Here is a 131,672-nt window from a genome sequence, read left to right on the forward strand (position 1 = left end):
CTCGATACACATTTGTAAAGTGATCCGAGTACATTGCTCACTGGGTGCTTAAACAGGGAATGCAAAGACACTGCTTTTATTCAGAAAAACAACACAAAAGGCCTTATTTTTTATAATTTTCTTACTTTCCAGAGCGCAAATCATTTTAATGGAAAAAAAATGAAAGGTTATTTTTGTTTGCAGATTCTTTTAGTGAAGTTCTACCACACACTGTTATAATTCCAGGCTTAGATTCATAGGTGGTTTGCCATTAAAATAATTTGAAGGTATCCAGGTAGTCCAGGCAACACCTGACAGGCAAACACAAAAACATGAGCTATAATAGGTCAGAAGGGATAATAAGATTTTCTTGGTAAATCCTCAGGAACCTCAAAAACATTTTCTTTTCAAATGTCAAATTCATAATTCTTATGAAAGAGTGACAAGACAACACAACACAACAACAAATATAAACAGTCATTCATACACAAAGAGATTAAACCAGGGGTATGTACTAACAATTACAGTTTGTTGTACAAGTGTATGTCAATGTATTTCAATAAACAACTCAGCTGCCCCCGCTACCGTAGCTGGGCAGACAGAAAACAGGTTCCCAAGAAAAACTCTGCTTCAGATCTTCCGTTTTAAAGTTTACTCAGAAAGCACTGTAAAACTGAACACACAAGAAAATGTACATTCATTTCAAGCATAGCAATCATTTAAAGGTGGGGTAGGTAAGTTTGAGAAACCGGCTCGAGATACACATTTTTTTATATTCCATGGAATGCTCTTAACGTCCCGATAGCAATTAATATCTTAAGTGCTTTGACAAAAAATCCATAAAAAAATGTCATCTGTGGAAGCCTACTGTAAAAAGCACGACCAATCATTTTAGCCGGCCCGGGTTAAAATAACTGGATGGCCTACCTGCCTGTCAGCTTTCCATCTGTGCACAAACTTATCTCGTGCCCTCATTGGTCATGTGCACGTTTGAAGGAGGGGCTCTGTAAGTATGGAATGCCATTTAAACCAAAATTAAATAAATAAATAAATACATACATAATTATATATATAAATATGCCTATGAAATACATTCTGAAATAAAGAAATGAGGCAATAAATATGTATACATGTACATTTAAATACACATTTATTTAAGGAAGTGGCAGATTTGTTCCGGCTGTGTATTTTCAAATTCTGGCGCACTCGAGCTGGTTTCTCCAAAATTACCTACCCCACCTTTAACATATCATACACTTCCCGCGTGTGTTAACAACCATAATAAACGATGCGTTAGCTTCATGCTAACCCCTCTGGGAAATTACATCGATACGCTAGCGGTTAGCATACATCGATGTAACTGTGAATTTACAGCAATATTTCCATTATTTATGAAAAAAAATGCTTCTGAAATGCTTCTGAAACGCCCCGGTAGGTCTTGCCTGCCGTCTCGCAGTTTTTGTTGATTTGGGCATATTTCCTGGACAGGCTACTTGTACAGACAAAGTTAATAATAATTGTAATATTCCAGTTATAAACGATATGAATCGAAAAGATGTGTTGCGGTATTTTAGTGGTAAAAAAAAAGCATTCATCATCATAATTATTCTCTATATATAATTGACACAGTGCCTGTAAACCGGAGGAGAACGCTGGCATTTCTCCTCCTACTTGAAAGACTACGGAGGGATAGGGTCTGCAAAATTTGTTTATTCTGGGGATGGGCCGGATGCTCTGACCGGTCCACTTCCTGCCCGGCGCTATGCAACGCCTCGCGTCGAAAAATATAATTGAATCCTATTTTGAGCGGAGCCCAGCGCCGAGACGCTTCTGGGGCGCTTCTGACGGCCCGTCCACACAGCGAGGTGCGTTGACGCCTGGCGGTGGGCGTATCTGAAGCTTGGGGATTTTTTGCGAGCAACGCAACCAACAACCAATCACATAAATCTCCCGCCCCCGACATACAAAGCAATAGCAATGTTAAAACGAAGTAAACTGGATATAAAATCCCCAAACAAGCAAAAACCTACCAGTTTCACCCACTGTCTCTGCCATCTCCCTCCATGCCTGGCTCCTCCGGTTTGTATCCCGGTAGATGAACAGAGACTGATCATACAGCACCGGGTGATTCACTACCGCTATAATGAATTTGTCCTCCATTTTTTGGAATAGGAGGAAATGACCTGCGTAGTCTCTCCCAGCATACACGATGTTAGATTGGCTAGCGCTTGTACTGGCAGATTTGCATAAACGGGATTTCATTGGCTGACGCTTCTGCCGAGGCGCCAAAAGTTGAACATTGCTCAACTTTTGAAGCGAGCAACGCCAGCAACGCGTCGCGTCGCTTCCCAAAATGCAGTTCGGCAAAAAGTGATGTCACCCCATTCAAAGTGAATGGTGAAGCGTCAACGCCGTGACCCGTAATGTGGCGCGTCTGGTGGAATAGCACCCATTGACTAGAGTGGCCGCGATCTTTGCGAACACCGCGTCGCAGCCGTGCGACGCAGACGGACCCGGTGGAATCTGCGCTTGTACTGGTAGATTTGCATAAACAGGATTTGATTGGCTGACGCTTCCGTCAAAGCTTCAAAAGTAGAACATTGCTCTACTAAGCGAGCAACGCGAGCTACGATTTGCGTTGCAAAGCTATGCTTTGCTCCCACAATGCAGTTCAGCAAAGCGTGACGTAACCCCATTCAAAGTGAATGGCAATGTGGCATGTATGTGTGACATGTGACATGAATCCACATTCACACATTCACGCAGCATAAAGCACGCTGCCGTGTGTAGGGGCCGTATGCTGCGTTCACACCGGACGCAATGCGAATATTCACATCGCTCCAATCGCTCAAGTTTCACTGCGGCTTGCAGTTTCTTTTATGGCGTCATTATAAACTTTTTTTTAACCTTTGTACGTGACAAGAAACATCCTCTTCTTTCCTCTGTCACGGTATTCAAATTACAATCTACAGTAACCTGGGTATTTATATTTTGGGAGTCGTCCAGGATTATCTAGATTCTTGTTTGCTCTGTCAACAAAATATTTGAGTACACACGACAATCATCAGAAATATTTGAGAAATGATAGGCTATACAAACACGGTTATATCGGTGAGATACTGTAGCTGATGGAATACAGAGACTCTAATTTGCTATCTGTGTCATCACTACTCAAACGCCATGCCTCTGTTTGCAGTGTGGTGAGAGGGAGGACATGAGAGGGCAAGAACCATGAAATAATGTGGAATAATCTCATGTTTGTTTGCCAGGATAAATATTCAGTCTATTAGTGTGATTCACTCTCTTCTACTGTATGACTGTGGGCCTCATTCACGGCTCACTTATTAGGCAGAGTGGATATGAGTCAGTTGTTATCAGGAAATGTAAAAATATGCAAGAGTATTAAAACCCAATGAATATTCGGTTTGTAGAAATCTGAATATTCATCGGGTCACTGATTTTGTTGTCAGTAGAGGGGAAAAGGCCATTGAACACATATATGGAAAGGGATAATAACAAGGACACACAGTGATGCAAAAGTTGACCTGCAGTTGCATTCTAACTAATGTTATTATTCAATGACCTCTCAATGAAAATGTCAATAGCCATAATTTGAAGCATGGGATTTGAGATTATGAAACAAAGACAAGCATACAGTAGAAAGGTATTCTTGCTGCGAGCACATAGAACCAAAAACTGATTTCCATTTTAATCATAATCACATCTTTGTGATTCTACATCTGTCTTCCCCCTTGGAAAATACACCTTCACCCTGACCTTCAATGAGATGTCTAAGGTATGTTTAAACTGTGTGGAACCCAGTAATTTACAACAAAACATAAGTACAGAGAAGAAAATTCAATACCCATCATCCAGCACAGGGCTATTGACTTTGTGTTTTGTGTGAGGGTTTTTTCAAGCAGCACAAGAAAGTGCTGCTGATATGATGTTCATTATTACATGGTGTAAACTGGAACCAAAGGGTTGATTCGTCACGTGTCTGTAGACGGTTGATTCCAAGTGCATGCTTGTTATTTGGGGAAAATACATCAAGAAGGCTTTGTGTCACTTTGTATTTGTTGTTCTTTTGAAGTATCAAACACAATGTCAATATATTGTGTCTGTTCCTCAGGTACAAATCTCTATCCGTCCTCTCAGACTCAGATTGACAGCCCGAGCTCGGTGAGCCATAATGTTTCCTGAAAGGTATTCCTGCCCTGCTCATTTTTACGCCCAGTCACAACATTTGTTTCCGCTGAAGCACAGCTAGTCAAGCAACAAATTAATAGCGACTGGTGGAACAAGATTCTCAGAGGGCCGTCGTGAAGGTTCACGCAGTGGAGTCTGACATCCAATTAGTCGCTTCAATCTGTAATGCAAGTGAGTAGGGATAGAAAACACTGGCATTATGTTCATTAAATAGTGGAAAATGACTGTGTTTATTGGATTACTAAAACTCCCTTTATGCATTCTGCTGGACGTTTTCTTAACATCTAAAAGCCCATATTCGCTGTTGGTCTAATGTAATTCTATTTTTGTTTTATAGCAGGCAGAAGAATTTGGTTAGAGTAACCAGACAAATTTGCACAGTGTAACGAATGGCTGAACCACATGCCATGAACAATTCTGAACTCCCTCCTCAGCACAGTGGGGTTTCTTAGCTGATAGGGCTAGATCAATAAAAGCACTTTAATTAAAAGCTCTGGGAATACACCGTGCTGTCATTATGAGAGCACAAATTAACCGTGCATAGGTCCCTTGTTACTGTTTCGATTTTCTGCTCTTACAGAGTGAAACACTGAGATTAAAAGGTCTTCATTGTGTGTATGGGGATTCCACTTATCCTGACACGCAAAATGTGTTTTCTACCCCTATATCTCCTGAGATGAACCCTTGTTCTGTTCCTCTCTTCGCTGTCTGTAAAGTGACAGCTGACCCCTTCAGGGAGGACAAAGCTATTCAGCCCTTTGTCACATCACTTTCTGAACAAAACGATCATGCAACCGATGAAATACTCGAGGAGCCAGGTACAGCTCATGTCTTATAAGGTGATAATACAAAGAGTACTCAAGTAAAATAACTGTAAGGAATGTGCAGTCTGTGCCCTCAACTCAATTCTACATATAAAACCAACTTGCTCATTGTTGTCCTTAATAGAACTCAGATAATTAAGCAAATTGGTCGATAACAAACAGAAAGTCTACAAACACAACAAAGGGTGGAACGAGCAATAAGAGCCTTAATTAGCCCGGCTCTTCAACAGAAGAATACAAAATAACCGAAGCAAACAACACAGAGATAAACAATTTAAACCCCACAACAGCTACAGCTCAGAAACAAATATAAAAGTTAACTGAGAGTGGCTAATCTACAAGTTATCATTGATGATTTGGATTGTATATGTAAGAACTTGTAGGGTCTCATTACTCATTTGAAGTGTAATGTCTGTTAAAAAGCTGAATAACGGATGCAGAGTGGCACACACCTTGAGTGTTACACATTAGCATTAAACTAGCATTTTCAAACTGGCAATAGTGCACATTTAAAATACATATTTGCAAAATTCACCAAAGACTTGATCAAAACCTCTTACTAAATGTTTGATGGTTGAGGATTGTGTCTGCAACCTTCACATACAAACTTTTGTTTAAAGTGTCAGAGGAGTTCAGGAGATTTGATCAATATTAGATAAATGATTATAAAAGACCGCCCCAGGCCGCAAAAGAACATACAAAAAAAGATTGATGGATGAGGACTGCTGAATCCGCCGTCAATGATATGTATACTGTAACATGTATTTTTTCATGTAGGCTACTACAAGTATATCATCAGGTTGCCACATTTAGTTTTCTCTCTCCTTGTCACATCTCGTCTTGTCCATCATCATGCAAAGTAAACATCACTAAGACGCTCTGCCAGCAATTCTTTTCAGACAGCGAATCAAGTCTTTTGAATGATGCAGGTGACAGCGAGGGAAAAGAGGACATGTACAGCGATAGGGATCTCTATGAGAATGGCTCACGAATTTTAGCAGAAGCAAAAGCAAAGAGCTGTGTGCACCTGGTCTATTATATGAAAGGGTAAGTGGGACTCGGCGTCACATGAGGGGGTCGATCCAAGCGAATGCCAAAATGTGTCGCGCAAGAACAGGGAGAGCAACGGTTTCAGGTCATTTGAGGACAGGAGGGGGGGGGGGGGGGGGGGAGCTCTGCAAAAAATGCGGTACACAATTGTTGAATAGTAAAAGACTCAGCCACAGCCACATAAACTGAAAAAAAATGATTTAAATATTATCATATATCACCATTTTAAGTTAACATAATAAATATCCGAATAGCGCAGCAGCACAGATTTGAACAGTTTGAGATGTCATGGTAGTTTTAGTTTTGTCATTCTTTCATTATCGCTTTGCAGTTGTATGCCTCAACCAATCAGTCAAGTTGAAGTTGAAATCGATGTCTGGTCAAAAGTTCATCACTTAATTTGATCCCATCAGACATTTATGTGTCATTGTCATAATTAGCAGCTAGTTACGGCCCAAAACATATTTTGCAAGATCACAGTGACCTCCAACCACTAAATTCTGAACCACTTGGTGACGTGGACGCTTGGGACAAAGAAATTCCCTCCTAGCATTCCTGAGTTAACTTGTTTATGAGAACATGATGTACGGACAACCCAAAAACATGTTGTCTGCGGCCATGCTCTAGCAGGCATAAATGAATCATAAATGAGTGTTACTCTGTTGGATGTAATGTGGACAAATCTGTTTAAAAGAGGACTTAATATATTCATGCATTAAGGCTATGGGTAATTATTTGCTGGTGCAATGGAGACATCTATTTAAAGCAGTAGGCCATGTCACCTGTCTGTTTATATTTGGCAGCAAACATGTGGCTGGCTGTCCAGAAGAAAGGGTTCAGCTTGATAGTGAAGTCAAAAGTGTGGTAAAAAAACAGTCATGCCGTTATAATGAGTTCTTAACAGCTCTTTCATTTCAATCTGATCAGCAGGCTCCTCCTCAACAGGAAGGCTGAGGGCTTGTAAGCTCGCAGGAAACCACATTAATTACTGTGACGGCTGAGCTCAGCTTCATTAGGATGGACAGCCGCAAAGCTGGAAGGAAAGACTAATATTCTGATGAATGGTGATAACGATGAAGTGCAGCACCGCAGAGATTTCAAAGGTTGGATCTGATTTATAGTTATGCATCTGATTCATGAGAATGTAGGAAGTGAGAACAACGGAGTCCATTGTTAGTGTGTTTATTACCACAGAATCATTTTTGGTTCAACCTACACATCCAACACCGATTACTGATTTTCACTAGTGGACTTTATTTGACAATGTTTAAATATTTGCATTAGCTTCAGGTGATACATGACAAGCACATGTCCAGTTATCATATAAAAACCCAAACGAGACACAAAGCGAGAAATAAATACTGACGTTGTTCAAAACATTCACATTTACAGTTTTCTTTTTGTAATAGTTGCAACACACAATTTTGAAGCCATATCAAAAACTGTTACAGCACCCCCCCCTTCAAATCTGCCCACTCAGCAGGTCTGGTCCAGTTAAACTAATGGAGAGGAGTGGAGCGGGGGGGGCCTTACAGAAAGCAGTCGTAGTCGACACAGATCAACTACTAACTCATGAGGAATCACATCATTAGTACCGGACTGCACAAACTTACACAGCGAAAAGGCCGGAGACTGGAGGTCAAGATCATCTCTTTCACAAACCTCATATTTGACGAATGGAAATATTAATGCTAACTACAGCAATTTATATTATTTTCAGAACCTTCATTATATTAGATTTATGTCATTCATCGACAAAAGAAACAGAAAAAAGAAGCAGAGCGTTCAGGCACAACAAATACCCTGAAGTGAAATAAACACACAGGACATTAAGGAGGGAATAAGTTATGTGATGAATGATTAACGTGAGATCTATTGGATATCAATCAAGAAAGTAAAGGGGCCTTACGCTTCTTGGATCTATCCTTGGGACGATATTACCACAACACGTTACAACATTATGCAACAAACAAATGAATTCAGCTCAAGGTTAGAGTTGTATCAGAAAATTAATAACATTCTGTTAAACAGATGGAATGCCATAAACAGCCAAATGGTCACACTACACTGATAGATCTTGTGTTTGTAGTAATATATCTGTTGCTTATGGTCGTTAAAGAGGTTCAAATGGTTGTTGTTGTTGTTGTTGTTGCAGACAATTTGTAGGAAAACCTTCAGCACAGCATGTTTGTTAAATGAAAACTTGATGGGGGCATGCATTATGGTTAATCTACTGTAAGCATAGAGTAACTGCAGTGACATCAAGTTTGATTTTTTACCACAACAACAGATATTAGCATTTGGCTAACATATGAGCTTTACATCTCTGCCTACAGGAGCTCTTCGTCTGTATGTGCTGTACAGATCAAACACAACAACATATTCGCTATAAAGTGAAAAATGAAGACATTCAGCGCTGCGCTCCACTGTGGGAGTTCCTCTGTTGGAGTGTCCGTCTCCGTGGCTGGATGATGTGTTCAGGGTCTGCTACGTTCATCAGCCTATCTCTTGGGTCTGTCAATGTCATCGATGGCGGCCAGCAGTTTCTGACGAGCCTTCTTGTTAATGTGTGAACCCAGACAAACGTTCACCAAGTTGGCCAGCTGCTTCATGGAGTACTCCTGAGAAGAAAAAACAACACAAAAAGGGAGTCAGCAGAGCCGGCGCGCTGCCTCTCAGCATGAGGCTTTCAGAGAAACGCGGGGTGTTGACATTTGTCTGGGAAAATACAATGAAACATTATGTAGTGTTGCATAGAAGCTACACTGAAAAACGTTGACTTTTATTAAACGTATTACTTTTTGTAACTGTATTAGGTTAGTTGAAAGCATAAATTCAGGTAGGTTAAACTTAAAGGACACCTATTATGCAAAATCCACTTTTTCATGTCTTTTCTACATAAACATGTGTCCGCTCCGTGTAAAGAGTTTCGGAAAGTTTCACGAAAAAAGATGTGCTCACTTTTTGTCCTGATCCATTTATATAAAAACCTGTCTGAAAATGAGCTGATCAGATTTTGGCCACTTTATGATGTCATAACGATTTTTTGGCTTGTGTAACCATTAGCCAATCAGCAACCAAGGTAACTTTTGAATCACAGGGGATTGTGGGATGCTGCAAGGAGCCAAACACTTCAGAGAGATGTTTTGTATGAGACCTATGATATATTGATGAAAAACAGTATCATAGGGGACCTTTAATGTTAATTTTTTTTTTTACATGAACCATTTAATTGGAGTCAACGTTTCAGTTTTTTCAGTGTAACGCTACCATCTTCCATTCCTCCCGTCTCACCCTGTGGTTCTTGATAAACTGCTCCATGTCGTTCTCCGTCAGGTAGTAGGCCTTGATGTAGGTTTCGACAAACTCTTTATCAGGGATGGGTCGCAGGTCGGTCAGCTTCTCCAGCTTCATGAGGAACTGCTGGAAGTCGAGCTGCATCAGAGCCCGACCCTCATTGCTGCATTTCTTCACATTAGCATAGCTGCAGCAGAGGATGAAACAGCAGAAAGGGAAAGAGGAACATTAGCAGTGAAGAATTCAGGTGGAGGTGGGCGATGACTGGAAAGCCTGTCCTTTTTTCTTTTGATTCAACAAAGTCCTCACAGGTGTTGGTCATATGTGTCTGGCCGAGGGGAAATCTATCACATTTTCCACCCTTGAATAAACGGATTCCTTACAAGCGAGCCAAATCTGTCAGCAGTCTCTTTTCTCGAACTCCATGTGGCACTGTTTTTACTTTCTTATTTTAGCTCCCTGGTGTGAATTTGTTATGCATTAAAAAATGGCCTGGGAGATGGGTTTCAGCTCGTCTTATGCCAATTTCTATAAACATTAGAATTAAAAGGAATCTGTCAAAGCTCCAGCAGCGAAGTTAACAAAGAAATGGGAAGTCATTAAAGTTAGGGGAGAGACTCAGAATCCATTAGACTCTAAAAACTATTCATGAATGGAAATAAAAAAACGAGATATACGTGAAAACACTTGTGCCATTTATATTAATAATAATGAAATCTGCATGAGACATATTTCATTTTAGACTGAGATGTATTTTGTGCTTTTTATTCCGCATGCTTTCATTTTATTCAAAGTTTGATTACTTTTAATTTGTTCTTTTACCTTGGATTACATCTGTGATGTTGTTTCTTCTTTTCTAAATATTTGGACAAGAGTGTTTGTGTATTTTTATGAAAGAATCAATTGAAATGTAGTATGTTAAAAACAATTAAATGGATATTTATAACAGAGAGTCAGTTGTTAAATCATCTATTTAAAGACTGCAGTGTGTTTTTATAAACATGACATATGTGTGTGTGTGTGTGTGTGTGTGTGTGTGTGTGTGTGTGTGTGTGTGTGTGTGTGTGTGTGTGTGTGACATGTGTGTGTGTGACATGTGTGTGTGTGACATGTGTGTGTCTGCATGTGTCCAATATTAAATATGAAGTCAGCTTGTTCCACTGAGCTGTCTGTGGCATGTCAGGAAGAGTGTGTGTGGGCTAGTCATACACATGTAGTTCAGGGTGTGTGTGTGTGTGTGTGTGTGTGTGTGTGTGTGTGTGTGTGTGTGTGTGTGTTGATATTCCAGGTGTCTGGCAGCTGAGAATGTTGTCCACTGGCAGGTCGGTGACTGTGACATCTACAGAACATTAGCACACCACACACCGCTCTCTGTGTCTCACACTTCATCATTTCTCTCTTCTCTTTCCATCTTCTGCCTCACACCCTCTCTCCCTCTCACCCCCTGTCATCTTCTCTCGTCCCTTTGCTTCAGGCCTGCCAGCGTTTGGCGCTGAGTGTTTGAGCTTCGCCTCAGAATGCTAACAGAGCCATCTCCCGGAGTCTGAGGGGAGTCGAGCGCTGGACAGAGAAATTAAACAACAGGCTAAGCGAGCGGAGAAGAAACAAACAAATATGACCACCACCGCGCCTCGCTGTGGCAGAGGGGCGGGGGGGGGGTGATATGTGTGTGTGGAGGGAATGTATTTGGAGAACCAGGCAGACGGCAGGAGTCTGCAAAAGCTGCTTCAAGTTGCCAAGCATCGCATTCGTAATGGGCCATTTGTTCGCTGGAATGGGTTCAAAAGTTGTCTTACGCAATGGGAAGAAAAGTGCTCAGCGAATGTGTTGGGATGTAAACATGTTCCCTTTTCTCAGTGGGTGAGGGCAAGCTTTTTACTGAGGCTTGATATCCAATGTTGTCGTTCTTTAAACACTTCGCAGGCACTAAACCATTTAACGGACCATTTTCTCCGCCTGCTATTACAACCCCACATAAACTCTCACTGCAAACCGAACAAATGAGCGGCTCAGACCGACGTCGGGCTCCACAGCAGCCAATTTCTTGTTCTCAATAAAAATGTGTGTAACCTCATGATAATTGTCGGCTGCTAGCGACTGGCTCCGTGACGGCCGAGCGTCTCTGCTGTGCATCCAATCCGCGGGGGTGTAAATCACACCTTCAATTTGAAAACTTCACACTTTCACACTTTCACACACTCCGAGTGAAGTGATGAGGAAAAACACTCTGAAGCTCCGTCACCTGTCACAACCCGTACGTCTCGCTTAAAAATTGAAATGCATTATAATGGGATTTGTCAAGAACGTTTTACACTTTTTGTGAGTGGCTTGTTTAATGCATCTCCCCGATGGACAGATGTGACTGGCACACAGGGTTGCCAGCACGAGGAGAGAAAGATCTGCCGGGGATTTAGATTGTGTTTTCTTTGCGGGATTATTCAAAAGAAACCTGGCAACGCAGTTTCTAAGTTTTTTATGTACTGTAGCTAATTTCCCCTTGGTCTTCATGGCATTTGACAACATGCTTTGGAAACATTTTTCTCTTTTAATTTATGATGCGCAGATGTTCAAACTGAGAGATAAACAAAGAAAGACTTTAGGAGGATAGAGAAATTCCACTTCTCCTCGATCATTATCTCTGAAAACCTACAGAGTGGGATGCAGTGACTCACACATGCTGTTGGAAAGTGTACAGCTTAGACTGACTGTGACCCCAGAGACATTTTCAAGCACAAAAAGGTTGTCATAACGATACGTGACAATAGACTTCAAATTCCCTGCGGACGTAAGAAAGAAAAATCGGTGGTGTATGGGTCTGCCTGTAATTTAGCTTGGTAACATTACAGTTCTGAATAATTCATGACACCGAAATGTGGGTTGAGCAATATGCATTTCCTTTGTCCCTGCATTTTGGTTTCCAGACCCGAATTGATTCTTGAATAGCTGCTGAGATTTCCTAAATAAACATTAAATTCACAAACACCTGAATGAGGCTTCTACTAAACCGATAAACTATCAATAGGATTGCTGACTTTTTATTTTTTGACTTAATATATTTGTGAATAATGCATTAATTCAGGGAGGAACTGCTTACTGGAAGGAAATCCACAAAGTAACAACACCTTTTTTTTATTGGCAGGAAAACGCTAAAAGTGAATTCATAGCATGTAGGATTAAGTTTGACCTCTGGAGCTTTTCTCCTGACATTTTTTGTGGGTAGGTGACCTCACTACGACTCAATCTTGAATATGCACATATAAATATAAAGACATGGATGTAACTAGCTTGTGTGGGAAATCCAGCCGTGACAACACCAAGTAAGGGCAAACTCCACACTGTGTACTTTTGCTCTGGATGTGCTCTTAGGGGGAATAAGTGGAAATCAACAAAGCGTAAAGAGAAGTCTATGACGCTCAGGTGAAGTTCAAATAACTGCAATCTCCTCTGACAAGTTGGAAAGACTATCCAATAAGATAAACTTCATGTAAGTCTATTGTCTATTCATCAGATATTGAGGCACAAACAGGAAGTAGCTTTATCAAACCTAATTAAATATATTTTGTCTAAATAAATGTGCATGTGCATTTCAAGAACTGTGTCCCGCTGATTTACAGTTTGACACATAAAGAAAAAATACGACACCCGATAAAATGTGTTTTTCAACAATAATTCAAAGTGACGAAAAAAGCCGCTTTGGCTGCTACCTCAGCAGACTGACGCCAGACCGCACACCTCCCCTTGAAGCTGAAGAGGTGTTTTATGGCTTCTCTTACCCCTCTACTAGAGTCCTGTTGGCCAGGCGGATGCAGTGCTCCCACAGGACGTTGGACACAGGCAGGGGGATGCGTACATGTCTGGAAACATCCTCCAGACGTTTGTTAAACTGCTCGAACTCCTACGAAGGTAGAGGAGAGAGATGAACATATTAAGTCAAGTTAACTTGAGTGGCATAGGAAGAAGCAAAATAAATGAATTTCAAGTATCCATACTATCTCAATGTCAAACACTTTATTAGCTTGTGCAAGGTTTGATAAATCAACACACACCTATTTATATTATACTGTATTGACTGTACAGAGGAAACAAGCCAGTATGGGATGATACAACTTGAACTGGAAGATGTAAACATAATAAAAGTCTTCACGGCCGAGCCTATACATGCACTTCCTCTGACTCACTCTCAGCTACTCCTGGATGACTTCCAACACCAAACCGTACTTGGGAAAGCTGAACAGTGTTATAAAACGACCTCGTGCTGTGAATTTCACAACCCAGTTATTTACAGTGTGCACAAATAAACTATGATAGGGATTTGCATGAATCTCTTTTTATAAATCAAGCATGTTTATACATTTGGCAAAACCAAGACGATTCTAAATATGGGTACAAGAACCTTGAAGTGATCAAGGATAAATACTTTTTCCCAAGCCTATAGTATGTCTGGGTTTTTGTAACGCAACTCTACTTTAGCCGAGCTGATTTAATGAGTTTGCAGTCTGGACTAATGAACAAAACATCCTGAAGCAAACGGAGCAGGAAGTATGAAGCCACTAAGCCACAAATCATGCGTTAAAACAAATCTTTTGAGCACTGCTAAGTACTCTTCGTAGGATTGGGGGCCTCCAAACTGGACTCATTCATTCACTATTTGATGCATTCACGCACAATAGTCGGCCTTTGGACTGTTTAATTATATTTTTCAATACACACTTGATATTACATTTGAGATTTGTGCTATAGTTACATCAGAGATCTCACCATTTCTTGCAACAAAAAACATGGTTTTCATGCCCAAGTACATACAAAGGACACCAGTCCTGAGGGAGTTGTTACAACCGGCCTCCACATGCTTACCCCTTCATGTTTTAACACAAAGAAAGAAAGAGGAAACATCTCAGCGGACGGTGTTGGCTGCAGGATACAAACACACACACAAGTCACAAGTGGCCCGAAGCTGCCTCTTTTGATGCTTCTGTTTTGTAGCTATAAAGAATTTGCACTGTTTACTCACTGCACTCTGAATTGTTTAATTATGGATGATATTATACAATTATGATATTGCGTTGCTGTTTACAGGGAACACATTGCAGAACATCAGAGCTGGTCAAAAATAAGATGGATGTGTCTCAGGAGAAATATGTGGTTTTCATGGTGTGACTTTTCAAATATACGTCTCTCAGCTTTAATTCAAACTGCATCTTATTAAAAAAAAACAACATGAAGCTGAATTTGAAGGCGTACACAATCACCATTCATTTTGCAGCCAAGAGTGAAATGTGAGTCATTCACAAACAGTCTCACAATAGTTTCTGACTTAAGCAGCTTGTCAATGAAGTCATTCTGAGGCTGCTGCATTTCCTCGCCACTTTATATGCAAATCAATGCCATTGTTGAATGCCAGTGATCAACCTGAACTCATGAATAAAATATTCTCCCGTGTGCAGTACAAGAAAATGGAGCGCACTCTTTTCAAGCAATGCACAAAAACACAATCCATAAGCATTATGAGGGTCTGACATGTTGGCAGAGAGGGCTATTAGCAGCTGAAGAGGAAAAGTACCTTCCTGTTGTAACATGCATCATGTCAGTCCATCAGCTGGACCACTTTGTCACGGTTGGGTGTTTAACCCAGGCGAGTGACACAGAGATTCCCCTCAGGTAATTTAAAAGCTCATAAGTTTAATTAGTTGGATTAAACTTAAGAGATTGGACGATGATCTATGAGCCATTAAAGAATTGAAAAGGCAAGTTTACGATCTTTTTACAAGCTTTTAACCGTGACTTTTTGCCTTTTTATTTATTAAACCTTTCAATAACATCTGTGTTTTACATTTTGATTTAATCAGCAGCTTTTTAAAACATGCTGATGCATAAGTAGGGATTAGTCTTGGCTAAGTGCTGCTCTGCTCAGGATTTCACACGGCAGCGAGCCCTTCAGACCTTTCTGCTTCTAAATGGCAAAGGTTATAAAACTAGTGCAGTGTGTCCTTCCATCCCATGCAACATTTATAGGGGATAAGTGGGCAGCATGCATAAAGACACACATTTAGAGGAAATCTTCCACTTCCAAAAATACGTGCGGGACTGGTGAGCTCGGACGCATTTAACAAAACTTCAGGAGAGATCTGCATTCAACTCTCAACAGCTCACCTACCCTGTGCTCAATTATTCAGCACATCCCAAATAATTCATATTAAAAGTCCCTGAATGAACTAAAACTCATAAAAGGGACAAAAGGAACTTCTTGACTTTAAGTAGAATAAAGACTAATCCTTCATGTTAATGATACAGATGTTAAAAGGATAAACACAGATGACATTTCTCAAGACAAACAAAAAGACTTTGAGGAAAATACCCGCTAGCTAAAAGCAAATCTGTTGCCTGTTGTTTGTTCTGGGGATGTTTTTACTTTAATGAATCCAATACCATCATTTGAATGTCTAGCCTACATTACAGTCACCTTGGCATTTCTTCTGAAACCTTACCTTCAACAGGACGTCCACGTATACATTATGCTGGGACATTATCTCCCTAATGTCCCATTTAACTCCAGCCATCAGGAGCAACATTTGTTCATAATCGATGGCCTTAGCCGCAACAATCCAGTAAATTGGTTTCCGAAGTTCACTGGCTGTTGAAACCGTCTGAGAGGGAAAAGGAAATAGATCTTTGTGAGTTACGCAATGTGTTTTTTATTGTCATGAACGTAGAAAACTTTTAGCGTGACACACATAGAGTCGAGGTCACCTTGCACGTCATCAATTGCACGATATTTCCAAGAGTGAAATCATGTTTGGGGTAAATAGACCTGTCTATGTACTTGAACATTTCAAATGTCAAGTTGACAAAAAAGAAAAGACTGAGTGTGGTTGTGAGTAATGGATCATTTTCTCCTTTGTTGTTGGGGAACAGCACTGAATGCAGGTCGGCAGTTACATGCTTGTTTAGCTTTACTGAGAAACAGGACTTTAGAGAAAACAAAGCAAAGTTATCATCAATTAAATTCATTTGGACACTAACGGGTATTTATAAAGGCAAAAATGCTAAAAACCTGCCAATTAGTTAAACACCAATTATTAATAGTGACTCTGACATATGCTTTGATTCTATAATAGATAACAACACATGACAAGGAGATGATTGGTTCCGCCTGTGTGAGTCCAGCTGACAGTGATGACCTGGTTAGCAGTAACTGTATCACACACACACACACACACACACACACACACACACACACACACACACACACACACACACACACACACACACACACACACACACACACACACACACACACACACACACACACACACACACACACACACACACACACACACACACACACACACACACACACACACACACACACACACACACACACACACACACACACACACACACACACACACACACACACACTCTAGGGAGCAGGTGTAAACATACCTGGGAGTAAAACTGTTGCAGGAAGGGCTTCTTGGCTGCCGGCATCATCGTGTCCAGGTGGAACTGAAGGGACTCAAACTGTTCAGCCAGAAACACCCTGGAGCAAAAACAGGATCGTATCATATCAGATATTTTCGACTTATTTAGTTCAGTTTAAAGACCTACATTGGAGCAACTGACAATAAGAGACCGAACATCAGACGTTACGTTGGTTAGAAAGCTAACCTACACAACCTAGAGACATTTCTGTAAAATTGTTAGCACTGCTTACCTTACTGAAGCTAACGCTAACCCTCTTCCTTCTTTCAAAATATTTAGTTGTTACGTCCCGTCCACACGGCGGCGTGTGTTGAAGCTTCAACGCTTCTGCCCATTCACTTTGAATGGGGTGACCTCACACTTTGCCGAACTGCATTGTGGGAGCGTTGCTTCGCTTTGTTCGCTTCAAAAGTTGAGCAATGTTCAACTTTTGAAGCTTCGGCGGAAGCGTCAGCCAATCAAATCATATGCCAGTACAAGCTCTAGCCAATCAAACCGCTGCTTGTCTGTCCGGGGCGGGAGATTCATGTGCTTGGTCGAGTTTCAGACACGCCCGCCGGCAAGCTTCAACGCACACCGCCGTGTGGACGCCGCGTTACTTTTCAATGATCACCATTCTTTGCCATCGCTGCAATCTAATTCCTCCCCTTGGTAATTAAAGATCAGTGTAATAAAAAATGTAATCAGACTCCAGTGTTGTCACGACATTAAGTATCTCTCAACTCTGCACGTTGTGAGATGAGCTTTCATTATTGAAAATCTCTCAAGGCACCAGTGTTTCTTTTATAATGAATAGATTTCAATGATCTTAACAATCTTTAAAAACATTGAGTCGAAGTGAAGTAGCAGGAAAAGAAAAACAGGGCATAGCAAAAGCAATATGCAGAGACCTGATACAACCTTTCCAGCACTGTGACAGAATAAAGACCTTTGTGCTCGCACTGATCCATGAAGTTTTACTGTACGCTAAATACAAGTGAGAGGGAGCTGTTTGGGGTCACAGTGAGTTTAAAAAGCACGACTGCTACAGCCCGTGATTTGTTTACAGTTCCAGGTCAACAACAACACAACTTATCGGACGGTGCTATTTAAAGGAAGAAAACAACCCAAAAAGACACGAGGGCCAATTCTGTTTTGATCTCACTCAGAAAGCACTCTGAGCTCCACGATTTGTGCAGTTTCTGTACAAATGAAACATGTTGTCTTGTTTTTTTTTATATTAAGAAGGGGGGGATTTAATATTATCTCAAAAACAACACATATTGAATGCATTGGGATTTTAACGTCCAATTCCAAGGAATATTGTAAAACATATGAGCCTGAGGTAAAGGTTAGAATAACTTAACGAGTGATTGACTGATTTATCCAACACCTGCCATTTTTGAGAACTGATAGCACTCATGCTCAATGAACATCTGTAAGGATGCTGCACAACAGTGAATATGTGTAACTACAATATAAGTATTTATATTAAAAGCAACAATTAACATGAATAAGTGCCGTCTTATTATTTCTGCTAAATCTGAAAGCACTTTAATAAACACTGCCCAAACTCCATTAATGAGCACAAAGGATGTTCTTCCTTTTTAATATGCAGCATCAATTATATTAAGGTTACCTGGAACAACTTTACTACGGAAAGGAAAAGCCCACACTGCATTTCACACGTACTGTATAGCGGGTAAAATGATGTGTGATCAAATGGAATGACACAGATAAAAAAGTATTGAACACAAGGGAGGTGAGAAAGGCATGGGAAGCTGAACAACAGCCTGAAATATGAAGAGCAGAGAGAGGGTTCACTTACAGAGCTCCTATCTTTAGTTTCTGCATTCAAGTCTATCTTGGTTTTATCCTGGGTTAAACGCTGCATGCTCACAACACACACTAAGGTAAGCTGCCTTTTCCTACAACACCTTTTTCAGACGGAATACTTTTCATGCAGTTCTGCCCAGAATAAGTCTGACATGTTTCTCCCTCGGGATCTTTTCGTTTTCAAACTTTACCAGAGAAATATTTCCACCTCTGCACTTGAGCTCTTTTACTTTCATTATTCTTCTGAGGCTTTTGGCTGCCCCGAGATGCATGAAAAACTCGTGTGAGGGAGTTTACGCCTATTCAGCGTTTTTGCAGCGGTGTCATCTGGGCCCCTTGGTTAACAGAATTTCATTATGAAGCACTTGTACGCGGCAGACTCCTCAAGGTCCAGGAGTTGTCGCAATGATTATAGTTTAATCTAATTATGTACGAGGGCACTTTTGTGAAGTGTGTGTGGATGGACTAGACAAAGATTAACATGGAGAATAACAACATAGGCGGGCAAGAGGGGAAACATTTGTAATAATTGAGCCGCTGATTGCAAGAGTTTAACACAAATAGTGAATCATAGGGGAGAGCTTATTATAACGGGCGAAGAAATTCCACCCTCTGTTTCATACAAATATTTGTTCTCCTCATCTTAACAAGCTGGAGGCAGTGCAAAATGTCATGGCAAGCCTGTGTAACACTGCCCAATGAAATGATGACCACCTGGAGGAGGGGCATCGAGGAAATATCAAGCTATTTAACTCGATAATAGAAAATGCTTTGATAGATATAACTGCCATCACACTGCCAGGACACTTCTGTATTAAACGTTCTCCCTCATAACAGAGGAATACAGACCCAACATGATGTGTGCTGTCTAAATGTGTAATACAATTGCATGTTTTATATTTGTCTGCTATCTGGAGTGCTTACAGAGATTCAGTGGCCACCACTCTCTGTGCCAGCCCATAAAGAGTCCCACTGTTGGTGAGGACCACCATTTGGCTGAGGTGGGGGCTGGGCACCTTCTCCTTCCTGTCCTCCGCTGCTCCATGGACTCCTGAAGTCTCCCCCAATGCCTCCTGGGAAACACACAGGTGGACAGGCATGTTAGCAGAGAGGCTAAAATATGTACATTTATACTGTAGTATCCCTGACATGTCAGTTTCCAGAGACATAAGAGACGCTTGATAACAGTTGAATGCATCATCTTCTTTATGTAGTTCATATGGAGCGCTTGGTCTGAGTTATTCAGTACAGAATACAGTCAAATGTAGGTGTTATAAGTAAGGTTCCTAAAACTCGTTATACATCAAATTCAATGACTTTTCAAGGACTTTCCAGGATTAATTCCCCTTAGAATGTAAGCAAACAAGTTAAAGGTGGGGTTAGTAATTTTGGAGCAACCAGCTCGAGTGCGCTAGAATTTGAAAAATACACAGCCCAACAAAATGTGCCACTTCCTTACAGAGCCCCTCCTCCAACACACACGAACGCGCACATGACCAATGAGGGCACGAGATAAGTTTGTGCACAGATGGAAGGCTGACAGGCAGGTAGGTCGTGATTGGTCGTGCTTTTTACAGTACTACGGCTTCCACAGATGACATTTTTGTATGGATTTGTTGTCAAATCACTTCAGATATTCATTGCTATGGGGATGTTAAGAGCATTCCATGGAATATAACAAAAAGCGTATCTCGAGCCGGTTTCTCAAACGTACCTACCCCACCTTTAAATCACTGATACACCTAAAAATGCTTATTCTAAACACTGGTAATTGTTTTATTAAGCTCACAGAAAAAAATAACTATTTTTCTAAAATGAACTAACTTTCAATAATTTCAATGACCCGTGAGTTGTCATCAGAAGACACACATAGACATAAGAAGGTACCAGAGTGAGCATTGATTACAAATCTGATACATCTTTTAAATGATTTGTAACCATCAGTGTAAATGTGTTACGGTTTCTAAGGAGGCGCAGCAGAGGAAGAGCCCGCTCCTCTAACCTGACATAACAGATGTTTCCCATGCAAAAATGAAGACTGGTAGGTAAGCACAATCTGAAATTCAATCAACCTTGTGGAACTCGGTTACATCCAAAGCACACACTCTAAAATTCTGCTGACCAAACACTCCTCAACAGAAAGCATTTATCTTCCTTTTGATATATTCCACTACACCTATCCATCCCGCAGCCCCTTTATTCCTCCATTGTTAAAACAATAGGAATAGAAAAAATAGATATTCCATCTTAAATCCCTTCCAATCAATCACACTAATCCATTTCTGCATACACAGCCGTTGAGATTCCACACAGGATGGCAGATCTTATTCTTTTCTATAAAGGTATGATGAATCACATTGGCATGAAGGGTCTTGCACCTTGCAGACGCAAAGCCCCTTGTATCAGCTTCTGGGAAATCAATAGCAATGACAAAGGTAAGGAATGAACGGGAGCGATTAATGCTGTAGCAAATCAAACACTTACATACTGTACTCCTTTGCAATCTGGGTCTAATATTGTGTATGTGCATAATTATTTCACAAGGCAGATTTTAATCACCAACTCACAAACACAGAAAAAAGTTCAGAGTTTCAGAAGATTTCAAAATAAAGAAGTGCGTAAATCAAAGGATAATGTATGAATAAATGGTAACCATCATAAAAAAAAACAATATATGTAATAGATTTTGCGATATAAGAGATCTATATCTCACAAGTTTAATCACGGCTGAAGACTAGGAAGAAAGCAGTGATCTTTGCTGAATACAAAGCAGTTTTTAAAAACAAGCAGCGGTGTGCACAGATTTAACAAGATGACGTCTCATGCATTCTATTCCCTTAAATAAGAGATATAATCGGCCCAGCGTACAGGACAAAAATGCAGAGTATGCAGCTCAAAAGACAATTTATGGTTGTCCTGGACCGAGACCTACGATGTGAAAACTGCAACCTTTCCACAACCTCTGAGTTATCTCCCAGCATTCAATCAAACCTTCAGTGCTGCAAAAAAAACATTATCCGTCTGAAATAAAATGTTATCACATTGAGAAGATTAACACTTGAATTTATATTACTTTTACATTTATAGCTAAGGGTATCTAACGGCTTCCCCGTGGAGGTTGCAATATATCTCTCCTAAGAGCAACTCTCTGCAAATATAACAAGCCTTGTTGCTTTCTAAAGGTCAGAAACGTGAATACCATAATGAATGAAACACGGACGGGAAAATTAAATATGAAAAGCGTAAAAAAAATAGCAAGTAAGGAATGAAAAGGGAACTCATAACATGACATCATTGAAATTTGATTATAAACGTAGAGATCGTTTTATTGCTTCGACTGAATGAATAGCTGCAAGCCTCTGATGTTTAGACCACCAGAATAGAAAGGAAAGGACAAAAAGCACACAGATCTTTTTTCTACTGCACACTTTGTGTCCTTTGGCAACTGCAGATCATTCACAGCACGACCTCTCTCCACACCAAAGTCTCCACACCCTGGCCTTTGTACAGCTGGACTTACTGAAAGTTTTGTTATTCTTATCTGTACTTAAGGCAAAAAGAGGAGACAGTAAAGCTCCAAACTTATGATGCATTTTGTATTTAATCACTGAAGTGAACAGATGTTTGATTTAGTCATTTTATTCACTGCTCATCTTTTGGAGTATGCATCAAGCATAGGGTTGAACTGGTTGACTTATGCTGCTAAAAAATACAATGATTTATGCCGAGTCCCATAATCTTCAACATCAACAGCACAAATAAATGCATGTAATTCCCTTCAGTCTTAACATAGCTGTGTGTGATTGAACACACCCGAAGTTAAACGTCAGCGAGGTCTCAAATCAATGTTAATGGTTAGAGAGGGACAGCCCTAAACACATGGCAGCACATAAACATGACTAACAGTGCAGAGGTTATGGAGCTAATCCAGAAGGGCCATTAGTACACACTTAATGCACAAATGATTTAAAATTTGGGCTGTGGTTAAAGCTGTTGAGCAGCAGCGGCTGCTGGCCTTTTGTATCAATGACGTCCCGGATGAACACAAACACGCGAAAAGAGAAAATGTTGATGTAATAATTACTGCTGTTCCTCTTTTTGTGGTGCGTAAATAGTTTGGTCACGCAACATTCAGCATATTAAAAGAAAAGTGCTATACACTGTGGCCAAAACATGCATTAGCACTTGTACTTCTAATCTCTCTCTGCTAACATCCTTTTGTATTCAAAATGCTTTCTTGTTTATTTATTCATTTAATTAACAGGGATAAATAGATCTGTTGGGGTCGCTGACACGATGCACTTCAATAAATGGAGCAAAGCTTTGTTTGAGAACGATTTCTATGAAGATGGCTGCTTTATGTGTATTTTTGAACACAGCTCACGCGTTACTGTATGTAACACACATCTTAAGATTCAAGAAACAGCTCTTAGGACATATTACAATATTTTATTTTGCTTTGTTATAATGAATGATGTCATTGGGTTGCATTATGAAAGTCAGGCGTGTAGTTGTGTATTCACCTTTAAGTCCACCAAACCAATGTGTGTTCGATTAGTCAGTGTTACAGCAAAGTCTGGTTTGGTCTATTTTGAATTCTTCCACAGGAGGCTTGACCTTTCATTGACTACTGAAAAGAAGGCTTCTGAAAGACTGTGCGGAGAAATGTTGGGTTGCTTTCCTGCGTAATAACTCTGCGGGGATTCTTCAGGTAACAGTGATACTGAAAGTATTTTTAAAAAATAAAACGGAAGGAGAAAAGTAAACAACATCCATGACATTTGGGATTTTACTTATACAATTCAAAGGTAAGAGCAACCTTTTAGAGGTGCTCGAAGCTCGACAGCTGGTGGCAACAGTTTTATTTGTACCTGATGTGGGTGTCAAAAAGACTTTGTGTTTATTAGTTATTTAAATGTTTGATCTGCTATTATCTTTCTCAAAATGGCAATTATGATTTGACGTTAAAGTATTAAATTATGTTTTTGTTGCTGTTGCCCTTTGGTGCCCCTGAATATCTTAATATTGTTTGAGTTATAAACATGCAAATGCTTTTTGACATTTGCATGTTTATATAATACAAACACGAGAATGCAATTTGAATGCTTTTGCATGCATACATCTGCATAATATTGTGAAAGATTCTGAGAGAAAAAAGTGTATTTCTTCCCAAAAAAGACATGACAGATTAACCTCTCTGCTTTTTTGTCTTCATAAACCGTTGGCCTTTTTAACTCAGTTATTTGTGTGGCTGTTGGCAGACACGCACCAGAATGCAGCTGCTGAAATCCTCACATTTATCAGGAAACTGGGAAAAAAAGAATTTCAAACTTCTAAAAATAGCTTTTACACAAAGATAAATATAAAGCCTCCAGTCATAACAGACCTACTGTAATCAATTGCAGTGTAACTTGTTTTTTATCTGATTTGTTCAAAGACACAACTGCGCAAAACAAATTATGACTTCACTTTCATGAAGACACTCCATCAAAATGACAAATGACTTCAGCGAGACAAAAGTAAACCAACTCCATGCTCCTGCCGCATTGCCAAGATCAGCAAAAGAATGCCATATTGGACAAATTTAACATCAGTGAAAGATTTCTCATAGTCATACAAGGGCCTGAAAAATAGGGATACCTTTTCATATGCCATGACTTACGGTGAAGAGGTCAAACTTCCTTTGATTTACACCCTGCAGCTGCTGAACATATTAGGAGAAGTTTTACTTCAACAGCAGTTTCTCTGCTGTCCGTCCGAGGTAAAATAATAAATTGCTTTTTTCATTGAGGAGGCGTAGGGTTAAACAATTAAAACAGTCTGATGAGCATTAGTCCGTGGAGCTTATGAACAATTTCTGATGGCATACAAAACTTAAAAATATCTCTATTTAAGAACATAATCTATCTTTGACCATATTGTGTAGTGTAGTACTGTGTATGAATGTTCTTGTATAGAAAATAGCCTTCATAGGAAATAAGAGCTTAAATTAATAGTTTTTTTTACCAATAGCTCCATGGAAAGAAACATAATGAGAAACTATTTTTATAATAGCAAACTGTATGTCACTGGGTTTTGTATACCTTGGACTTTGAGAGCACGTGCAAGGCATTTTTTTTTCTGATTTCTCCGACAAAGGTCGAAAAGATGAAAAAAAAAGCTATGGAAAAGCTGATTAATTCATAACACAAAAAATCGTTTCATGCCGTCCTAGGAAACGAGTATGGTTAATTGCCTTAAATGCCACTCATTTAATCTTTCATATGCTACCTGCAATCATGCTAACAACTCATATTTATTGGCAGGATGGAATTCCAGTCATTAGCGTGTGACATTAAAGCCCTTATGGAGTTGATTCAATGTTCTTGTCTCAAGGCCAGAGCCAGAGGGCGGGCACATACTCTCCATGCAGCAGATAAAAGGACATTTTACACAAAGCTGCTTTGTTTTAAATAATTTAGATCAATCGCGTTAGTAGAAAGAAAATGGTGTACTGATTTCTTAAAAGTACAAATATTCACGTCAGTGTAACAATGATAAAAGCATAATGTTTAAGAAAAATGGTAGCCACCAGATTCAGAGACAGCTTCATCCCGCAGGCAATAAGACTGTTAAACAACTGAACTGCTGAAACAATTTCATAACATTCATCTGCTACTTAGTAATTATCTATCTATTATCTAATATATCATTCCAATATCTTTTATATAGACTCGTATTGCACTATTCCACTTCTCACTTTTTTATTAACTATTTTTATTTTTGTAAACTTTTAATATAGTATATTTTAATATTGTCTGCTTATCTGTATTATTGTGTTGCATTGTTGGAGAAGCCTGTGGCCTAAGATTTTCAACGACATAATTACTCTGTAGCTATGTTAGTTTGACAATAAAGAACCTTGAACCTTGAACAATTCCAGAGATCACACCATTACATGTCACTTGTTAGACACTTTTATCCAAAGCGACTAATCTTAATACTGTGGGCAATCGCCACAGGAGCAATTTGGGGTGAAGTGTCTTGCCCAGGGACACCAACGTACTAGTCCACTGCGCCACATGCCTCCTCCACACTACTACATTCAAATCTTATGTTCCCTCCATGAACAGGCCTTTATTTTGAAACATCTCTAAGATACGATGATGCAGCTAAAAAGGACTTTTTTAAGTATGTGGTATGAATAGCCTGTCAATCTATTCCGTCAAAGTGTAAGATTAGAAATTAAACATCATATTCTGCAATCAAGGTACGACTAGAAAAGGGATGCAATGCAGTTTCTCTGGTTTTGATTCCATTTGATGAACAACATGTTTTGGACTAGGGGTAATTCTGAAAAGCTGGTTTATTTTAAGACCAACAGCCACATAAGCAAGTGAGACCAAAAGTACATTTCCAGCCTTGCCGGTAATAAACAAGGTTGGCAACCTCCGAGGTGGATGCACTGAAGGGTACAATCTGTCCACCGCTGGTCCAGAGGAACAGAGAGCGGTCTGATAAAAGATCCTGAATCGAGTTACTGAACCACAAGAACCAGACAAGAGGACTATTGAACCCGATAAATGTAAGTGGTGCTTGAAAAATGTCGATTAGAGCACTATGCTTTAAAAAGTGGTTGCAATTCTATAGACAATTTGATCTAAATTCTAAAAAGAGACACATTCAATATGTTTTCTACAGGCTCCATTAACCTTCTAGACAGGAAGAGACTGACTTTCAATTTGAAGTAAATAGAACAGTTTGAGAGTTATCAACAGTTATGTAAATGATTTAATCAGGGCGGAGGAAGTAGGAGGTCTTTACTGATGACAGTAATTAACATTTCTCCTAAAGCAAATCTGCCTGATTTGAATTGTTTGAAACAAAGTAATGACAGACTAAATCAAAGAGCTGACAGAGATCAAGAAAATATTTTCTGAATACAAAAGCACTGACGATGAAGACCATTAGCATATTTCACAGTGATATCCACTCAGTGGCAATAGTTGTAAAATTACAAATAACAACTATCATGTGTTATGTCTATTGATAATACACTTTTCATATTTTTGCATTAGTTTTAAGATTTCCTTTCCTAAATTGATGAAGTATCTTAGCTAGTGCAGCTACCCATGCTGGCTACAAATATAGCAACCCAGTCTCATGGCATTTCTTGTTATAGTCACAAAATGTAATCTATTGATTCGTGTTCACCAACACGATTATCCCCTTTTTTTCGTGTCACATAGAACGATTTTAAAAGCAGTGTATTTTTATTGGTAATGTGTTTCGTGCCTGCAGCACGTCTTTTTCTCCGGTCGGGTCGTTGAAGACCGGAAGCTGTGTGGTTCATAAAAACATGTTCTTACTCAATATCAAGCCACAATTATTACTTTTATTTTAAATCGTATAATTTCGGACTTTTGTTTCCTTTTCTCTGAGGAAAATAAATGGGGCTCAGAGCCTCAGAATACTGAAATCCGTATTTTTAAAATTTTTTTTCCTTCTAATTTGTTATTCTTTTCAAAATAACACACCGTTATTTAATCACCAATAACACACAATTATCCTTGCTTTTATTTATTGGTTTAATTCCATAATCTCGGGCTTTTTTGGCGTCCGTCAGGAACTGAATTTCAAAATAAAAATAACCGGAAACAGACGTAGGCCTCTAGGAGTTTAGGATGCCCGAAGACACTACACTACCCATAATCCCCAGCTATCGTTTAGGACTACAGTCCCCGTGATTAATCTTCAAGCTCTGGGATTGGATGTTGGAGTGGCAGTGTGCCAAGGTTACGCCGAGCGTCCAACAGCTGTTTGAAATGGAACGAAACCACGCCAGACTATCCAAAACTGGAATTGAACACCCCCCAGAACTACACATGCTGGCTATTGTGTGACTATAGCACGAAATGCCATGAGACTGGGTTGAATATAGATAGCAACAGCCCAAGGTATTTTTAAGAATAAACCTTTATCAGGATTCTCCTTGAGGAAAATAAAGACATGCATGTGATGTTTAGTTTGCAGAGCTGGTCACATACAGAACAAGGGTTGTATGTTACCAGCTATACAAGCCAAACATCCTGCTTGCTATGATAGCCGTTAGCCCTTTGCTAGCATGGTCAAGCATCAGCTAATAACCTTCACATGCAGGGGCTAGCTAGAGACTTTTTCACATTACAAGTCAGTCCACATCGAAGCATTTTCCCATCTACAGTATATGAAGAGCCGACATCCTCTTTGAATACTTCACATTAAAAATAATTCATGTTCACGGATGACATTTGAACCAAAATGTCTTCCGCCCATTGTATTAGACAGAAGGTAATATCTGTGCAGGTGTCTAAATTCTCCGTATAATGTGCATTTTCGGGCTAAAAGCAGAACTATTATTTCTTTGTGAGCTCACTGTGTGTTATTATCTGTCTGGCGCTGGTGCTCAGACAGAAGTGGCCCCTGAGTTAATGAACCGTTTTAAGACCTTTGATAAAGCCGAGTAAACGAAGGAACTAAAAAGTCCCTGTGACAGACAGATCATTTCAGTCTTTTGTTAGTTTTTATTTCAAAGAGCCTGTGCCTCTGGATAACATTTAACAAACCCTGAGCATACTCAAGTCATTCAAACTTTTGACTTGGACTATGGCAATATACAGCTGTCACAGATATAACTAAAGGGCTCTTTAATGACTTGAGTTACTTTGTCGTAGAAATCTTTATACATTCATTGTCTTATTTGAAATACTCTACTAAAGACCACATTATGCTTTTAGGGGATAACATATACTATAGTCAAAGATTGCAAGGAACTGTGTCAATTAATGGGAAATACATTAATCAAATCAACAGATCCAGTCTTGTCTTACTCAAATAAAGTATTTTTCTTATCATAAAACACTTGATACACACTCAATACTTGACAAAACGTTGGCTTTAAATGTTATTAATACTGGCTAGAGACCATCAAACCCAATGCCTCCGTCAGTGAGAAGTTTGTTCGTACTTCGGCTCTTCTGCGTGGTCTCTTTTTCATTTCGGACCAAAATCATCTTCCGTTCTGTCTGCATCCGCAGAAGCTACATTTAAGATCGTAGTCTTTGTTCATTCATCTTTTTCTCACTCGTAGTGCACACTCAGCTCTGTGTCCTCACCGCCAGGCAATGGTATCATTTTATCGTTGATCAATAATTAATATGAACGGTACGAAACAGAACAGCAAGTCAGCATGTGGAAGTAAAGGCACTGTTCAGCAAGAGTTTATATAAAGATATATTTCTAGTGTAAGAAAAGAAACACATGCCAAAACACAAATCGACGTATAAGCACTGTAAGAGATATTTCACTGCAAGCACATTGGTTTTAAGACAAACCATAATTCAATTAGAAATATTTGATAACGATAATACCCCAAAGCTTTAGGAGGAATTAGTTTACTTTATTCTGTCAACGTTGCTAACATCCAGTAGTTGAGAAAGAACAGCTTGCTTAACAGTGCAAACTGAAGAGCTTTTGTACAGTGAGGACAAGCAAAAGGGGAAACTACTTTCTGTTTGTCTGCCGAAACATTTCCCTGTGTGCACCAACAGCATTGTTTGGTGAAGACATCAAGCATTAAAGCCAGGGGAGCTTATCTAGTCTTGTGTAATGATTAGAAACGAATCCCTGGAATAACCAATAACAAGAAAACATATAAAACAAATGTCTAGGGAGAGATTTTTAAAGAGATAAAAGCTTTGACCATAACACATTAAAACAGCAGCGTGATGTCTATCAATCCCTGCTGTTTTTCATCCAACAGATCAAAGACGACAGCCTGAGATATATAAGAAGCTGAAAATGACTCTTAATGAGCAGACAGTTAAAACAGTGTGTGTGTGTGTGTGTGTGTGTGTGTGTGTGTGTGTGTGTGTGTGTGTGTGTGTGTGTGTGTGTGTGTGTGTGTGTGTGTGTGTGTGTGTGTGTGTGTGTGTGTGTGTGTGTGTGTGTGTGTGTGTGTGTGTGTGTGTGTGTACGGTACAATCATTGTGTGGTAGGCAATATATAACGAGATTCTGCTACCCTCTATGATATTCATATGGGACATGTAATCTTCTTCCCATAATGCCTTAGGGAGAAAGTGGCACCAAAGCTTCGTATTGATCTGAGCGAAGAGTGCAGGATTCAAGTCCACAGGGAAAACCCACAAAAACTCTGTAGCATATTTTAGATGGTATATAGGCCATACTTTCCTACTTAACATCACTTCCTCACCATTCGCTGAACACAAAACCACCCAACAGCTTGGTTCCCATTCAACGCTGCTGCAAGAGTGCACTGGGGGAGCAGACGATGGCGATTGCTCCCACATTACTCTTAAGTAACCACAGTCTGCATTGCAGGCCGCGAGTTTATCTTGGCTCTGACAAATTCTCAGTTTTTCTAAAGTGCTGACTCAAGCCCACCTCTGCTCTGCATCTATTTTCTCATTGAGTTTTCCCTGCACATCCAAAGGGTGATTTGTTGTGGGCAGCTCAATTTATAGCAAAAGCCTGAGGGAGTGTTGAGGTGAATATGGGAGGCCCTATCAGTTAGCAGCAGAAGACACCTCAGAAGTCTGATGGATCCATCATTTAAACTGCGCGAAGCAAGATAAACACCAGGGGGTTGACAGGAAATAGACCTCAACCTAAACGACTGGTAAGAAAAAAGATCCATCAGTAGACAGAACATACATTTGTCTTTTATGTGCTATCTCCTCTAATACCTGCTAATTTCCTTCTTAATGCTACATTAAGTGCTTTTGAATTTACAACCAAAAACAAAGACTTTGGAAAAGGTTCAAGGAGAAGGACTCTATAGTGAAAAGTTAAAACAAATCTGGTTCCTGCACCATACAAATAATAACAAGCGAGCTTTGACCCAATAACCCTAAGAATTGTGAGCTTTAGAAAACAGCAGTTGCAATAAAATCTTACTTTAAAAGTAAAACAACTTTCAAGTTTTATTCTCCAGCAAAGTAAAACAAAACAACATCCTTAACCTTGAAAGGTTGAGAAAACTCTAAGAGTAAATTGTCATAAAGGAAGCTTCCAGCTGGGGAGTTGAAAAGTGATCTCTAAATCGAAGTGTCTCACTCCTCTCCGATCATTCCACAGAGATTTATGGGCAAGTCGAGTGGACTGCCTGCCAAGTGGATCCTATTGCAGCTCTTTGTCACTCTAATACTAGAAATGTGGTTCTCATTAGATTAATGTCAAATGGAATTAAGGCTTGCATTTATTTTGTGCGACACCTCCTGACACCTTATGCCCATCTCATGGCCGAGCTGTCCGCTCACCTGCTTTGGCATAACAGCTACGATACAAGAAGAAAACTTAAAGGTCACCTATTGTGCAAAATCCACTTGTTCATGTCCTTCATACGTCAACATGTGTCCCCTCTGTGTAAAGAGATTCTGAAAGTTTCAGGAAAAAAGCTTCGCTCACTTTTTGTCCTGATCCATTTATATAAAAACCTGTTTGAAATGAGCTGATCAGATTTTGGCAACTTTATGATGTCATAACGATTTTTTGGCTTGTGTAACCATTAGCCAATAACCAACCAAGGTAACCCCCCCCCAACCTTATCACCCGAATCTCCTCCTAGAGCACCATTGTGTTCTTTTTAGGGCTGTAAACGCGTTAATAAAAAAAATTAACGCCACTAATTATTTTAACGAGATTAACGCATACATTTTTCCTCGGCCGCCCCAGTTTCAGAGCGCATCAAGTTTAAAATACCATCTATACAATCCAAGCACATTGCTGATGCCGACAGCCCCGCTCCTGCCGCCCGCTTGCAGCAAACCACACTTGAAAGTGTGCGGGGGAGACGCCTGGACACGTCTACGAGCAGCAAACTTTCAACAAAGATCACTAAATGGGTGGCGACAGCTTGCAGGCCAATTAACATTGTGGAGGTCGAGGGGCTGCGTGATATAATTCGGGTCGCATCCAACGACTGCACTTATGAATTGCCTTCCAGAGCCACCACTGTGTCAAAAATAGGCAACTTGTATGAAGTCCAAAAAGCGAAAGTAGAGGAGGATTTAAGAAAGACTTCCACAGTTGCGCTCACTGGAGATTATTGGACTTCACTCAGTAATGACAGTTACCTCGGGGTCACAGCGCATTATTTTGACCCACAGTGGAAACTTCAGTCTCATGCTTTGACAGTTATGAAAACAGAGGAGGGCATTTCGCCGAAAACTGCGCCAACGCCGACACACACGCACGCACGCGCACGCACGCACGCACGCACGCACGCACGCACGCACACACACACACACACACACACACACACACACACACACACACACACACACACACACACACACACACACACACACACACACACACACACACACACACACACACACACACACACACACACACACACACACACACACACACACACACACACACACACACACACACACACACACACACACACACACACACACACACACACACACACACACACACACACACACACACACACACACACACACACACACACACACACACACACACACACACACACACACACACACACACACCCACCCACACACACACACACACACACACACACACACACACACACACACACACACACCCACACACACACACACACACACACACACACACACACACACACACACACTTGAATTGAGGCGAATATTTGTAATGTTCAGAGGTTGTTGTGTTTAATATTCATGAGAATATTTGTCATCGTTCAAATGATAATAAACAAACATTTGCATAAAGCATATTTGTCCACTCATGTTGATAAGAGTATTAAAAACTTGAAAGATATCCCTCTATGGAACATTTAGAACAGATACAAAATGTGCGATTAATTTGCGATTAATCGCGATTAAATATTTCAATCGACTGACAGCCCTAGTTATTTTCAACCAAATATCTCTCAGAGGGGCGTGGGGAGTGGCTCCTTATTTTCATCTATAGTAAAAGACAGCGAATCAGCACATTTGAAACAGGGCTGAAACAACGGGGATTATGGGATGCTGCAATGATCTGTTTGGTGTTTGGAGCCAAACACTTCAGAGACATGTTTTATATATATCAGAGACCTATAATATATTGATTAAAAACAGTATAATAGGGGACCTTTAAGTTCAGCACAAGAATGGACTGAGCTGAACAGTAAGCAGAACACAAATGAAAGGATTTGTATAATAGTGTATTATTCTGCTTCTGTCTGTCACGCTTGGAGATTTGACACAGGAAGTTTAGTTATGGTATCTAGGGGGATCAACTTTCTCCTCATCACAGCTGAGGAGCATGACCTATAGCTGGGCCTATCAATGAAGTGTGTTTGTGTGTTCTGCTGAATGCACCACAAAATGTCAATAATCACATATCCTCACAACTACAGTGTAAACAGACACAGCATGGAGCTTAATTATGATCTATAATCCCTGTCAAATGGCAATCCCCTCTGGCATGTTGCACCGTTGACAGAGAGACAGCAGGCCACGACAGAGAGGCCAGGCTGGACAGTGATGTGCCCTCGTGAGACACAGAACTAATGACTGCATTCAGTGTCCTTTGTGTGTGTGTGTGACATTAGCCAGTATCTCTCTTGAGTGTGTGTATGAGCCGTGCCAAAACAGTGTAGCAAATCAAAACCACAACACATGCTTAAGGATTATCACTTTGCTGCTAACAGAAAGAGAGTGTGAAAAGAGTCAGAGACAGGGAGTGCGTAATGTCGAACTGACCATTAGGCCCATGCACTTATATGTGTGTTAATGTGTCTGTTAAATGCCCTTTCTGTTTGTTTCTATGTGTTTGTTTGTCTGTCGTGTTGTGTGTGTTTTGTGTGCATCTCTGCAAGCAACCTCACTGCCAGATGACTGCTGCCAAGGCAGAAATTACCGGGCTTCTCATTCCTGTTTCAGTGCCAGGCGTGAAAAAGAACAACTCTGCGCTAAAACTCAGTACCCAGGAGCAAATATATGCTCACACAAACACACATCTAATCAACTCGAAACACATTGTGGGCTGCCTTGAGAAACTGTAAGACTCACATCAAACAGAACAAAAACTAATAATGTCTTACGATCCTATCGTCTTGCCTAGGCCAATAGTGAAATGAATAAGTAAACAATGATATAAATATGCATACAAACAGGGCATTGTATATTCAGTCAGAAGAACTGAATAAACTTGGCGGAACAATTCAAAAATAGTTGAGAGGCGTGTAATCACTGACACACATCTGCTATAAATGATAGGACAAACAGATACAAATAAAAAAAATATGGGAAGAAATTAGGGAAAAAGTAAATACTGGTGGTTTAAGTATTGAGATAAGTGAAAGGATGGAGAACCAAAGGTGTCCCTCTTGTAAACGCTAGCCTGAGGCAGCTCTCTTTACAAAGTGGCCTGCAGCACTCAACAGCTGCCACCGCTGAACTTCCTGGCAAAGACAATATGGATGCATAGATGATCTTATCTAACCTGCCAAAAAGCAATACCCACAAAGGATTTGAATTTTTCTTCCAGCAAGAATTGCAAGTAAATCATTATTTCATGTGACAGCTGATTCCCTTCAAGTAAAACATTTCAGTTCGGAGCTTCGCATTCAGGTAAAAGAGACACACTTGAAGTAAAAGCTGGTGTTGATGACAGCGTGTGAGATTAAACATAATGTAACAAGTGAACAAGGCAATTACATGGCTTCCACTCTCAGAAGTTTCTCCCTAAACTCGACCTTACAAACACGCTCAATGAAGTATTCAAAGTCCAAAGGGAGTGAACTCGTAATATGAACTGTCAAACCCGGTGAGGTAATCAGAAATAACAGAGGCAGAGAAAGAAAACATAAAAAAAGGGGATGATCTTTTACTTTTCCCCCGTGGAGCTCCCAATTTAAGCTGAGGCCACGCTGTACCTGAGACGAGATGAGATGGCGTTCATAAGGGACTCCGAGTCATTACCATCACCTTGGAATAAAACATTTGCGACGGCAGACCAGGGGAACAAAACCGCAAGGATTCGGCGGCTCAATTGAAATGCATTGTGCAATTAACTTTATAATCTGTTTACAAATGAGGTCTACCCTGCTGCAATCTCTGGAGTGTGTGGGTGTGTATTTGTATGCAGGGGGAGTGTGTTTGCGTACTCAACATGAATACATTCTCACTTTGGGGTGAGGACACCTTTATTAAAAAATGAAGGTTTATAACCCGTATGGAAACTGGATATAAATGGTTATAAATGACAAGAATGTACATTAGCTGTGGAAATGAGAGCGCTACACAAAATGTGTGTTTGTGAGATTAATGTGTGCAGATCATTATGTTATCAGAAAGCAGAGAAAAAGCAAGACGGATGAAAAAGAAAAGGGAGAAAGGGAGTGTTGTGTGAGTTTGAAAATGGGGCATTTTTCCAGCATTAAATGATTTATTGAAATGAGCTAAAATAGTTTAGCATCTGAGAAAAGACAGACTAAAAGCATTTGCCTACACATTAGAGAAAAGATGGGTGTAATTAGGCAGCCTTAGTGTCCTCCCTCTGAATTTTTTTAAGTAGATCTAATATCACGCAGCCTGTGACGGCCAGGGAGTGATGTGATTACGCTCATCTGAAATATGTGTGTGCACGCAGGCGTTAAAAGTCCAACATGGTTTTGTCTCGAGAGAACTCGCCCTTACTCCCCCTCCCCCCCCAAAACAAACACGCGTCTGTTCTCTTTCTCCACCCAGTCTGTCCGTTGTCAGTTTGTGTTCATTTAAACACTTTAGCTCGTCCGACATTTGAAATGGCTTACAATTTAACCAGAAAGTAAATAGGGTTTAAATCGATGTTGTAGTTGAGTGAAGAAAACATGTTGCTGCAGTACACTGCCTAACACAATTTAAAGTTTTGTTAAAGCATCCATTTTTGATGTCTTATTGGTTTTTCTCCCGTCTGCATTGCTGCCTCTCCTCAGTGCAGAGCGAAGCTATAAACATCACAGCGGAGTAGCCAGCATTGCTATCACAGCAACATGCCATTGTTCTGCAGTGTCAAATAAATGCTTTTGTTTTAGAATGGGGCTTTGGATGCTGCGTGCTCCCTCCTGTGGAAAACTGCTGATTATATCTGCATGCAGAAGTGATGCTGGCTGGAAAACACTTCCCTCTGTTCACCGCACTTTACATTCTGATGGGATTTACTTTAAAGGTTTGATTGGTGTTGATGGTTCCCATAGCCTTTGTTATTAGACCGTTATTGGCATTGACAGTCACCTGAGAACTTATCACAGTCCAATTCAGTTCCAGCTGGGTTTTTTTCACGTTTAAATAACGCTTCAGAGCCAAAAAGAAAAACATTAGAAGGCACATTTAATTGTTTGTCCTGGAGCATGGGATGTGGTGTTACGTGAACGCACATATGAAATTAGAAAAGATATTTGAGAGAGGCGGTAAGCCCTGGAGGTTTTTAGAAAATGAAAAATAAAACAACATTATACAAGATCCCGCCATCGGGAAAGAATACATTTTTTTCCTTCATTTTCAGAATTGATGGTGTATTGTGAGTCACAAATTGTGACATGATAAAAAATCTAATTTAACTATGCATAAGAAATGTGATTCTCTTTATGTCCCCGACACAGCAGCTCCAGGCTGAATTAAAAGCACAGCTAACGTCATTTGTTTTTTGAGAGCTTCTGAGCTGAGAACTTTTAAGTTACATAACAGACAAATGTAAATAACAATTAGTAATAATTAAATGTATAAGAGCAGGGCGATGTGTCCAGATATAGACTAAGATACGAGCTATTCACTCGTGTCTACCGTAATCACACTCAAGGGACACAACTGGTAGTTTTTTTATATGACAAGCAAAACCAAAACAAAACAAAAATAAATGAAAAACAGAGAATCTCAAGGTTCAAGGCCTTGAAGCCTTGAACCTTGAGAATCTCAGATTAGCCTGCAGGCAGTAAAACTTATCGTATCCCAGATAAGAAAAATCCCAGATAAGAGTCGGACTGAAGTCCAAGTCCGGCTCCTTTGAAGATAAGCCAGAAAGCTTGTCTGAGATATATGACAGGCAGACGTAAGAGATGACACAAGCTCCATCACGCAAGATATGACTGGGGGAAATGATGAAAAATGACCCTAAATACCTCAGAATGCCCATCATTTTATTTATTGAGGGGCACAAAATGTCCAAGAAATGTAGAATTTGTTTAATGCATCATTCAGTGCCATACACTGTATGCAGTCATTACTATCCCCCCCCTAAATGTTGTAAATAACCCCATATTTTTGACAGTGGGGGCAACATTTTCCTCCTTTTTTTGAATATTAGAAAGTACCCGGCATGTAACAGACGAGATGGACTTTAGAAAGTAACATTATGAGACAAAAGTGTAGAGAGTGTTGCCTGCACCACAATAAGTGTCACTATGTAGTTGTACAGAGGAAGGTAGTGATTGAGCCCTAATGGAAAAACACACATAGCCACCCTGGCCTCTCCACTTAAAAGGAGGGAGGTTTGTGTATGCGCGAGTGACCACCGGCCAGATAATGATGACCCATAATGCATTATGTGGCGATGGGAGTTGGGAAATCAGACATATGGTCGTGTTGGATAGAGTGGGATGGTGAGAAAACACGGGCAGAGGCATAAAGAGGAGAGAGGCACAGAGGGGATTTGAGTTGAGAGAGCATGTTCGTGTCAGAAAATGACGATGAGGTAACGGGCGATGGGAGAAGAGAAAAGAAGAGAGGGAATAGAAGGGAAAGTTTTACCATGTCAATGAGGTTCTCCTGGATCCGGTTCAGTGTGGTTCTCAGTCTGCTGCTGATAAGGCCCAGACCCGATGACTCATACTGTAAGAATACACACACACACACACACACACACACACACACACACACACACACACACACACACACACACACACACACACACACACACACACACACACACACACACACACACACACACACACACACACACACACACACACACACACACACACACACACACACACACACACACACACACACACACACACACACACACACACACACACACACACACACACACAGTTAGTTTCTTCACTGTGCAGAAACACCTCCCTTCACAAGAAGATTCACTTCAGCAGAGTGTGAAAGCAGGACAACATCTGCTTTCATCCCACGTAGAAGAATGCTAAAGAACCTTTACTTTCTGCTTCTACTTCGGTGTTTTGCAAAAAAGGGACGACTTACTGGGAGAAAAAGACATCGAAATGACACTATCACACCTGCTACAAGAGATGACAGGCGAGAGGTAAAAGGGGGGCGTAAAGAGGGAGATAGCACGGCAAACTCGACATCTAAATGCTTCTGAAATCACTTTCAGAAGTGTTTGATGTCACTTGAGAAAGCAGCTCACGCACACTTTAAGGGCTTTAACTCAACCACACTGTACGTTTTTATATATATAATTCGGAAAAGTCTAAAATCACTCCAAAGATCTACTCTTACCAAGCAGGCAGGGCCCACCACCCGGGCGGGGCCCACGTCTCTGCCTAAATGAGTCGGCAAAGACGGGCTTGGGACAGGCTATGGATGGCGAATGGGCAGCAGGAAGGGAAAACAAGAAGCAAAATCTCAAATTATAAAAAGAACACTGTGGAGGAAGTAATACAAAAATGGGGAAAGGAGGCACAAAGAAGGAAGCAAACAAAGAAACAATAATTACAGTAATAACATAAGTGCGGCTTCACCGGTCACACACAATAATAGAACTAATGGATGTTATTACACACACACATCTCTGTTCTAGCATAAACTAGCTATCAGCCTGGTAAGGCAACGTCCGCTTGTTAATAGACTTTGTTACCGGAATACGAAGCATCCTTCTTTGAGTCCACACATTACCTTCTGATTCGTTCTGAGAGGGAGACATACCGTACTCCCTGTTCCACAATGTTCCTTGCACATCTCTCAGATGAGATACAACGCGGCGTGGGGATGTTTGAGACCGTCCTTGAGAAGTTCAGTTTACACATCACCTTAAGTTTTTCACAGCCTGTGAAATCGGTTGTATCATTTCTTCTGTGTTTTTCCTAGGTTAGAAACAATAACCTTTAGATTTCCTCAGAGATAAGCCCGGTGATGTCCTCGGGGTTATCTGGGCTTGGAGTGAAAACTTTTTTAACGGTAGGTTTGTGGAGTTTAAAAGATGTGGGCACTTTGGAAGCAGCCGGGAGAGAAACTGGAGTGTTGCGTTATGGGAAATGAATAATCAAAGTGTTTTTGGGCATTTGGACCCGTACTGAATCCCCTTTAATTACTTGGTCCTTAATCTAAGGAGTTAAATAACCCTGCATTAGAGGTTTCAGTTGTAAATTCAACTTTAAACTAACCTGAGGACCAGAAGATAGTTGTCTTTTAGTTAGTCTTACTTCAGACTGTTTTACAATCTGAAGAAGAAAGAAACAAAACACCTTTGTTTAGTATTCATTCAAATCTGCGTCACAGGAGATTTTGAAGGTGTAAACACTTTGAGTTGCTGATGTGCATGTGAGATGAGCATCACCCATTGTGAAGAACTGTCTGCGCTATTCAGGAGTCGAGAATCAAAAAAGAACTATTTCTTGCATTACTGCTCATTTCTCAGAAAAGCATCAGATACTTTTTCGATCTGCTCTCTTTCTCTCAAAACACCCTTCCTACTGCATCGTTACGGTACCCAACTTCTCTCTCTTATCTTTCTTAGCCATCATAAAGCAAAGTACATTTTCTTCCATCTTAATGTCCCCTCCTTTACATCTTCATCCTACGTTTGGTTCATCGTGTATTTCCTCGATTTTTTGTTCGAAAAGACAAATTAAATATCAACATTTCCCAATGGGGGAAAAAAAAACGTTTTTTTCACCCTGCTTATCTCAGTCCCCACATCACAACGTCTGCTTATTTATACAGATGGAGGATCTGTGTACACAATGCATCTTTATCATATGTGTGACAGGGTAAATGGTGCTGCTTGACGGGGTTAATATACACAGATAATGGGCTATTTACCCTCTTGAATATTAATGTGACCTATTACTCTTCAAGTGGAGGAGTCAAGCAGCTCCATCTTGATTCCAGCGGTGTAAAGAGAGCCAAGCCTAGGTCAGAATAACAGCATATGTGCATAGCAATTCCTTAAGCGTTTTAAAGATTTATAGGGGCATTAGCATTTTACTGTAGGTGCCTCTTTGAGTAGGCATATTAATGAAATGGGTCGGCACATGATATCACATTTAATGAGCACTAGAGGTATGATGGAGAAAGAGCAAGTTAGAGTTTCAGAAAGATGGAGACAGAGAGATACATGTGTATGAGAATAAAAGCAGAAGGGATGAAAGGTGAGCAATGCTGTGTGAAAGGAGCAGAACGTGTCAGATTTAGGATGCTGTGGGACAAAAGATGAAATAAGGAAGTGTGGAAAGGCACAAAAGGGCATTGGAGTGATGAGAATACAAGCATGAAGACAAAGAGAACTCACATACTGTACACTCAACAATAGGTCAGCGGAAGACATATGAGAAAAGTGACCTTTTGACAAGTTGTCAATACATAACAAGTGTTTCACCATTCCTCATCTCCCAGTGGCACACACACTAACAGCCATAATGTGTAGTAAAGCCGCCGAGCGTTCATCCTCTTTATCTCTTCCACCTCGCTAGGACAGAAGTCATTTTGTTGCCATCATTACCACATTCCCCGAGGGGGGATACTGACACAAATGATGTTTTCTTTCTTTGTGAGGCACATTATAAATGACATGATAGTCTTTAGATGGAGCGGGGGGAAGTGGTCTCGCACACTGTAAGCTATCGTTCAACTTAAATGTGTACTGATATTGCAAAGGGCGATGAGAACAGATGGAAACAGGGGTTATTGTCTCACTGTATATCATCTAATAAACATATAAATGCAAAAATCCATCTTTTGAAATAAATGCAAGCAATTATCTTCAAGCATCATGCAGCAGAAGTAATATTATGTACCTGCAGGCATTCCAAGACAAACAACTCCTGATTACTTGTGATAGTCCACATGCTCACATTCTTTTATTTTTAGTAGCCCTGATGCACAACCTTGCTTGCTGTTTTTGTGCACTTTTTTATGGCTTTTCTTTCGGAAAAGAAATGACAGGAAATGAGGGGAGAGATAGATGGGAACGAAATGCCGAACTTAAATTGTGAAGGCTGCTAAACACTGATGGAAATCCTAAACCTCAAGCCCAATACAGCACTCTAATCCCTATCATAATATTAATAATCTATACCCTAATTTGCTCCTTTGAGTATTTCGCAGTGATAACTGTTACATGTCTAATATGTAATTGGAAAGCGCTTAGAGTGCCTTGAAAAGCGCTCTAAATAAAAATGTAATGAATTATTATTATTAATCGTTTCCTCTGTATAGCCCACACAACAACAGCCTATTTCACATTTAGATTCAACAGTATACACTACAGCCTCGTTCTCAGAGTCAACGTGCAACAAGAAAATGAAAAAATTAGTATTATATACAACGGATGATGGCAAAGTAGGTTCTTCAGGTGAAGTATGTTCCTAGCATGCAAGGATAAAGGACCCGAGAGTACATAACATACTCTAGTCGGTGTGTGTTGAACTCAAGGTTATAACTTCGGTCTATTCTATAGTATGGTTACAGTGCAAACCATGACATTGCTCTTCAACATAAGAAGTTCTATATTTATGTCATGAAAAGTACCATATGCTTTAGAAATACTGTACCATGTCATTCCGTCCGAAGAAGGTGTAAACAGCATACAGGTAGTAGTCAAAGAGCTGCGACACACAGTGGATGACATCGAAGGCGATCGGCTTCAGAATGCTCATCATCTGCATATACTTCCCTGTTTAGAGTTGATCGAAAATAAACAGTTATCAGACATTTCATCTTTATAAACAGATTCTGCAGTCTTATGAAGAATCAGTAGGCAACTGGATAAGATTTTGCTGACAGAAGCATTGTGGTTTCCATTTGATGTTGGCGAAGCATTGACCAGTCCCCTATAAGCAGGCTTTGGTTGAATAATAAATAGAGGGTGAAAGAGGGGCTGAAATGCAATCTGGGAACTCATCGGCTCAGGTCTGATGATGAGTATTTAGGTACGTTTAAAACTAAACTGGCTACTGGACCCCGACAGTGTTTCCGTCAGACCAGGGCTGAGAGGGCGTCCACCCGAGAGCGTCCCTTATAGATACTGTCTTTTTACGTTAGCGAGCCGGATCATTTGGCTCGGCTCTCTTAAAGCGCCGGCTCTCTCGGCTCCCAAACGGCTCTTCATGTTACCGCAGTTTACCACGAAGCCTCAGTTTCGCCGCTGCGAGGCTCTGGTGCTCGCAGCTCACGCGCGTGCTCTACTAAAACCCCCCCACTCATCGCGTCCAAATCGCGCACGTTCCGTGTTGTCCTGTAGCAGGCACCTTCGATGTCGGGGAATCGATCTTCAATACTCCGAAAAGAATCCCACCAGACTCCTTTGCCCCTCCAACAGCGGGATGTCCTGGTCCTTTTTCCTTTTCGTCATTTCAACTGATAAAAACTCTCGATCATCTCTCAAATTATTTATATTTTTGGACGCACTCGGCTTGCGTTTGAATAAGGCCGTTAAATGACGGCAAGAAGCCCCCCTGGCGGAAACGCTGGACCCCGATATTTCCAAGTTTGTTGGACAAGCTTTACCTTTCCTGGTTGCATCCCAGGGGAAACATATTAGATTTAATTTAGGTTAGTGTACCGGTAAGTGATTTCTATAATCCTATATCAGTTTACAATAAATTAAATGCTTTTGTTCCTAAGTACATCTTATAGAGGATTAAAACTACAGGAAGTTAATCATGGTGGCAATACATCCTTTAGGAAACAACTTTAGAAGGAACACATTTCATTTGCATATGCTCTGCGGCAATGATTCAATTCAGCAGGAAGGTAATAAAAGCAATAAGTAGAGAGTAACAGGGGTGTAACAAGGTTACCATTGACTCAGAACGGATGAATGATGGGGGCAAAAAGAAGAAGGTATACACTCAATCTAGCTGGCTTTGCCACCGAGACCACGCTTTGTCTCTCACACTCATTTTTCACCCCCTGTTCTTTTGAATTCTGCACAAGGAACTCAGGGAGCAATCTAACTCCATCAGAGAGCTGCACAGACTGGATTAAAAGTGATTGTTTGAAATCAAACTTCGGTTTTTCACTCAGTTTGCCACTTAAAGTTTTGCCACATAGCTCTAAGTCAATATTACCAATTTTCTGGAGAAAAGATAAAGGAAAGCAAGTATTCTTCTGTGTGTTTGGAAGTAAGTTACAGCAGATCTGTAGCAGTTATTAAATAAATTCATAGAGCAGCAGAACGTTTATTCAGCCATACAACCACACAGGAAAGACAACTGCCAGGTTTGATTCCATTTCACACATCACGAAGGTCACATCACGAAGAAGGAAGACGTCTCTGAAGTCACGTCACTAAGACATGTTAGCACCTCTTTGGAAACGAAAGGTCAGGGCTTGGGGTGAAGGCTAACCATTGCAAGTTCAGCTCAGTCACACAGGGAACATCAGACACGTGTACCGACCACATTGAACTGTTGGTGAACAAATAGAGAGTTCAGCAAGCAAGGGAGGACGTATGCAGAGGCGCTGTCTGGTCTACTCTCAAGGAGCAGTAAGTGGTACAGTGTGCAGGCCCGGTTCTACGGGGGTGCATAAGGGTGCATTGCACCCTCAGTTGAGTCGTTATGCACCCTCATTTCAAAAATGTAAAGTGAAAAAAAAATAAAAGTGAAAAATATTACATATATTATAGCAATAATAGTAGTAATAATAACAGTAATTATAATAATAATATAGTTCAAATAAAATCAATTGTAAGTGTGGTTAAATAACATTGTCTGCTGCATTTATTTGGTCAATTTAAACGGTAAGTAACGTTATTATGTCAGGTGCGCGTGACCTGTGCCGCTGCGCGTTTGTCATCTGCAAGGTGCTTACACAGCAGTCAATGATGGACAGAAAATGGTTAAAACAACCAGCCCTTATCGCCAGCAGTAACACTGCATCTACTGCAGGTAATAACAGTTCAGATCATGGGGACATTACGTTATCCGCGGACACTGTGGTGGACACTGTGGTGGACACTAACGTCCTCCCGCCCGACTTGCCGGCTTTGCCCACGTAGGCGGAGCAGCTGCAGCCGTCTTCGTTGCCCCAAACACAGCCACCCCTCAGCGGCCCGCAAGTGCCAGAGGACCTCGGCAAAACAGAGCCTGCCCAGGTATATTTAAAAAAGTACCCAACTCGCCTGTACAGAGTGGGGTAAGGCGCTCATTTTGCAGCTCATGGTTTCAAAACAGAGATTGGCTGGAATATTCATGTACAAAAGATGCCATCTTCTGCTATGCATGAAGACATTTCGGTCTTAAAAGGGGAGTGATTTGTAAAATATCCATAAAGAAATAGTAAATCTGTTTCCAGTTCTGTTTCATATGGGTGTTGAGAGATGTATCCATAGATCTCTTCATTTTGCTGTCAAAGTGCACCAGATTGATGCTTTTAACTTCAATATTTAAAAATAAATCTTCCCGGACCCCCCTAGAGGGTATTAGGTCCACTCGCCACTTATAAAAATAGCACTTTACCACTGCACCCTCTCTAATCTCAGATGCACCCTGAGTCATTTTGTTCTTGAACCAGGCCTGACAGTGTGTACTGTGTGTGTGTGTGTGTGTGTGTGTGTGTGTGTGTGTGTGTGTGTGTGTGTGTGTGTGTGTGTGTGTGTGTGTGTGTGTGTGTGTGTGTGTGTGTGTGTGTGTGTGTGTGTGTGTGTGTGTGTGTGTGTGTGTGTGTGTGTGTGTGTGTGTGTGTGTGTGTGTGTGTGTGTGTGTGTGTGTGTGGGCAGAACTCACCGACAAGCCGGATGACGTTGAGGGTGGTGTTTGTGAGGATCGGCGCGTTGGCCTTATTAAGGTTGTAGTCAGACCTTTTCTTGCTTCTTATAGTCTCTCTGGATGCACTGATGTGTGCAGGAAGTGGAAGTGAGGGACAGAAGTAGGACAGAGTCATGAGAAGAACAGAGACTGAGTAATACATGTTAACATCACTAATCGTGAGCAGTGAATGGCCAGGTTCAAACACCTTAATACAGGTCAGTCTTCTAATGGATCAATCAGAACCCATTACACAATGCAGGGGCCACAGAGGGACCCTGGTGGTGAAGTCTCTGAACTGTTGATCCTGGAGCACCAGACCCCTGACACTGCCCATCCAGCCATATTAGCCTGCAATCATTACATCGACCTCCTAATTATTGGATGTGACCATGCGACTCATTCAATAATTAACCATTAGTGATTCCCGCTCCTAAGAATGGGAAATTAGCATTTAAGTGGCTATAGGCTAATGTTAGGTTAATACAGGTACCTAATAGGAAATCAAACGTGGGGTGTTGAGGCAAAAATATCACGCATGTCATATCTTTGAAATAACAAGACTTAACGCGGGGCACAAACTTTACAATTCCATTAATAAGCCTTTGTACATTATATGAAAATAAATGATTATTATAAAAGTGCTTCTGTAATGACAAGCTACTGAATAAGTAATGGGATTGTGGGTCAAACTCAGTGTAATACACACACAATAGTAGGTTCTTAATAATTCAGTCCACCACATACATACACATGCGGCCGTTCATAGTTAACTGAAAAAAACAGAACAAGGCAGGTTATAAAATTGAACACTCCATCATGCTGACTTTTAATCGAAGGTGGTAATTGTTTGCTTTGATTATATATCCCTTACTCTGATAACAAAAAGCATAACAACTAAACTTTCCTCAATTCCATTCAAATTTCTGACTCAAGTGAAAATAACTCATGTTGCTCAGTCTGAGGAGGAGCATGATTGCCTTTTTTTTTTTTAAAAGCAGAAATGAATCTATCAATGCTCACCAATGACGTAGGCGGAGGTGGGAAGAAGGATAATTTTTCATGGCGATACAAATAGCTTTGTAGCCTACTTAGCAGAGTTAGGGAAAGGGGAGATACAATTATCATGACTAAATGCATAAGAAGTAGTATAATGCTTCACATCCTTTTACAACCACCTTTAAAAAAGATCATCACGATACCATTTTATTTTGTGATGATAGTTGTTTACTTGCTTTTATAAATTGGCAAAAAGCCAGGAAAGTAAAAGATGGATACCTTGATATACCACATAACTCCACATGTCATACCCTGAGCTGTATTTCTGAGTGGCGAAATAACAATGTGACCTCTGACCTCTTGAGGGGGGCATCGCCCGTCTGCTCGTCAACGTAGTCTTGCTTGAGCTCCTCAGGGACATCACTATCGCTGTCGTAGTCTTGATACACATTCTTCTCCAGCTCGTCTGACTCGTACTTGAGAGTTGGAAAAGAGAGAAAGATCAGATGTGAGACAATGGGAACTGGGCCAGGGCAAAGAAGACATGATGAGAGTAAAGGGATTCAGAAACAAGTCAAACACCTTTTACTGACATCACCTGTTGTGAAAGACATGTGTTCAAATAAAAATATGCCATGGGAAACTGTGTCATCAAATAAAAACGGCCTACTTGAAAGCGCTGTAAAAGGGCTGTGATTAAATTATATAAAAGAATAATTGAAAATGAAGTATAGCATCCCCACCTTTATCTGTAATGGGTGCATAACCATGAAATGACTGGCTTGCGGACAAAAAGCAAAAAATGAATACACATCCCAGAGGAGAGGCTGGTTAAAGCTCCCGTGAAATAAGACAATATTTGTCTTTGTCCTTAACTCAGGGAACACAGCACAGCCATATGGGAAGGATTACAAGCTTTAGGGGCAGCCAGGACAGGGCTTCTATAAGCTTCTATAAGACATGTTAGATAGTGCAATATTGCTTTTGATGTTGAGCCCGGAAGGAAAATATATCAATATATAGAAAAAGTGGTTGATCTGTCAGGGTATCGGGGCACCTGTGCCATTTTTCTCCCAATTCCTGAAAATAAATACTGCTTTATTCAACACATAAGCCTTGAAAGAAAAACTGATGTTTATATTAGTCACAGGAATAGCACATCCACAGCACCAGGTTCTATTACTGGTTTCACTTTAGCAAAGTTATAGATATCTGGTTGAGCCCTATATTGGTAGAAGCCTTGACAAAGAGTAGATGTGTGTTCTTCTCTCTTGAAAAAAATGAACTAGTGGGGTAAAAACACATAACAGAGAAAGGCAGAGATTCAATTTAGCTAGCCGCTTAGCAAGTAGCTAACCTGTCTAGCTACTGTAGCAGCAACCCCTACCATAATGATCTCCAGTTGCTTACCAAAGGCTACCCAAGACTTTCTACTCTTTAATGGGTATTTCATAGAGACACAAGTGCTGGTGTGTGGGATAACAAAGCCAAGAACCCTTCTTTTAAAAACAACTAAAGGGACCTTAAACTAAGCGTAGCTGCTAAGAGTACTTTGCTAATGCACATATTGCAAGATGTTTATTGATTCTAAATGTCCTTTTTATGATCACAAAAACCTGTTGCCCCCCTCCAGATCAAGCTAGGCTTCACTTCTGGGTTTAAAGAGGCATTTGCAGAAAAGCTCATTGCTTAATCGTTCCGTGAATCAGGCTTTCGTAGAAAAAGAATAAGGAGCTCTCTCCGCCTGTATTCATGTATGGCACTCAAGTGGCAGGCCTAGTGTACTAGTAGTGTACTGGACATTACATTACATTATATTTAGCTGATGCTTTTATCCAAAGCTACTTACAATAAATGCATTCGACCAAGAAGATACAAACTTGAAGAAGACAGAATTATATAAGTACATCAGGTTTCATAGAGCCAAAACATTTCAAGTGGACCTCATGGACTCCCAGCTAAACTGAGTGACGCCACTTAGCGGGAAAACATATTTTTGGTTCAAGGAGAACTGGGGCCTTTATATATAAAACACAAAACAGTGAACATGTCTTTCTAAGAAAATACAATGTTTCCACTGTTGGAGGGCCCAAAACGAATGAGAAATATGCAAAACAACACATTTTTAAAGGGTGGGTGTAATAAGCCTAAGGGTTTAGCCACACATTTTTGGTTATACATTTGCTTTGATTTGTCATTATTTTCAAAAAAATGACTTACCGTTTATTGAATACTTCTGATGTGCCTATTTGAGTGCTTAAATGATTATAAATAAACTAAACTAAACGCAACACTAAAACAGCGGTATCATTTGCTTAGGAAAAACGTTTAATCCTGAAGGATGAGAAGCTGTATGTTATATCATAGGTTTATTATATGCCCTGCCAATGACACTACCCACAGATTCATTTGTGTTTTAACAGCTTATATTACATGTCAGACATTGAGCTAACGTGTTATACTAAACATGGCATGTCCTGCACTACTGGCCCCTCACTGTTAATCGAGGTGTGTTACGGCCAGGGTGATGACAGCTTGGGAGCGTCTGTAAACAACTTAATGACCCCCAATGATGATGTCCCAATTAATCAACCCGGCTTTTTATTAACTCGTTTGGTTATGCAGCCCTACAGGTAGCCTTGTTAATTACACATAATAATGTATCCAACTTGGGGCAATGAACAACTTAATTGAATCCTCAGATATGATTTGTTCACATAAGGAATAAGAGCATGATTTACCTACCACTATAACTACCATTGTGACCCATGTATACCATGTATAACAATGCTTTTGCATACTTAAGAGAGACTGGGCTACACATCATTCCCACTGGTAAAGGTGATTATATATACTAAAGTAGGCACCAATTGGACGCAAGTATTTGAAGTCTCCTCTTACCCCGTTGGATGCCAGCACGTCCTCTGTCTCCTCCTCTTTTTCAGTAGGCAGCTCAAAGGGGTTTCCCTCCTGAAGAAACTGCTGAAACAGGGACAGCTCGTCCTGAGCCGGGCTGCTGGAGGAAACGGCCTGTCTGCTCGGGGAAACGGACGGAGAACGACACTGGCCCATGAACTTAAACTCCTGGATTGGAGGAGATCGGAAGGAGACAGAATAGAGACAGATGTTTGTTCAGGTTCGGTAAAGTTAGCTGTTGAGGCACATATGAGAAACTAAGGCTTAGATAAATTAACATTTCAGAACTTGCCCTGTTGTATCTAACATCATTACATTACAAATAGTCTACAGTCAAACATTGTTCCTAGTATTAATGGCTGCATTGGCAAATCAGCAATTGTTATTAGGCAGCAAATGAACTTTGGAGAACTGTGAACAACACATCGTGTCAGTTTCCTGGTGCATGTTCTCATTGAAATATCTTGGCCCAAAGGCATAAACAAACTACCTGCTTGCAAAGAATCGTGCTGGTTCATGCATGATTTTTCAGTGTGTTCTCTTTCAAGTTATTGACCTTCAACAATGTGCTCTCCTTAGGCTGTAGATGTTTTTACTTTTATTATCAAACGTTCCTGTTTCATTTATTAATTGGGGAACGCTCCAAGTTTAAGAACCGAAATAAATTCAAATGAATCATTTGTAGTCAAAAATGGTTGACTGTTAGAGGAAAACTTTAGAGATAGAAACAGGCATAAGATGAGGTAAACAACTCAAATGTCGGTCTAAGTTTAACAATTCAGAACAAAATCAACTAAATACGAGGAATATTATATACATTGTATCTGAATTATATTTACAAAAAGCCATTCTTTTTGAAAATGGCCAGATATCTACTAAATATCTTATGAGCTCATGTATATATATTTGAATAGTAATTGCAGCCTGTTAAAACACTTAGTTAGTGTTAGTGTTAGTGCCCAGCAGGTTTTAAAGGGTTAATAGGTATATTATCTGTTTACCATGCAGTACTGTACACAAACAATATTCTTCTGGCAGTGGGTTGATTATGCTAATTCTTTGGCAATCGTGTTTATTGCAAAATGTGCCCAAGCAAGACTGACATGAAGAAAAACAAGAATATGAATGAATTCCATGAATCCTTCTGACATCTAATTATTTCCATTTATCTTTTCTGTATTTTGGTAAAGTGAGTTGAACATGTTGCAGTTTTCTTAGAGTTGGTTGAATCCATGAGGGACTACAATACATGTACAGTATGTAGGTGGTGTCTTTATGCGATGTACTTTAGTCTGATATTGAATGTTTCATATGTATACGCTCAAGACTATGGGGAATAAAAATATCTAACATACACGGCATCAGTCCCAACAGCCATATTTTCGTTATCTCTGTTATATAACATGCAGTGGAATATATGTTTATACACAGGCTGACAAAATTACACACACCCCCACACCTACACAGAAATCACTGAGCAGGATCCCCTGTGTTTCATATCCTGATGCAAATTTCACAGTGATGTGGGGGGGCGATGAGTGACAGTGTGGAATAAATGAAAGCTACCGTGCTTCATTTTCTGGCCTCAGCGATGTGATTCTTACTCACATGGAGCTGGGAGATGTTAAAGTTAGACTTGACTGGGCAAAGTTCCCACGTCTCATTTTCCAGAAACATCCTCAGCTCTTCCAGTCGTGCCCTGAGTGGAGGAGAAGAAAGTAAAAGGAGCGGGGATGGGGAATGATAAGAAGAGGCAACAGTTAAAAAGGAGAAGTCGACATGTCCATTACTGACCTCATGCCAGCAGCATGTCCAAGTCTGTTTACATGCAGCCAGAGTCCAGATAAGATATTCTGACATAAAAGAACCTGCAAAGGTCACGGATGCACTTTGAAAAAGGAGAGGTTTTTCGTGTGTGTGTGTGTGTGTGTGTGTGTGTGTGTGTGTGTGTGTGTGTGTGTGTGTGTGTGTGTGTGTGTGTGTGTGTGTGTGTGTGTGTGTGTGTGTGTGTGTGTGTGTGTGTGTGTGAGCTTTGAGTAGGTGAGTGTAACATGTTTTTATGTTAGCTGTCATCACAGCTCAAGACAGTCACCCTGATGGTCACCAGCTAGGTCAATATGAAGTCTTTTCTAGGAGGAAATGTCAGAGCAGTCGTGACTTCAAACACAGCGGTAGCTCATGTCTTAAAGGTGTTTGAAGTAAGAGTGAAAGTGAAAGATCAGTAGCAGAGGCAAGGGACAGGGAAGTCTTGTGGAACAGAAATACAGGATTGATATCAAATCATAACCCTACCATAAAATGCATTGACAATTAAAATATATTAACGGTATGGTTTGCCCGAAATCAAAAATTCTTCTTCAAACTAAAAACCTCCAAAGAGGGTGTATGAGCCTCTGCCGCGATGATGTGGTTCATGGATATAGCACGGTAGAAAGAAAATAGCCCTAACCTTGTACCAAACAGCTTATATATCATCATGTATGTTTTGGGCACTTTGAGAACCATAAGTTGAGTGCCATTCAGTTCCATTATATTAGCCATAACCCTTTGAAGCTTACAAATAAACCTGTCAATCAATCATGGACAATGAGTTAACAAAAGCAGAAATGACCATTGGCACAGCTCTATGATATTTATTGATAGTAAACCTTGACAATGGTATTCTATCCTTTGAAACCTCGGGCCAAAAACAAACCCACCCTGAAGACGATGAGGGGGCTTCAGCCAGCCGACGTTCACTGATGCACAATCCGTTTGTAAATCGGCTGGAAGATTAACCTAATGTAAAGATGACGCACGCTGGAAGGCTGCTGGCCCCCCGTAGTGTGCACATGGACACAGTGGGGGGGTAGAATATGTCCTTCTAATGCTGTCTGCCATTCTCCACCTCCTCTTTTACTTCTTTTGCCTCAACCGCTCCATTTTTCAGTTCAAATGACAATTTCACACTGAGATGATCTCCAACCTTAAAATGACTGTCTCCCTCCTGCGTCACAGGAATGAAGCTAATCAGCATTCAATTATCCTATCAATGATTCTTGACATGCAGTCTCAACTCTAATAAGATCACATGTGACAGTGTGACGCTGTATGTGTCAAAGCATACATATTCAAGTGGCTGGCAGGGGGTTATGTAATCAAGCGGTACATGTGCTTCCAGCTCAGTGAGATCCACCGTCTAATTACACATCTACCACGAAGAGGGTTACGTTGGGAATAGAACATAATGAAAGCAGCCAGTGGTCGTGATTGTGTGTACAAGTTTCTGTCAAGCAACCTGCTGTTAAAGTGTCATTCAATATTGTCTCAAGAACTTTCTTCCAATTCATGTGGAACGGGGAAAGCACATTAGATTCATCCATTTAATTTTTCACACACAACCGACCCTGCCAGCTCACTGACTGAGAAGGATGTGCACTTGTCACATGATGCAGGTGAGGACCCAGAAGCAATGGAGACATCTTACCTGTGATAGTTTTTAAAGTAGTTGACACTCTGGCGTTTGATAGACTCCTGCAGGACCTCTGACTTACTGCTGCAGAACTCCTCCCCCACCTGCATCAACCTGGAGAAAGAGGTTGTTGGATGAAGAACAAATAATGACAGATAATGATGAAGGAAGAGGAGTGAAGAGACATTTTGCAATTAATGATGTACTAGTGAGAAGACCGGGTGTAAGGAGAACAAATGGACTCTTTAATGGCTGCCTATTGAAACTGACTATCTGTCATACCATCCCATAATGGTTCACTCACTGCAAGTTAGAGAAAAACAAAGAAAAAAAATTCTTAGAAGTTTGCTTGAATACACTTAAAACGATCAATTATTGGAATATCGCCACAAAGGCATGCTGATAAAAGACTAACACACCTGCTTGGTCCAGTAATAAATTATACAACTTTTCAAAATCAAAGAGACAACGTATTATTTTCTATAATATAAATGTAATTGACTATACCTAACGAGTCTTGTATTGTGGGGTATTTAGGAAGTAACCAAGCATATATCATCACGCCGAACATATTTGCAGATAAAGTCCTAATATTAAGGTTTTTATTACAACATTTATTTTAATTTTAATCTATCCCTATATTGTGTCTGCTACTTCATAAGATTATTCCTATATTGTATGATTTTCTGCAGTCAAAAATGTAAAAAGCTGTATTTTAAATGCTCTTAAACTGCCCTTTAGCCTCAAAGCCTCTGGAGGAAGTCTGCCATGTGTGTTTGATTGACAGCTGAGCCAGCAGGGGCACAGAGACACGATGTAAACAGACTCGCTCTGGCAACCGGTCAAGGGACAGACAATGTGCCGTTTGCACGGGTATTGAAGAAAGAAAAGGACCACACAAGACTTCATCTAAAATAAACCATCGGAAATATTTGGATATTTGCAGGTACAGTAGCTGACTCGTCAAATAGCTATTTTAGATGATGTCCTATACAGTATGTGCACAGATAATAACTTGAACGCAGGCAGTGACTTCATTAAATCAATAGAAGTAAATGTACATTTCTTACATAACCACACATTGTTAGAAAAGTTGAATTCGATGTAACAAATAAATGCCCATGATTTAAGGTTAACTTAAAGACTTTTACTGGAATATGCTGGTTTCTTCTAACAAAACATCAATCTTTATTCCACCCACAAACTGTTCCAGACAATGTACAGGTTCACTCCCACATACAGTCATAATGGGCTGAGCAGCACAGGTCGACCGCAAATCAAGAAATGAGATGAATGCGAGCATACTTCTTATTTGGTGTCCATAAATGCAAAAATAACTGGAGTATCACTCACTACTATAATCAGAGTTAACATAATCAAAGTGTGGCGTGTTAATAGGTTTGGACATACTGTACTGGCATTATAAAATCTGTTTTGATGTGCTTGTAAACAAACAATGATAATGATCTAATTGGACGAAGAAGCATGTTGTGTTTGTGTGTAATTAAGTTTGCATAATCTGAGTGAGTCAGCGACAGAGAGGGAGAAAAAAAAGACTGCATGTCAGAGTATAAAAACCTGAAAAACAAATGGGATAATAATCGAATAAGACATGACGGAGAAAGGGACAGTGATTGCAAGATAATGATGGCCAATTAGTGGAAACAAGGATGAGCTGATTGCTCTGTTCCTACGGCGTACCTGCTGATGACATCAAGTACCACGATGAAATCATCGTATTTAAAGTTAGACATGTCTGTCCCCAAGATATAGGCCTTCACTTTCAACTGGACGTCCTGGGGAGGAACATGACGGGGGAAAAGTGATTAGTGAATTATCTTCGGATCAACCATAAAAACATGAACACAATTTTATTTTTAAACATCACATAAAACAGAACAAATACTCCCACAAGTCATGTCAATCATCTGGAGTGAAGACTACAGTATGTGGGCAAAAACAGAGATATAATAGAGAGACGATATAAGATAGAATTTCTTCAAACCTGCCAGATGCGTGTCAGTCCATGCTCCAGCTTCTTCTTGACATAGCTGCGGTCCACCACCGACTCATCAGACTCTGCTGCGTCACCTAGGGGTGTTCAAAAAAAGCACACAGACGGATTAAATAAGGAGACAGATACATTTACCTTTCCCCCTTTTTCCATTTTATCTATCTATTGCTTGACTGTTTCATTCCAGCATGACTCAACGGATTTAATTGACTTTTTAATAGACATTTGCAGAATGATGTGTGAACAGCGTGAATCAGAAGTCCTAGAGGAATAAAGAAATATATTATTCATTTTGATGAAGAAGCAAATGGAAAAAAAATCCATTTGATAATGTGATTCATCCGGTGCATTCAATGTGATCAAGGGAATGTGGTCACGTTGGTCTGCAGATCTGTGTGGGATTTGTTCCTCATTGTTAGCATGACAATGTAGACAGCCTGAATTTTAGCTGAAGATTAGGAGACTTCTTGTAAAGTCTGCATTTCACATCATTTGAGAGTGTAGGTCAGAGTGTAGAGTCCCTGAAGAGAGGGAAGACTGACAGCTACCGAGAACGCAGTATGAAAATACATTGAGACATGTTTTATGTGCTAAGGACCTGGTCACTGTCAGACAGCCGGAACATAAATCATCTCCAATGAACACGGTTCCTCCTCTCTGTGTGTTTTAGTGTTTCTCTTCTCACCGATCTTTGAACACCATGTGTAGCAGACACTGAAGAGGCTACTACAGGGGTGTGGGCCATTTTGAATCGGCTCTGACAAAATTCAAAAAGTATAATGGAATGCGGCCCACAAATGAAACTTGAGCTTGTCTTGTATTGTACTTCTTAAATATATCTGTAAACATATATTACACAGTAGTGTTCATGTGTTAATAAGCCCGCTTTCAGTCACTAAAAGTTGAAAATATGTTCTAACAAATCTAAGTTGATAAGAAAAAAGCCCAATAACTTATTTACATAACAACCTTGAAATATACCCTTCCTATTTCCTCTTATGATATGTCTTTATGTCTTTATTAGGATCCCCATTAGCACTAGCATGAGCATTGGCTATTCTTCCTGGGGTCTTCACACACTCAAAACATACATACAACAAAATTAAAACAAAACAGCTCATAATTGCATGCAATTTACAGTGCCGTATGAAGTGAAAACTAAAATGGTCATCCAATTATCGCCATCCTAAGGCCAAACAAAAGTAAACACAAATAAGTTTACATCATAATATATGCATACATAGCCACAGGCACAGTTCAAATTGACTTTATAATACTTAAATGTTTTTTTTAGCAACCTTTTGAAATGTACTTGAGAATGTTCCTGAATGATGTGGACCGGTAAAGAGCTCCAGCTGATCATGGCTCTGTACATGACTGTTTTCTGTCCCATATTTGATTTAGATTTGAGCAATACAAACCTTCCTTCTATTGTATGTCGTGTTTGATAGTTATGTTGTGCATATTGCGCTATAAACCTTTGTGATAATATATCTGGTGAGTGAGTCACTGTAATATTTCTGACAAAATGTAATAAAATATAAGTTGACCTCTGTCTGACAGTTAACCATTTCAGTGTCTCCAGCATTTCAGTGACTCTGGTTCTGGAGGAGCACTGCAGTGCACATCGTGCTGCCTTATTTTGTGCTACTTGTAGTTTGTTCTTTTTCAGCAGCACTAGACCATATAACCAAACAAGAATCAAGCTGCGACAGAACCAAAGCATCCAAAACTTGTCTACTGACATCCATAGGCAAATATTTTACAATTCTTTGTAAGCTGACCCTGGCCAATCTAAGGCTTCTGTTTTAAGGAATGAGCTGCTAACAAAATAAATGAAACCCTATGGAAAGCTGTCATGTAGGCTGTTGCATCAAGCATCATTTACTTACATTTGATTGATTTTGCTAACTTATAACTTCACCTATGAGGCAATACATCTGAACTCTAGTGAGTGGCTCACCCCTATTTTTCTGTATGTGGCCCTCTATGAAAAATGTTTGGACACCGCTGGGCTACAATGTCACAACAGCCGCTCTGAAAACGGCTTCGATCAGTGGCATATTGGCATATTGGCTGGCATATCGTCTCTGGATAAGCCAGCAGTATTCACCCTGCAAGTCAACTAGCGGGGGGGCTGCCAATCCCACCTACCCCTTCCAGTATATTCCTTTAATGTTTAGGAAAGATAAAAATGAAGAGATTTATCTATGTTGTGGATTATGGCACTGGTCAAGGTTTGTGTTTGCCTTTAGGGTTTGTCATTTGTATGGCCAGGGTCAGCTATTTAGCTTCTCTCCTCATATGGATTTAGTGCCTCATACAGTATATGCTTTTCAAAGGGAAAATGCTTGTGGACATGGAGCCTCAATATTGGCGCTTTCTGTCAATAAAGCCCCCCCCCTTCTGTAGCATCCAGACACCGAATGGTTCCTTTATATAAAACCCCAAATGACGAAGTCCAAATATATAATCATAACAGTGTCTTACTGTAGCAGTAGGGAAACAATTAACTCTTAAGTAAAATTATTTTTAAAAAAGGCTACAATTCAGCTGCAGAGTTCATTTTTACTTCTGGTGAAAAGCATTCTCTTCAAGTATTAAACCAGAGTGTATATTTAGAGGCAACCTAAACAGAGAAGTGCTGTGTAAATCAGGGGTAGGGGAATAGATTAGGTAAGAATTTCCAAGACTTCAGTCTTCAGTTTAAAATCAATGAAGAAAAAATAAATGTGTCACTGAGCAAACACGTGTAGATCTTGATGTGTTTGACATCACACACACTGACCTTCAGTAACTATTGAACCAGATGATGGTTAGAGACGTTAGTCAGAGAAAACAGGGGAGACAGGCATATATCATGTGGTAATGTTTTTCTTATCCCTAAGAAGTAAGATGGTTGAAAGACCCAAAGCCTTAAACATACAAACACATCATTTAACTCAGCTTGACTCCGAGCTGTAGTCAAAACAGAACCACTGTACGCTGAACCTGCTGGGTGAGGTGTTTGTCTTCTGAGCAACACGAAAAATATCTCTTGCTATTTTCCCTGCTTTATAAAGAATAGACTGAACACATAATTCAAATTTTTCAGGAAAGAAATGGCATTCAAAAGCTACAGTATATTGCCTATAAAACAAATCCCCTTTTGACCTGAGAAACAGAAGCCGTGTTCTCATAAAGACACCAGAACAACAGCTCATTCATTACCAGTACCAACATCAATTGTGTTACACCCACACAGTGTATATCTTATTGAATACATGTAATGAAAGTAAGAGAATGGGCATGAGTAATTTAAAGCCTTTACAACCAAGACGTAGTGAGTGAGGAGCTATTGTGGGCCTTAAAGATAGGGCCTCAATAGGTTAAAGAGATGAAAACCCCAAAATAAAAGACACAAGAAGGGATCAATGGAGCTGGATTAATCAAAGCTCCTCAGAAACCTGAGTCTCTGAAGCTATCACTTTATGGTGATAGATAAAAGGGAATGAATTCACCAGCAAAAGGTGTTTTAAAATTAAAAAGCTGTGGCTTGTTCAGGTGTGACTGAACTATGTGGAAGGGTAACCCATGGACATTACCTTATAACTGTGAAGAACAATGCTACCATGATTTCCCTCTCATGAAAAACTGATGGGGTCAATCAATGTCAAGGGGGTTTCTGACTTTGATGTATTATCGATTAATATATCCGTTTTAAATCACATACTTAAAAGGGTTCTCCACCTACTTTCCACATCAAAGTGTGTTTCGAGGTCTTAGGGGACACAAACTGCAGATGGTTGTGTTAAGCCTTTTGTGCCTCAGGTGGAAGCTGATTAAAGTCAGATAGATTGACATGAGTTGTGTCGGTTTGGATTTAAAACTACAAGTTTAAAAATGAAAATACAAAGTTAGAAAGAAGAGGCTTTATGAGACCTCTGAAGCCCGCTGCTCCTTTCTGCCTGAGGCTACTGCGAAAGGCAACAGTTTGATATGTTTTTAGTGTTTACTTTACTGTCCATTGTGGGTCTGACAATACAGTAAGACTGGAATAATACATTGACGGAGTACCATTAGTTTATCAATCAAGTTATCCATTTACATCCCTAGTCACTGATATTCTCTCTCTTTGACAAGAACTCTGTCCAATGCACTAAAGTTCACCTCACAACGTGTTCTACTCTTTTTTTATCAGTCTGTATGCAGACCACCACTTCACACAGAGGACGCCTGTTAATCGGACTCTGAGGCTTACAATAAGCAGCGGAGGGGATTGGCCCAGGCTTATCATAGATTCTGACAGCTGGCTCAATTCATCAAAGAGCAGAAGAATCATCAAGAGGACTTCATGTCAAGTTTTATTGGTTGCAATTCATTGGATCTAGGGGCTTCTTAAACATCATGAATGGGTATTTGCCTTCAAATGTCCACCTGAATCATTTATAATGGTAACACAAAGTATAGCAAGGCATTAAGCTCAAACAACAAATCTTATTAAAAACAAGAGACTCGTCTAATTTAAACACTTTTCAAGAATAAAGCACTCTTCATTATCTGCATCTGCTACTAACACTCATGTTCTTACTACATTTGTCTCTAAGAATCTATAATAGGAATCTTGAATGATGAAAATAAGCTTACAGTACATGTTTGTTTCAGTGTCAGACAGTTTAGAAAGGTATAGGGAATATTTGATAATGATCTGGTTAATGCACCAAAGCAGATCTCAGCAGCACTTTTTCACATACTAACTTGACAAGTGTGTCTTATCCTTCAGACAAGGGGAAAAAAGCTTCTCCTTTTTTGAAAACCACACCAGCAAGATTACTTGGTGGTTGAAGAGGTAGCGCTTTCACAAGAGTATTGAATTTAAATTCTGGCCGGCAAGTATACCCGTCCACCTGGCTCCATCATGGACGTTTATCTTCTCCTCCCACAGACTGATTGTAATCTTCACACTCTGAAATAGACATGCTTTTCCATGGTATTTGGATTTATTTGAAATATATGGTTTCAGATTCTCATCTTCGCGAGTGTGCTCATGATGAATTTTAAATGTATTCAACCCTTTTCCGTCCTTGCCTCTACCTCCACATCCAACACTATCATGTTCGAGTAATACTAGTCGTGATATCTGATAATAAAGTTAACGCAAAGTATAATCAACTTCAAAGGATGTCCTTCACTGGGAAGGCTTCAAACATTATCCTTGAGACCCCAATAACTTTAGCTGCAATTTGAATTATTAATTAGGACAGAGCTGGTTTTAACTGCATTTACTTAAAAAACTAAAGAACAAAGAGCTTGTGATAAAGCATAACATAACTAGGTTTCCTTTAATGAGCACAAGGACAGTTGTGGGAGTGAGGGGCTGTGAGGAATAGAGAGCAAAAACACGGCGAAGACAACGTGAAAACAGCCCTGACTAAGGTAAGAAGTGTTGTGGGTGCACCATAAGGCTGAGTCAAAAATCCAATTATAACTCATACTTTTCTTTTATTCTGAAGAGTTAACTTACAGTACGGTATATGTCGAAAAGCTGTACTCAAAACTTCTAATAAACAAAAAAAGAGAGAATTCCATTGCCCACAAAGGCTTGAAATACCAAGCAGATTATGTCAGATGTTGAAGGGTAAGTTTTAAAAAGGCAGAAAATCCCTTCAAAGTTCAAAACTCCAAGCAGTTTGATGATAAGTCTTGTACATAGCACCTGGTTAGACTGCAACACATCTGCATGATTTAAAACCTTACGAAATCTTATAGTGACATTGTGATTACTAAAGCAGTTCAACTTTATAGAACAGCGTATTATTTCCATCCCAACACTATATCCCCATGTATTCCCCATACTTGGTTGCATTCAGTGCAGTTGGGGTGCTGACCCTGTGAGGGCGTAGACTTCCTGTTCGGGTTATCCAGTTAAAAAGCCTTAAGACTGATTACTAAAAGTGTTAATAAAGAGCGGTAGGAATGGTGAACGATGGGGAACGCCACATTTGGCTACTCAGTAGGCGGTAAGCAGGGTTTGACCCTTGGTGGCATTGTGGGTGACGGAGTTCTTTGTGACTCACAGGACAACACCCACAGGCGGCTTAGCTCCCTGCAGATTTCAAACTATGACTCATCCAACAAGAGCATTTGCATGACTTTGCATAAATCTTCTTGCAAATTAAGAAGAGAAAAAGCCAAACCAGATTGTTTTTCTGGCAACGTGAAGCCTTTAACAAACAAATTATAATCTGAATTCCCCGCAGACGATGCAGATGCCAAATAAATACAATTATGCAAAATACAGCTGATTTCGACTAGCAAAAAAAACTGAAAATGTTACGCTTATGTACATTTTGTGTAGTACTGGCCTATAGCACTGCACCATATGTTTAATAAACCCAACATATTTTTGGAGGGATTATAATCAATCAGACCGAATACACGATGCATTTTTAATTACCATATTAAATGCTGATTTGGTGCAGTTTGAGCCTAACAAATTGTCCTTTACTTAATTCACACGCACAGCTTCATGTGTTGAAAGGCTTGATCCCAACGTTGTATGCAACTTACAACATGAAAGTCCTTTAAAGCAGATGCATTCATTCAAAGGGCTTGCATATTAATCCAATCATGATCTGCAGGTTGTAAATGTTGAGATGAGAAACATTTTGTTTAGAGTGTTGCTAACTTGACTTGAGGATGTTTGCATGAACAGAAAAGTAAGATGGAATGGTTCAATACAAAAATAACAATGTATGATGTTAGGTCAGTAAAGCGTAAGTTATTTCACATTGCATGCTCCGTAGTTCACTTTATATTCCATGATACTACTCAACACTAACGAGGTGTGAAGGTTGACTCTCGCCTGATGCTGAAAATACTTTTTCTTTATCATCGCAAAGCAGAGAGCCACTATATATTCATATATTAGCCAACATGGACCGTGTCCATGCTCTGTATGAACATGTCACCAACTGGCCATGGTTATTTGATTTCACTCACTCAAGGGGTCTCACACACATGGAGCCTCCCAGCCTTCAGTGCTGATCATACGGGACAGGGCAGCAAATCTAGTTTGTCAGGTGGGGATAGTACCCTGACCTTTAGAACTTCTTAAAACAACCTTTGCTTTCATCAACTGGCAAGATTTGTTACACTGACCAGCTCAATATGTCAAGTAGAAACTGGCTAACATTCAATGGGATACATTTTATTTATTTTTTTTAACATCTCAATCGGGTGAGTGTCTAGCAGAAGAGGAGTAATCTTCAGTGGGTCGGACCTCTTGTGTGAGATGGAGGTCACTTCCTGTGGAGGTCATACAAATGAGACAAAGCCTGTATAGTAAATCATTACTCTGATGGACATTAGGAGGAAAAAAAGAGAAAGGTGAAAGCCAGGAAAAAGGCGGGGTCAGGGACACCTTTACACAGAGGATAGAGGTGACAGCCAATCAAATAGGGAGATGATAGATGGGCTTCATGAAAGGAAACACGGTGTATGTCCTTTCCCCTACGAAGAGGAGCGCATCTAATGAGGATTCTGAGGACTTAGCCTCTTTGTGTCCTCATCCATTTGCCTAATAAATTCTGTACAGTGTGGGGAATGGAAATTAGCTTTCTTTCGATACGCAACGGGAAGGTAGCAGCTAATTTGACAGTTATTTATTTGCAGCTCCTTGACAAAGTCCTTGGCAACACAAAGGATGAGCTGAGAAGTGCGATATACCAAATCCAGTATGGTTTCCTTTCTTACACTTGTAAGGAATTCAACTTTTTGTGGAGCTTACCGCTAAACCACAAAGTATGTATTGCCTTGACAACTGAGCTGCTCGAGGCTGATGTTTTCACAACTGGCTGACTGAAGGCAGGATTGATGGAAGCTGCAACACAAGCAAGACTTTCTTGTTGATCCAGACATAAGCTTTGGGTTTGGACAGATGTGGAGTACAGTTGTCTTGCTGAACTAAACGGGCCATAACTTGGGTGCAGCTTTCAAGTTGAGGATCTGTTTGGTTTATATAATGTATTAGTATCATCAATAAATGTACGTAAAAAATTGATAAAACAGGTAGAATTTGGGGTATCTACTAGGGACGATAAATAAAAACCCCAAAAGAAAAAGTCCAAGTTTGATCTGTTTACACTACCATATCCAACTGAAACAGCTATACATTCATTTCTTGTTTTTTATTAACGGATCAAAACCAAAGTCGTCTATGATACATTTCCATAAGAAAAAAACGCGTCATTCATGCTTCATCACCCATGCGGCCAGGTCATATTAATTCTTCAATATAAATTCAACAATGTCTACATTTAATTTATATTCATGTAATTAGGAACGCCCTTCAAACTAATTCTAATGTGATAATTCCACAACAGACAAATTAACATATAAACTCTTTAATATTGCGCCACAGAGATACCTTACAACTGTATAACCGTAAAGCACATCTATTTGCATTGCTGCCAAGAGGTGTTTTACCAAGGCTAGTCCAATCAAAAGTAATTATTCCACTAATGACACATTCAATGACCTCGACACTGAAGTAGTACTTCATAAATGCGGGAAAATATATGCCATTTTAAAATCTGTGCCACAACGCTACATGCTGCACTAAAGCCCCAGCACACATGAAGGACTCCCTTTTCCTCTTAAGGCCAAGATACACCGGCATGTGGGCACGCCCTATTCGGAGTGGGTGGTGTGCGCCGCACCGCCGGGTCTTTTCTGCCGACCTGACGCCTTTTCTTACCGATTCGGCGTCGGGAACACCACCGGAAGTCGGACAAAGGGATAACACCGATTGGCTGTTCAGCTAGCGAATCAGTGCATGATAAGCGTTAACGGAAGTGAGGGAGGTAAACAAATGACTTAAAATGGAAGATGGAACACACACGGACGGCTATTTCACCTCATCGGTTTATAGAGCTCCTGTTCGTTCATATTTTCAATGGACGAGAGTGAAAATGGAAAGAAAAACGCTATTTGTTGTTTGTTTATATCACGGAGTCTGTTCTTCTTCTCTGTCTTCCGGTTGTTCCGGTTGTTGCCTCTTTTGAATGATGAATACCCACTACCGCCTCCTGCTGGTAAGGAGAGTTATTGCCACTCACGCATACGCAATTCATTCGTGCTCGGCTCGGATTTGCGGTGTGTTCCAGTGCACGAAGTCGGCAAATACGCAGGAGAGTCCGGCGACGCAACAGTCGGCGTCGGCGACTTCTCAGGTGACTGGCCGGTGTATCTGGGCCTTTACACACCCAGAAAGCTGATAAACCTTCTGTATGTTGAAAAAACAGGGTTAGGATTAGCGTTCGGGTTATGAATCTGTGAGGGACTTTTTCGCCTTAGGGAGCAGATTTGGTGTTTTATGTTTTTATGAGAAAGAGAATAAGAGACAAAATCAGATTTAAAGGGGATTGAAGATTTTAAAAAAGAAGGAACGGGCACCAAATGGTAGCATGTGCAAAACGGAAGGTCAGGAGGTTGTTATTGTATCTTAAATGTCTGAATCTGTATGCTTCTACAGGGAGCTTGTGCAATTGTATGTTTGGAGGTCAGACGAGAAGAGTAGTGTTTCTGAATCTTTCAGAATAATTACAAAAGGTTATGGTTTAAACAGGTAGAGCCTCTTACCTGGAGTGTGTGAGGTGTCCTGTTTGTCATGCTCCTCGTGCCACTGCATGGTGCGGTGGTAGCTCACCATCACCTCCCACAATGCCTTGCAGAGATCCGTTAGGCAGGGAATGTAGCTGTCCATGGTAATGTGCTGCAAACAGAGAAGCAATGAAAACAAGGTCAATGATGCTCTTTTCCACATTGCAATAATTCAGTGATTTAATTTTTGAATTGCTCTATGTTTGTGCTAAATATAATTTGATTAATCTAAAATATGTGTTTGTATTTATAAGACACACAGTGCTGGACTAAAATAAAGATTCAGCAATAATAAATTACATCTCATTATAGTCATCATTCAAGGACAGTGTGAAGGAAAACATTAATTTTTCTAGTGCATTAGTAAAGCTTTCATCTTATGTAGGAGCTCATTAACGTAAGGACTGATTAAAATAATGATGTTATTAAGAGGGTCTCAAATATCTTTGATGTGCACATTAAGTTATATCATAGCATGACGACTTGAATGCAGAATTGACAAGCCTGGATGATTCTATAATGGATTTCACAGAGAGTACATCTATAATAATAAAAATGTCTATGTAGGTGGATAATTAACTTTTGTCTGAACATCAGAAAGTCATAAATCAGCTGTGATACAATGTTCGTGAGCCCACGGCAGGAAGCAAATAATTGCTTTCATAAAACTTTTCTAATACTTGACACTAGATTTGTGTAGGGTTAGGGTTCATGAATTATGTGACAAATAAAAAAAGATGTATATGATATTTCAGCCAGTAACATGCCTAGGGAATAAACCGCAACAGCATTTTATAAAATATGTCAGTGGTGCTGAATCAAAAGCAAGACAGCTGAACAAGTACGACAGAAAGTACACAAAGGCTAACGCACACTGCTGTTTTTACTGCAAACAGACAACAGATGGACATGTCTGATCCTCAGCTCTCAGGAAGACAGACAGTCTGGAAAAATTGGAGTGTTAAATATAAAATTGGCCGACCAAAGAAAAGTGCAGCTGGCACAATAGTAGCCACTGACACAGTTCAAGGCTCGACTGAATAACTCGCCAGTGGAGTCCTGTCAACATGTCCGCAGACAAATTAATCATGTCAGATGAAACGGAGCTGTGGACAGCAGCCGCTCTTCACTTTGTTTGCTACACCACGATAATGAAGCGTTTGCAGCCTTCACAAAAGCGTTGGAAAGATAAACAACACAAGCCTGACGCACAGACGGTATAGTTGATACAGTAAAAGAGAAAATAGCGCTTTGCAATACACGCCTAACCGTGCACAAACCAACGTGAGTAAAATATTTCCTGAATGTATGCCATGACATAATTTCCTGAGTGACAAACCACAACTTGACAGAAATCTTTCATTAGAACCGTTTTTAGTGAGACACATGAGTTACATTCACCACTGGAAACCATTAGCAAGTCTCACATAATGACCGGCACACTAAAGGATGTAAATGGTTGCCCATGGCAGCAGAATCACACAACAGCCTCCACTGCTGTTAGTTGTTGGTAAGAATTTAACAGCCTTTTTCCCCAGTAATGAAACTACTCTGAACGCTAAAGATGAACAGGTTATCAGACATTTGAAGCGCTTCAATTTAAAAGTGAAATAGTCAACATTAGTCAAATAAAGAAGTGAGTCAGATATTATATTGGAATATGAAGGAAAGGGGATGCTTCACTGCACACTTCACTGTTGAATACACATCCGACCTCCAGTGATGACAGTGAATTACACTCCTACCAAGTGTAATAAATCCACATTTGAATGTGTTCCTTTGCACTCAAACTTTTTTAATACCATTGCTAGAGTGAACATTAATCACTTTTTACTTGCTGAGAATGTTTTTGTAAACACAACTGTGGAAACTCACCTCCAAATGAAGGCAACAAGGCCAAACCTGTCGACCTCTGAGAGCACAGCTAATGCGCACATTAGTGAAGGGTACTATACAATTTATGGATTCTTTATAAAAAAGGCTTTTTGCAGTAACGAGTGAAAGGATGTGCAGTCCTGTGTGTACAAACAGTCTCACACCTTCCATATTACACACAAACACTTCGCACTCCCTGATATTGGTAGTCAGTATAAACGGTAACGATGCTGCCATGGACACTACAAACAAAGTAAGTACTAATTGTAATCTTTATTTCACTCTGTTGGTTCAGCATAGAGGTTAACAATTGACTGCTTCTAATGGTCGCTGTAATTCAATTGTAATTTATTTTACATTGATACCCAATATTACACAACATTTCATGGCAAAATGTAATTATTAAAATAAAACCTAAATCTGCTTGAGAGCAGGTTCAAAATTAAAATGACAAGTCAAGACTGAATAATAAAAAACGAAACAACTTTGTTCTATTTTAATATGAATAGCACTTACACTAAAATATTAAAGTATTCTGGGTATACTTATTTGCGTTCAGTATCTAATGACAATAAATACTAGCAATAAAAGACACAACCTTATATAATAACAATATGAGATTTATACGATTACATGTTTTCTACGGTGGGTTCCATCCTAGAGTTATTATATTAATGTACAATCAACCTGAAATGAACAATAGAGATAATCACATCTTGAGTTACAAACGGGCTCAAGCCACAGGGTCAGAAAGGTGAGCTAAAAAACAAGGCTAACATTTAACATCCAATGTTCTCTACCAAATTAACCATATCACGGCAACATGTTGCCAGGCAACTGAAGTCAGGGGAGACGATGTGGGGGTAAGGGATGCAGGTAATGTATGTGTGTATTTGTCTCTCTGTGTGTATTTGTCTCTCTGTGTGTATTTGTGTCTGTCTGTCTCTCTGTGTGTATTTGTGTCTGTCTGTCTCTCTGTGTGTATTTGTGTCTGTCTGTCTCTCTGTGTGTATTTGTGTCTGTCTGTCTCTCTGTGTGTATTTGTGTCTGTCTGTCTCTCTGTGTGTATTTGTGTCTGTCTGTCTGTCTGTCTGTCTGTCTGTCTGTCTGTCTGTCTGTCTGTGTGTCTGTGTGTCTGTCTGTCTGTCTGTCTGTCTGTCTGTCTGTCTGTCTGTCTGTCTGTCTGTCTGTCTGTCTGTCTGTCTGTCTGTCTGTCTGTCTGTGTGTGTGTGTGTGTGTGTGTGTGTGTGTGTGTGTGTGTGTGTGTGTGTGTGTGTGTGTGTGTGTGTGTGTGTGTGTGTGTGTGTGTGTGTGTGTGTGTGTGTGTGTGTGTGTGTGTGTGTGTGTGTGTGTGTGTGTGTGTGTGTGTGTGTGTGTGTGTGTGTGACAGACATAAGAGTGTTTGCATGTAACACCAGCAGTTTGGCAGGAGAACATGCTATTAAAAAACTTCAACAGCGATGAGAGCTCAGAGGAGGCAGGCCCAGGATCAGCCAGGACTTCTGAAGAAAGTTACCCATCACTATGCATTAAACATACTTTATGTCGAGATGTGTCAGAGAGATTTTGAAAAGACAAAGCGTTAAGTGCTTTTTTTTTTTTCAATCATCAGAACCATGTTGCAGTAAAAACCTGGTTTGCTGTTCCTTTTGAGCTGACGTGATTTTTAAAACTTTAAAGTAAAACGATGGTTTACACTTTTAAATTATTAGATCATTTAAAAGCTATGGTTCCTTTTTATGTTCATCACTTTTTGATTCATAACTTCAATTACCTTATCCAGACTGGGGTATGAGATTGATATTACACACAGGGAACCGTTCTGTTCATTTGCTTCCTGTTTCAAGTTGTACTTCGATTTGCTCCATCACCAAAACGTGCCATGAGTGACGACTAGGTTCATTGCACATGTCGACTCAACTCTGTCCGGGGCATTGCGCCTGAGTCTCCATGGGATTCTGGGGGAGACTTTTTGCTGCTATTCCCATCTCACAATTTCTCCAGAAACACACAAGAAAGACCCAGGCAACTAAACAGAGACAAACGTATCAAATGTGGCACATGGGAGAAAAACAATCAAAAAACTCTTCCTAACAACAACAACATGAGACCATTGTCCTCACAAAAGAGCTGAAATAATACCATTCATGAAGTTTGCTGGCTAATTAGTTTCAGTCAGTTGCCAAGCTAGCCTATGACCATGGCCCTGCTTATTGCTTAACATTAAAAAGCAACAGTGTCTGAATCTAGTCCACGGCCTTGCAGAAATGGTCCACCCATCAGATATATATCTGCACTGAAGGTCAGTCTAGTACAAAATAATGGGACACTGCACATGAGAAAATGGAATGGATCACTATGGGTTATCAAGCCATTATGATGTTATTGAGGAGTTTTTTTTCTAACAGAGATAATGGCTTTGTATAACACATGTACAACAACAAGAACGATGAGGCTTTAAAGCACCCTTAGCAGCTTGGAAAGGCTGCTATGTTTACTACCATACTACTTTAACAGCCGACTGCTCCGCTTTGAGAACCTTCTACGATTCTCTGGAGTGGGCTGTCCTGTTTCCATCAGGAGAAAAAGTCAGTCAGACAAGGGGATTGATAAGGAATGAGGCTGGCCAATAATGATGAGATGTTAATGTAAAATTAACAGGACCTTTCTGAGTGTTCCCATTTCCCTTGAATTTTAAGTTGCACAACTAAGAGGTTCGGAAGGTCTAATGTGGCTTTTACATTTTCTAAAGCTTCGTTTGTTAGGGGAAGAGCAGCGGAAGAAGTTTTCTCTATTCCACATACAGTAAAGCACATTTTGTATTGATACAGAACATCAACACATTCTCTGCTGAACAGCTCCACCGGTGAAGGTGAGGGCCAAAGGCCTTGCTCCAGAGCAAACAAATAGTCTTTGTTTAAAGATTGGAAAAATGTGTTTTGCTGTTTTCCCAACCACATTCTGTGTTGATTTAATAGACAACTTGTCACAGGTATATTTTTTTGTCAGAGACACCTTGAAAACTACTCAATGATTCCCTTTAGGCTGAAAAGTCCCAAACACGGGCATTTCAAACACTCAAAAAGGACAAACCCTCAACCTCAGTCCCGTTTGTTTGCACTAAATTAGCAACATAGACACTTAATACACATGGGTACTTCAGTTAGTTCTCCCTTTGACATTTTAAAAAGGCAGGTACAAAAGTGCCTTCAATTTTGTGTGTGTGGGTGTCTCTCTCTCTCTCCCTGATTGTCTCCAGGTGCAGCCTCTTCCCCAGGTGCTCCCAATCCCCAATCAGGGCCTCCTTAAAAGGACCTGAGGAAGGCTGCAGTGGCTCCTCTCCTTCTTCTCTGGCCGCATGTGTGCAGCCTGTGTTACGTAGTGTAGTGTAGTGTAGTGTCGTGTCGTGTCGTGTCGTGTCGTGTCGTGTCGTGTCGTGTCGTGTCGTGTCGTGTCTCTGTGTGAGATCTAGTTTAACCTGTGTACTGCTAATTGGAGATGTGCTCCAGTGTGTTTTGTGTATTGTCTAAACGTTGGTCACTTTCTTTTGGAAGAAAGTTGTCCTTATTTGCTTAAGTTTGTTTTGCAATTTGGCTGGTGAGCCTCTTTACTTTTGTATTAATTCAAATCTCACGTTGTGGCTTCAGTAGACGGTTTCCTCTCCTTTTTCTCTCACCCGGTTGTTTTGGTGTTTTGTTACTTCCCTCTGTGCCCCTAGTTAGGAGGGAACGTAACAAAGATGATCTACAGAGAGGCATAAAAGTAATAAAAACCACTCTCTCCCCGGGAAACTTACTGCAGACAGGCTGTAAATGCTGCCTGACAGAAAAATGAACTGTATGCGTGCTTGTTCACATACCTCTTCGTTTGAGTGCGTGCCAATGTGTGGATGTGCTGCCCTATCAATCATGATCACACAGCCCAGAGTGTAATGACACATCCGATCAATCGTAAGAGTGTTTGTACAGTCTTTTGTGTATGTGTGTGAGTATTTGTGGTATGAGTACGATCATCCAGGCAACACGGTGTGCTGACAGGGTATCCATCAAACACACAACATCAGGATGCTTCTTTAACTACTGTACAGTTGCATTCACAGACTATTTCCAGTTATACTGATGACATCTAAAACAACAAGCAAAAGCATATATCTTTTAAATCCCAGCAAAGATGTGTTTCATTCTATTTTTGACATTTTTTTTATAGTGACAGAAGGAAACATTGATCCCTAGTAGGGATGTAACGATACCAAAAACTCACGGTACGATAATATCGCGATAACAAGTCCACGGTACGGTATTTATCGCGATATTGAATAATAAAGGGAAGAAAAAAAAAATCATACATTTTTTTTTCAATAAAACATTTTTTTACTCGGAAAATGTTTCTTTATTACATAATAAATCTGATTTTTACAGCCTTTTTGTAGGATAGCAGTATTTTAAAGTGTCAAAAACAAAGTGACAGTAACAGACTGGAACAAGAAAACCAGTGTTTTTGTACCTACTGGTACTACCAAACAAAGTAAGCATTTTCTTTATGCCACTGCATCTCACAAATAAACAAGGACATTTAATAATCAGATCCTGCAATAAAATAAATCAAGTTTCACTTTAGTTTTTCAAGTAACTCAACTCAAACTCACTAGTCACTCACTCAGCATCATCAGACAGGTTTTTAGGAATATGAGAATGTCCACATTTCCAGGTATTTATAAGCTGGGGTGTTTGGGCATTTACAATATCCCCTGCTCTGGAAACAACTCTCTCGCTTGGTACTGATGTTGCTGGGACACCAGTGGTCGCGGGTCTGAAAGCAGCCTGTCATTTTGACAGATTAGAACAAACTCGGAACAGCGCCAACGTTTCCCCGCAGCGAGGCTCTGGTGTTATGCCGTGTTATGGATGCCCTCCAAAAGGAAATGATATAGTTCCCAAACCGTACTTTGCCGTACAGATCAATACATGTCTGGGAGGTTTTGTTTCACGCTGTGCGCGTCCCGCGAGGTGCATGCACACACGGCATAACACCGCCCCCCCCCCCCCGTTGACAGTTCACGAGCATGCTCTATCGTGAACTGTTCAGACCCGACGGGTAATAAGGGATTATGACGGATATTTTACGATCCTGTCTGTCAAAATGACGGACAGCGAAAAAGTCTAACGCCAGGCTTATTGACAGGGCGAGATATAAATATATGGTTGGTACTTGTCAATGTCTCTAGGTGTGTAAATGTAGCCCTGTAAATACGATGTCCTTTTGTGTTATCTGTTGTTTTATTTTCATGTTGTAACCTACTTGCTGCCATGTTGGACAGGTCTCTCTTGAAAAAGAGATCGATGATCTCAATGGGACCACCTGGTTAAATAAAGGTTTAAAAAAAAAAAAGTGTTTAAAAAAAAAAAATTTTTTTTTAAAATTTTTTTTTTTTAAAATCGCGGTAGATTTTGTCAGTCTCACGACGGTATTGGGAAGTTTATTTACCGCGATACCGCGATATTCGGTATATCGTTACATCCCTAGGGAACCTAAAAAAGCCTCGACTTGAAGCCTAAAACCTTTATAAACGGAATTTTATACTGTAAGCAAGAGGAGATGGGAAGTGAAGAGGACAGGAAGCACAACAATAAGAGGTAAAGGGCAGGGGGTTGTAGACATGAGCATACAGTAGCTGGCAATGCCCCTAGTAAAAGTTGTGCAGTGAAACAGCAAGGCCACATATGAAGGGTCACGGAGGAACAACAATATGACAGCTGACGTATAGGGAGAGATTTTAGAAATGGTAGCGTCCACTCAGGTGGGGTTAACCTATACCGCCACATAAACAACCTGTCACACTGTAGACGATAACACGAAAAGACACTCCCAGCAAGTTAATGATGAATTGACCAAGTTGCGGCTTGCTGGCCATGCAAATGTGATTTATTCTGATCTGGAGGGAAAGAAAAAGACAGAGGGGGGAACTGATGCGAACGGAGACTCCAATCTAAAAGTGCTGCTGCTGCTGCTGCTGCAATGCATTGGTTCTGTATTGTGAGCAAGATTAATTATCTCATAGTTAAGGGCTACAATATACTTTTCTTTCCCTTCTCCCAATCACTTTCTCTTCAACTCCTTCATTTCACTCTATTATGGAGAATCTGTAGAATCCCTTGTCATGAAATAAGGCATTTTTCGCTTGGCTAGAAGCTGAGAAAGTGGTTGAATGTGTCATCGCAGCACTCTGAAGGTGGTGTTTTCTGTTCCGTATTACTGTAGGTTTTCTCTTGACTAAGTAAAGAAGGGGTTGGTTTTCACATTGTAACCTAACCTTTTCTGGCCATAAAGCTGCCAGCAGAAGAAGACAGAAGGGGAGAAGAGTGGTGGAATAAATAGACCACCCACACACACACCTACACACACATACAGATACACATCTCCTTACCGTGCAAAGGTCTTTATACTGCATCTTCTGGAACTTGGTATCGGCGTTGCCAGCACACAGCTCCACGTATCCCAGCACCACCTGGAACACTGTGTTGTGGATGGCCTGGGTGAAGTGCATGTGCAGCTGGTCCATAGCAGTCTGCAGAGAGAGCCAAACACACTGTTATGAAATCTACTGTGTTGAGATGTCACTGTCGTGTGCCAGTGTGGGTCTGTGAAAAGGCAAACAGCAGATTGGCAATTGCAAATCAAACTTCTCGGAGACTGTATACTTGATATGTTGAATTATTTGCAGGCATATTATGTTAGCTACACAATATGGGATGAGGGGGAAATGGCCATAGCCGACTCCTGGGAAATGCAATGTTCGAGTCCAAGAGAAAATAGGCAATTTCGCCTCCAGTTTTTCCATGATTCACACTCTGGAAAGTGTCACTAATGAAGCAATAACAAATACAAATAGAGAAACACAGTGGTAAAAGTATCTTAGTGAAATGTATGGCAGCACAGCTAACTGCCTCCAGCTATGTTAACTTGTGGCTCCATTTATCTCCTTCATTACCCTGAGCCATCTCATCTTAATGAGTCATTATCCTGAGCCATGAGTCCAATGACAACAGTGCTATTAAACAACACAGTAAAGTCGCAAGCTTTAAAACAGTTTTAAATATCTTGTAGAGCTGAAGGGTTAGGGTTAGATCCAATGTTTTTATAAAAAATATTGATTGGGGCAGCTGTAATAAAACAAAATAACAGCTTTTTAATGGAAAAGTAGGATTTCTTTATTGTTTCATTTATCATTATGTTGCTTTCCTGTAAAACATAACACTTTGCTACACTGCACTGGGCTCAACTCAAGTCTTATATATTTGTTCTCTTACATTTACAATAATGTTCTGTTTTGCAGCTCCCACCCACATTCTTTCTTATGGGATCATTGTGAATTGAGGACACCAGAGTTGTAGTAGATGTGGGCACAGGGATGAGCAAAGACATGTAGGTAATGTGTGTCAGTAGAAATTAGATGGTCTTAACACAAGCTCAAAACTGTAAAAAAAAAAGTTGCCCGAATCCATTCTGAATGCTGCTGCTGCTACAGAAGCAATTCAAACATTTCTTCCCTATTTTCTAAGGCAGTTTTCAACTTCATCCGTCCAAAAAAACACCATTAATTAATTGCTGGCTGTCCAAAGCATAGACTGCAAGAACCAGCAGGCAACTATAGCAACGCACATCATAATAATCCTCATCTTTAGACATAATTATCAATCAACTAAAACAGCAAACAGACTTATTCTTCTGGAGCCACTTGTACAAAACAAACACATGTTTCATTCAGATAAATGTTAGAAAAGCAAACCTGGTGTCTGGCTCATTAGGCTATGAGCCAGGTAATGAGAGTGAGAGCAGAGAGAAAATACAAATGGTTTGACGTGTTATACTACTGAAGGTCAAGAGTGGAGTCTTGCCTCAGTTCATGAACACATCCAACTAAAGAGTGTCAGATTAATAGGGGTCGTTGGTTTATTTGTGTGCACTGCAGCAAAAACAGACTGTAGTAACAGCTAAGATTCAGACAAATGTCATAGATGGAACTGGTTTCTGTATTTATTTATGTTTTTAGTTTCTCAACAACCACTCATCCGAATGAGAGCAGTTCTTCAGAAAGATGCAGTACCTGAGGGCAAGCACTCGGTCGGACATCATTATAAGTGTGAAAAACACAGATGCAGAGAGTGCGGGCAAAGCCAATTCAGTTCAAGCCAAACATTTAAAAAATATGAAAAAAATAAGCCTGAAGGAGTAACAGATCCTTATTTAGCTTTTCAGTCGGAAACCGCTCATTATCACAGATATAGGAAAAACACTATGACGCGGTCTCAAACTCAAAATGGCTGCTCATGTCAAGAGTCACACAGCTCATTGATTATCATCAACTGTGGCAGAATTTGTAAATAAAAATGACGGAAAGGTTTGTTATTGCCAGGATGAGAACAAGTCTCTTTTTGTTTGCTCCAGTTACACTTGGATTAAACAGCACATTTTTCAACTGTAAATCAGCAAAGAGCTGTCAGACGTTGGTACTGCCTAGTGTAATGCGGAAAAAATGAACTTTACATTTATGATGTCTACGTTGGCGATTGAACATTTTAAAGCTGTAAATGTCATGTTTGCAGAACAGTATTCATCCAATGCAACTCAATTTGAGTTAAGTATCTCTGTCCAATTACATCCATCGAGTACAATCCTTTAACACCCACTGTAAGTCCTGACCCATACAGGCTGTAATTACCATCACTTGTAGGCTGAGCGAAAATGTGCGTTGCAGGAGCTGCTATGACATACTTCATGATGAGTGAAACTGCATTTGTGGAATTACTGAGTCCAGATCAATTTGGTCGAAATATGTTATTCCCAGACACAACAGCCTCATCATCGTTTAAAATGACTGTGCTTGATTGCTTCTCATTTTAGTGGACACCGGTCCCCATTTTGGTAGGAATCTAACAAATATTGATTACAAAGATTATGGTAGCACACAGCTTGTTAATACTCAAGGCTTGACTGATTAGTCATACAAGAGAGCATTGGTACAGGAGTAGGGAGTGGAAGAAAAACGATATGTTTTCAGCTTAACAGAAAGCTCAAGATCAGGTGAGAAGAAAAGTTATTTAAAGCAGAAAAGGGAGATCAGAGCCAAGTTACATTTTGGAGATGTTAATGGAGCAAAGGGGTATTAAAGACAGGCCCTAGCATTCGAGATTGATGCGTTGGATATAAGGAGTAAGAGGAGAGTGAGAAGAGAAAGATAATGCTTTGTCATTTGAGCTCTACTATTATGCTCTATTCAATTTGTTCCCAGGCATTTATACAGAAAGTATGATATTTCATTTGTGTGGATGATTTATATGGGTGTCAGTTGATTGACAGTAAGGAATGAACAACCTTATCACAAAGGATTACATGCAATGAGAGAACCCTGAATTCAAACTCTGGTGTAAAATCCGTTTGGTAAGAAAGGAATGGATAATAATGACAAATAGGAACTTCAATAAAACAAATGAGCGTTCCTTGATTGCTGTATTTGTTTAACCAGTTTGTCTATGGACGATTTTGTTATACGTTTCTTATCTAAATGATGGCAAGACGTTCTGAAAATAAAGACAAAAACAATGGCTACTGATTGCACATTACCCTAGATATAAATGAAGGATAGGAAAAGACAAGACAAACAATATTCTTTAAAAAACCCCTAGAGAAAGATCAAGAGTCATAAAAGGACATATGCAGTAGATGAGGTCATGTTTAGCTATTTCCTGTGACCTTAAAAATGATCCAACCACTGACCTGTGTCTTTCCCAGGAGAGTGTAGGCCAGCTGGACCTTGGTGTAGTGCGAAACATCAAAGTTCTTACAAGTCTTCGACAGGGCGACATCGAGCTGCTCCTGAAGGCAGAAATAGATGGACGGCAAAGGAAAGGAAAAGAGAGGGATTATCAACGTTAAGACCCGGGATTTAGATATAGATGTGCAGATGTATCAGCTACCACACAAGGTCAAGGTCACTTGGATGTGCCTGTGGGTGTATTTATACTATTTATACAACTTGTGTGGGTGAAAGTCTTTGACAAAGAGACAAAAAGAGAGGTAAGAAAGTAAATCAAGGTTAGCAGAAAGTGAAGATGTACATGTTTAACAACCCTGACACAATAAGCTCACCTCAAAGAATACAGTATAGCGCTGACAGACGCGGAAAGTGATCAAATGCATTGCATCACCGCATATTTTCTCACGCCTTGATGTATGTTTGAAGCTGCACTTAAACACTATGAGGAAGGCTGACATTTGTTCTGTAGTGATTTGCAAGCAGTATCTATTCGGTTTATATTTGAGCTGAATTCCTTTTCAAAAACGCTTTAAGAGAAATCAAATTGGTGAGTGCCATTGTATTGGTGGAATTGAATGTAGTGGCGTTTTTAAATGGTTAGGATAAATTCAACGTTTCACTTTATAAAACGACCACCGCCCAATATATTTTAAACTTGTACATACTGTACAAAAGCTCACTGATATAAGATGTTCTCTGAGTTTCTTTTGGGCTTAATCATGCTGAGAGAGCACAAAGTGTATTTATTTATAGAAAAATTGCTTTCCTCGGTCGACTGCTTGGTTGCTCTTCTATAGAAGGCATTGACATTCAAGCGTGTGTGTGTGTGTGTGTGTGTGTGTGTGTGTGTGTGTGTGTGTGTGTGTGTGTGTGTGTGTGTGTGTGTGTGTGTGTGTGTGTGTGTGTGTGTGTGTGTGTGTGTGTGTGTGTGTGTGTGTGTGTGTGTGTGTGTGGAAGGAGCTTACAGACTAGGCCAACCAGTGACGACTCCATTGTGTAAAGGCATACACACAGTATCTTGGGTTGACTCTTGATGTGTGTCTGTGTTTGTCTGTTCTCTGTGCAACCGTTTACTTTTATGATTTTAGAGGATTTTGCTTTGCTTATTAACAAACTCAGGCTGACGAGTAAACAAACAAGCACCTTGCCGTGCGACTACGCATGTGTGTGCACGTGCACGCCTGTTTCTTGTGTACAGACAAAAGTGTAAGTAATGAATCTACTGAAGCGCAGCAGCAGCGGTGTGGAGAAAATTGCTTCGCATACCATTTATCACACATAAACACCAAGACCCAGCTAGAGATGGAACAGATCATTTACTGTGCTTGCTCACTGGTAATAATGACTTTCTGAATGTGTCAATATTTTTGCAGGCCCAGAATGAGAAACTATCAAAATGTCAAAATGAAGTATAAATTGCTTCTTTCAGATGAGTGCTTCTGGAGAATTACAAGGTTAGACCACAATCTTATTCACTGTTAGAAATCTCTTTAATGATATTGCTCACAAATAACGAAATTAGAGATGAATCCGAAAAGCCACATACCTCTATTTGCTCCAGAGTGTCTTGTAGTTTGGAATTCAATTCGCTGTGAGGGGGGAAAGAAGAATGATGATAAGTTCCTCAATTCTGAAGGAAACATGGTATCAACTCACCACTAACTTTATCCATATCAATTATTATTCATTGTTAAAGGTTTTTATCAATAAAATTACAACAAGTATTTAAATAATGACTTCATTGGATAGTGCACACCAGAAATCAGAGAAAAATAAATAATAGTTTATAAATGTCTTTGTTTGTCATTGCCTTTAGTTCATCTCCTTTCAGTAGTCTTCGGAAAATTGAGTACTATTATAGGAACCACAATGTGGCTCGGTTTATATTATCAAAGAGGAACACTTATCAGCAAGCTGCATCCATGTTTCGCACAATTGTCTGTTGGGAATACACGTTTTTTTGTGTTTCAAGTGCTTGTACTTCAATGTCTACAGTGTCATCTGCTATGTGTGTGTGTGCGTGTGTGTGTGTGTGTGCGTGTGTGTGTGTGTGTGTGTGTGTGTGTGTGTGTGTGTGTCTCAGCATGGACCAGACTAGGATACAAAACGCCTACCCATCCTTGGAGTGTGCTCATTTTTTTTTTGCCGCATCCTGGGATTGCTTTTAACTCAAAAATAGCACAAATAAATCAAGACTACTTTTCCTGTCCCGAGACAGCAATTCTATTCCCATGTGACTCCCCCTGCAACGCACCCATTTATAATCATCCTCTGTTCCCCCGTTCCCCTGCCTCTGTCCCTGCTTTGTTTGGGGTCTTTTTCAGGTCAGCCCGCACTTATGTTGGGCCTTGTGAGACCGCAGGAGCCCAAGGGAGAGAGTGTCCTTAATAAATTGCTAATTAAGCGTCTTAGCTTCAGTTGGATCGAGTTAGGAGAGGGAGGCGGGGGGGGGGGGGGACTGAGAGGAGGCTGCAGGAGTCCTACAGGTTGTTTCCAAACCAACTGAAACAACAACAGTAAACAAATGTTCAAAATGGAGACCATATTGGCGGAGAGTGTATAGTCAGTGGGGGCTTACTTGCCATTTCCAACACTCTTGCTCAGACCTCACCCGTCTTTAAACTCCTTCATTTTGATCAACGCTATCTCAGTGACAAAATCTTTCCGCTGACAGACTCAGAGAAAAAGATTGAGAATACTCAAAACAGATTTAATGGCAGTTCCCACTTAAGTAAGAGTCTCAAAAAGCCAATTTTGACATGAAGGAGCACACACAGACTCACAAGGATAAAACAATGCCAGCGTTGCTCTCACCACATCAGGAAATTGATCAAAGAAGCTACTTTTGAGCGTCTGAACTAAAGTGCCATGGATGACAGGGAATTTCCTATGAAACAGTGTGACATACAGTAGCAGATGCCGGAGCTCTATTGCTATTACAAAACTGTAAAATGATCCATTGGGTTGGTATGTACCGCAGCAATGATAACACAAGACATTCTCAGTTTTAAGCTCAGGAAGGCAAGTCATAGCCCAAAGTATCCTCAAACTGGGATTGGAAGCCAATTTAAACACGCAAAGTATGGAAGCTGGCTCGACTACAGAGGGGTGAACGCATCAATGTCAGGTCCTGGCTACCGAAGCAAAAAGTGTCTGAATGTCCATATGCAGAGCCCAGGAGAGTGCTAAACAAAGGTTTTCAGCATTGGCAGCCACACTAAGGAGATACACCAGAGGAGCAGAGGCCAACAGGATAAATGCCCTGTTCACCACACAACTTTCTTTAATACTCCCACGCTGGAGGATGGTAAAGGAACAGAAGCTTAACCACAAACTGAACAGTGTTGAAAACGCATTTAGGAGGAAACAAAATCATCCCACCACTTCAATGCTCAGGGGCTTAAGAACACATGAGTGTAAGGCTGAGAACTCCAATTTCCCAGAACAAGAGCCAGTGCTCGTCACAGCATGGCAGACATCCGGCAATGGTTGACGAACATTAAGAAAACTGGGCAGCAACGGGGCGTTACATACCTAGTGGCTAAAGGAACTTAAATGCACATTCCAAAAAATTTGGTCAATTACTAAGCGTATCTGCTTTCTTGCAAAGAGTTAGATGTTTGATTAGCTTACCTCAGCTTAGTATAAAAAACTAAAAACAGGAGAAACGGTCCAAAGCTCCAAGTACACTAGCAGCGTCTATTACTATTTCACAGTTTTCATCTTGTTCCTTTAATCTGAATCAGAAACAGACCAAATCAGTGAAATCCTCATGTATGAAATAGTAACTAAACAACTCCCGTAAAAAACAGGAGTTGTTTTTACATTTCAGTTTTTATGTGGATCAAACAAGCGAGATAGAACATTGTTATTGTCGATATTTTCAACTGCTGGCAGCCAGATTTTGAGACCTTTGGACAGAGCCAGGATAACCATTCGCCCTTTTTGCTAAGCTAAGCTGACCATTAGCTTCTAAAATATCTTCTAAAATAACTCATAGAAAGGTATATGAGTGTATTTCCCTACAATTCACTTATTACAGAACTTCAAACAGTTAAGTCTTCACATCATCCCATCTTCTGTTACTCATCATAATCACTAAACTTAATCGACAAGTGCATTATATAAGTCTGAAAGGGGACTGGACAACCAGCCAGAGCACTTGAAATCACACAAATGGAGACTTTAATGCTTGGTTCAAGAATGTAATATGTAATCATGTTAAAGAACTCTCTGGACTTTTGAAAAACCACACAAGGTCAACTGAAGGTCGATAACCCAGGTGAACATATTGTCCAGTCCTCCTGTTATTGTGTTCACCCCATGAATATCATACCGAATGACTCACTGTCCGGTGAGTGATCATGTGTGTGCAGATGCAGCTACTCCCCACATACTGGCTGCCTTCCATGATCACACAGAATGCATAAATAACCGATCAGGAGAGAAACCTAATTAACAAGCGGTTCCCCGCAGGGAACAAAAAGATTGAAAAGGAGATTTGTGGAAATCCGTGTGTCGGCTATCACTGGCAATAGCTGTCCACAGCGCCTAGAGGCAAGCCCTTCCATTGTGACTGCTGACTTGCTCATTTGGCAAAGTGGGAGTCTTCAAGTGCTTCAAGGATCCTGCAGGACGCTCAGATTTTGTGAGAGTGCTGTTTTTGCTGTAGTCATGTTGGTCACTGTTATATTCAAGGCAGACAGGCAACAAAGTGGCATCGGAACGGCTTCAAAGAGTGAAACATATTGAGAAAGGACAACATCGACCGTATGCAAATCAGAAAGTTGAGGAGGTTGGGGGAAGGTTACGAGGAGAGGGCAAAGAAGCAAAAAGAATGAGAGTTAAAGGTGGGGTAGGTAACCTTGGAGAAACCAGCTCGAGTGCGCCAGAATTTGAAAATACACAACCGTAAAAAATCTGCCACTTCCTTACAGAGCCCCTCCTCCAACACACACAAACGCGCACATGACCAATGAGGGCACGAGATAAGTTTGTGCACAGATGGAAGGCAGATGGGCCGGCTCAAATGATTGGTTGTGCTTTTTACAGTACTACGGCTTCCACAGATGACATTTCTTTATGGATTTTTTGTCAAAGCACTTCAGATATTCATTGCTATCGGGATGTTAAGAGCATTCCATGGAATATAACAATCTATATCTCGAGCCGGTTTCTCAAACATACCTACCCCACCTTTAACAGATGGGAGGTTAATATACATTTAGGATTTCATGTTTTTAATTTCACTGATCTTAAACTGTTAAATGGAAATAATATGTGTATGGTCAAATAAAGTATATAAAAACAAAATCATACATACAGGTTCATTTTACAGTTTTTCTCAATTGCTAAACCCACTATTTAATCAAAATTCATTTCTTCAAAACAAGAACATAGCCATCTAAACAGAAACACACTTGCCATAACTCTGAATATCTTTTGCAAAATGCACTTACATGACCAAAACTGAAAATACTGGTCACAAAAAAGAATAAGTCGATCGAAACAGAACAAATTGTCCTCTAATGAGACAAATGTGTTTTCATAACTGAAACTCCGGTCACCATAATAACCCATTCTACCATAACAATATACATTTCTTGCAAAGTGCTCTAAGGCACTCAAAACTAAAAATACCCCTTCCAAAACCAGATACCTTCTCCAAAAACAAACATTTGTCAGCTCATTAGAAGACTATTTGAACAGTCATTACTAAGTGGCACACTAAATACTGACTACAATCATCAATACACAAACCTCAAGCTATCGATATTGGAAACTGAACGGAAAACTGACAAGTTAGGAGAAACAAACTTACATATAGGAAAAACTGTGTGTTACTGTAACTATGTCATTGTTTTTATGTCTCATTTTCAGAAGAGCACCGTAACAGAAACAAAATATGAATAGCAATACACTGGGAAAAAAATGATGTAAATCAGCAGTAAAGCAGAGAATGAGATCTATATAGCTTTACTGATCTGCTCTTTGCCGTCTGTCTGGCCACATAGCCTCATCTACGTCACAGTGTATGTCTTCCCTTGCAAGGCAGCGTGGGAAATATCTCCTTGCGTGTCGACACCACCCTTGACAAACATCTTACTGAAGTGAGGGAGGTCTTTTATAGGATTCTCACTACTGTAATTACAATTACTATAGGAAATTCATTGATGTCAGCTGTGAGCAATTCATTTACATGGAAGTGAAGTACTCAATTCACCCCAATACAAAAAAATACATTTCTCAATGTGCAAAAAGGAAAAGAACACAATTACTGACTGTAAAAATGTTGTATCAGCTATAGCTAATCCTCCCCATATGAACATCTCAAAGAGCTATGCAAGTCATATCAACACTATTATAGCTTTACCGGCACCATTTAAAAATATATTTTAAGTACAGTCATGCAAATTCTATCATGTAAATGTTTTCAATGTAACATCATTACTGTAAGGTATACAGTACATTCCATGGAGTTACCTTTTTCAATGGGGTGATTGACTGATAACAAGTGTTAATATTTTGCACATCACGTGTCAATTAGTGTAGCTATGGTCTAAGTTTATGAGGAAGTGTTATCCACTGTGAGAAGATTTTTTTTTGTTTTGTAGACATGAGTTACACAAAAGATTTTTGATCTTTGTGTAGAGAATTGTAACTTCGGTTAGAGAATTGTGAGTGATCTGTTTTGCAAAACACTGCTTAGCATCTGCATTTTGTGTGATATCAATGAGAAATGGTATACTGTTGTAGAGAAATGGTTTTCTGTTTCGATGGCTGTGCTGTTGGTTTGATGAAAGGAATTTTGATTCTAAATAGTGGGTTTAGCGATTGAGAAAAACTGTAATGTATCACGGTCAAATTGTACAACATTTTGGTCTTACTTCTTATAAAGCCCACAATCTGACAGAGATGCTGTTGGTGTCTTTTTAAATCACACCTTTGTTTTTCTATGAACACAGCAGAGTTACAGTTTGTGAACATCGTGCTGACATGCTAGGGGTCTTAAGCTGCCCAAGAGCTGCCACTGTCTGATGAAAATGGACGGAGCATGAGGTTGTCTAGGTGCCTTCTGGGGGAAGCAATATTGACTTTGAAAGCGTTTGGGACAGGGACAAAGGAAGGGCAGGCGTGAAACAAGCCTCAGAGCGCAGCAGACGAGAAACGAGGTGCTAAGGTAGGGGCAATGCTGCAGTCAGGGCTCAAGCAATGCTGATGCAAAAAGTGACAGATGTGTGATCAATGCACCAAGGTTTAAACTACTGCGTCCAGGAAGCAGAATTAGCATATTGCAAAGGAAAGCAAAGGTGAAGAGTTCAATCGAATGTCTAACCAGCTGCACGTTTGCGATGCAGCTGTATCAACAGATACAAACAATAAAAGAGCCTCTTTTTATGTTCTCGGAATGGTTGCAATGGACTGTATCATTGGTGGATAATGAGGATCAACTCTATTCTGCACACCTTGATCCAGCACATTCACCAAAACGGACATCCAGCGTAATAAACAGCAGCTGCAAGTGACAAAGAACAGTGGGAGGAGATTTCCATACCACAACAATCCGCTGTGCATAATGTTACCATATTGATCACCGTTTCCCACCACTCGTTCTGTCACTCGAACCGCATTGTCCCAGCCAGGTGAAGCGGATAAATGTAGAGGTGCAGGTGAGCAGAGTTGTTAAAAAAGGTCTGTGTGTGCGGGAGGAGCTGTGAGCTAATACTGAGCGGTGTTGACAAGCAGCTCAACATTTGGTGATGTCAATGCTAGCTCCAAAAATAGACGAACAAACACCTCGCCTTGAAGGACTAAATGGAAAATGAAGGTTGGAAAACGATGTGTTTGTGTGTGAGCAGGTAAATAAATGTATTCACATAGAGCTCTTGACAAGATGTTCTGTCCGAGTTTGTGCGTGGTCTCACAGAAAGAGGGAGAAGGCCAGCAGTGACGTACATCCCACATCAATCTTTAATCAATACATACAAAGGAGCTCTGTGGCTCCCGCCTACTGTACGGCCACAAATTGAGCACGATTACACAGAAAATTTAAGGGACCGGGATGATTGGCCCTCTGGTATTCAATGTGGCCAAGCCTACCTCGGAGCACATACAATATATGTATCTTCAATATACTCAGAGAAGAGGGTTTATTATGGGCACTTGTGTTTGGGCACAATCAAAACACCATTGTGTACCCACAATGGTTCCAGGGATGGGCAATTAATCACATTTATTTTCAATCCATAACAATTTTGGCTTCAAACGTATAAGAAAAAAAGGTTATCGAGATTTTTGGGATGTTTTCCATCCGGCACTAATGCTCTCCTTTTGTGCTGTGTTATAAATCAAGCATGACCAGCTTTACAAAATGCTCAAATTAGGTTTAAGAGTTTTCAGTATTTTGTTGCGGTGCACAATGACATAATAGATATCTTTTGGTCTGATCCATTTTCTATATATTATTTTATTTATGCAATTTTTGCATTCAGTTGTATATGTATGTTTGTGCATGTATAGAATTACACAGAATGTATTTTATTTATCTTTTTTTTGTTTTTCAGTTGATTCCTATTTTAAATTCAACAAAATTCAAACCGATTGTTTTAATTACCGTAATCCATGTTGTTCGGTAAATCAGTGAGTATGATCATATTTAATAATCACAATCTCAATATTGACCCAAATAATCATGATTATAATTGTTACAATAATAGCCACCCTAAATGGTTCAAGTTAAGTGTGTTGAGCGTGTCTGTCCGTCCGTATGTTGATGTGTTTTTCAGTCAAACCATCCGTATCACATGACTCCCCCTCCCGCTGCCTGCCTGATGTAACTGGTCTCACAATAGGAGTGAAGTACACAGAAAACGTTTCATCCACCCATAGCGGTGCCAGCCTGCTCCCATTTAAAGACAACTAAATATCCCTCTATCAATCTGGTCATACTGTACCTGATGCAGCTGTAGTGTTTGAAGGTGCTGGCAGCCTTTTGACACTCCAGACAGAGCTGGATCGCACCTGGATAGTCTTCCTCCTAAAGTCACACAGAGGTGAAGTCATTTCATGTATGAAAACCAAATATATCACGAGTAAGTCTGGTTCACAATCTGGATTATGACAGTTATGTGTGATTTCTTTTGTGCATTGAGTTTTCTTTGAACTTCTTGAAAAAATGGTTGCTGCTGCCGATGCTGTGCAGATTGCTAAGGATTACACTAAGTGGAAGTCAGATCTACTCCATGTGCTACACCTGACCTTCACAATAGACGGGCGTGTGTGGGGGGCGTCTTGTGTTTGTGTGGGTTTGGCTTTTAAAGCACAATCCCTACTGATGTTTGACCTTTTAAGACAATTATAAATGTATCCCTGCACATATACCTACATGAGTGTGTGAGTGTGTGTGTGTGTGTGTGTGTGTGTGTGTGTGTGTGTGTGTGTGTGTGTGTGTGTGTGTGTGTGTGTGTGTGTGTGTGTGTGTGTGTGTGTGTGTGTGTCTGTAGAAAGGATTACAATACCTCAAGCATCTCGCTGAGTCTCACATCTGTTCTTTGCTGTGAGGGGAAGAATGAGATGAAGGAGAAAGCATTAACACAGCATAAATCAATACCAGGCCACAATATGATGAATAATTACTTATTACATGGTTACATGGTTTTCAGCACCGTGTTGGTATACACATTTTTTTCAAGGATCTCGTTCAGTTGAGTAGAGGGGAACAAGTACACCATCTGTTTCATCTTCTTTGTGATTCAAGGAATAGATTCCCCCCAAGATCCAAAGATAGAAGACTATTCCCACACACAGTTATCCCACCGGCATTGATTTATTTCAACAGGGTGGACGTTTGGGTCACAGGGACCTTTCTCAAGACATATCTACAATCGTTATGTGACGCAGTGTTTAATTACAGCCCATAGTTGCATGATAGTTGTGTTGAAGGTGTGTCAATGATCACATACAAGGTATTTAAGTGACTGATCATAGAAAACTGTTTCAGAATATATGTTTTTATTCATTTAAATCTTAATTTTAAACCATTTGCAATGAAACTATGATGTACAGTAGACTAGGTAGTAGTGACCCTGCCTTAATGGATTTGACACGTATCCGGTCTTTGTGGCATTACTCCAGTCTTCACTAACACTATAGCTAGATGCAGTTTAGAACAAAGTATGTTGTATGTGAACCCTGAGTGTAAACTTTACCAGCGTCTTGATGGTCCTCAGTGATTTCAGCAGGCCTGTCAGCAGCTGCCGCCTCCTCTGATTGGCCAAAAGACCCAAGCTGGCTTCTGTGAATTCTTCCTTCGAGACGCTCAGTTGCCTTAAAACGAGACGTCACAGAACAGGGGGAATATCAATAAATATGAATGCTACTATGTTAAGTAGGCATTTAAAAGTCCAAACTACTAGCCACCTCTGAAACTGTTTTTATTATAATGTGCATCTATAATAACACAAACAAACAGTGTAGAGTATAGTCTTGGTGTTTCCCTGTAGTCATTAACCCAATTAATGCAGAGCACCAAAAGCCTATTTTACAGAAGATTTAATGGTTTTACAAACCACTCACTAGTATGAATAATTGAAGCTCTTCATACTACAGGCTCACCAAAATGCGTATGTTAGCAATCGTAATTAATAACAACAGAGACATGAATCATGATACCTGCTCTCAAATTAAAAAAATACAGTTTACCACAACCCAAACTTTAAGAAAGAAAAAGTCTCATCTGATTACCCACAACAACAAAACATCAAGCATGATAACCAAACATTATATTGATGTACAGATGAAATTTATGGTGGAATGTTTTTGATTCAGACTTTATTTCAATATGTTTTGTTATTTGTGACCACATTAACAGACAGAGAATATATGACTGGAAGGGACATTATCATGTTTATGAGGAAATCACTTGGTATGCAGATGCAGTTTAAATGGGCTATTTCAGCAGCAATTTATTAGTGAATAGTATAAAAAATAACACTAACCTTCTTGCATTAGTGCAAATGACCGCTGCCAGCTGCAGGTTGGTCTGCAACGACGTCACTCGCTCCAGTTCCTGTGAAAAAAGTAAGAGGTAAAATCATAGACTGGGTTAAATTGACAGTAAATAAGACAAAGCAGCGTACTGTTATCTGTAAACACTGGGACTATTCTAAGTTAATGTTTCAGATCGAAAGGCATTATTGATAATTGGGCACTAAAACTGCTGAAAAAAATCGATCTAGCACTTAGATTAGTATTCTGGGGCTATTCTATTCTCTAGGCAAGGCAAGGCAATTTGATTTATATAGCACCTTTCAGCACGCGACAATTCAAAGTGCTTTACAAAATAAAAACAAAAGACATAAATACAGCATAAACACATTATTAAATGGCATTTAAAAAGAGGCATAAAAAAGCAAAGATAATGAAATAAATAAATAAAGCAGGTACAGAATACATGAATAAAAGGCATACTGCAGTGTGAGTATGAACAGCTCAATTAAAAGCAGCGGCAAATAGATATGTTTTTACTTTTTAAGTCTAGATTTGAAAATAGGAAGTGTTTCAGCGGACGTGAACGATTCGGGCAGTTTGTTCCAGATCGTCGGGCATAATAGCTAAACGCTGCTTTTCCATGTTTAGTTCTTATTCTTGGAACAGAGAGCAGACCCGACCCAGAGGACCTCTAGGACACAAATATGTTGTCACACCGGTTCATATACAGAGCCCGTTACAAAGTACTGCTCACACACAAACACACACACTGTAAATCAGAACAGTCTTCATTGCAATGTCGCTGTGAGTATCTTATGGAGAGGGATACTATCAATTATGTGATTATGGTAAGGCATGCATAATCAGTGGAAAAGTTTAATGTAGTTCACAACCCAGAAAATTCAAGAAAAGCTTATTTTCTTCAGAGCGTTAACATTTAGAAAAGGATCAAAGCACTCTGCTCTGAGGGATCAGTTATTACGCCACTTCAATTGACCACCGCGGAGATCAAACAATCAGCCAAAAGTAGGACCGAGGGACAAATTGCATTACGGTCATATTTTAGACTTTTGAACTTTTTCTTGAACTGCCAGATGTCATGCCTGAGGTGGGAGATGCTTGTTTTGTTATCCTTATCTTTGTGAATGCTGTATCCCTTAGCAACAAAGAGGGTTGAGTGTTCACAAAAATGTCATCATAACACTGTCAGAGAAGAAACAACCCTTTGATAAAAGAATTTAGTCCGGGGAAATTAATTTTCAACGGTCATAAAAACTAAAAGAAACATCATCAAAGTGCCACTTCAGCTCTGGGTACGAGATCAATGATCCCATTCAAAACAATCTGCTCTCATGATCTCATGATGATTGTTGACGACGATCTTGACAAATCCTAAGACCTGTTTTACAAAGGTTGATTCAACAGCCAGGGGCTTTTAAGCACCATGCGACTCATATGCTTTCTTGCTCAGGGCCTATTAAAAAGATACAGTCAGATCAATGTTAGATATCACAGCATGCTACGATGCTAATACCAATGGTACAAATCATACTAGAAAGCTAAAAAGAGTTATCAAACAACCCTTTTATTTAAATTAAACATGTTTTTTTATTATTTTGATATTGAATTTGTTAAAGTAATGCTTCGACATGTTCAGAAATACACGTATCTTGTTGAGTTAGATGAGACGATTGATACCCCTCCTATCTGGATGCCATGCAGTATGTGCAGCTTGATCACTTCTAAAACCAAGCATCAAGACACTCTAAAAAACCCATCTCAAGTTACTGTACCTAATCAAGAAATAAATCCTTAAGAAAAAAAATAACCCCATAAAAACGACAACTTTCACAGATGTATCATGTGGAAAGAGCCATGCTAATTGTTTCTATGTTTCCATGTTTATGCTAAGCTAAGCAGCTGCTGGCAGTTATTTCATATTAAATATAGGTATAGACATGGTGGGATGCTAACATTGATACTTATCAAATCAAATACTTCAAAAACATCCAAGAGCAAACCTTCACTGTTAGGAACACAGTTACCTCTCTAAGCACTGTTTAGAACAGTTTAGTAGAACCTGAAGGCCCCACAAAGGTATCAAAATGTGTCTCAGAAAATGCCTTCGCCCTCTAGGCAGCAGGGAATGGGCTGACTCACCAGGTCCAGGTTACAAATAATTTAGAGCGTGATTTCAGACAACTGATCCCATAGTAGAAGCTGTGCAACCCTGTCTTTAGCAACAACTCTGCTACAACTGTACAACTCTACGTGCAGACTTATCTAAGCCAGGCTCATAAAAAAAATTCACAGCAAATCAAGTTTACAGGCATCAATCCCACAGAAAAATCCCAATCACCAATATCTTTAAAATAATGGAAACTTTTCAATTGATCAAAGATACCATGTATATCAGTGCAAAGAATGAGTTCGTTTAAATCAGTCAAGTCAGTGCTTATTTTGTACGGAGAAAATAAGTGCACCCGGGGTCAAATCTGTTCAAGGAAGGAATCATTTATTTCCTTTGCCGAACGGAAACTATTATGTCCCTTCACCAGAAGAACACACAGTTTCTCTCACTACCCCATATTAAGATGGCAATTATCAACCCACAGATAATACTGTGAACAACACAGCAGTTGCTATAATGTAGAACCACTCATGCATTCAGAAATGTGCACAAATCCACACAGGAAAAGCCCGAAAACAGCTTGATTACATACACATTCAGCTTCAAACAGAATCACACACTGGCTCAACCTGCTGAGTGCTCAGTCTGTAGCCTGAGGCTCCAATTTTTTTGTTCTACTACTGATGCTGTCCATCCTGTCTTCAAGCTACAGTTAATCCGACAGTCAGAAGGGCTTCATCTGCTCGGATTGTGTAACTGGAAATACAAATGTGCACAGTGGCTATTTCTCGTTTTTGAGTAGAAAGAGTGTTTAGGAGTTGGTACACATAGGATGATACATTGACTTGTTCAAAAAGGGAGGCTGAATTGTACTATACAACCACACACAAATGCAATCTGTATGTACTGTACATATACAGAAAGGTGAGCTAAATCAAGCGCAATTAAACCATACAACCCGACTCCTACAATGTCCACAAACTGAGGCTCTGGTGTAGGTAGTGAAGGTCAAAGAGAAGGAAGTGTGACGTCAAAGAGAAAAGGCTTCTTTATTCATATATTCATAAGAAGTCCTCCCTAGGACCCTAAAGCACATTGGCTATGCACTGGCTCCTTGTGTTACCCATCCTGCCTATATGATGCTGCTGTTTGGGTCCTGCCCTCATCGCTTTTTATGCATTAAGGTTAAAAAGAAAACAATAGGGAAATGATGTTTAAGAGACAGGGATTGACAGATGGAGATTATATTGTTTGTATACAGTATGCTTATGTCTCAACATTCCTACACAGTTACTTTAAGGGTTAATTGACCATGCATATGAATAACATTCGATTGTTTCCATTTCTAATCTCCCCAATGCCACAGCCTTTACACCCCCATGCATTTTTCACACTGAAATATTAAACCCTTTCAAAGGAGGCAACACAAACAAAGGCACCAGCATAAATAAGTGTTTCCAGGGCGATATGATCAAATGCAGTGTTACAGAATAAATACAATAAGTACAATCTTAGTCAGAGCTACCTAGGAAAAAATCATTACAACTTAGACCCCCAGAAGGTAATGTTTCTCTCCTGACAAGGCTAAGGGTCATGCAGTTGGCCACTCAATTCTAACCTGTCTATCTTTGAGAGATAGGAAAGGGCAGTTCCTTTAAATCTTCACACACCCCTTTTTTATTGATCCAGCAATTTAATTGGATCCCGCCTTGAACTCATGGAATATCATGTAAAGTTATCTGTCAACTTCAGAAAATTTAATTCAGGTGAAGAGGTATAACAATAATAAAAAAAGAGCAGAAAAATGTGGGCACCTGAATTATATCCACCATTCATCAACCTTTTCTAAAAGAATCAATAACAAAGGCTCTGGCATTCATGTAACCTTCCACAGGAGGAGGCCTGGTCACACTTCTGACCCCTTTGCGGGTGGATTTTTCGCTTGAGAGAAGCAGCAGTGATCATACAAAAGCTCCAACAGAAGAAAGGTTTGCCACTACATAGCTATGACTCATGTCAGACGCTTAGCGGGCCATCATTGCAGGCACCGAGGCATGAGTGTGTGTTTGCACTATTTATGTGTCCTCCGATGTGTTATACACAGCACGAAAGCACTGGGGAGAAGTGGCATTGTGCCCTGCGGCTGTGATATTGCAGCAGTATGTGTTTCTGTGTAGATATGTGATTCAATATCACACAGAGAGGGTAAAGAACTTTGAGAAAGAAATCATAGTAGAGAAAATAGCAGGATGGAAACTGATAAAAACCCTCCATATAGAAACAGATCAAGAGTTTAGCAATAAGTTGCTCATTGTATGAATGTCTGAATAATAGGAAATTAAGTAGTGACACTTCCTTCTTCAGTGGATGTAGAAACTGAACTATAAACTCCACAGGGAATTTGCAGTCTAAGAGAATGAGGGCAGAGACGGGTCAATGGAAATGCCCCCGAAATCCCTGGCAACTTCTGCTAATAATGCCTGCTGTCATTTGGACAGAGACGCAGGGAGGGTCACAGAAATAATGATCAATTTGCTATTCATAGACTGACCTTTAAAAGCTTTACAGTGTTGGGCGATTTGACTGCAGTTTCACCACATACCAAATGTGTTGAAGCTGTCACTCATCTGCTTTGTCTTGCTGGGATCAAAGCTTAATTGACTAAACACAGATTTGACACATTTTAATAATAGGACTAGAGAAGTCAGCGACGATAGTAAGTTATCTTCCTCTCTTTATGGCACTAGATACTGTATGCAGCAAACGTGGTCTCCTGTCTTCCTCTGACCAAATATAGGCGGAAAATCTGAATATAGTCAAGAGTATGAAGAGCATTAGTTGCATTTTGCTGTATGGTATTGTGTCGTATGTAATTATGGTGCTTATTTAAGCATTGAATTGATTATATTATGGGCAAACATTTGAATTAACCTGCCCAGGGACTACAGATGAAAATGCGCTCATTAGTTAACTCTGGCATATTTACATTGAGGAGGAAACTGAAATGTTGATTAATGTGCACCGTCTCGCGTAAAGAAATAAATGAATTCCTTTGAAAAACAAGAGACAGACATCCTATACGACGACAGCCCAGTGGCACTCCTCTTTAATGATGGAAACGATTACATCTGCTCATCATTGTCCAGCACAGTAGAACCAAAACATTGTGTTCACCGTCCCAAGCAATCAACGTAAAAAGCCATAGCACACATCATCCACACCCTTATCTTACCTGGACAAAAAAAGGGGCTTTGTGAGATTGCTGTTCATTGACCGCAGAGTAGCGTGTTACACATTAGTTCCCTGCAGGCTCGTCACTAAGCTCAAGGATCTCAGATTAAACACCTCACTGAGCATGTGTATCCTTGACTTCCTGACAGGCAGACCCCAGATGGTGAGGGTTAGCGGTTACACACCATTGAAGTCTCATTCTTAATAGCGGAGCACCCCAGGGCTGTGTTTTGAGCCCGCTGCTATATCCCCTGTACACATACCACTTCTGACTAACACCACCAAGGACTCAGCAGTGGTGGGTCTGATCAAATATAACAATACAAACTGTAGGAAATAGAGAATCTGATCTGCAGTGTCAAATCACTACTTCTTGTGAATGTCAGCAAAGCTAATGAGCTGTCAGTGGGGTTTTGGGAAAAAGCAGGAAAGAAGCTATAAAAGAAATTCACTCCAGTTCTGGTATCAAGGATGCTATAATTGTACCGCTTCTTTATGAGGTGCCATTGATGTTTTGAATGAAAAGTAACCTCTCTGTGTCATCTCGTCACTCACTTCCGTACCTTCCAGTAGCTCCTTAAAGGCATGAAAGACACTGATGATTCCCTCATAAACAAGTTCAGATAAGCTCCCATTCCCAAAGAGCAAAAGGCAATTATAACCAATAAGTTTTGGAATTATTCTTCTAGATTCATTAAAATGACGGAAAAGTTGAGTGTGGTCCTGTGTTATAACTGGAAGCTTACCTTGACATAAGCAGGCTGTTTCTCCAGAATGAGATCGGCAACCTTTTTAGATACCTACAGAGAGAGAGAGAGAGGGAGAGACAAGGGGGGGGGGGATATTAAACATGGAAAAGACTGAAAGACACAGTTTGATGTTCTTCCAAAATGTCTCCCCACAAAGACACTTTGTGCAGTGCAATCTTGCCAACAAGGATGAAGCTAGAATAACAATCACATCTCAGCCAAAGCCTTTTAAAAGAGCACCTCCCGAACATAGTTTCATTTCATTCAATGTCCTTCTCAATAGCATTACTCTTGTTTCTTTCAGAGCAGCCTCTGTTCTCTCTGTTCGTATTGTGTTCTCTAATGTTCTTTTTTGCTTGTACCTTTTACCATTTTACACATCTGAGATGAAAATGTAATGATGTAAGACCATGTTCCCTGCATATGGCATCATGTTCAGTACTCAGCTCACTCACAGGATCAGCATGACCCCGTTTAAGAGTTTTGTAGATCGCTGCTTTTTGTTGCGGAAGGAAAAAAGCTTGAATATTCAGAGTCAATCAAAATGGAGTGAATCCTAGCCTCATACTGAAGGACCATATAAACATGCCTTGCAGATTGGAGGAGCTTGTTTAATGCTTTTCTAAAAAGTAAAGAGATTGTATTAAAAACCAGTTATCCAGTGAATCCTCATGTATGTTCAGTCCTTCAGAAAGGGCTTATTTCTAGATTCTCTGGTCTCCATCAGTGAACTACAAATAATTGATATGTCAATTCAAAAGTGAATGAAGCTCAAATGTTTAAAATCTTACTGCAATTAGATGAAGCGGAAATGATTATGTTGCTCATTAAAATAACAAAAGGATAAACACTTTGAGTAGTACTACAGCAGATGTGATCAACCAACCTTCTCCCACTCACAGTGAGCAATCCCTCCTCCACCTGTTTTACTGTGAAACTATGCACAACAACACAGACATAAACCCAGTCGATGTTTTATGAGTTTATTCACAGTAGTGAGGAGGTGTTTGTGTATGCTAGTATGCAAAATACAAGGCTATTTCATTTCAACATAGTAGTCCACTGGAGACCTTAACAGATGGTGAGTGCAGCTCAATTCAAACCATTACTAGTACATGGAGATAACAATTGCCACAGAGAAAAATATATTCAGATAAAGAAAAAGACATTGTGAAAGTGAATGCTGGAAAAGCATAAAACATGTGGAAGAAGTTAAAGAAGCCCAAGACACACCCTTAACTATTCACAGATCTGCCTTAATATAAGACCATAACGCTACCTTCTGACAACCCACTCAACATTACAGAGTGAAAGAGTCTAAACTTATAATGCAAACCCAGCAGTGAGTAACCAAACCCACCTGAGCCACAAAGCCAAAGTCATACGTTCTCTGCTCGCCCTCACATTCACAAATGAAAGCTAATTGTGCAGTGAAGGGTTTGCAAAGCAAGCACATGTAATATTTATTAAAAGTTGTCCTTGACTGTCAATAAACTATCATCATCCCAGACACACAGTAAGACAATTACAGCTATTTGTCTCAGTATGGATACAAACAGGGTCATGAAGGGAAGTTATAGGAGAAGATAGATAACGTATACAGACTACACTCACACACATTGTCTATTATGAATGAAAAAGCTAACGAATACAAGCATTGATAACATGTTTGGACAATTTGCTCATTAGCAAGAAGGCTGCAGACTGTAGATATACATAGGATTATGATACATGTGTCAGAATGAGAAGATGTTTACTCCTTCTTGCAAGTGTTTACAGAGATGTATGAGGCAATTAGTGCTAAATTAGCTAGCACTAATTAGGGATGGTAGCAATGAAAAAGACTCAAGCAACTCAGTAATAGTGAAGGTCAGTCTTTCTGATTAAAAGGGCTGAGACACAACAGTGTGGATTCACTAGTACCAGAGCAATGTGACCCGAATTCCCTTTGAAGCCGCGTGTCTCATTTTCATGATATGATGTCATCTCTGGTGCTCCATTTTCACACACACACACACACACACACACACACACACACACACACACACACACACACACACACACACACACACACACACACACACACACACACACACACACACACACACACACACACACACACACACACACACACACACACACACACACACACACACACACACACACACACACACACACACACACACACACACACACACACACACACACACACACACACACACACACACACAACTTGAAACTTCCTCTGCTCAGCGGGACATCGTTTCAGCCTGAATGAAACACAGGGAGAAATGTGGCAGCCAGGCAGGGTGTAGGCAAAGGTTGCATAAGCATTACTGACTTTTCTTCTTTTTAAACTGCGTGGTGGGAGAAAAATTCATTATTGCTGCAGGAGGGTTAGTCATCTCTAGCTTTCAAGTTTCATTAAAAGTGTAATAGGTTCATCAAAGTTATGAACATCGCCCCTTTTCGACATCTTTGCAGCCTACGTTACAGAGAAGTCACTGTGAGGGTTTGGAATGCAAAACGTTGCCATACTTATGATGAGGTGCACCTACAAAAGGAATTCTAAAAGTATGATAAGGATTTCGTTAGGTCAAATAAGAGTTTAGATGGCAAAAACATTGAATATAAACCAGTCGGAGTCTAATACAAGCAGGTGTGTTCATAATAATGAAGGCACTCTTCTGTGAGTTTACATGAGAATTACGGCAACCAGACTGTGCCTCTGGACCTTGACATGTTTTTAGTACTTAAGTCTCGCAGCACTAAAAGCAAACTGAGTTAGTCCAAAAGTCCAAGTAATCCAAATGTTTGCTATCATGTTGTATCTACATAAGGGGAAAATGAAGGGGAGGTTGAAGAAGGATGCAGCCGAGTTTGAGTTTTTTACTTATTCCTATTTCAACGTGTTCAAGCATTGCCATTGTTTTCAGTATTTCCATATTAAATAGCCATCTGATTAAAGGCGTGTCTTTTCTTCTTTTATGCTGTATGTGTTCCCTACCAAAGAGCCCCTTCTTTACACTAGATTGAACTTCCTAGGACTCATGATTTATGTTTTCACCACAGAAAGTTCCTTCTGCCCAGCCCTACAACAGAGGACCCAGAAGAAGGTGGAAAGGAAATGGAGAGGATGATGATCATGCATCTAGTCACAAAGTTCCTTCCAGCAGGAGTTCAGAGAGAGACAGGTACAAGCAGTACATGGTACAGTTTTTTATCTTTCTCACCATGTACTCAAGCCCTCCCTCACACACAGACAGGCAAACACATACTAACCTCACGCTGCTTTATAGCATCATCCTCTGCAGGGAGGAAAGACCCTCATGAAACCCCCATAGTGAGAAACTGAAAGCCTTATTGTCACTTTTGCAGAAAGCTATGTTCTATTTCACACACTGACGATTAGGACACTCTGCAGGCTGGGATGAAAGTGTGTGTGTATGTGTCTGTTTGTAGGGGACCCATTATGTGTCCAGTATTGCTGCACCTATATAAATTGCCAAACTACAGTGAAGGTCTTTCCATCAGGAGCAGGCAGGAAATCAGCAGTAGTTTGATGAATCGAAACACGTACACAATCATCCACACATACACAATGCAATAAAGGAAAGTGAAGTGGTACATTTTTAAATGAATTCTGATTATTGTGTGTGAAAGAAAAAAAAAGAAGCAATCCCTTTAGGCTGTACTCTGCCATACATCTCTAAGTTTCTCCTGAATCTGGCTTGCAATAAAATACCATTGATTAATTTGGAAGTCAAGCCTTTTAGAGGTATCCATATGGGAACAAATCAAAGACAAAAAGAAATCATGCTTGCTCCCTGTCATGGCAAAAGTGTTGTTTTGAAATAACGTTTGATTATTTTACCATGGAAAAAATATGGCAGGAGGCTCCATGTTTACCAATCCCATAACTCTGATTGATCGGTGGGATAGAGAGACCGGAGCACAACGGAAAAACACAAACACAGTATATTTTTTTATAAATTGTTCTCTGGTTTATAGTTGACCTGCCTCTGTACTTTGTGTATAAAGTACATTATTTGTATGAAGTTTTCCAATATTTTGTGACAACTGTAAGATCATTTAAGTTAAAAAAAAGTATAAACAAGTGAAAGTACGATTTTTTTAACAAAAGCCTAGCCAAGTTTTAATTGGACAAGCAGGTAGAAGGTTCGCTCATTTAGGCTCAGGGTCGCAGGTTTGTATTGACGAGTTTGCTGAAAAACAAAGCTTCAGATTTCCTGCCTGACTAGTACACTACACACTGGACTAATTATCATTGCTGTTCCAGGGAGGTGCCTACCGGCTCGCTGCCAGAGAGAGAGACAGAGAGAGAGGACGTGTTATAGTACGATTGTGCACACTAGGGCTCCATTAATGTGTAGGTCTCACCATGCCACAGGCCTCAGAGTCCGGAGCATTGTCTCAACTAGACAGACAGCTCTGTGGGCAACTACCAAACATGATGGGACATTTGGGGAAGAGCGGCATGTATGAAAAAGAGGGATAAGAGGAAGCATTGAGGGAATAGCTGAGGCGAGGTACAGAAAATCCAGCTTAGAGCCGAGGGAGCTGTGGAGACAAACAGGTATGTGAAATAACAGAAGCTTGTCAGTAAGGAGGAAAATCTGCACTGGACTGTGAGAGTTGAGGATTCCTACTGGGAAAAGGGCTTTTTTTCTCTACCACTTGTTTCTATAAATAGAATTTGTTGACGGGCGAGCTCTCCAGTCAGAAGCTAAGAGTACCTGACTGACCTCAGCAATACGGCCCTAAGTTAAGGGTCCAGCTGTGGCCGCAGAAGGTAAGGTAAGCCAGTGTGCTTTAAAGCAGTACTGTCTTTGTCCTGAGGAGCTACTTAATAGCCCTTGAGGTGGGATTGTTTGGTGAAGAAAGAACTTTAAACCTCAAGTTGGCATCTAGCTTTGTGACCACAGTGCTCCAAGTAAAGGTTACTTTTATAAGCGTTAACTAGTAGGATGTGAGCGTGGGTCTGAACTTGCCACCGGTGCACATCTGGTGCCGCACCTTAGCAAATACTGCAGACTGTTTCCGATAGTACTTCTCACGCACTACTTATAAGCAGGAAATTATCTTGAAATCCAAAATGAAATTAGCATTAGGAAAATCGATTGAATAACAGTTCCAACTCAAGGTCCATTTATTCGAGCTTTTAGAAAATTGTCTAATGGCCTTTATCAAGTACCTCATGTGGAACCTACTTTCCGGTTTGATACAAACCAAAATCACAGGTTTGAAAATGTAACCTTGAGTGTTTCATCATAGTGTCTGTGAGTGTGTGTCTGTGTGTGTGTCTGTGTCTGTGTCTGTGTCTGTGTCTGTGTCTGTGTCTGTGTGTGTGTGTGTGTGTGTGTGTGTGTGTGTGTGTGTGTGTGTGTGTGTGTGTGTGTGTGTGTGTGTGTGTGTGTGTGTGTGTGTGTGTGTGTGTGTGTGTGTGTGTGTGTGTGTGTGTGTGTGTGTGTGTGTGTGTGTGTGTGTGTGTGTGTGTGTGTGTGTGTGTGTGTGTGTGTGTGTGTGGGACTTACTGATGCCTGTTGTTTCTTCAGCTTGTCTCTGTACTCCTCCAGCTCCTGCAGGTTTAGCTCAGGGGGCAGTTTCTATAAATCATACACAAATCCACAAACATACCCTTATTGTGTGTTCAGAATACCTCTTCCTACACAGTTGAAAGAACCCGAGGCTTTTGCAAAAACGTCCAAGTGTCTATCATTTTCATTGAGTTAAAGTGTCAGACAGAGAATATTCACACTCGGAGCCATAGCAGGGATTTTCTTTACCCTGAGAGGGTTTATCCTCAATTCTAAGCATCTTAATTTTCAAAGATATCTCCCTACCTTTAAAAAAAAAAAGCTTAGCTGATTTCACTGAGGATTGCATAGCTCCTCCATTAAAGAAACATAACAAAAGATTTGGCTGCACCTAACAGTCAGTGTCAGATCATGAGTAAGATTAGTTAGAGGATGTTATTCAGTAAACAGCAAACCAACTCTGCTAAGGGAAGAAGATATTACAAATCCACGGGCCAGAGGATGATAGGTAATTACTTTCCCCTTGACTGAGAGTCTCATTTCAGATGGAGTAGCAATACAAAGATAAATCTAATGAGATTTCACACCCTCTCTCTGTCGAGCGGATGCAATCCATCAATCCGCACGTCATCGGTGCGCATGCGGCTCGGCGGAAGGGTAAGAAACATCAGGTGAATGGAGCTTTAACTGTGCCAGTCAGACATGCATCAAAGCGCACGGGACGATAGTCATTCATATTACAAATGCAATATTGGTTATCTGAATAACTTTAATGGGGTTGGTTGTATGGAGTCATTATTATTTTATAGAGGGAGGCGTGGGAAATTGGGAGTGGGGCTCATTCGGTCAATAACGGACGTGCTCTGTGGTTCGTACAAAGAATGTCTGACCTCCAGTTCGTGCTGCACCATGTCGAAGGAGTCGTTTGAGTAGTACAGCTCCTCGATGCTGTCGATCATCTCCTGCTCCGCCTGGGGGTCGATGGGCTGCTCCCTCACCTCCCGCAACTCCTCCTGACAGGGGGGGACAAATAGAGAGATGATTCAAAGCTGTCCTTGAAGTAAGCACTTAAAAAAGTTCCAGACACACTGGGACACAAACAGAAAAGCGTCCAAAGAACAGAGATCTAAATCATCTTGTAAGTGATGAAAACAAACAAAAACAGAGTCTCTGATAAGACATTAACATAAACAACATCAAAACACAGTTATGCAAGGGGGGAATGCCATGGGACAGAACAATAAAAGGAATGGAGATAGGATTAAAGGAAAAGGAGGTACAGAGGAGTTTAAGGACACGGGCAAGGGTGAAGGATGGAATGGAAGGAGGGCAGAATAAAAATGAGGTAAAGAACAAGGAGAGGGAAAGAGGAGATGTGTAGTGGGAAAAAAGAAAAGTGGTAATCGCATAGTTTCGGATTGCAGCTTGTTTCGTTTAAAGCTGTCATGGGGGTTGGAAGGAAGCCTTGAGAGAAAAGACAAGAAGAAAGGAATGACAGAAAAATACAACGGGGATTCCCCTTCAGAGCATCTCTGGGAGACATCAGAGCCTCAGTTAACATGATGTGCATCCGCCGAGGCTTATAACGGCGGCGAGTCTTTTAGATGAAGGTTTTTAAGTCGGCGTTCCCAAGGAGCCCAGATCTATATAGAAATGTTATTTATTGGGATAAACCCCTTGAGAAGCACCATCTCGTTTTCAAGGGGGTCCCGATAACAAGTCAAGTCACGGGTCGATAACAAAAAGTGGTGGAATGGCCGTGTTAGCACAATGGGAAAAATAGAAGTGTCCCAAGTCGCTACATATTTACTATGCCCTGTATTTAACCTTTAACCTTATTTGAATGTCCGAAATGGTGTGACATTTTTTTGCTTCCTAAGTAAATCCAAACAATGGAATAAACAATGTAGGCAGTGCATTACATTTTAATAAATACAGAAATGACCAAATATTAAGTAAGTAATGGGGAATGTAATTAGGATTCAGGGATTATAAATAAATGTGGCAAAATATCTATAAATTGCTAAATATATTTCAGTCTCCAACAAACCAACCAAGCAGCAATGCCATCTACACATTAGTGTTGCTAGCATAGCTACAAATATTACAAATATCTTAGTATTATATTAAATCCAACATAAAGAGAACATCTCATATGGGGGTTCACTTAGCGCCTTGAGTAGAAATCCTTTATTTCCAACAGAACATCAAAGCACAATAGCACTAAAAATAGACTGTTGGCTTGGGAAGGAGGTGAACCAGGATGGATGTGGAATTAAAGGATTAACGCTATATACGCCGACTATATGCACTACTATATACTTCATGAGATATCAGTCATTGTCCAAAAAAACCTTGTTCACAGCTGCCTAGCCACACATATTTTCCCCATCTACTATCAGCGAGAAGCGTGCAGCTAGGCGATGAAGTGTGCCACCATGTAACTGAATCTCTCTCTGTGGGTGAGAGTGTGTCTGGCTGAGAGACATTTATATGAGGTCGCTGCTGTGAGTCAATTTAACGTTCGCACTACGCTGTAAAATATAGACCGATATCAATCAATTACACAAACAGAATCCCTTTTATATACATTTTATACCAGGCAATAGGGGGTCTTTGTGTGTGCGTGTGTGTGTGTGTGTGTGTGTGTGTGTGTGTGTGTGTGTGTGTGTGTGTGTGTGTGTGTGTGTGTGTGTGTGTGTGTGTGCGTGTGTGTGTGTTTGCGTGCGTGCGTGCGTGTTGCCACGTTTGAAAATCAGGTAAAGGAGTGAGCTAAAGCCCCGGGGGAAATGTGTGGGTGAGTGTGTGAGATTGGAAAGGAGGGGTAGAGGTAGGAGATCACGCTCTGCCATCAGAAGGGTGGGTGGGGAATCAGCTCAAATGAGAAGGAAGGCAGAGCGGGGATGGGGGATGGGGGGTGGGGATGAGCTGGATGACTCATTGGTAGAGAAAGTTAGAGGAAAAGAAAAAGAGAGAGGAACGAGTGAAACAAAGGACAATGATGTGAAGCCTCTCCAGTGTGGTTAGAGCAATTCACCTCCCCTGTGTCAGGCTTTGCTCGAGTCTCCCACCTGCAGAGACGTGCAAAACTCCACACAACTTAAAGTGAATGACTCCTTGAGAAGCTACCTCAGGTTAAATAATCCCCTTTCCTCACCTGGAGCAGCGTGGGCAGGAAACTAAACAGACGCCCCTGTGCCCCCCCATGTGAAACCCAACATCGGCTGCTGTGAGGCTTTGATCACATTTCACTTTGAAGGATGAGGGACAAACAAATCACCCTCCGACCTCCTCCGCAGATTAATGAAACTCTCGTCTCGTTGCAGGAAATTAGAAATCTATTTGCATGCAAACGTGCGGGAGGTTTAACAAGCGTTATCAAATATGATTGAATGTGGAAAATCAAGCAAAACAAAAAGGTGCTCAACAACAAAGGGCCTGTTGAAATAATAAAAAAAAGGTGGACACTAGAGAAAAGAACGAGTGGTGACGAGACTGAGCGCGGGGCTAATTAGTTCCACTAAGATATCATTTATTAGATGAACAAATCAAAACCTCCTTATTGTTATCAGCGCTGGCTGTATATCCCTATCTGATTAACTCAGTTGTCATGCAGTTGTTTTGTTACCTGAGGACCTTGGAGGCACAATTAGACAAAAACTCAAACCTGATTGGGTCATTTGAGGGCATGAGAAGTGTCATAGTGTTCCCCCTAACGATAGCCTGTGTGAACTAATAACAGGTTATCAAACACGCCCTCCTCAAAGCATCCGCTCATCTTCAGTTAAATATTTATTACACACTGGAGGCACTCAGCCAATCATATTCATCCTAAAATAGAAGGAATCACGACGACTATTCTAAGCAGGCGATGCACTCAACCTGTGTTTTATAAACTGATGGTGACCCCTGCTGGTGGGAAATGGTAACTGCATGTACTTCCAGGGCTAAGAGTTTTCTAGATTAGATGGACGAACTAGAGTTTGCCTCGAAAAACAATTTAAGCTTCACAAATACATTATTTACCAGCTTGTTCTGGAGATTCACTAAACCTGTATCACACTTCTCAACCCTATTAGAGTACACTTGAAAGTAGAAATATTAGGAATATGTTGAAATTATTGTTGATTCGAGAACTGCTTTAACATACATTATGAGATAAAAATAGAGACGGATAGGTTGGAAAAGGTTACGAGACTCAGCACACCAAAATACATGCAAAGAAAATCCTTATAACTGACTCGCAGAGAGACAGCCGCTTTGAAAAAGATAAGGATAGGAGAGAAGAAAGATATGTGTTTTTTTTAGTCAACCCACAAAGTAGTTTACATCAGGAACCGAGAGACATCAAAAGCATGAAGGTGATCAAAATAGCTTGGAGCCATTTGGAGTGGTAAGGGAAATCAAAATCTGCCAATGTTGTGATTTATAAAAAGCGGTTATTTGGAGAACATGAACCGACACAAATGACTTTTTATTTAGCTTTACTTTCTCTAATGGCGTATATATACTCAACATCAATATGGTTGAGATTATATCACATTCAATCTCAGCCCGATGGGCTTTTTATTGTGACTTTTTTCAAGTTTAGGTAATTAACATGTTTTGTGACAACACAGTGAACAAAGGGGATCAGATTTATTTGAGAGAATGGTTTCCCCTCAGGGTAAACTGCAGAGCCTTACATCTGTGTATGGAGCCAAATCAAAGGCTTCACCCCGGCAGCTATGCGTGAATGCATGGCATTACAAAAAAAACACATTAGACATTTGTACCAGTCTTCTAAAATGAATCAAATTCTGTAATCCCCTCAAGAGGGAAAACAATACAATTAATTCAGAAAAAGGCCTGTCGAAGATGACAGATGTTTTCGCGAAGCAGCAGAAACTAAACCACTTTAACAGATGCGCGAAGGGAAACTGAGTGCCATGAAATGATGTAATATATCTGTGATAAATTAAACGTACAGAAATATACCAGGAATGAAAGCTTGGGGTAATGATTCTGGCGCTCAATGGAGAATCCCATTTGTAATTGTGTCATGCAGCATCGAAGATTAGACATCGAATAGGACTGGTACCAAACCCATGACGTTAACTCTATTAAACACTGTACTCTATTATTTCGGGTGGAAGGTTATTAGTACCCTGGCAAAATGTGCAGGGGTACAATTCCCATTGGACCCTGCTGTACACCCTTTCCCTTGATACAGCGCACGCACATTTCATCTGGTCGACCTGGCGACAGCTGAGAAAAGCGTTGGAAACTTCCTGATAATATTTCAAGCATTTCTGGTTTCAGAGCGTTTAGGACATTCCCTCATAATCAGCAAGAGTACAAAGAAATACAAAACAAGACAAAATGAGGACTTCTGTCTAACTTTCAAGACCTATTACCTAAATAAAAACATCTGTCTGAGTAAGCATTGGTTTGTGGAGGGGAAACTGGTGGATAGGGGGTAACTGGGTTAGATAATCAAAATGATATTGGCCACCTGTTTGATTGTGCTGCGATAGAAACAGGTGCAATGTATCATGTGATTGCAACTGAGCCAAAATGAGTCGCCACTTCCTGTTAAAGATAACATTAAACCAAGTTAGGTACAGAATCTGTGGTCAAGACACCATTAGAGCAGAAATGATTCATCTTTTAACTGATTAGCCACCTGACTTGATACATCCGTATGTCAGTGCGATGTGAATTGAAGATCTTAAATGTACAACTACAGGCTAACTACAGGTCGTTTTTTCCCTGCGTATCACTCAAACGCCATCCACCCTTCCAAGTCATTTCTAAATAATGATATGACAGCATCAATTCTCCATCATCCCCCGCATCAATCCTCCCCCCTACAGTGAGCCAGATGTTGCTGTCAGCTCCAGTAGGATGATAAACGACGTGAATCATGGCTAATATGGTTGGAAACACACGACTGGCACTGAGCAGTAAGTATCAGATTGAGTTTAATAATGACACACACACACACACACACACACACACACACACACACACACACACACACACACACGCACGCACACACAGTCAAGCACCTTGGCTTCACTCTCCTACACAGAGCAGTGTGTTAAGTAATGCAGTGTTCCACGGCCATGGCATATTGAGAGGATTATTCACCTTTAATCAAAAAGGGTGATAGCTTTCGGTGTATACAAAGCCTGTGTTTGGCTCCTATTTCATTTTCCTGAAAGCTGGCGCCCTGGAGCAAAGTAAATAAAGACACGGCATAATACCGTGAAATAATAAGACCCGTGTTTTGGCTGAACACACAAAAAGCAGGTGTTTGCAGTACACACAGGGGACTTAATTCATCTGTGATATACACAGGCTGAGGTGCATATAATCCTCAATCTCCCCCCCCCATTATGCTGTCTACTACCTCATATCGCATAAGCCAAACAGAACAGGTATGATAAGATTAACAGTAATTCTGTGGGGGGCTATGATGCCAGCATGAACAAAGGTGAATATTTTAGGCCTAAAACCAGGGTGTTTGATGTCTGCAAATCCAGTTTGGCCACATCACCTGACGCCAATCTCAAAGCCTGGGGGGCGACATGCATCCAATGAAAAGAAAGGAATTCTTTGCTTTCTCTCAAGCTCTGATTACACCTGGAGAATAAATGACTGCTTATCTTATCTTGATCAAGATATTGAGACAGTGTGGTTTCCTGCAATAAAAGCTTTGTAACAACTTTGGCTGTGAATGAATTATCTTTTAATCTGCCCATTATTTTCTAGAGTAATACATTAGTTATAAAATGTCAGAAATTAGTAAAGAATGTCCATCCTAGTTTTTCAAACACCAAGATGATGTGTATACTGTCCAAAAGTAAGTCCAAAATGCAAATAGATTCACCCAAATATATATGTTATAAACACTGAAAAACATGAAACCTTCATATTTAGAGGCTTGCGTTAATGATTAATCAATTAACAAAGAAATTGCTGATTTTGTTCCAGCAGATCGACAAATTATTGGAATATTTAACAACAATACTATTTACAAATTGCATATTGTCTACACCAACATGATCAAATGAACTGACGGTCTGGCAGTGGCTCAGTCAGTAGGGGCTTGGACAGTGAGCCGTAGTGCCGCCGGTTCAAGTCCCCGACCAGACCTTAAATATGGAGTGTGGACTGCTACTTGGAGAGGTCCCAGTTCACCTCCTGCCCTGCCGTGGTGCCCTTGAGCAAGGCACCGGAAATCCCCCTTTCCCCCTCACTCCCATTGCTCCCCGGGCACTGTACAATAGCTGCCCACTGCTCCTAGTACTAGACTCCTGGTACTAGGATGGGTTAAAAACAGAGAACACATTTCCCTGTGTGTGCTGTGTGCTCTGCATGTGTGACCAGTAAAGAGGGTTTCATCTCTCCCAATTCTATATATCTATCTATGTTGACTGTTTATTTGGACAAAAACACTTAGCACAAGCCCTATCTTTGACCAAAATAAAGATTGTCGTGTTAAAGCCTTTAACAATAGACTGCCCTGCCTTTTCCTTTCCTCGTGAAAATACTTTACAACAAATTGAAAAGGAATTTCTCTGAACTCGTTCAGCTTCTTCTTTCGCAACTCTCATAGATGAATTACCAGAAAAGCACTTCCTTTTAGTCTTTTCAGCCTGAAAAGAACATTCTATAATGGCACATCAGCAAAGCACACCACGAAGAAAGTTCCAATCACGTTAGGACCAAACCACAACCACAATCAAACTATGTCAACCTTTAAAAGCCAAGTCTTTAGAAGGAGAGAAATTAAACGTCTGGTTGAATTGACCTAGCGCATATCGCCCAGCACTGTGAATAAATAGAGTTGGTCACCTTCCAAATTGTACTCAGCCACATTAACCCAAGGTCATCACTAGTCAAAAGCAAACAAGTCAAAGCAAAGCCAACAACAAGCAGCAGTGCATTGAGGAGTAAGTGACTATACATTGTATACAGCCACTCTGCAGGTTCACTCTGTCTCATCTTGGCAAATTGAATCTGTACAAGTGGATAATGAGAAATGCTTTCTACATCTAAGCATGACTGATTGCATTTTAAAACACTTGCCATGCCAAAACGCTAAAACACTATTGCAGCAGAACATATTTCACACTACTAGTGTAAAGATTGATGTGAAGTGTGTACTAAAGTAATATAAATGGGAGCCATCATTCTCTTTGCATTACTGTCTGGAAAACCCTTTAAGTGTGATGTAACTCATTTGCAGGAAGCAGCTCCGTGTAATACAGTGCAAGTGTGGTCCAAGTCTAAAGCTTTCCTGACACATCCAATCCTGTTGTATTACTAAGATCTATATACAGTGGGGCAAAAAAGTATTTAGTCAGCCAATTGTGAAGTTCTCCCACTTAAAAAGATGAGAGAGGCCTGTACTTTTCATCCTATGTATACCTCAAATATGAGAGACAACATGAGAAAAAAATATCCAGAAAATAACATTGTCTGATTTTTAAAGACTTTATTTGCAAATTATGGTGGAAAATAAGTATTTGGTCACCTACAAACAAACAAGATTTCTGTCTCTCACAGACCTGTAACTTCTTCTTTAAGAGCCTCCTCTGTCCTCCACTTGTTAACTGTATTAATGGCACCTGTTTGAACTCGTTATCAGTATAAAAGACACCTGTCCACAACCTCAAACAGTCACACTCCAAACTCCACTATGGCCAAGACCAAAGAGCTGTCAAAGGACACCAGAAACAAAATTGTAGACGTGCACCAGGCTGGGAAGACTGAATCTGCAAATCAACTGTGGGAGCAATTATTAGAAAATGGAAGACATACAAGACCACTGATAATCTCCCTTGATCTGGGGCTCCACGCAAGATCTCACCCCGTGGGGTCAAAATGATCACAAAAACGGTGAGCAAAAATCCCAGAACCACACGGGGGGACCTAGTCAATGACCTGCAGAGATCTGGGACCAAAGTAACAAAGGCTACCATCAGTAACACACTACGCCGCCAGGGACTCAAATCCTGCAGTGCCAGACGTGTCCCCCTGCTTAAGCCAGTACATGTCCAGGCCCGTCTGAAGTTTTCTAGAGAGCATTTAGATGATCCAGAAGAGGATTGGGAGAATGTCATATGGTCAGATGAAACCAAAATATAACTTTTTGTTAAAAACTCAACTAGACGTGTTTGGAGGAGAAAGAATGCTGAGTTGCATCCAAAGAACACCATACCTACTGTGAAACATGGGGGTGGAAACATCATGCTTTGGGGCTGTTTTTCTGCAAAGGGACCAGGGCGACTGATCCGTGTAAAGGAAAGAATGAATGGGGCCATGTGTCGTGAGATTTGAGTGACAACCTCCTTCCATCAGCAAGGGCATTGAAAATGAAACGTGGCTGGGTCTTTCAGCATGACAATGATCCCAAACACACCGCCCGGGCAACGAAGGAGTGGCTTCGTAAGAAGCATTTCAAGGTCCCGGAGTGGCCTAGCCAGTCTCCAGATCTCAACCCCATAGAAAATACTTGGAGGGAGTTGAAAGTCTGTGTTCCCCAGCGACAGCCCCAAAACATCACTGCTCTAGAGGAGATCTGCATGGAGGAATGGGCCAAAATACCAGCAACAGTGTGAAAACCTTGTGAAGACTTACAGAAAACGTTTGACCTCTGTCATTGCCAACAAAGGGTATATAACAAAGTATTGAGATGAACTTTTGTTATTGACCAAATACTTATTTTACACCATAATTTGCAAATAAATTATTTAAAAATCAGAAAATGTGATTTTCTGGATTTTTGTTTCTCATTTTGTCTCTCATAGTTGAGGTATACCTAGGATGAAAATTACAGGCCTCTCTCATCTTTTTAAGTGGGAGAACTTGCACAATTGGTGGCTGACTAAATACTTTGTTGCCCCACTGTAACTGCTTCTGTGTTAGATGGACTTGGCTTCTATAAATAATATACTTAGTCAAGTTAACCAATATAGTAACTTCATACACACAGATGACAGTAAAACCTTTTTTTAAATAAGCAGATTTGACAGATTTGTCAGACTGACAGACAGACAAACGGACAGACAGACAGACAGACAGACGGACGGACTGACAGACAGACGGACGGACGGACGGACGGACAGACGGACAGACGGACGGACAGACGGACAGACGGACAGACGGACAGACGGACAGAGGGACAGACGGACAGAGGGACAGACGGACAGAGGGACAGACGGACAGACAGACAGACAGACAGACAGACAGACAGACAGACAGACAGACAGACAGACAGACGGACGGACAGACGGATAGAGGTCTGGGACAATATTAATTTTGGATTATTTATCATCATTCAATGGAACTAATCGTGATGAAATCATGAATTGAAATATGTGATATGTTTAATCCATAATAGCGAGGGCATACATGGGGCATACCAATGTATCAGAAAATCTGATGTAAATTATTCTGAAGGAATATTATTTGAAGACTGCAGTTGTGTTTTTCCAACAGATCTTACATTTCTCTATAATTTTACAGGAACTTTAATGTTTAAAGATTCGTAATAAAATTAGAATTTGTCAAGCATTTAGGTAAAATTGTTTCATATCTGTTTATTTTATATAGACTTCTGATTTGTTGACCTGCAAGTAAGGATACTATATCATAGTAAATATTGCAATATCCAGATGTTAAATTACCTTTATCATGACAGAAGATGTTGGCCTTGTTATCAACCCTGGATATAGCACATCTGTCACACACTATCTATCTACTAACAGCGATCTACTAAACACTTGAACATATCCTTACTTGGGGTCAATATTTCTTAGGATGAAAGATGTTACATTAAATAGATGTTAAGATTTTGCTGATTTGTACTGTGTATTGAAACAAATAAAGGAGCAGCAGCATATGTTCCAGTTGTCAACAAAACAGAAACAGCTCAACTACAAAGTGAATGTTTATGCGCAGCTCAAATGCATCGACCACAACAACAAAAAGAGAGCTACAGTTTCAGGCATATCATGAGGTTTACCTTGCTGGGGATCCTCAGGTTCTCCACAGGACTGAGGTCTGCCATGCTTTCCTGGGGACTTTTCAGGCCCTGTCAAAGTAAGAGTCACAGTTAGGGTTCAAATAGCTCTAAAAAGTCAAGTACAATGTACAGTTTAATGCTTCCTGTTGTCCCATAACGTACTATTCATAATCACAATACTGCACACAGCAAAATGTGGAACCAGTGTGCAGATTTCTGAAACCGATATGCTGTGTTTTGTAGTGCTGAACAAACGAGTCTAACATTACTGCAGTGCAAACTGAGAACTTCCCTAACCGCCCAGTTTCCACTGTTGTGCCCTATTGCAGTGCTTTTATAATAGTAAAATCTAGGGTATAACTACCAATACGCCTCTATGTTCTCCATGTAGGGTAAATAATTCGTATATGTCGTGGAGAGGTTAAAAAAGCTGCTGTTATTCGGGCTGAATGTGCCCTTTCTTGAGCCACAAGCTGAGCTGTCAAATTAGCCAGTTAGCTTCGCTAGCTGTCATGCTAGCTACCTGCAGCTGTCAGAGACTAACCGCCAGCGGCTCGGCTTCCGTACACCTGCTTTGCTTACCTGTCGGGCCATGAGAGACTTGATCTTCTGCATCGTAAGTCCAACTTGTGTCAGGGGGGTAAATAAATGTGTAAAGTAAACAGTTTTGTTTTGTTGTCAACGATGCGCCTCCATCACTACGAGAGAGAAGCCATAGTTGACTGTCACGTGACTGGTATAGCAGGAAACGGAAGATTACAAAGCATGCTGGGAAATGTAGTTTTCACATCATGAGGTGTGTAGTTACCTAAACTGTCAGAATATCACCTGTGTGTTTTTGACTCATTGAACATATGTGTTGTTCTGAAGGAAAACAATATTCAAAAGTGATTGAATATTTGTTTGAATACATTTATACATCATATATGGTACATGTACTGCTGCCTTATACCACTGGATGGTAGTAACTTAACAGTGAAGAATAGTAGACTGTACTGGACAGCAATGTTTATTTTTTCTTCCCTGAAAAATATAATTTGACTTCTCTCTCTTTCAGTCACCTGTAGGTTTCAGGTGAAGGTTTTGACATGCAAGAGAAGACATAACACCAGTGTAAACATTCAAATGAATGTCTGTGGGTACTGGTATGGTGCATGCCGAGAACTATTTTACATGTAGGTTATTGATTAAGACTGACATGGACCATCCGCATAATTAGCACATTTTTGAATGAAGTACTTTTAATGTTATACTTCCATAACCATCTGTAGCTTTTAGTATGACTCTGTTGTTGACATAAACTGTTGTCAAAAACAGGTTATGGATACAAATGTATGACTTTGTTTTATATTATTTAATATGTGGCTGATTTATATAGCAAACAACATTTCCTTATGTCATCATGGCAGGTCTACCATGACTCAGTGTCATGTAGCTCCATCTCTGCCAAGTAATTAGACATGGCTCTGCATTGTGAACGGTTCAGAATAATTTAAAAAACGGTGCATGCCGATCCATTTAGCCTGTTTTGTAATTGCCCCCTTTAGAGTTATTTTGAGCAGCACTTGGTTAAAAGCAGGCAGCATGCAGCAGACAGCAGGCATGGTGAGCGATAGTTCCTGGTTAATGATGCCTCAAGATATTTCCCAGTCAAATGAAGGTGAGGTCGCTCTCCTTAGGTGAATTTACTCCACTGTTGTTTGTTAGGCACTCATCCACAGTGTGGAGCCGCCCTTAAAGCATACACTGAGACGGAACAGATGGCAGCTCCTACCCGGAGATGCAGGGCACACTCAGTTGGTCAGATTATCAGCTATAATTAAGATAAAAATCATTAAACTGCTTTTTATTTTTCCTTAAGCAGTCAATAAAGTAATATTAGTGTTCAGAGGAATACAGAGAAGTCATTTTATTTTTCTCTAAGTGTTCAACCAACAAAATACCGAAAGTCACGTTTAACCCGAGAATCCTCCTATTCGTGCTTTCCCAAATAATGTTTTTGGATTCAGGTATATCCCTTCTTGTGTTATCATTTGTGTTTTGTATCCTGTACATTAGAAATATCATATGTCATTTATATTGGAAATCCCCTTAAATTCACAAGAATTATTCAGAAACCTAACACCGTATGGCAAATCATTCTAAATGTTTCCATACTATATTGACCACAGGTGAATTTTAAACATTTTGAATGGAAGTGCAGATGTGACACTAGGGGACAAATTATTGTTTAAACTGAATCAGTCGAAAGTAGACTGTAGCATATATTCAAGATAGGGAAAATTACATTGTCTAAATGCATTTAAATATTACTTCTTTTGACCACATATTCTTCAGAAAATACCTTTGTGTCTGGTCTTTATCTCTTTCCTCCTCATGTCCTTCTCTCAGTAAACAGAGACAAGCAAGCCCACTTTTTTTTCCTCTTGATAAGGTGTTAGCAGAAGCAGGTGGAGGGCACTCTGCCACATGCTGAACCATCCTTCTGTTGCTGCCTGTCTCCATATTACAGCAGGTACACAGCATACCAATACACCAACACTGAGAGAAACAAGCACTCTGCAGCAATTTGGAGACAACAAATACGGCTCAAACACTTGTGAGAAGAGAGATCACAGCCAAGATATCAGACAAAGATTGATTGTGAGGCAGCACAACAACTGACATCTTTGCTGGCTTCAGCTATATCTTTTTTGTTTTTTTCTCAGGATCTGTGATGAGAAAGTGTTCATCTCAAGCCCAGACTGCTTCTGCCATTATATGAAAAGAGATGATAAAGAAGTGTAATATGAATGCAAAAGCTGCAGAATGAAGAGGGTTTTTCATGTTAAAAAAAACACAGAGAATAGTTAACCATTATATATTTAATAAAGTACAAAACAACATGGGAATGCAAACTGTACAATAATTTATGGATCATTCATTCTTTTCCTTGAGTCAGCATTTTCAATATATCCAGGTTGAGCTGAAAAATGCTACATTTTGGAAACAGGGTTAAGTCTTTCTATGGGAATAAATAGATTGGAGCAAATATAATAATATGTATAAAGAATCTGCAGGATAATCCATGTACAATATTTACAATTAACCTTAATATATTTCAAACAAGAAAATGCATTCATTATAACACTCTCATTGGCGGGAATATTAAATTAGGAAAATATTATTGAAATGACAAATAAAACCTTAGTATTTTTAAATTAAACATATAAATAGTTTGGGTACCTTGGAGGTATCTCTGAAGATATTCAACTAACTTGCTTGGCTTAATATGACTTAAGTAATATTCAATTTTGAATAAAAAAACTGTTCAAACTTCAGTTATACTTTCACATAAAAAAGACATACATTTCAAGGCATACTTACACTTACATCTCACAATAATGTCAGCAAAAGTCATTTAACTTCTGTCCCAAACTCTGGACAGAAACAGTGCACGATCAAGTTGTGTATTGACACACAAGTCTCCTTCATCCCTTGTGCAAAACAACCTGCCACCAAAACCAGTGTTTCAGGCTTTGATAGCAGAGAATAAAGCTACACGATAAGTCTTCAAGTGAAATGAGTTTCGTATCAACTGCTGCTTATTCCAGCAAACTGTGACTGGGTGTTTCAGGAACGTGACTGATCATATCGTAGATGGTGGTGTGCATATCCTGAACGGACTCAAGGCGAGCCAGAGATCTGCACGAGGCCTGCAGGATGGTTGCATAGGGAAATGTTAAGTACACACAACCTTTGAACAAAAGTTAAGGCTTAAAAACGTGCTGCACACTGAAGCCATGTTGATGTTAAATTACCTGTGCAGACTCCATTTTCCCAGGTACAGAGACAAACTCGTAGATTCCAAAGTCTTCTGTTGCATCTTCATGTCCTGTTGAGACAAAGGTTTTAATATCAGACCACTGCATTAGCATCTATTTTAAGTCAAACATTACAGTAAAATTTGTATAATTGCACTATAAAACTGCTTTTCAGTTTAAATCAATGAGACATCGTGACCTTGTTTGCTTTACTGCTATAAACAATCCCAATGACTTTCATTTCAAAAGAAAAACTAAAGCCATTCTCATCCATTCACCTGAAACATAGGATTTAAAATATGTACATATATGTAAACCTGACATAGGCTTACTCAAATTGTTGTTTTTCTTATCATTGTTTTATTTGTATGTAAAAAAAATTGTTAGGGTTGTTGTGATTGTTTTGGTTTTATGTATGCACCAAAAACACCAAGACAAATTCATTGTATGTGTTAACCTATAAACCTGTTTCTGATTCTGATAAACTTGTGATAATAACAACCAACAGCTTACCTGAACGATGTGGTCGTTTCTGCTCTGAAAGAGGTCTGCCAAAAACAAGAAATGAAAGCTGTTAGTTGAAGCCTAGACTAAAAAATACTATTTAAATTGTCTATATTCATTTTATATTCAAGACTCTTACCTGTTGTATATGCTCATGAGAACTGTTGATAATAGAGAGAAAGAGAGAAATAATTATTCACAAATAGAAAACATTTGAAATATTTATAACCATAACCTTGACTTATCTTAAAAGCATTAAGACAAGCCGATTTCAAAAGTGGACCATGCAAAACAGGTTTTAAGACTCACTACTAAAACAACCTTTGTCAATGCGGCAAACTAAGAAATTGTCCTACCTCTCTTAGGACGGCAGGTTCTCTTGAGGAAGAACAGCAGCATGCAGCTGATGATGAACAAAGAGCTAACGACGACGGCTGCAAAAGGGGGGAAATTGCTTCCTTCTTGGATATGCTTTTCTTTCCCTGTAGACAAATACAGGAAGAATAATTAGTTAGGTTAGTTGGACACACTCATGTTCCCCAGAAGTTGAGGTTGGTGTCACCATGAGGTCTAATGGTTTGAAAAATATTGACTGTCAGATGGATTGATTCAACATTTGGTAGATAATATTCAAGACCTCTACCCGAGAAGATACATTTCAATAGTTGGAGATAACCTTTCTTCTAGTAGCCTACCATCTTAAGGTTACCATTCTGGATTTTCCACATCACCCTAGTCCGTTTTGTTTTGATATACAGGTACCTCCAAAAACTAAGATATTTCCATCAGCCTTAGCTGTACATTGCTAATTAGCTAATATTAGCATGCTATAGGCTAAATTGAGCCAAAAAGGCCATGTTCTTTGCTAGCATGGCTATTCTTATTTAAAGTGAAGGGATCAGAGCTTCTTTGGTAATGTTCATAAAATATTTTGATGTCAATAAAAATGGATGCTGTTAGGACCTCTATTGACTCAATAATCATATTTTAGAATCATAGCCAGTATCAACATTAACCATTATGAGACCTTGCCAGTATCACCACGACAACATATCAATGTCGCATTCGGCACACAGAAACTACACATGCTATAAAAGTTAGTCAACAAATACAACAGCTGTTATCCACTGTTGACTTTCCCAGCCACTGAACTACAGGCTGCAAACGCTGAAACCTAGCAACAGAGATAAAAAGCCAGTTTCATTTTATATTTCATGCTATATCCATAACTTGGTTTCACTTCACCTGTTGTGCAAACACTGCTTCAACTAGCCTATAGTTTTTTTATCCATTTACACCTTTCCCAAGCTGCTGTTTGTCATTGTCAACATATATCTGTCATAGCTAATAAACCTCTTCTGCTTTTGGCATGAAACACTGTTTACAGAGCGTTTATCTCAAAGGATTCCCAAAATCCACCCACGCTCTGCTCTCTCCTGCCATGTTCCGCCCTCAACCCACCTGCTAGGTATTTGGCCACCACCAGAGTGAACTGGGTCTCGTCCTGCTTCTGCGTCACGTTGTTGAAGGCGCGGCACAGGTACTCTTCAGCCTGGGCCAATTTATAGGAGCGCACCTCCAGCCGCGGGCCCTCATAGATGACCTGGGTGGCATTGCGGCTCTTAGAGATCCAAACGTAGCTGTTGGGTGGATTGGAGTCAGCCTGGCATTCAAAGAAGACCAGCTCTCCGGGGTTGATGGTGAACACTTCCCCTGTCCGCAGTCCCTGGTCTGAGTTTACCTCCAGGTTGTAGGGACCATCTGCAAAAGCAAGAGTGGGTCGGGAAACATTACTTCTCAAGGAATTTATTGTGTTTCATTAGGCAGCATCAGCTAAAAGATGTTTCAAATACAAGGTCATAGGTTTGATCCACAGTCTAGTTGAAAAAGTATTGCCAGGGAAATGAAAGAGTGGTGATGCCCTTGAACAAGAACAGGTCATTTCTTTATAAGAGGCACCTTTTTCAATGTGTGTAAGCAGATTTTAAGGATGTTTTTTTAATGGTGACAACAGAGGTGTCTCCCAACAGAATAAGGAAGGTTGTTTAGCAACTTGATTAGAGTATGATAGGTTTAACTGTTACATTGCATTACTTATTATGTGTCGCATCTCACGTAAATCAAACTGTTACTTTTTTAGTGACATCCATCAGCGTAAATTGGTTAAGTCACACATTACAATGAATAGAAATAGAATACACTTAACATGAAGAGGTATTTTAACTGAAAGCTGTGTATCTACTTTTTCCAGAATGCTTCTGAATGCTAACACAAACATGCTCTTTTTATGCAAGCAGAAATTATGGCAATGCCAGATTTACTTGTGCATTTCTCAGTGACATGTTATTAACACACTCACTGTTTTAGAACACAGACTGACACATGAACTGCATCCTTCTGTAATCACAATATTAAAAAAATAATCAGTTTGTGAAAAGTAAAACAAATTCTAATGAATTCACTGAATGATTATGTGTTCTTCCTGGTAGTAACCAGACTCACAAAACCAGGTTTATCAGTTGGGTGGACTACGTGCTTTATGGTGGAAGAGAGGAGCTCTGTGAGATAAGTCTGCCCCCATGCAAATACCCATAACAGACATTCAGTTGTCAGAAAGACTGATATTGCAGATATTTACATATGACCTAATACAGTGTAAAGGGAGAGCAAAACAAACATGATGTATTCTGCAATTTGTATTGGTAAAGGTCTTTGCTAGTACAACCAGCGGCCAAATGTCTTTTAAATAAGAATATTATTAAGTAATTTACTAACTAAACTTCACAGGCTATTCCCAAATGTTACTATGTCCCTATAATGTTAGTCTGTGATTATTGACTTATTTTTTCTGGAATTTATTAATTCTGGTGCTCAACGCAGCTACTTTCACATAACAATATTTTTCTCAGTGAGCACCACTTCATATTGCCAGACTTTCTTTTTTAGAATTAAGACATTAACATCCTTCTTCTTATATTTTAAAACACTGCATATTAGATTCTCCAATGAACCACATTGCAATTCCATGGGCATTCATTAGGAACAGGATTTGCAGTTTAGAAGTAGAAGTAAAAGGTGAATTCATATATCTACTCACAATAGACATTGAGGTCCACGGCCTTGCTTTGCAGAGCCTGGCTCACAGCGTTGCTGGCCACACAGTGGTAAGTTCCTTTATCCTCTTTTCTCACAATACTGATAAACAATGTAGAGTTGTCTTGAGTAAAGTGGTATCTGTTACTGGCACCAAGTGTTTGGTTGTCTCTCAGCCACTGGAACACAACTCTTGTTCCTCTCTCGACAGAACAAGTCAAAGTCGCGTTAGCCTTGTCCTCAATAACTGCATAAGAGGGGCTCTTCTGAATGACGGGACTGGACACAGGGACTGAGGAATAAACAAAAATGTTAGACCTGAGTCCACTCAAATGATCATTATTACATGTGATGGGAAAACACTCACCGTCCACTGTGACATGCACAGTTCTCTCCTCCTTGATCACCAGTCCCGTCTGGTTATTAAACTGTATGTTGAGGTTCAGGTGGTAATCCCCCTCGTCCTCATGGTTTAATTTCCGGATTATTAAAGAAACATTGGGTTCCTTAAAGAGGAGGTGGTTGCGGTACATCATGTTGATGATTGTGGCCTCTTTGGTAAATGTCACCAACGTGGTTCTGGTGCCGCTCGGCCTGGTGTGGGACCAAGTTCCCTGGATCTCAACATCATCCAGCGGATAGCGAGTCTCAACAGACAGGAGCATGGGTTTCCCTTCAATCCCATGATGGACCAAGGAAGGGATGTGGATCAACTCAGAGCTGACTTCTGGATCGGTGAAGATGGGAGGAAAAGGAATAGGAGGAGAAGAAGGTAAACAAATGACTACACAATCACTTATTGCATTTTCCATTGATATACATATGTCTTAATACAGTACATCAAACTCATTTAAAACTTTCAGAAAGACAGTAAAAAAGTTCCCTTTATGTCTAACTAGTTTTTTTGTGTATTTTTATTTACTAAGCGAATATATTTCGCTGTACTTAAAAAAACATTGGTTGGGGTTGAGATTGAAGCGAGAGTTATATTTTTGGTAACCAAATCACATTCTTAATACCTTAAATATTCTCAATACCCCTTTTTTGTGAAAACAGCTACCGACTGCATCTGGAAATGGCGTTAATTAGAGCGGTGAAGTAAATCCAACATAATGAGCCGAAAGAGAAAATGACACATCACTCGTAGTGATGATGTCTGTTGTTTTTATCAAAATATTGATTAATACAACTTTGGTATATGACACGTTGTTCTGGACCAGTATACAAATTACCAATAACGAAGAAAATACATATATGTATATATACAACGCACATTTTGTAAATTAAAATGTGTCACAGTGCTTCTCGCATTATATTATTTGGGCTTTGCGGTAATAAAATATGAGGATGTATCAACTTGCACTGTTGTGATGGTGTGACCATATGGTGTTACAACATATTGTTACAAATATATTCGGCTTTATCATGAATTGCAGTATATCGACTTAGGAAAATACATAATTATTTATAAATTGCTTTTAAATTTAGTAATGGGGAAATCATAGACACAAATGGCTGTTTTTATCTAACGATGAAACCAGTTCTGATCTCATAATCTGTATCCTACTCTTCAAATGGTCAAGGTCCTGAAACTGTAATGAGTTAATATTGACCCAGCTCACTACACAGTGCCATTGTTGTGCGACAAGGATGAGTTACGTCTCTTTGATCCCAACTTGTCCCAAAACAAACACTAGGGCTGTCTGAAGTTACTAGATAACCGTTGATCTATTGCACCTCGCTGTCTGTTAAACACTGATGGTTGCCAGGGCAGTTTATTCACTGGTAACCAGCTGCAAACTAATATACTATTGTAAACACAAACATTACCAGGAGTTGAAGTTGTTTTTCTAGCAGCTTCTGTCAATTCAAATGATATTTCCATTTTTTATGATAGATAACAAGACATTTTCTTACTCAGTTTTCTTATATCTTCTACATATTACGGATCATTAATATTATACGCTACGATGGTTTGATTTGAAAAAACATTTTGACAACTTCATCATTTATGTGTGTTTTTCTTGACAGTTTGAAGTTAAAAAGTGAGCGACTGTGTTTGGTTGCCAGGTTGATTTAGGCGGCAGCATGTGAGTAGGCAGTTACTGTGAAACTAGATCAGTAAAAAACATCTCACTTTTCTCTAACTTGTGTCCCTTTGTCTCACTTCTGGCTGTCTATCTTGTCTTTCTCCGTTTCAGTTTTCAGACTGCTCATTTGCTTTACGATTTTAAATCAAATGCAAGGACTGGATTGGGGTAACTCGGAAAAGTGAGTTTTGTCCTCTCCTTTTAAACCCCTATTGCCTCACATCTCTCTTAAATATGTTTTACTTTGTCCCCCTCCCCTCTGACCCGTCCATATTTCCTCCTCAGGGATGTCCAGCTGGTGTCAGCCAGGTCCCCGATGACTTCTGTCCATGTTACTCATCACAATAGATTCATTGTGTGTCTGGTGTCATGTCCTAAATAATGCAGGCGTCACGTTGACACGTTCCACTCCTACAAGCCTGCAGGCCAGTTTCTGCGTGAGTGTGTGTGTGTGTGTGTGTGTGTGTGTGTGTGTGTGTGTGTGTGTGTGTGTGTGTGTGTGTGTGTGTGTGTGTGTTGTCAGTAGCAGGAGTGTGCCTGTGTTTACCCCAGCTGAGATCAACAACAAAAACAGAATAAGGAGGAGTGTGCCGAGCTCGCTCTTTCACTGTTGTCCCCAAACAACACTGGTATTGTTGTGGTGATACCGTGGAGATTAAAGACAATAGCGTTCGAGGTGAAAGGATATCTTCATTTAGTGGACAAGCACATTCAAACAACTATTGTGTGGAGACCCACCAGCACCTGCCTCTTATCACCCTCACACACACTTCGAGATGTTTGGATACTAAATAAAGTCTACCGGTGCGTGTCAAAACGCCACCATGTTCTGTCCTCTTTCAAATAAGACAAATAGTGCTCCTCAAGGAGGGTTGTTGATACAAAACAAACAAACAAGCAGGTGTGAGAGTCCATGTTTTGGGGACTTTAATGTTAGATACATGTGGTCATGTGAGAAATGCTGGTCCATGTCTGAGTCACTGAGCTGTGGCCTGGGTCACTTCTTCTTTCCTACGAACAGCCTCCTGTTGTCTGTGCTCACAGACGACGACAACAGTAAAAAAGCTAATTCTGTCAAGTCACATAGGGATGTATATGGAAAGGACATGCAAAACTAAAAAGATAGACTCTAAAAGGAACGCTTTAAATACTTGAACTTACATTTAAGAAGACTGTAAAAGATTGAGATACATCCGTGTGAAGAATTTGTAATTGTGCCCTAAATGTAACATTTATTGCAAGCCAATTTTAACTTCTTAAAAATACAAAAACATAGAGGAACTGTCCTTGAATTCATCTCACAGTTTTATTATTTTCAACCAAGTTTCAATCCTGCTTCTATAATCTGAACCCTATAAAAACAAAACAAACTTACAAATGTGTTACTGCGCACGAGAAAAAAACTTCCTCAATTCAGCCTCAGTTTTACCCTGCCAACCAACCAAACACAGCAACCACAGTAACTGCTACAGCAGCACCAATGCAACACTGACAACCCAAGCAAAACATCGCTCTATGGAAACTCACCTGTTAGGATGAGGAGAACACAGCAGACATAAAGCGCTGATCTTCCTGTGGCCTCCATGGCATCTTATCCTCTGGGAATATGTGTGACTTCTGACAGGCAGAGAGGCAGAGAGGGAGGGATGTAGGAAGGAGGAGAGAAGTGAAATAAAAAGGTGGAGGAGGATGAGGAGGAGGAGGAGGAGGAGGAGGAGGGAAATGTGACTGGTTGTGGTGACAACATTTGCCAGGGAAATGAGAGGAGCTAGCTTTAGCCTGCATGCAGCCAGGCCCCTCCCCATGTGACACCAGGAGGAGGAAGAAGAGGTCAACCTGGCAGAAAGACAGCACAGCATGATCCTTACTCTCCCACACACACACACACACACACACACACACACACACACACACACACACACACACACACACACACACACACACACACACACACACACACACACACACACACACACACACACACACACACACACACACACACACACACACACACACACACAGCTGCCCTAGGGCTAAGGGTTCCACTCTGTCGTAGAGCAACTGAGACTTAACACTGTAAAAGGATAGTTGAGTCTTACCATTATAATACACCATCTGCCTGTCCTTCAGGGTGTGAAACAAAGAGAGAGCAGGCAGACAGAGAGCTTTTAACCGCCAAAGCCTCTCAGTTTGGTTCAGTTACAACAGCCGGCTATCAGCTATTCTGTCAGTAATCATTTGAAGTCTTAAAATAAGGGGACAAAGAGACAGAGACTGATACTGAGGTAAAACTGACTGGGGAATGTTGTTCTGACACACAGACCTTTGCAAATGCCTTGAAGATACAGACTCTCGTCAAGATCTGAGAGACGTACGTAAATGGTAAATACGTCATTTTTGTATTATTTTTCAGCCCTCAGGAAGACTTTGTGCGAAAAAATAGGGAGTAGAGAGAACACTGTTGTTAATTCTTGCCCACCAAGTCGTTGATTTGTAGAAAAACAAAGATGGGTTTGTGCCACAACCAATGACCATTTTACTCTAAGCCTGATTTTGTTTTAAAAGACTTCTAAAACTCATGAAGACATTTTTTATTTTAATCCGTGATGGAAATTCTGTTTTTATTGAAATCATACACAGTGAATTGTTTGTCTCAAACAACAAAGCACAAAATAGTCACATGTTTAACACTCCCTGCGTCTCCTCAGTGACTCGCTCAGCACAGTTTTGTTCTGCATGATCATCCTCTGAAAGGACGTGGTGAAACTGGACACTGAATGAATTCGGCCATTGTAGGTTGTGTCAATGAGTGCCTATTTGGTGGTGGTACCATTAAATACACTGATTATTTTCTCTGCTGTCAACTTCTCCATGGGGATGTGCATTTGCTGAGAAAACAGATAAAACTGAGGTACTGTCACATCAATACAGCATTTGTTAGCCAGAACACATGATTTGGCAAATTTGACAAAGAGTGATCTATTCATGTTGAGAGAAACGCATTACGGTCTCCATTTAATTCTACTAGAAAATTCAGTGCACTTCAAATGATCTTACAAAAAGGATCTATAAAAATAGAAATACAAAACATAAAATCTGTTTATACTAATATTCTTCTATTTCAGTCACAGTCTTCTCTTGTTCCATCACTTCATGAGGCACACTCTCTACAGAAACTGCAAGTTCCCTCTTTACCTTTAGATGGGGTCAGTGCATCAGCTATGAGGCTGTCCATGGATTTATGAACTGAACTGAACTGAACAGCATGTTGCAGTACGTTTCAGGGATAGTTTATCCTTATTAATGATTTTCGTTGAGCCGCTCTGGCATTGCATGGCTCTGTGGCAGAGGTTCACAAACTTGTTTTGTTGGTTTTGGACCCTTCAAATCAAGTGTACTCACGCCCTGTGGGACACGTGTCTATGACTTTCCTCAGTTTTTAGAGGCCTGATAAGGTAGTGATATATCTTCTACAATAAAAAAAAGTTTAGAAATTAGGATAATAAATCATCCGAATTTGCATAACAGATTCATGATGTATACTTCTATGTCAGATACAGTGATTATGCACCTTTGGTCTTAATGATGTTGGAAAAAAGACTTGAAACTCAATAAATGGATTGTTGATCGCTTTTTAATCCAAAATGAAAGACTTAGAGGAAAATCTCTAATTGTAATAGTTAATAATAAATGTCTCATGCTTGAATTTTTGTTCCCATTTATGTTTGGTACTTTTTAGTTTATTTCTGTCTGTATGTGTTTTTATTTGTGCTGCTGCACGTTTTGCCCAGGACCAATCCCATGTGACTCTCATGTTTTAATAAAGGTTATATAAATAGGGTTCAGTCAGACAACTCGCGTGTTTCTTAATATGTTTATTATAAGCAGCATATAGTTTGACTTTGGCGTCTAGGCTCGGGCCTCATCACTCCACAGATTTACAAAGAACATTGAGTGATGATTAGATAACTATTCCCCGAGCCTACAGGTGGAAGCAGGGGTGGAGCTGGGGTGGTGGTGGGGCAGGCAAGCAGCAGCAACATGAAACACAGCAGCTGGAACATGAACGCAGCAATAGCAAGTGAACAGTGGCAGCAGCAGAATAGCGAGGCAGAGGCAGGAAGACCTGGCAGCTTAAATAGAGCGGCATGTTTAGGAGAATGTGTTTGGTTGGTTGTAAGAGGGATGAAGAGCGTCACGTGTTAATGTATCATTGGTGCTCGAGTTGACTGCCTGAACTAGCTCGCAGGCTTCGCCCCATTCAATACACAAATGCTGTTGACAGCAGTTTGGATGTTCAGTTATGAGGTTCATCGTCTCTGCTTAGTGGGAATTTGTGATCCCTGAACCTTGTTCGTCCTTACCCTTCCTCTAAGATTACCATGAATTAAAGAATCAGCAGGAACTATCTGGCATATTTTATTACTCTGGTATGGCCTGGTGTGGCCTTTTTGGACCGCCCAACCAAAAACCAGGACACAGAAGCTTAGTGACACACCCACCAACGCGCACACACACAACCTCAAATGGGGGCCCTCAAACATTGCTAAAACATGTCACATTTTCCATTTTCAGCCTCCCAGCCCATGTCTGTGAAGGTTGCCCTACTTTACCACAAGTCTCTGGACTGCCTTCCGCTGACTCCAACTCTTCCAGCTCATCATATTATCTGTTTCTCCTTATTCTTGTTGCTCCTCCATCTTCTTCTTCTCCTTCTAATGTTGATCCTTCTTCTCCTGCTCTTTCATTCCTCCTCTCCTCTTGGAGCCTTGGTCTCCAGCTGTAGATACTCAGAGCAGACACAGCACACCAGCCCAGATCAAGGCCACACTATTGGCAAACGTGTGTGTGTGTGTGTGTGTGTGTGTGTGTGTGTGTGTGTGTGTGTGTGTGTGTGTGTGTGTGTGTGTGTGTGTAGCAGTCATTATAGTGGGGCCACATAGGGTGTCAGTGGCCTACTGTGAATATGTTGGGCTCTCATTCATATTTCTGTCTCAATCCATTAAAATGTGGAATAAAATACATAAATCAACTAAAAAGTGAAAGGTCCTCCAATTTCATCAGTAAGAGTGTCGAAGTGCAGGAAGAACACATCTGTGACAGTCACTTATAAGTCACACCAGATCAAGTTATGCTAAAAAAAAATCATAGGAAAAGCTAGCAAGCACACATGCAATCCATTACTGTGCAACTAAAATGAGAAGAGGTCACGTACAGTTGTGCCTTCGAGGTTGTTCATAGGAGGATGTCTCTTCTTTAATGACAACTTGAAATTCTTATATGTAGAAAATGTTAGCCTATGGCTGGTGGAGAACAAGAGACAGAGAGAGAGTGGGGTTAAGTGGAGCATTGAGGAAGCAAAGAAAAGGGGCGGGGATTTCTGCATGGCCTCTGAGTGATTTGATTGGATGACAGAGTTTCATTCACACACAAAGATTTATAACACTGGGAAACAGAATGTTGGACACACATGCTGCACAGTGTGTGTGCATGCCTGTGTGTGGGTGGATGCAGGCGCATGTTTTCCCCTCATGCTCACAAGTGAACGGCACTTTTTCTTTTACAGCTGCACTGTTGAACCCTCCTATCTCTCTGGATCTGACTGTTGTCGCCTATAGCACCTTGACTTCACGAACCAAGTGTTTGACGCGGGCACGTGGTCAATGCAAATCTTTTCAAAGAGAGCCACCCCGAACTTTCAACATCATTCAAAACATTGTGTGTGTGTGTGTTTGTGTTTATCCCAAAGCAAACATGTCTATATTGTTGTGTACCCCTTTAAGTTGCAAGTAAGGCTGTGTGTGACTGTGTCTGATGTCAAGAGCCTCACCCCTTTAATGCATTCCACTATCTCTCGCCCACGCACTCGCCTTGTGACCCGCAGTCAATGACAGGAAATAAGCCGCTTGTCAAATCCTGCTGCCTGCAACCCAGATCCTCTTCTGCTTCCAGTCAAAGACTTTGTATGCTCAAAAGAAACTAAACACACCCACAGCTTTATTGCTCCATGTACATCTATAGGAGCTTCATTCTTACCCAGCCTGTGTGCACTTTCTCCCCCAACTGTCAAAATGTTGCCTCATCACAGTTGAGTCAATGGTTTCTTAATGTAAAAGACATAGCGTAAATATGATGGAGCACATACTTTATTTCACATTCCTCATTTAAATAACTCATGCATTGCAGCACAGGTGACATGGTGTCTGTCAATGGCAGGTGTAGAGCTGATAAAAAACGTTCCTTAACAGTTATGTTTGCATAGTTGACACCCATATGCACACACTGACATATTATCTTGTTTCCTGTTCTCCAGTGTATAGCTCCTCAGAGAGATTACATAAATCAAAGATTCTTACTCTGAATGGGGCGCCTTCTATGACATAAAATAATGTTATGCTTGGGGTCAAGAAAAAAGAGACTTAAATTATGCAAAGCATCGGCTCTAGACATGACTAAGGTAAATGTCTAGTGGTATATTTACTAAACTAGAGAAATGAAAGTTCACAGTTATTCCGTTGCTGTCATGACTTTAATTAGTTCCCCAGCAGCGTTTCGTCCAACATACACAAACACATCTATGAAAAATAGGTGTTTATGTCGCACATGCCACAAACCAAACTGGCGTGTGTTTTTATTTTAGGGTGGGTGCACGTGCATGCATACAGAGTCAAATGGACACAGCCACCTCTATGTTCACTGGCAGTAAACTGTTGGCTGTTAAGACAGTCCACAATCCCAGGCTGAAAGGCAGTACTCCCTTTGCTCAGGTCTGTGCATGTCGGCTTTGCTTCACACAGTCGTAAAGCGAAGGAAAACAACGCTAAGCTTGCACCAATCAAAAGGTAAAAGGGTATATATTAACCTTATTTGACCAGCCTCACTGGCTCAGTAACAGCCTCAAGTAACCTGAGAAGAAAAAGGTGACATTCTGCATAACACATGCCTCAAGTACTTCTCATTTCCTGAAAGCGATTTTGTATTTTTGGAATTGCCATGGGAGGTAGGAGTCAAAACAACCGGCCCTGACACACACACACACACACACACACACACACACACACACACACACACACACACACACACACACACACACACACACACACACACACACACACACACACACACACACACACACACACACACACACACACACACACACACACACACACACACACACACACACACACACACACACACACCTAATGCAAAAACATCTGGTGGTCTTTCGCTCCCTCCCCCGAGGTGTCACGGTAAAGTATTTCCCACTGGTGCATAGTAGAAGTTTGAGATTACATAGTTCCTGTCAAAAAACAGAGATGTATTGATAGGGGTTGTTGAACAGCTGGATGGCTTATCACACACCTACTGTCCTGAAGTAAAGATTGCTTTGTTTAAAGGTATTCAGATCTGTATATCCATAACCACTCGATGTAATCGGCAAGAAGTGTGAAGTAAAACAAGCCAAGTTTGCAAGTTGGATGATTTTCTTAGGAATTTCTTTGCGTGAGAGCTTTCATTGTTTGTGGGCTTACAGACTGACAAACAGATGCAGAAATACCCGTTCTCACACCCAAAAACACAAGACCAGCGCAGCTCCACATAGAAATTTGTATACTTTCACTGGTACTTCAATTTCATTTAAATGCCCCCTATTATACTCTTTTTCATCAATATATTATAATTCTCTGTTATATACAAAACATGTCTCAGAAGTGTTTGGCTTGAAACACCAAACAGATCATTGCAGCATCCCATAATCCCCTCTGTTTCAGCCCTGTTTCAAAAGTGCTGATTCTCTGTCTGTTACTTTAGATGAAAATAAGGAGCCACTCCCCACGCCCCTCTGAGAGATATTTGGTTAAAAAGAACACAATGGTGCTCTAGGAGGAGATTCAGGTGATAAGGTGGGGGGGGGGGGGGGGGGGTACCTTGGTTGATTATTGACTAATGGTTACACAACCCAAAAAAACATTATGACATCACAAAGTGGCCAAAATCTGATCAGCTCATTTTGAGACAGGATTTTATATAAATGGATCAGGATAAAAAGAGAGAGGGTCTTGGTTCCTGAAACTTTCAGAATCTCTTTACACTGAGGGGACACGTGTTTATGTATAAAATATATTCAAAACTGGATTTTGCATAATAGGTGACCTTTAATTTCTTTTGTTTTTTTGTCATATCTTTCAAAATAATAAAATATAACTGTAATACTGTGATATAAACATTAAATACCAACCCATTGTATCATCATGGATAAAGATGGACAGCTTTTTGTATGATTGTTTCGGAATATTTTCATCCATATTAAGACACTATCTCTAATAAAATAAGCTGTTTAGTCTCTTCCAGTCCGACCTATTCACCAGTATTTCAGGCAGGGACTTTAGACTTCATACCAAAATACAGATTCACAAATAAGTCCTAGTATGTGACAGCCTTACAGAGGTGTGACAAATACACTTGGTCTTTAGAGAACGTTTAGTTGCAGCAGGTGGTTCATCAGTTACAATGGTCTTAATGTGGCAAGAGGAAAAGTCTCAAACGTCATGTCGACATACTGCAAATACAGCAAAGAGGAACAGTGCGAGTAGACCCTCACCCACATTGTATGAGAGAAAAATTGCATAGCAACTCCGAATAACCAGAGTTGTATCAACACCTCCAAAACAGCATGAGCAAAAACTAATAATTAAAAGCCTTAAATCTTTGGTTTTTACTCTAAAGCTTTTGTTTTGTTTGTATAGTGTTTGTGCTATTTTGGTTTAACATCCAGGAACACAACAACTGGAATGTAAAGTATGTGTTGACTTGAGCAAAAACAATAAATAAAGACAGAACTAGACCCTCTAATTTTAATGGATGTGGAAAACAACCATCATGTTTCCAGTCATTAGATCCCACCTGTATCCAAGGAGGTTGGGTACAAATACAAGGAAAGGGGACAGTAAGAGCAGATGCTTTCAGTAACTCAGCCCTTCACTCCCACAGCATGCACCTACAGTATATGTGACCACTCAACTGATTACAGACAAGATGGTATAATTGTTCCCAGGTGGAACAATAACAATTCTTCACAACATAAGAGCCGCAGATACAACCCGCGGTGCCTTTTAAGGTCTAATAAAATTCCTCTCCCAGCGGAAAGATAAAACAACTTGTTTTTACTACAGATGTTGTAAAACAATAAAGATGATACAGGTTATGATTGTTTGCATTGTTCATTTTGCACAATTGCCAGGGAAAAATTACTATCCTTCTGTCCTTCGTTTATTTTAAATTGTATAGACGGTAACAGAATGTATCATCATTTGGTTCATTTTGAACGAACACCAAATCTCGATATCAGATATGATACCTTAAAGGCCAATAAGAATGATAACCAAGGCACATTTTAATAATTTAATAACAATTAGGTTCTTTAAAAGGTTTAATTATAGGGACAAATGCTAGCCCACAGTAACTTTGAATTTACATATTCCACTTTTAATTAGTTAAATACAGCATAAACACTGCTTGATGGCTCTCATCTCAACAATAAAGTTGCTGAGTTCACTTAAATCACATCCCCTAAGTGACTAAGCGCCAACACAGCAAACATTATTATCCCCCCCCCCCCAATCTTCCGCTTCTTTAACTATTACCGCACAGGATTGAAGTAATCCTTCCGATCCACCCATTAATCACCAATCCATCCCATAAAAAAACAATCTGTCAAATAGTATTCATTCGCTACCAGCTTGTTTTTTCCCCCTGCTTCTGCGGTTAATTTTCTGAGGAATGTGAGGAGCAGCTGTCACTTTAGCACATGAATGGAGCCAGTTTAGTGGCCCAGAGGCATCGGAGTGGATCAACGTCGAGCAGGGACAGCTGGCCCGGGGGACAATAGCACTCTCAGTTAATCATTAATACTCTTAATGAACAGCAGCCAAGCACCAGAGGTTCACCAGCCTCTCCAGAATATTCCGCCTGTAGCAGGAGGACGCAGGCAGCTTGGCCTGCCGGCTGACCCCAAACTGACACTTGTTGATTGCGGCCTTTAAAGGGGCTGCGGGAGCTTTAAACTGCTGTCTGTTTGAGGAAGTTTCAGCCATCGGCCTTGAGAAAGATGACAACTGAACTTCTTTGTGTTTGTCAACCGACATGTTATTTGCCCAAAAGGTACTTCATGCAGAGCTTTGCTAGCTGCTTCCCTGGTGCCAGTCTTTATGCTAAGCTAAACTAAGCTAATCGTCTGATAGCTCTAGCTCTATTAGGAATGATTTATGGACTTTATTAACATTATTTTATTTTATTATAACATTTAATTAAAGCTGTAAAATGTATGTTTTATTGATATAAATTTGTTGTATCTTGTTCCTTCAATATATAAACAGATTAAACATAAGAGATACAATGAGATAATTGTGAACTTTAGAGTTGCTGACATAAGAGAACCTTCTCTGTAATCAGGGAGGGTCTGACGTGTAGGGGAAGGTTAACGGTTGCTAGGCAAGACTCAAATGATGAGGTCACAGGTACAGGTTGTTGTATGTATATGTATGGCAAGCTGTATACCTGGTGATCAGGGCTGCCAACATTTGAGTTCAGCTTGGAGTGAGATTTGTTTTTTGTAAACCAAAAAAAGAAACGTTCATGTGTACAGTGTTACAAATGTATTGAACATTTACAAACTAGGGTTTCCCATTAATGTACCGGGCGCTACAGTGGAACACGCACATACACAGTGTACCCGCGACTCTTACCATGAAGGCTCGATAATCAGCTCACAGCATATAAAATGGCATATAGGTGTAAGCAGAGGTAAAGTGCTATTTAACAGGTGTGTGTGTGTGGGGGGGGGGGTCCTCACCTCCCATTGGGGGATCCGGGGGCATGCTCCCCCGGGAAGATTTTCTTTTTTTAATCTTGAAGTTAAATGCATCAATCTGGTGCACTTTGAGAGCAAAAGGAATTTATGGATACATCTCTCAACACCCATATGAAACAGAACTGTACACAGATTTTCTTTTTCTTTATGGATATTTTACAAATCACTCACCTTTTAAACTGTATTCTTGCTTTACTGTCATATAGTATTTCATAACTGTTTTTCATTTATTCTCCCAAATGGTGACCAAAACGTTTGAGACCCACTGAGATAACTAGACTAAAGTTAACTATCTAAACAGAGTCCCTTACCTCACTGAGCTGTAGTTATCTCAGTCTGACAGGACAGAGCTCTCCCTTTCCTTGTTTTAGAAACAGCTTCTAATATCCGTTAGCGCAGCTAGCTAACCAGATGCTAACAACAACAATGCAAATAGTGAGTTTGGTAGAAATATATTGTATAATAGTAAAGTTATTGAAGATGATGCCATATTTATTGAAGATTTTACATTATAAATATTCCCCACAATTATTCAAAAGCATATTCTTCCAAACTCCTTTCTGCAGTATGACACACAGGAGACTATTGATGTGTGTAGTGAGTTTGGTAGTAATAAGCTGTATAATAGTGATTGAATATTATTGTATTCTCTTTTCTCTGAGTTATACTTTGCAGACGGTCCCTGAGCACTCGTTTCTTCTCCGGCTGCGGATAGAGAACAATGTTATGTGTCCAGCTCGGAGGACGGCGCGTATTGGCTTTTTTTGATCAAAATGTGATTGTAGTTCGTTGTCAACCTTAGCACGGTACTTAGGAGACGTCATATGTGTCTGAATAACGTTTTGTTCATGAGTTATTGATCCGTGAAATTAGAATCTCCCAATATCGTTCCAACTTTACTGAACCAAGCCAGAAGACCGTCTCATTTCGTAGACCGCTCGGTTTGCTGTTCCTTCACTTTATTTTTATATTTATATACATTTACTTTGGACGAAAACTTAGTGTGAGGAAAGGCAAGTGTGGCGTGAGTGCGTGAGATATGGGTTGATTGCGTGACTCTCACGCTCAATGCGTGAGTGTTGGCAGCCCTGCTGGTGATCCTGGTTATTCATTAAGTAACCACTGCTTAATAATATAACCATGAAGATGTTAAAATAAGGAAAGAATCTTATCACTACTGGATTGTTTTGTCATAAAACTCTTTCCTTGTTTTGCTAGAACAAGAGTTAAGAAGCCACCAAACAACATAAGGTGTTGTTGGAAGATAAAAGAACTTCTGAAGGGTGGCAGATGTTAGCTAAAGGTCTCATTTGAATTTAACACTGATCCTCTGTTTATGTTTGTGTGTGTGTGTGTGTGTGTGTGTGTGTGTGTGTGTGTGTGTGTGTGTGTGTATCTGTGTGTGTGTGTGTGTGCATTCGTGACTACATGAATTTGTATGTGAGTGTGTGTCTGTTCGTGGCTAAGCGTCCAGCCCGGCCCTCCCCATCGGCGGAGGTGGCAGGTGTTCCTGTGTCCCCTAAAAGAGCAGGTTTTTATGTCGCCTCCTCAAGTTAGTGGCTTGGTTGCTATGGCGATGCCCCAACAGAAAGAGGCTTGTGTCTGGGGGCCGGTGCCGGGGAGAGGAGACGGGCAAAGGGAAGAGGAGAGAAGGGGGCTTTACTTGCACTTGGACTTCAGTCTGGCTCGACAAGAAAGAAGAAAAAGAGAGGAAATCAAGTCAGGGACAAACAACAGGCTCCGATTGTGTGGCGGCACCATGTCTGTTCTGCCCAAAATGTTGCTTAAATATTAAGCTGCTGATAGGTGAGCAAGACCTGACTCACACCGCTGACTAAGTGATGCTTGTAAATCCTGACAATGGGATTGGGAACTTAAAAAGGAACCTAATATCACACATCCTATCAGATTCCTTCCCAGGTGTGACAGCTGTCCACCTAAAGACTTTAGGTTATTATCACTGTACCCTATGCCTGGTCGCGTGGACATCCCCCTCTATTTAGGCGGGACAGGTAGACAGGCCCACAATCAATCTCTCCCTCTCTCTGTATGTGTGTGGGTGGGTGTAAGACAATCTGGGAGAGACTGGGAGTCACCTGTCCCTTGTTGGCCTCCCTCGTCCCCCTTGGGAGGGCCGTAATTCTCTCTTGGCTGGACTGATCAGCAGCTGCCTCGTGCACACACACACACACACATACACACACATAGAAACACACACACAGATAGACACACATAGGGACAAGGCAAACACAGTCAGAAACACAAACATGCATTTTCTTTCACATCTCAAAGTCAGACTGAAAGATTG

General features: G+C 40.3%; 2 protein-coding genes across 3 annotated transcripts; both read right to left on the reverse strand.

Moving 5' to 3' along the window:
* Positions 1-7,228: 7,228 nt before the first annotated feature.
* On the reverse strand, positions 7,229-109,741 carry vps50 (VPS50 subunit of EARP/GARPII complex). Of its 2 annotated transcripts, XM_079653231.1 has the most exons (29): positions 109,587-109,741; positions 109,005-109,073; positions 98,878-99,000; positions 97,985-98,056; positions 92,427-92,480; positions 86,327-86,397; positions 85,538-85,655; positions 84,848-84,883; positions 84,284-84,366; positions 76,876-76,918; positions 75,290-75,388; positions 71,940-72,080; positions 63,620-63,752; positions 53,990-54,075; positions 53,686-53,780; positions 52,000-52,098; positions 50,142-50,232; positions 48,519-48,701; positions 45,975-46,093; positions 44,598-44,704; positions 41,421-41,542; positions 38,149-38,226; positions 37,426-37,506; positions 19,581-19,729; positions 16,803-16,899; positions 15,845-16,003; positions 13,133-13,254; positions 9,357-9,546; positions 7,229-8,683 (listed from the first exon to the last, which is right to left on the reverse strand). In XM_079653231.1, exons 1-29 carry the CDS (start codon positions 109,617-109,619, stop codon positions 8,564-8,566), a joined length of 2,973 nt encoding a protein of 990 aa, XP_079509357.1. In that variant the 5' UTR covers positions 109,620-109,741; the 3' UTR covers positions 7,229-8,563. The 2 variants fall into 2 exon arrangements, with proteins under 2 accessions (XP_079509357.1, XP_079509358.1); XM_079653232.1 differs by lacking the exon at positions 38,149-38,226.
* A 2,112-nt stretch (positions 109,742-111,853) lies between these two features.
* Positions 111,854-120,198, reverse strand: hepacam2 (HEPACAM family member 2). The gene is made up of 9 exons (XM_079655768.1): positions 120,022-120,198; positions 116,772-117,131; positions 116,409-116,696; positions 114,773-115,072; positions 113,668-113,793; positions 113,451-113,472; positions 113,321-113,355; positions 112,805-112,878; positions 111,854-112,699 (listed from the first exon to the last, which is right to left on the reverse strand). The coding sequence occupies exons 1-9, from the start codon at positions 120,077-120,079 to the stop codon at positions 112,589-112,591; spliced, it is 1,374 nt and encodes a 457-aa protein (XP_079511894.1). The 5' UTR covers positions 120,080-120,198; the 3' UTR covers positions 111,854-112,588.
* Positions 120,199-131,672: the final 11,474 nt, after the last annotated feature.

The sequence above is a fragment of the Notothenia rossii genome (genome assembly GCF_949606895.1).
Source record: "Notothenia rossii genome assembly, chromosome: 10".
Classification (NCBI taxonomy): Eukaryota; Metazoa; Chordata; class Actinopteri; order Perciformes; family Nototheniidae; genus Notothenia; species Notothenia rossii.

Excerpts from the sequence above, each read along its gene's own strand:
- vps50 (XM_079653231.1), bottom strand. The coding sequence starts at position 109,619 with ATGCAGAAGATCAAGTCTCTCATGGCCCGACAG. Across the intron at positions 48,702-50,141 it reads TTAACATCTCCCAGCTCCAT|GAGTTTAAGTTCATGGGCCA; the intron begins GTGAGTAAGAAT and ends CCTCCAATCCAG. Across the intron at positions 19,730-37,425 it reads AGGAGAACCTCATTGACATG|GAGGCATTGGGGGAGACTTC; the intron begins GTAAAACTTTCC and ends TGTGTTTCCCAG.
- hepacam2 (XM_079655768.1), bottom strand. The coding sequence starts at position 120,079 with ATGGAGGCCACAGGAAGATCAGCGCTTTATGTCTGCTGTGTTCTCCTC. Across the intron at positions 113,794-114,772 it reads GGTGGCCAAATACCTAGCAG|GGAAAGAAAAGCATATCCAA; the intron begins GTGGGTTGAGGG and ends ATTTGTCTACAG. Across the intron at positions 112,700-112,804 it reads GGAAAATGGAGTCTGCACAG|GCCTCGTGCAGATCTCTGGC; the intron begins GTAATTTAACAT and ends ACCATCCTGCAG.